Genomic DNA, 142728 nt, shown 5'->3' with positions numbered 1-142728 from the left:
AAAGTTTAAAAAATCCGCATTCTAGTATAAAGCTTTTAATTAAAAATTGTTTTGGGAAATATGGACAAGATGGAGAAAAATGAATATCTTTTAATTGGTTATAGATACCTACAGCTACTTTACAATTTATATATTTGGTTTTAAATGAAGTTCGGAATATTTTCTCCATTTTTTCTATATATTCCACAAAATCATCGCTGGGTACAATCAAAAAATTTGCGAATTAATCTTATTGTAGTCCCGGTACCTTAAATACCGACATTCTGAGCTGAAATTGTGGCTTCTTTGATCGGGTTTCACATACAACGAAAAAATCGCGCGGTTATTGTTAGAAAAACAAAAGACCGCCCGTTCGTCACTGCGGCACAGTCGCGACTGTCTGCATGTCGAGCGCCTGCCGACATCGAGGTGCGTAGGTATAGTTCGCGTTTCGTCCGTTTGTATGAAGTTGGAATACTGATACATAATATTACCGTGGTAATAGCTTATAGACTACAGGCCCACGTTTAAAAATGGGTGGGTCATATGAACCACCAGGTGACGTATACAGGACGATATAAGAGCATAAAATAATAAGTTTCAGCACTATGCCGTCACTTGTAAGCTGTCCAACAGAGTGCTGGTGAGAATTGAAAAGTGCAGGTAGAGTGAGTACATTTTGGTCATATATTTTTGTACGGCATTTTTACCATCGATAGATCCATGAAAAATAATAAGAAAGCGCGCAGTGCCGTAAAAAAATGGTGCGCCACAAAGTCAGTAAATGTTTTGATTTTCTGACAATTTCCGGGGTAAATTTGGTCATTTAATTCTGTACGGCACTAGTTTCATACTGTTTCAATACAGCCTCTAATCCATTATTCCGCAACGCCGTACAAAAATCATGCGACAAGGGGAAAAAATTGAGGGTAGCAACCCCCTCTCTTTCCGTGGTCCGGGGGGTGATTTGAGAAAGTACGGCTTTGGTTCCAAAACATTATCTAGCACTCAAAAGTACTATTAAAAATAATGCCGTAAAAAAATTAGTGTTCATTTGAATGTGTATCAATAATTATCTTAATTTCATGGTATACTTAATTTTTAAAGCTGTAAAATCATTTGACTCTGTACGGCAACTTTTTTTTTAACATGATAGTGTAAAATACTATTGTTATATAGTATTGCCGTTCAAAAGAAACTGTTCTAAAAAAAATTATAGATAAATACAAAAACTGAAATTTTTCAAATTGTTGCAAAAGTTTAAATATTCATAGATTAATAAAATATAGCAATTTTCTACGCTTTTCCCTTGTTTTAAATAGTATTAAGATAAATAAATTAGGAAAAAATTATGCCGTACATTTTAATGCAGACCATATCTTTTAGGCTGATGAAAATGACGCTACCATTTTAAGGGTAGTACTTTATGGCCATCTGATACTGTACGGCATTAACATATTTTTGAAGAGAACAATTGATAATATGATAAAATCACTATGCCGTCTAACTGAAGTGAACGCGTGTGTATATAATATCCACATCCCCTACAAACCTTTGGACCAACGAAAATGTACGGCATGTAAAAAAATATTATCTATGCATAAAACACTTTCAAAATAAATTAATTTTATGTTGTTTCAAATCACCCCCCGGACCACGGAAAGAGAGGGGGTTGCTACCCTCAATTTTTTCCCCTTGTCGCATGATTTTTGTACGGCGTTGCGGAATAATGGATTAGAGGCTGTATTGAAACAGTATGAAACTAGTGCCGTACAGAATTAAATGACCAAATTTACCCCGGAAATTGTCAGAAAATCAAAACATTTACTGACTTTGTGGCGCACCATTTTTTTACGGCACTGCGCGCTTTCTTATTATTTTTCATGGATCTATCGATGGTAAAAATGCCGTACAAAAATATATGACCAAAATGTACTCACTCTACCTGCACTTTTCAATTCTCACCAGCACTCTGTTGGACAGCTTACAAGTGACGGCATAGTGCTGAAACTTATTATTTTATGCTCTTATATCGTCCTGTATACGTCACCTGGTGGTTCATATGACCCACCCATTTTTAAACATGGGCCTGTAGTCTATTAGGAAGTTAGGACTGCTCACCTACTAGCTATTAGTATTAAGTATCCTTTCTTTGTTTGTGTCCTTTGGTTGTGTGTATGTTTGTTTGTTACTCTTTTACGCAGAAAAACTTGAAAAAGAATGGAGAATTTCTTGCCAGGGTTTTATTTTGAACAAAAATTATGTTTAAGTAAAAGTAGGTAGGTAGATTAAAAATTTTAACAGTTCCCAATGAGTCTATACCTAATCTACTTACTTTTGATATTTTTTGCATTGACGATTTGATGATTTTAAAAACTTTTGAACTTTAGTAGGTGTATAGAAGGTAGCAGGTAGGTAGGTACCTACACGAATGCACTTTTCTTACTTGACATAAGAGTTTGGGCCAAATGCATGTTTATTATTCTGAAAGCGTCAGAACAAATAGCGGAATTTCGCCGTGGCAACGATGGCGGCGCGAGTGGAGGTGGGCGTACCTAAAGGCCACTGACATCTGTTGCAGGAGCAAACCTTACCTACCAGTCGAACAAAATAATGAGCATCAAACACGTAAATATAAATCCTAATTCTAATCCATACTAATATTAAAAATGCGAAAGTATGTCCGTCTGTCTGTCTGCTACGTTTCACGGCCCAACCGCTGAACCGATTTCAATGAAAGGTATACAGGCTTGGGATACATCCCGGGGAAGGACATAGGCTACTTTTTATCCCGGAAAATCAAAGAGTTCTTACGGGATTTAAAAAAAATCGAAATCCACGCGGGCGAAGCCGCGGGCATCTCCTAGTAATTATAAATGTAAAAGTGTGGATGTTTGGATGTTACTCAATCACGCAAAAACAGCTGAACGGATTTGGATGAAATTTGGAATGGAGATAGATTATACCCTGGATTAACACATAGGCTACTTTTTATCCCGGAAAATCAAAGAGTTCCCGCGGGATTTTGAAAAACGTAAATCTACGCGGACGTAATCGCGGGCATCAGCTAGTAGCTATATAAAAAGATTAAGCTGAATGACTGACTGACTGATATATCAACGCACAACTCGAGCTACTGGACGGATCGGACTGTAATTCGGCATGCAGACAGCTATTATATAACGTAAACATCTGCTAAGAAAGGTTTTTTTGAAAATACATCCCTTAAGAGGGTAAAATAGGAGGTTGAAATTTGTGTAGTCCACGCGGACAAAGTCTCGAGCATAAGTTAGTTAAATATATTCACCTAACTAGCTTGATAATATATCAGCCAGTCAGTCATGGGTAGGGAGGGTGCGTTAGTATTCTGTGATTCTATAGGTACCTACGTATAACTACGTCGGTAGGTACAAAGTATATATAGCTATAGTAAACAGTAGTTGGAGGCTCGAGTCGCAATACATAATGCAACAACTACTTTAAAGTCTAAATTAAATTTGTGGTAAATAAGTCTGTGCTTACCAACTTGAAATAATAAGTGCTTGCCTTGGAATGCGGTAGATAAAAGCTGACACAAGGAAATAAATGACAGCTTTTTTCATTGTTAGGAAACTGTACCTAATAAATTATTATTATAAGGTACATCTAGGTCTATGAAGGTACCTATGTTATTATTATAGCCTACCTATACCTATTATGTCTGTGGATAAGTTATGAAACTTTTGAGAAGCCGTTCGAACTTCGCAAATATAAACGCGATAGCATTTTGAAGGCACCTCTTTTTACCCGTCTGTGGCAAAGCCAAAAGGAAGGTTATGATTTTGGCAGTCTATGTATGTATGTATGCTTGTATCTAGTTTCTGTGTGTTCCACCGTAGTGCCTAAACTACTGTGCCGAGTTTCATGAATGAGGTGTCAATTGATTCGTTGTAAAGGTCCGGGTGACAGGCTATACCTATTTTATACGAAAAAAATTGACCTAACGGATGTTACATTAAAAAAATGGGGTTATTCAATAAAAAAAATTTGCTATTGTATCGAGCGGGGTGTCAAATGAAAGAGGATAAAACATTAAAATATACCAAACGAATATTTCAGCGTTAAGACGATCGAATCGGGTTTCAGTTTTCAACTTTATCTTTTTCATTATTAGGTATAATCCAAACTTACATGATAGGTCCATCTGTATATCTGTGACGTAGGTAGGTAGGACTTCTCTGAGCTACCAAGTAAGTACCTACTTACTCTACCAACCCACCTACTCGTATGTAGACATACCGGGCAGTGACCGCCTTTGACCCACAAGAATATGCGTTTGCGCATGTTACCTGTCTCCTTTTTTGCTGTTTTTAACCCCCAACCCAAAAAGAGGGGTGTTATAATGTGTATAGGTGTTTTGACGTGTGTATCTGTGTGTGGCATCGTAGCTCCTAAACTAATGAACCGATTTCAATACAGTTTTTTTTTTTTTGTTTGAAAGGTGGTTTGATCGAGAGTGTTCTTAGCTATAATCCAAGAAAATCGGTTCAGCCATTTGAAAGTTATCAGCTCTATAGTTACTGTAACCTTCACTTGTCGGGGGTGTTATAAATTTTTAATTTACACTTGTTAGTAGTAGTGATACAAGGGACCCTTAATTTCGTCTTTCTGTCTAATGTCTATCTGTCCATTGACGTCTTGATAACAGTTTCCAACTATGCATGGTTTCCAATTCCAATTTATCTAGATCATGGATATGCGTTTATTAATAATTATTCGCATCCCTAGTTAAATAACGTTTATTTTAGCACAAGAAGGAGTATAAAAATATGGGTTTGTGGGTTTAGTAAATAGTAGGTAAACTCTTATTATTCCTGCTTAATAATATGATGTCTATCGGAGTATCCACCTATAGGTTGGTAACATAATAGTTGAGTAAGAAATGAATTACCTACTCCTCTAATTATAGCAAGTTAATTAGCGGCGGTCTTACATTTTATAAAGATTAGTCGTCCGTGACTTACCGATCTACTTTGATAAGTAGGTAAGTCCTGTAACTACCTAAATTATACTAAAGCATTCAAATTGTATTTTGCGCAAAGTACAATTTTAATGCTTTAAGTTTAGTTTACCTTTAGGATTGTGGTGTGAAAAGCAGGACCTGAGCATATGCTAAAAATACTTAATTGAAGAAAAATATTGATGCAAATAAAACAACTCAGTATCTAAACAGCGATCGCGGAGAACGTGGGTTGGTTCGGTTGCTGGATATTTATGTCTCTTGATAAGAGCTAAAAGGATAAGTATTAAAACGGCTTTGGGTTTATTGCTAAAACAAAAAAAGCTATCTTAGTGCCTTCTAACAGCAAGAGGTATGTACAGGTTGCATGAGGAAAGCGTAAGGATTTTCTTTTTTTTATGAGTAGATGCAAAGTAGTTTTATTAGTAGGTACCTACCTATTTATATTTGTATAAAGACATTTCAGCAGAATTTCTAGCGCGCTGGTGGAAATAATTCGCAAATAATTCTGAATGACAATCACTTATTTACTAAGGTAAGTATTAATTAAGATAATAAGTGTTAATTTTTTCATTTGGGTGGAAGCATCTGCGCTGCTTTTTGTTTATAAGAAACTAGGGGATGCCCGCGGCTTTGCCCGCGTGGATTTGGATTTTTTAAAATCCCGTAGGAACTCTTTGATTTTTCGGGATAAAAAGTAGCCTCTGTCCTTCCCCGGGATATATCCCAAGTCTGTACCTAATTTCATTAAAATCGGCTCAGCGGCTGGGCCGTGAAAACGTAGCAGACAGACAGACAGACAGACAGACAGACAGACACACTTTCGCATTTATAATATTAGTATGGACTAGCCGACGCCCGCGACTTCGTCCGCGTGGAATTAGGTTTTTCGAAAACCCGTGGGAACTCTTTGATTTTCCGGGATAAAAAGTGGCCTATGTTTTAATCCAGGATATTATCTATCTCCATTCCGAATTTCAGCCAAATCCGTCCAGTGGTTTTTGCGTGAAGGAGTAACAAACATACACACACACACACATACAAACTTTCGCCTTTATAATATTATATAGTGTGATTAGTTAGGTGCGACACATGTGACTCAACGAACTTGACACTAGCAGCAAGCACAGTACCTACCTGTTTACCATCAGAATCACACATACCTCTCTCTGTTTCACAACCAAGTACGACCCACTTGTTAGTTACCTACTGATATGTTTCGTAACAAAAGGGTGGCAAGATGGGCAAAATACCAGCCGGAGGAGGCTCCCAGCCTGTGATGGCTTTGAACAACTTGAGGGCTTTATAAGATATCTTAAGTAGTTCAAAGCCTTTCGACGGCCTACTTGTCGCAGTGGTCTTATAAGTGGGAGGTCCCAGACTCGATTCCCGGCAGGAGTTTGAGTTTCTGGTCTGGTCTGGTGGGAGGCTTTGGTCGTGGTTAGTTACCACCCTACCAGCAAAGCCGTGCCACCAAGCGATTTAGCGTCCCGGTAAGATGCCGTGTAGAATCCAAAGGAGTATGGAAAAACTGCCATACCCCTTACAGGTTAGCCCGCTTCCATCTTAGACTGCATCATCACTTAGGTACCCACCAGGTGAGATCGCAGTCAAGGGCTAACTTGTATCGGAATAATCAAAAAGCACATTTTTAACAAATATAAGAAAACAAGTGTAAATTAAAAATTTATAACACCCCCGACAAGTGAAGGTTACAGTAACTAGAAAAAAGCTGATAACTTTCAAACGGCTGAACCGATTTTCTTGGATGATAGCTAAGATTACTCTCGATCAAGCCACCTTTCAAACAAAAAAAACTAAATTAAAATCGGTTCATTCGTTTAGGCGCTACGATGCCACAGACAGATACACAGATACACAGACACACAGATACACAGACACACAGATACACAGATACACACGTCAAACTTATAACACCCCTCTTTTTGGGTCGGGGGTTAAAAAATAACACCCCCGACAAGTGAATGTTATACAGTAACTAGAAAAAAGCTGATAACTTTCAAACGGTTGAAACAATTTTCTTGGATGATAGCTAAAAACACTCTCGATCAAGCCACCTTTCAAACAACAAAAAAACTGAATTGAAATCGGTTCATTCGTTTAGGCGCTACGATGCCGCAGACAGATACACAGATACACACGTCAAACTTATAACACCCCTCTTTTTGGGTCGGGGGTTAATGACATATAATTATTAATTAAGTACCTAGGTACCTACTTACTTATTAGTTTTGTTTTAATTTAAATTACCTGCTAAAATACACAAATAAAACTAAAAGTCCTCATCACGTGTAGAGTGTATGTATACCTAGACGTGGCGTAGTTGCAAATACCGCCAGCTATTGAAATGTTATCAATGGTTTATTTATCACATAATAGGTGCTTCATAATGGTGAATTTCACCGCGTGACTTATTTTGTGGCGCGGGCTCTAATAATAGTTGCTCTCGGGAAATCCTCGCTTTTTTAAAGGGTTCCGTACCTCAAAAGATAAAACGGAACCCTTATAGGATCACTTTGTTGTCTGTCTGTCTGTCCGTCCGTCCGTCCATCCGTCGTGTCTGTCAAGAAAACCTATAGGGTACTTCCCGTTGACCTAGAATCATGAAATTTGGTAGGTAGGTTATAGCACAAGTAAAGGAATAAATCTGAAAACCGTGAATTTGTGGTTACATCACAGAAAAAAAATTAAAATGTGTTTTAATTTTCAAAGTAAGATAACTATACCAAGTGGGGTATCATATATGAAAGGGTTTTACTTTATACTTATTTTACGTATACCCCGCTAAACACGAACTCAGAGCGACCTTACGTAGGAAGTCATACTTTTGAATATTGGTAGGACATTATTCATTGTATCCGTTGAACGCGCACTGCAACTTCGTTGAGCAATAGCACCCACAAATTCCAGTACGATAGACAAGAGTCAAGACTGTATGATGAAACTGCAAACTTTCAAAAAATACCAATGCACCTACCTACTTAAGTTTATTACCGCGTATTAATATTAATTGTACCTATATAATATATACCTACTAGGTAGGTACTTCTTCGCACTGAACCAGTTTTTTTCATTTGAAAGTTTACTGAATTAAAATCAAACGCCAATATTAGATAGATAAGAAAGTACCTACCTTAGGTATAAAATAAACACGATTTGTCAATTAGCTAAGAAGGCAGATAATGAATATGAGTGTTGATAGCAGGTACCTAGGTAGGTTAGTATTTGTCTACCCCGAGGCCCTATTATTATTATTTATGTACCACCTGAAATGAAATAGCATATAAAAAACCGGAAGTGTCAAGTGCGAATTGGACTAGCACATGAAGGGTTCCGTACCATCAGACAAGATAATTACAGCCCGCTGACAGACGGACGGACGGACGTCTCAGGGTCCCGTTGGCACCCCTTGGGTACGGAACCCTAAAAAACGTCAATTATAAAAATGCCAATTAATATTTTTAATTATATTTGTTTTGTTATATTGGTGTTTAATCAATTAAATATCGCTTATTTTAATAACGAAGGAAAACATCGTGAGGAAACCTGCACATCTAAGAGTTATGAAATGAAATTATTTGATATAGGACATCCTGTGCCACTTATAAGTCAAGACTCAACCACTTGTTCGGAATGAAGATTCTGCTGCGAAGAGCCGCAAGAAACTCAGTAGTTGCTTTTTTTAGAACAAAATATTAGATATATAATATGTAATTAAATATGCAATACATAAGCCATGTAACTATTACAGTAGGTTGTGGGCTGCTGGTTGCAAAGCCAACCGTTTCCATCCAACCTTGTCATTTAGAAATTCGTTAACTGTATAATGTCCTCGAGTTATACAATGTTTAAATCTATGCATTGTGTGCATTTCTCAAAGATGTGTAAAATCCGCCCTTAGCCAGCGTGGTGGGACTATAGCTAAACCCTTTTCATTCTCAGAGGATGATAATAGTTATTTATACTTGGTCATAAGAATCGTAAGTGGGTACTAAGTAGGTTACATAATTTTTAATTTTTTTTTCAACTAGCTGATGGACGGGAAGATTCTCGTGGATATAGGTTTTTTAAAATCCCTTGGGAACTCATTGATTTTCCGAGATAAAAAGTAACCTAAGTAACCTATGTGTTAACCTGAGATAGATTATACCGTGATATGAAAGATGAAAAATTTTTGCGTGAAAGAGTAATAAACACCTATACCTACATATTAAGTAGGATTAAACTTTTACAAGTACCTATGTACATACTTACTTTTGAATCGTCAAATGCATATCTACAACTGGTTCAGAAAACCTTTCTACCCAGAAGAATCAGCAAGAAACTCGGCGATTGCCGAGTCTATGTGGTGTTCACAAAAATATTAAATACAAAATAGGTACTTACCTAATATTATATTTGTACAATTTTTTTTTACGTCATCAACTATCAAGTATATACTTAATTATTATTATTTTAATTTCTTATATGCAACTTAAATATACAAAAAGCATCTAGACAACGCGATGTAACCTTGAAAGTTAAAACCAAAAACTGGATATATACATTCAGTTCAGATTCCGTTTGAGTTGAATATTTTATTAAGAAAACTTGTCTTTTTGAAGGGCAAAGGTGACTAAGATTTCGCATAAAGCCATTTAATAAAAGACGAATAAGTAGGTACCTACCTACCTATTAAATAAAAAATTAAATTGTTATCCCCTGTAAGCCTTTTATACCTCGTTAGTAATTTCAAAGTAAAATAACTGTACCAAGTGGGGTATCATACGAAAGAGCTACCTGTGTATTCTAAAACTGATTTTTATGCATAAGTTTTTGATTTATCGTACAAAATGTCGCAAAAATATTCGAGTATGGAACCCTCGGTGCGCGAGTCTGACTCACACTTGGCCGGTTTTTTAATTATTCTTATTTCATTACAAAGAGTGGGGACTTCGTCTGTGTTGTTGTTAGCTGGCGGGCGTGCTCTGCCTTTTTGGGGTGTTTTTTTTTTTGTTAAAACTGACTGGAAAGCGCTCTATGGGGGTGCCGTGCGTATGTCGGCGAGCGCCGGCACAGACGGGGTCCATACTTGTATAGTTTAACTAACTTGTTACAAATAACTACAAACTTGACATTGGCTAATCTTTGTAAAACCAGACAAGAGAGAAAAAAAAAACAAAGATTGTGCTGAGTGCAGATCTGATGAACAGATTCGGAGATGGAGGACGAAACTCCTCAAAACAGCAAATCAATGGTGATCAGTGTAATAGCTTAGTAAATAGTAGACTTTTAACCTTAATACATAACACATAGGTACTTTTTATTTCCCTATTAGTACCTAACAGATTCGATTTCGATAAAAGTCGGTTACCTTCTCAATTTCAATCTGAACAGTACACGCGACGACGAAGGTTTATAGTGCTCGTATGTATTGCAATTTGCAATTTGGAATAGGAAACTCACCCCGGATTCCCACCCACCTAGTAACTTGGTCAACTAGTAACGGCCGAAATTAATAAATAATAATCAATCTATCTGTAATCTGTCGATAAGTTACTTCGTCAAAAGTCTGTTTAACAAATAACAGCGTTGCTAAGTAACTTATCGACAAGTTAAAGATAGATTGAGCATTAATTTTGGCCGTAAGTAGGTAATAACTATAGTAAAACAACAAACACGTTCTTACTTATTTACTTATATTTGTTAAAAATAGTTCTTTTATAATGTGAAATAAATTTTGAAAAATAATAACGTTATTATCTGTTGCATCACTTGCACAGATTTCTTTATAAAGTTGCTTATATGCGTACCTAAAATAAGTAGGTATTACAGCGGTTACGCACTCATCCCAAAGTCCGTGAAAATACGGATATAAAAAACTCGGACCGAACTCTGATATTGCTTAGGCACTAATCCGATCTCTGATCCAAATCCAAGCTAATTTAGTGAACCTCTTTGACATAATCTACGATGTCCGATTTGAATCCGAGTTATTCTCACGGATGAAGGAGAGAACTCGGATATCGGAAGTCGGAGCTAGTGCGTAAGCTACCATACAAATGATTATATGACTACTTCGGAACATATTTTCACGGATTCGGATCGGACTCAGTGCGTAATCGTCCTAATCGTCCTTTATACCTAAAGTTAAAACATTTATATTTATATATTATCTATTTATTGCATTTACAGGACGTGTGCGTCAATTTAATATTGTTTATTTATTAGTATAGATTATACATATTAATCATATTAAAAATTATGGGCTTACCTATTTACAAATTAAACTAAACATAAAACAGAAAGTAAATACTATATTAATTTTATATTGTGTAATTGTTGATAGCGTAGTACTTTGTACACAACACACTTTCCAACAAAATTCAATTTAGGTCAACTAAGATCATCCTCGTTTTTAGAGGGTTGTAAAAGGTAAAATATCGGTCAAGTGCGAGTCAGGCTCGTATTCGAAGGGTTCCGTACGATCGTATTAGAAATTTAATTTAAATTCATTGTAAAATAACATAAAAATAACTACTTATTTCATAGCAGCCGTTTTGTTTTTTTTTTTTTTTAATTTGTTATAACGGCAAAAGAAATACACATTCTGTGACAATTTCAACTCTCTACCTTTTACGGTTTACAACATAGGTACATCCCACTAACTTTTTGACTTATGAAAAATGACAAAAAAAACGGCTCTCCCCACTTATATCCGAAGTTTGCAAAACAAAAAATCTTAAATAATAATAGCATTAACAGAAGTTATATTACATATACACGAAATAAACTTTACAGGAGAAATAAAACGAAGTCCATCGCTGAAATCAGCAATTAACCTTTGGATTTTAAGCTTATTTCGCGTTTTAACGACGTAATATAATGTAGATAACGGGTGAAAAATATGTATGTAAGTACATTACATACCACGATTAGTTTGGTGATTTTGATTTGTCGATATTTCGACCCAGTTGCATGAGTCGTGGTGGACCAATAAAGCAATCAGCAATAAACGTTGACAACACTTTAGTCGCCCCAATAAAAAGGATATGTTTTTGCAATGGTAGATTATTTTTTATAGTGTGTTTCATTCCAAACTACGGAACCCTCGGTGGACGTGTCTGATTCGCACTTGACTGGTTTTTATAACCTGGAGAACTTTTATATAGCTATCATTCAATCAATTAATTATATTACGAATTTAGGACAATAATGAAACCTTAAACATAAACTAAGCAGTTCGAATTCTTCAAAGGTTTGAACATAATTCTATGTTGGTTCTTATAGTAGGATATACTTAACAATTTTGTTTTGACTAGCGAAACGCTCGTTTTTATAAAAAGAAAGAATGTATATGAAATAGTTTGCAATAAGTATCTATAATATCTAGCTAGAGACTAATGGATATATGTAAAATGTACCTATCTATAATCTGATAAGAGAATGGTGAAAATATATTTGATAAACTAGATGACGCCCGCAACGTCTTCGCCTACAAGGATTTAGGTTTTATAAATCCCTGGGTACCAGTGAGAACTCTTTGATTTTTTGAAATAATAAGTAGCCTGTAATGTTCTTTTCTGGAAGCGAGCTGTGTACCATTAGTCAAAATCGGTTAAACGGAAAGGCCGTAAAAAGGTGAGAGACAGACACACTTTTGCATTCAAAATATTGGTATGAATTTATCTACTTGTAGCATATTAGTATGTATACCTAAGTAGATAAAATAATAATATCTATTACGAATACATTATTCAATCTTTTTTAAAAGGAAAATCAATGTTTTATCAGTACGAACCAAGTGGCACTTATCAAATACATTTCCTTGTTTATAGATAAATACACTGGAAGTACTTATAATATTAACATTTCCACTAAATAAGTAATCCATACTTCCATATTAATATTATAAATGCGAAAATGTCTGTCTGTCTGTCTTTCTGCTAGCTTTTCACGGCCCATCCGTTTAACAAACGGTTTATACGAAGTTAAGTACAATGATTAGGTACACTCATAGCTTCCCTATGGACATAGGATTTTTGTCCCGGAAGAATCAAATAGTTCAGTTGAAATTATCAAAAAGCTTTATCCACAAGGTCGAAGTAGCGGGCATCATCTGGTTTATTTCTTATTAAAAATGCAATCGATTGTTTTAAATAGGACTATAAAACATTTTCATTGAAAAAAAAAACATTAATCTAGACAAATATTAATTTTCGCCCGAATGTATTAGGGGTTATTTCATAGGTAGCACCCCTGGACGAAAATTAAATGAAATTACCATTTGATAATTATATAATTATTATAACATTTGACCTCCCTCCCCTACAACAGGCTACAGCCCATTTATGAGTTTTACCAGTCACATATACAGTAATACTCAAAATTGAAATTATGTACCTAATCTGCACATTTTTATAATACATGCAAGTTTTTTATACAAGTACAAATGTTGGTCAATGTGTAGTTCGATATAATTTAGAACATTATATGCATTATTCGTTTCATAAAACTTATTTCAATGATCGGCAGTTTTAAAGTTCCTTTTATAATGACTTAAATTGCCTTAATCTACCTTATCTAGTTAAAAAAGAGTAGGTATTTATCTTTATTATATTCTGGTAAGGTTTCTTTAAATTAACAATGCATATTTTTTTTAAGTAAAACAAAACTTGTAGGTAGGTAAGTAGGTAAGATCTCTAAGGCGCTAAAGAATGGTGAGTAATAGTTTTAATTACACACAGATTTGTTACAAAATATGAAGTGAAAGGTAGCCTTGATATAATTAGTAACCTGTTAATAAATATCGAAATTTTTAATGAGTTGAATCTGCAGTGGAATGTTTTTACAAATGCATCAATTCTTTGAATTATAAGTTTATAACATTTCAAGGGTTTTAGAGAAGCATCCTTTTAAGAAAGATTGAATAAAAAATTCATTGGAATGTATAAGTGGCAACTTTTTATAAATACATAATATTATAGAAGTCCTACATTTTTTTAGCGGCTCTTTAATAGTTTTTAGGGTTCCGAACATCAAAAAGAAAAACGGAACCCTTACGGGATCACTTTGTTTTCAGTCTGTATGTCTGTCCATCCGTCCGTTCGTCCGTCCATGTCCGTCAAGAAAACTTACCGTACTTTCGGTTGACCTATAATCATAAAACTTGGCAGGTAGGTAGGTCTTATAGCACAAGTAAAGGAATAAATCCGAAAACCGTAAATTTGTGGTTACATGATCAAAAAAAAAATAATTAAAATGTGTTTCAATTTTCAAAGTAAGGTATCGTATGAAAAAACTCTATCTGTACATTCTAAAACAGATTTTTATTTATTTTTATGCATAAAATAATCGGAAAAAATACCCGAGTACGGAACCCTCGGTGCGCGAGTCTGACTCGGACTTTATCTAAAAATATTTGTTGTGGGATGAAACTTCGTGGATTCAATTATGCTCCAAGACTGAGTAAGTACATACTGTACTTCATTGCAATTATTTATTTAATATTGCAGTCAGCTTTTTCCCTAGGAATATAATTGTTCAATTTATTTAATAATTTGAAACGCGTAATTTATATTATATAGGTATGCGAAAAAAATTATAGACATTGCGAAAGCGCTCGTCTTTAGAGATCGAAAACTAATAAAATATATACACAACAGTTATAATATCACTTATTCAACAGTAACAGATTTAGCGAGATTTCTTGGGCAATCGACATTGCAACCGCGCAGAACGGCGATGTGATATGCTAATAGCTGCATGGGGATAACCGTGAGGACACCCTGTAAACAATCCACAGTTTTTGGAACTTCCAAGACGCGAGATGCGAGGGCCGTAGTTTCCGTGTCTCCTTCCTCGCAGACAACAATCGGCCGGCCTTGGCGGGCAGTCACCTGCTGAAGCGCATTCATGCATTTTATATAAACAGGGTCACGCATCACGATCATCATTACTGGCATGGAGTCATCGATGAGGGCGAGCGGCCCATGCTTCAACTCTCCCGCCATAATGCCTTCACTGTGCATATATGTCAATTCCTTTACTTTTAGAGCCCCTTCTAAACATGTAGCAAAGTTGTATCCACGTCCCATTATCAACAAGGAGCGCTGTTGATAAAGATCTTCAGCCAACGCTTTTACTTTGTCGTCTAACGCCAACACTTGACGAATTTTAACATCCAATTCATGAAGCCCTTCGATAATATCGGCTCTACGCTTCTGTAAGGAAATACGATCTTCACTGATCACCAGTGCGAACATAACGAGAGACACAAACTGCGAGGTGTATGCTTTTGTGGAGGCCACGCCGATTTCGGGGCCAGCGTTAATGTGCACACCGCAGTGTGATTCACGACAGATGGAACTACCGACTGTGTTAGTGATACCAACGATCAAGGCACCGTGGCGTTTGCAATAACGAAGGGCCATTAGAGTATCGGCAGTCTCTCCCGATTGAGAGATAAAGAAGCATACATCGTCACGAAACACAGGTGTGTTTCTGTCTAGGAAATCTGAGGCCAATTCCACCATCACAGGCAGTTCAGTTAACTCCTCGAGCAGCTGGCGTGTGGCAACAGCACTATGGTAACTCGTACCACAACCGATCAGCATCAATCTTCTGCAACGCTTAATTTCTGGAATGTAATCTTTGATACCGCCGAGTGTCACGGTGCCATCAGCGAAGTTAAGACGACCTCTCATAGTGTTTACAATAGACTCAGATTGCTCAAAAATTTCTTTTTGCATAAAGTAGTCATAGTTGCCTTTCATTATCTGCTGTAATTCCAGTTTCAGAGTGAAAATCTCTCTCTGGTGAGGATCGGTGCTGCTGCCTGACAGACGATGGATACTGAGAACTCCATCTTTGATGTGGGCTACATCATCATCTTCGAAATAAAGCACTCTGTTGGTGTGTTCAATAACAGCAGAGGCATCCGATGCAAAGAAGTATTCGACATCTCTTTCCTCTTCTGGCTCAAAGTGGGCATGGCTGTTAACACGTGGCACAGAGGGCACAACTCCTCTGGTAGCCTTGTTGTTGGTGTACATGATAGGTACATGGTCGCTTGACAAACGCCGTTTTGTTTTGATGCCCACAAGCAGGGGGCTACCACGTCTTGTGGCCACACATTCATTAGGGAAATAACGAGACTTGAAACACAGAGCGAACGCTCCTTCTAGTTGTTGAATTACCTGCTCGACAAGTTCCTGGAAGCTGTAATCCTTGTGCTGTCCATAGATATGGTGAACCAACTTAGCGATAGCCTCTGTATCAGTTTGGGATTCAAAGATATAGCCCTTGTTCTCAAGGAAAGTCTTAACTTCCTTATAATTAGTGATAATTCCATTGTGTATGACAACAAACGAGTTGTCTTCGCCGGAGCGCTGCGGATGCGAGTTGATGGCGCTGGGCTCACCGTGAGTTGCCCAGCGGGTATGAGCAATACCGCAATGTGAATCCACAGATTCTTCAACAGCTAGATCAACACTTTGTTCCTGTAGGAGCTCTTCGAGTGCGACAACTTTGCCCTGTTTTTTCACAACAGCGATATCCTTTTGATCGGCGGCATCGATAGCGACGCCCGCAGAGTCATATCCACGGTATTCTAAGCGCTTTAATCCATTCACAAGTAATTCTAAGATTTCTCGCCGGGTCTTAGGCGTCAGGTGATTAATATATGCAAAAATTCCACACATCGTAAACGAAGCAGAACGTAAACGTAGAACCGAGCGCACGAAACCACAACGAGCCCGAGACTGTGCGCGACACAAAACACAGCCGATATTGAAGACCTTCGTAAATGACTCCTACCACTAATAAGTTACTTTCACTTACGGCAATGCACACGTCATCATGTTTCGTTATCGTTGAATACAACTTGTTGCTATCGTAAATATCCGCAAGCAGCAGCGGCAAAAACTTGTTTTAATTTGATATGTTAAACAAAAATTGAAAACAATTGAAAATGTAAAGTTGTGAACGCACAATACAGTTGCCAGCTCTTAATTTCACTTTACCCCATATTTGTTGCTTCGGTCTCAACAAGGTCTCAATATTAGAGCTGTAGCGAACCGTATATATTCGTTACTGAGTAACGGGTGCGCCATCTAGTACCGAGTACCGAATCGTTACTCACAAATGCATCTCGTTACTCGCACTTTTCGTCGTATGACCGTTCCTATGGTTCCTACACTGTTTCGGTTCACGCAAGTACCGTAGATACGTGTATTGAAACGTTTGCTAACCGTATGTTTTACGCGCAGGCGCGCTCATTCGGTGAATTTAAAAACGTACGTTACAAAGGCCGATGTTTGTTTAGTTTATTGTTAAAATTTTAAAAACGTATGATTCTGTTATGGTATCGTTCAAATAACCATATGAGCTTAATATTGAGACAGTTATTTGGAAATTACAGACAGATACTCTAATTTTATGTAATAGTATAGATATTTAACATAAGCTCAAGCTCAAGGTTAAAATTTTTAATATTTTAGTAGATTCCGTCAACAGTTCATTTGTAGTTCTACACTTATTAAATCAAACTAAATTGAGAATAACTTAAACACACGTCTGATTCAAAATACGGAAAAGTGAGAAATTGCACCTTACGCAGCTTTGTATGCAATGTAGACCTAAGTATGTTTTCTACAAATCACGAATGTTGCGATGCGGACGCCGCGACTTCATACTGTCGTACGCAATACGACTCGATTCGTTTATCTTACCTGGTATCAAAAGTAACGAGTAACGATACGATAGTAACGAGTACTAATTGTTATAGTAACGAATGCATACGGGTACGCTCGTTTTCGTTACTTTTACACCTCTACTCAATATTAGCCACTGGCATAGGAAACAATTTTGGTTACCTATCTCATAGATATTAGTAATATATTCTCTGTTTCACATTCTAACATTTTAAATGTTTGTAAAAGAATCAGTACCATAAGCACACTTTCAACAAATATGGTTTGGCCAAGTCCTAATCATTAAAATTACGAGCAATTGAGACAATATTTTTATAGTAATATCGGTACTACTAATCGGTCAAGCTAACCTCGCAGGCTCGCATCGATTACGTTACACTGACGCTTAGGTACGGTTAACGGTATGCGAACCGTACTGACACGACAAGACGACCGGGGGGAGGTGAGTGGAGAAGTGGGAGAGGCACCGCATTCCAGCGAGGTGCAAAGTTAGCGCGACCGATTAGTACCTACTACCTAGTAGAGGTACTGATTCTTTCACAATTATTGATTAAAAATACCGATTGAAAACATTGAAAATGTTAAAATATACGAGAGAGAAGGAAACTTAGCTAACCACAGCGCGTTATTAAGCTACTGTTAAGCTCAAAATAAATAGCTGTAGAAGGTATCCAATTGTGACTCTTACTGTTAAAGCGAGATAGCTTTATGCATTTAAGCTCTTATTAGAACGCAACGAATAATTCTTTTCTTTTTATTGAATGTACCTATATATTTTTAACCGCGGCTAGTAACTACCTAGTTAGTTACCTTTGTTTGGCAAAATGTATTTTGTACGTAAGATTAGGTATGACAGACAATATGAAGTAGATTATGTTGACTCAAGTATTTTAAAGAAATAATTGTTTTGTATTGAAAATTGAATACCTACAACTTTTCTTTTGAAGTTATTGTGCAATGGTGGGTTGCAGTATACTAGGCTGCAACAGCCGAACTGAACATAAATTAATAGAAGGAATAATATTCCACAAGTAGTACAGTAGATTCCTCTTCTTGACCGAGAGAGACTATAATAGTCCCGCGAGTTGCCTCTCTAGGGATATATTATAGGTGTCTGTTATATTTAGTTATAATAGGTATTTCGTTTGTCTGTTATATTTTCACGACCCATTTGTTTAACTAACTTTACCGAAAGATACGAAGATAGCTCGTATCTAGGAGATGAACATAGGCTAAACAGAGTAATTTTAGGGGTAAATTATTTAGTCATAAAATAATACTCATCTCTTAATCAATAATCAAAATCATGCCCTAAAAATTACCCTGCTAGTTCAATTTTACCCTAAATCTAAGGAAAAATACCATAAGGTGGCAACATTGGCACAATACAAATGAAGTAGGTACATACCAGTATTCTTTTTTTTTTCTTTAAATCTGGCTTTACTCTGATTAGCCAATGTCAAGTTTGTAGAGTTTTATTTTCAAGTTATTGAATCTATACAAGTATGGACTCCGTCTGCGCCGGCGCCCGCCGACATACGCGCGGTGCCCCTTTAGAGCGCTTCCCAGTCAGTTCCACCACCAAAAAACACCAACTAGCACAAAAACCAGCCACTCTTAACAAAAAAAACACTCCAAACAAGTACAGCACGCCCGCCAGCAAACGCCATCACAGACGAAGTCCTACCAGTATTCCGTCATGTCATTTGTATGTCAATGATATTATTTTATCTACACTCTCGAACTCCTGAACCAATAATATCTGTGCTAGTGGTGGGTCGTTGACGCATTCTTGACGAACGAAACGCAACCGTTTTCCCGACAACGAAAACGGTTGCAGAAAACGGTCGTCGTTGCAACTGGCTTGAAGATGGCTTTTAAGCCGTCTTCGAACCAGTCGCAACGACAACCGTTCTTTATTCGCGACGACGCGTGTCGTTGCATCAATTAACTCTCGACTGTATTTTCTTAGTCTTAAAATACAAAATTGCACCAAGTTATTCGAAGACTGGTTTGTGCAACGAAGACTGTTTTACCCAGGACGTGAATACGGTTTCACCGTCGCAGAACGGAACACTGTTCTTTAAAACGGTAGGAACTATATTTTAAGAACGAACGTAAACGATAAGGACGATGCGACATTCGCGACGACGTGTGTCGTTGCATCAATTCACTCTCGACTGTATTTTCTTAGGCTTAAAATACAAAATCGCACCAAGTTATTCGAAGACTGGTTTGTGCAACGAAGACTGTTTTACCCAGGATGTAAAAACGGTTTCACCGTCGCAGAACACGAAACGGTCTTTAGAAACGGTTCGTCGTCGCAACGCCCACCAGTAATCTGTGCTCTCGAAGTAAGGTCATTAGTATTACTGGTCTGTGGTAAGGCCCATGATTGTCCTGACGTGGCCCCATGGACGTATGGCCCTGACCATAGAAATATGCCCTGTACCCTGACTTATGAAACAGTAAAAGCTCAGTTGTTTCATGGTGTACAGCCAAAAGGTTCCAGTCAGAAGATTCCTGTGAATAGGTACATAGTTAATCAAACAAAGGTTCCAACTTCCATGCTTCTTCCATGACTTAGATCTAAGTTCCAAGATCTTATGCAAGCGCTTCACGCTTGTGGCAAAAAACAGCAAGCATCGGCAAACACCCGTCCGCACGCTTACTGTTTGTCACAAGAGTGGGGCGCGTCCTTTTTATGCTTCTTAGCATCTTCTTAGTACTAACATGCTTGGTGCATAGTCTACAAGCAAACAACAAGCACTGGCAAACTTGTGCACTGGTGTTTGCCCTGGTTTGGTCAAACGCCCAACCACCGCTTGGGAACGCTTACCGTTTGGCTGCAATTTGGCTTCACATCTATCAAATCAATGGGCTGTCAGATCCGATTGGCTGCAAGCATTGCAAGCCGTATCAGGCGGCTGCCCGCTGTTGGGCTGGCGCCTGGCGGCACATGAAATGGCTGGAGTGATAAGAAAAAAAAATTTTTGTCAAGTTGGCAATACTGCTGGCTCTGTGGCACTGCCGGTCGCCATCTTGATTTTTGGATTCAAGTCTTGATCTTTTTTTCTTGAAGACTCAAAACACCGATCAGTTACCAATAAAGAAAAAACGCTTGAATATAGTTGAAACTTGATTGTAACGAGAGGTTGAAAGCTAGTGAGAACGGCGGATTGTAGGATTTTTCTTCTTGTCGTCTAACTCGTGATATTCTGTTTTGAATAATGAACAACAAAAATAATTATCATGAAGACCTTTTTGAATACATCAAAGTTAGTGAAGACGAAGAAGATTCTAATGCTGTAGAGATTCCTTGTGAACTAGATGGGACTCTGTTGCTGTCGACGTTGGTAGCTCAGTTTCCTGGGGCGTGTGGATTGAAATATAGACATCGCGAAACCAAGACGATTCGCGGTATTCGTCTTAGCGATGGCAAGTTGCATCCGCCCAGCGAAGCGGGATGGGGCAAACTTTTGTATATTTGCGTGTTCCCAAAAGAAAATAAGCGTAAGATGGAAGATGTGTCACCTGAAAATTCAGCAGCAAAAACAAAGCGCTTGGAGAAGAAGCTCACTTGCTCAGACTTAATATGTCTGGGCCTGCCTTGGAAGTCAACTGAAGAATCTATAAAACAATATTTTGAGCAATTCGGTGAAGTCGTAATGGTTCAATTAAAACGAGACAAAAACGGTTCCTTTAAAGGCTTCGGTTTTATACGGTTTGCTACTTACGCCTCACAGATGAGAGCCTTAGCTCAAAGACACAATATAGATGGTCGTTGGGTTGATGTTCGGATACCTAACTCAAAAGAAGGAGTTGTCCCTCAGATGCCTTGCAAAGTATTTGTTGGCAGGTGTACTGAAGATATGACAGCAGAGGATCTTCGGAAATATTTCTCAAGCTTTGGTGAAGTGACAGATGTATTTGTTCCACGTCCATTTAGAGCTTTTGGCTTCGTGACTTTCCTGGACCCAGAGGTGGCGCAGAGTCTTTGTGGTGAAGACCATGTTATCAAAGGCGCATCAGTTTCTGTATCTAGTGCTGCACCAAAAATCAAAAGCAAGTCCAATCAGATTTGGAAGGATGAATCTTATGGTTCCAACAATTGGGATGGTAATAGGCCTGGACCCTCTAGTGGGTCGAATGGCAATGGAAACAGTAACAACATTGATACATTAAACATGCAGAACTTAGGAATAAATCCTAATGGTGGTCCACCCGCCATTAATTTACCAATAAGTCTTGTTGCTGCAGCTCTCAATCAAGCTGGCTGGGGTGGGTTTTTGGGAGGGCCAGGTAATACAGGTCCAAATAACTGGCAAGGTGGTCCTCCTCAAGGCAGCTCAGGTAAAAATTGGAACAGTAGTCAAAGTTGGGGACAAAATGGACCACCTCCAGCTTGGAATCAGGGTAACAATCCTAATTGGAATGGTGGGAAAAATGGTAATTGGAATCAAGGGAATTGGCCGAGTGGACAGGGGTGGGGAGGTAATGGCGGAGGTGGATCTGCAGGCTCAGGGGGTCCGTGGAACAACAATTCCCAAAAATGAGGTGAGCCTTCCATAAAGATGTATATATACCAGAGATGATTGCAAGGGAGGATCTACTCAGTTTTAATATTAGTTTTGCTGTCTGTATACAGATTGTGTTATTGTTTAGTAGTAGTGATAGGATTATCACGGAATATGTAAAAGAGCTAAAGATAGCTAAAGATGATTGTATTAGTTTTAAGTCAAGCTGCGAGTAATATGTGAAGTGGTATGATGTGTGAGATGTTACATTAATAAAAGTATGTATTCTGTGATGGATGTTTCAATTATGTTTGGGTGGGCATTTTTTGTTCTATTGAGGAATGATAGAATCAAGGTTGAAAAGTAAGTAGACATTATTAAATGGTTGAATGCATTGATCTCAATTCTTCACGAATTGGGTATGAATGTATCTTGTATATGGTGTGAGACATAATATTTACTGTAAAAGGTTATATGAAGCAGATGTAGACAAAAGACAGATGTGTGGACAAAATGTGGCTGCAATGTTCCTGGAATTAGAGACTACCATCTGAGTGCTGCTACGACAGAGTGGTGAGTGAGTTGTAGCAAAGGTATGGGCCCTGTATGTTAATTTGTGCATAAGTGGGAAATTATTTTATTTTTGTAGCTGTAGATAAAGTAAAATGTTAATTCATAGATGATTGAAATTTTTAAATGAAATGTTATATATAAAAAATAATCAATAATAATGCACAACCTATACTCAAACAGTTTGATTATGGTTTCATTTATTATACAAATATTATAGTAAATGTTTTTTACAGCTGCCACATAAGAGTGAAACAGATGAAAACGGATCAAACTTTCTTGATTTGAAAGAAGTTACAAGGAAAGATTGCAGTTGGAGGGATTGGAGGTATACTATAAACAATTTCCTCACGCATATCATTATCCTTCAAATCTTTCTGCAGCGCTGGTACCATGGTGGATCTTCTACTTGTAAATAGTGTGATCTTTGCGTGGCTATATTGTAGTTAAGGACCTGGAGTGATATAGGCTACTTTTTTATCCCAGAAAATCAAAGTCCCCAGGGGATTTTAGAAATGAAAAATCCACGCGGACTACGAAGTCGCGGGCATCAGCTAGTTTTAATTTTGAATTTGGACTTCCTAACCAAACCCTAGTTATTTGAGAATAAAGTGGCCAGTTCATTAACACCAATTTCATCTGTAAGGACACCTAATATTTCACAAGTCTGAAAAAGTGACCTTATAATAGTTTTGTGATTCATTAGGTTAAAGGACCTTATATTGTGCATAAGGTTCAATTATGAATTTTCATATCATAAAATACTCATTGCAGTAAAGATGATGAGATAGATGTGTCCACTTTAAATTACTTGCTGATTGGAAAATTAATTTCTTTTTTGCAGATCTAAGAAGAGAAATATGGGTGATGCTGATGAAACTAAAACAAAGTTATTTTATTGTATATTTTTTATTAAAAAATGTCTGTTTATTCAGTAATTAAAATTTTATATTTACACATGGATGTTCATTTTCACTAAAAGAGACAAATTACTAAACTAAAACTTCTTACCACAAGCTTGATAGTCTTTAATCGAATTATTACAAGAACTAGAGCACTTGATACTCATGGTATATCACAGCAAGCTATAAAAATAACATTTAAAATTTCCTGTTTTCCATTGCACTTCTTATTTTAGGTAAAATATGCCACACAGGGAAAACTTAAAGATTAAAAAAAAGTTTTTTTCTGAAATATATACTTAACATGGAACTGAAACGATATATTATTGTTTTTATTCTAAACATAGGTAATATCAAATAATAATAATAATCAATAACATTAATTAAATGACTGAACATAAATATCACCATACTTTTATTCATACATTTTAAAGAGATCATTATGCAAAAAACGATGAAATAATAATGAAAGTATCCAATTGAAATTATTTATTGATTACAATTTTATGCATTACAATTTACAATTACCTACATAATAATAAATCGTAAAATACTATATTGTGTCAGTTCAGTGAGGCACAAAAATTTATTGAGGTAGGCTTAGGAATCGAAATCACTAAAGTGAGTAACAAAAACTTGTTAAAAAAATAGGATCTCTTACCTCTTGGGGCATTTCACGTCAAGCGGACAGCCAAAAAAAAGTGAGGTCGTGGATTTTGTTTATACTCTGGTCAGTTATACTTCTAGTAGACGTGGATATATACACACAATGTTTTTTTCCTATGATGCATTATTGCTGAGTTATGAGCTTTTAAAAATTTACTAAGAATGAAGTCCGTTATTTTTGGATGCTTATTATTTGTAACAATTCATTTGTAAAAAAAATTAAAAAGCATTTTTTATTATAGTTAAAAAGTTGAAATTTTTATTTTTTTTATCGAATTCTAAATTTAAATTTTTTAACGTATAGTAAACCGGAAGTGAACATTTCAAATCGATATTTGAGTAACTTGGCCAGAATAAAAATATTTTTTTTTTACCGTGAATTAAAGCTTACATGTACTTATTTTTCACCAAAAAAAATTGTAACGTGGAGTCTAATAGTTTAGGACTTAGAGCATATAGAATACATAGATATAACTATGAGCACTTTCTAAGCAGTCGGGTTTATGCACTAACATGCTAAAATACTACGCTATGAATAATTTATTCATTCATTCTAACATGAAATATACAAAAATAAAAGATTTTTTAAATAAAATGTAATCTATACTAATAAATAAAATTGGAGTGTCTGTCTGTAATTTCGAAATAACTACCACATATTAAGCTCATATGGTTATTTAAACGATACCATAACTGAATCACACGTTTTTAAAAATTTTGTCTGTCTGAACGGGCTAATCTTCGGAACGGCTGAACCCATTCTGACGGGATTTTCACAGACAAGTAGAGGATTGGCCAGGGAGTAACATAGGCTACTTTTTAACCGACTTTCAACAATGGAGGAGTTGTGTTTTTCTACCTATGTACATTGATATCTCCGAGATTTCTGAACCGATTTGCGTAATTTTTTTTAATCGATAAAGGAACTTTGCGACATTGTTCCATAAAAAATTTGGATTTCAACTCCTCAATCCAGATGCTGCAGGGGCCCCATCACTAAAGCTGGTGGGATTTGGAAACTGTCGGTTATAAATTGATATGGAAGGTATCTATAACAGGTAAACACTTTGGCTTTGACCTCGAGGACCCAATTCCTCAACCCTGATGCTGTAAGGAATTGCATTCCTAAATCCTGGTGATCCCTCGGGATTTTTAAAGGATCATCCGTTTAAATGTTTTTACGTGGTAGAGAAACACGTTGTATCCCGGGGATGGGCTATTACGGATAGACCACTTTTGTCCTGGGAAATCAAAAGTTCCCACAAGATTTGTTCGCCCTGACTAAGCAACCAATCAACTTGATTTTTAGCATAAAGATACTTGAAAGGACGCAGAGTAACATAGGCTACTTTTTATCATGGCAAGTCAGAGTTCCCACGGGATTTTTAAAAATCTAAATCCACGCGGACGAAGTCGCGGGCATCAGCTAGTTACAAAATAAAACACTCCATTTTAATTAATACTGTTTCAATCTCAATTAATAAAACCACTCTAAGTCCTAAACTATTAGACTCCACGTTACAATTTTTTTTGGTGAAAAATAAGTACATGTAAGCTTTAATTCACGGTAAAAAAAAAATATTTTTATTCTGGCCAAGTTACTCAAATATCGATTTGAAATGTTCACTTCCGGTTTACTATACGTTAAAAAATTTAAATTTAGAATTCGATAAAAAAAATAAAAATTTCAACTTTTTAACTATAATAAACAATGCTTTTTACTTTTTTTTACAAATGAATTGTCACAAATAATAAGCATCCAAAAATAACGGACTTCATTCTTAGTAAATTTTTAAAAGCTCATAACTCAGCAATAAAGCATCATACGAAAAAAACATTGTGTGTATATATCCACGTCTACTAGAAGTATAACTGACCAGAGTATAAACAAAATCCACGACCTCACTTTTTTTTGGCTGTCCGCTTGACGTGAAATGCCCCTCTTATTAACTATAGAATCGGGTGCCTAAAACTGAAAAGCATAGAAATTAAAATAAGATTATGTATTAATTAATAGACCTGACACAATATAATTTTTCATTGATAACATCCAAAGAGAACAAAGTTCTTGCGCAGGTTACATAGGTCAAGGGTCGATACTAAAAATGTAAAGCCATTATATCATCTTCTAGATGTCTTGCATAACATAAGGATTAAATTGACAAGAGTCTATTTTTCTTACTTTCTATATTTACTTTTCACGATTAGATAAAAATTTTACTAAGTATGCCAATAATAATTATTTTATTCTTGGAATGTGTTACGGCTAAAGTGCGTAAACTGGTCGAGATAAATTTAAGTCAGCTAAAGTGCGAAAGATTGTTTTTCACTTCTCATGTTGTTAAGTTTTTCTATTTTCTGCTGGGTCTTACACCCACTAAAACTTATTTTTATGCTCTCGTGCATAAAAGTCTTGAGCCTATCTAGTAACCTCATATGCTCTCCTGTGTAAGCGTCAAAAATCCTCCAACCTTGAACTTGTGCAGTGGGTGATATATCGATCTACATATTATTTGGTTTCTCATTGAATGGTCCCTGACCTTCCACCTGCGCAAAGGAGTGTATAACTCGGTCATAAAACCAATTTTCCCCTCGACTTAAATAATTATCTGCTCTCACCTTCGACCGGGGTAGACAAACGTCTCGGATAAAATGGCTTGTTTTATGCCCTTGTTGCCAATCTACTAATGTTTCTCAGACTAATGATAATATTTTTTGACGGGAAACCTATTTAACCTCGACTAACAAACGATTTGTCGCTAGACCTGCGGGAATCTCGACTAGCTAGTTAAGTTCATAAAGAAGTGAAGAAAAACATCGCCAGTAAACCTGCGTGCCTAGGAGTTCTCCATAATGTTCATCTGCTACTTTATGTAAAAAATTCCGCACTTTATCGTATCGAACCCAGTAATCTCAAGATGGTACGATTTTCGTACTCTAGCGATAACAAATATGTAGGTACTAGGTACACCCTATCGGAAGAGCTTATATGATTTTATTAGCTTTCACTCAAAGATATTACAATCATATCTTGAACTATGTGTACCTTCGCGCAAAAGAAAACTTGATGGTTTTAATAAAATGCTCTATTTCAGTAGGTAGGAATGGTATTTATTTATGATTATGTTTGGGCTATGGCTCGGAAGACGACGTTTCAGGATATACAATCCGTGTAAAATATATAAATAAGAATACTAGGTACCTAATTAATTTTTTTAAAATGTGTATCCGGTTACCGTATAGGTAAGTAAAACAGGCCCTTAAAGCATTTTCATTTTCTTCAAGGATAGTGCACTGTGCTGTAAACTGTATGCTAATACAACTGCACGCATATAGTAACAGGTAGTTACAACCGTTTAACGTAACAAATTGGTTTTTATTAGGATTGTAGTTACTTATGGATAACTTTTTTCGGACTTTCAGAATATGGATAAGCAAGTGTACCTATTAAAAGTAATATTTTGATTTATTAATGCGAAATCTGAATCAGATGTTTAACAATAACAATAAATTAAAAGAGGTGGGAAAAACATCAAAGGCCTTTAATTATAAAAACTGTCAGGAGAAATCAACTCAACAACTGTGTATTGTACAGGCTGAACTGTTATGGCCTGCACACACTGGAGGATGGGACAGCAGAAGATTTTAAAATCAATTGAATTTTTGTTCAATGCTCAGTGCTATAAAGAAAGCTGCGCTGCACTGCTCACCGAGTATTAAAAAAATGCCGTCCCGTCTTCCAGTATGCGCAGGCCATCGTACATGTGCAAATCCACTATTAAAGAATGCGCAAGCGATATTTTTTAGGATTCCGTAACTCAAAAGGAAAAACGGACCCTTATAGGATCACTTTGTTGTCTGTCTGTCCGTCCGTCCGTCGTGTCTGTCAAGAAAATCTATAGGGTACTTCCCGTTGACCTAGAATCATGAAATTTGGCAGGTATGTATGTCTTATAGCACAAGTAAAGGAATAAATCCGAAAACCGTCAATTGGGGTTACATCGTTAAGAAAATTAAAATATGTTTCAATTTTCAAAGTAAGATAACTATACCAAAGTGGGGTATCATATGAAAGGGCTTTACCTGTACATTGTAAAACTGATTTTCATTTATTTTTAAGCATAATAGTTTCTGATTTATCCCTAGCTGATGCACGCGACTTTGCGTGGGTTTTGGTGGGTGGTAGACTTTGGCCAAAAGCCTTCTCACTCTGAAAGGAGACCCATGCTCTGAAGTGAGCCTGCGATGGATTGATCATGATGATGATGGAGTAACGTTAAAAATTTCGTTCCCAACCCGAACGAAGAACCCCAGGCTCTTGCCCGTATTCACAATCATTACTATGAGGTCTTACAGTGCGCTCGAACGCATAGTGCAGATTCCACCAATCAGATGACAGTGTTACGTCAATTTACAATGATCTGATTGGTGGAACCTACACTATGCGATCGAATGCACCGCGACCTCATAGTTATGATTGTGAATAAGGCCGTCTATGTAGGTAGCAGGTTCCTACGTATAACGTTAAATATTGCCTGGAGTAGGCAATATTTAAAATTTTCGAAATATAGTTAATGTACAAAAATGTATTTTATTATAACTTATAAGTAAGATGCAAAAGTGTGTCGGTCAATCAGTTAACTTTACACGGGCCATCTGTTGACTAAAGGTAGGTGCAGCTTGGTTTGGACATAGGCTACTTTTTATCTCGGAAAGGAATAATTCTTGAAACCTAAATCCACGCGGATGAAGTCGCGTGCATCATATTTTAAAATGGAACAATAATTAAGTTCACAGTAAAATTCACGCTGGCTAAAAGAATATTTGCTTAGGACTTATACATTTTACATGAATTTACAAAATATAATATTACTTAGTACCTAATACGTCCCTTTGATTTACAATCAATCGACGGGATTTCGAGATGCAGAATTAACTACTTATCGAAAGACGGCAATTTGTTAATGGCTTAATTTTGTGAGTAATTTATGGTAGCTGCACTACACTTTAAGCTTCTTAGTAGGTCTCAGGGCGTAGTTGAGGGTGAGCTGTCGCTTGGCGGGCGCACGCCGCAGCCTGCGCCCGTTCCACTCGGCCTCCATCTTTCGCGCCAACTCGAAGTCGCTCTTCTCCTGTTCAATTATTTTCTCGATTCGAAGCTGCTCCCGTAAAATGTTTTTAACATCACAATTTGCCAATGGACTAGATAAATTTTTAACAGCTAAACTAACCTTATTATTATTAGTGCTCTCGGCGAACGAGGGCGGACTACACGATGGCGTTTTGGTGTGCATTCTTTTCGAATCACTTCTCAAATATGGCTTTCTATCAGAGTAAAATTTTCTCTCCTTCACTTTTTTCTTTGGTGTGACCTCATTTTCGTCCTTTGAAATGCTTCCCATGGACCTGGTGCGTCTCAGTGAAACCTCACTATTTAATTTAACAATTCCATCGACAAGTTCTGCTTGCTTGTTCCTATTTATTGTAGCACGTTTGGAATTCAATGTATTCGAAACACATAGATTGCTTGGTGCATTCTTTTTAACTCTTGACCTCGTATTTATTGATATTTTTTTAGAAATTTCCTGTGAAATTTATAAATTAATTTGACCAAATGCTATAAAACATTAAGCAGCTATTTAACATCTTAATTGCAAAAACTATTTAAAAATGTTTGACTAAGTCTTGAAAGTAGTGGACTATAAATAGAATTGAGTTAAAATCGTCAGACGATTTTTAAAGAGGAATCTTGTATTACCAACCTTTTTAGATCTCAAAATATTGAGTGCTACAACAAACGCCGAAGGTAGCTTCTGGGCCAGGGACAAATTCCGCAGTTGACATAGGCCGTCTATGTACTGAGCGCGAGTTGGTGTGATTCCGTTCTTTGAGCTAACCTTTTCTTTTTCTACCCTCAATCCTGGCACTTTTAATGGGAGACTCTTGTTTGTGTTGAAACTAAAATTAAATTAATATCTACATTGATAGTTATTACTATACATAATATATAGGATGTTTGTCGGCACGCGTTGCACTGTGACTTACACGCCATTTGTTATTGTATATTAATATTTTCTGTACCAAATTTAGGATGGGCCGTGAAACGCTAACGTGAATCTACAATATTATAGCCTGACTAGAAATATACCCCCCCCCCCCCCCCCCCCCTTACCCTGTGGCTACGGAGCCCTAAATACAAATAAAATGAACAACAATATTTGAAATTAATAAAAAAAGGAACACAAATGGTAAATGTTATGCACAAATTAGAAAAAGAATGCATCACAGATAGACAAGGATGGAAAAAGCTACACTAACAAGCGCGCAAGCCATATATCCAAGATAAACATACCTAGTTGGTGTTGTTCCTTCTATAGGCTTAAAGTAGCACAATTCTTGTCGCATTGAATCTACACTACCAGTCTCAATATTCCTATCTGGTAGACTTGTTTTGTGGTGCAATAGTCCCGTATGTGGCAGTGGTAAGGAGACTAGGACTGATTGTACACCATTTTTTGTCTTAACTGTAGTTTTTTCATCACTACCAACAGTTTTATCAGCCATTTCTTGTTCTCCCTCCTGATAATCATAGAACTTTTGAAGTATACAAATATCGGGTGCTCTAGATAATTCATTTTTATCAATTCAATCAACTAATCGATTTTTACTTTTAAAGAAATATTAGAATAGAGTTGGTTTAAAATATAACAAAATATTTAAAGTAATATAAATTACCTTCTTCTTCAGTTTCTCACCATTTTCTTTATTCCAAACACTAGTTCCAGTCTTCAATTTTTTATCTAAGAAATTCTTCCAAAGCCTGCCATAGCTTGGCAGTATTTCTGGAGATACTCGGTTAATCGTTTTATTTGATGGAGTGATCGGAGTTGACGCATCTGTGCTAGTATTATCGTCAGTTAACAGTGGACTACTGAAATTGATTTAAAAATACATATAAATAAGTAGCCAGAGCAGAAAGTCACAGTTGCCTATTCAATAATAAGAAATGTGACAATGGCAACAATTTTGTCAAAAAAGACAATATTGTTGCATTGTCACTAAAGGTGTGGTTCAGTTTATTTATTTAATTGTACCTAGAGCATTTAGGTTTAAAGAGTTTATTTCTCAGAAGAACAATGTTCACTTATATGAGAATAATTCTAAATATAAATATAGATAAAACATAATTTTTAAAGGTACGGTGACTTTATACAATAATAATATTTCAAAACATGCTATATCCTATTTAATATATTTGATTTTTAATCTTGAATGCCGAACTAGCAAAGACACTTAACTTTAAAACTTATTTATTATTTATTTATAAACTTACAAATATGTCAATTTGTTAACAGATAAATGAATTAAAAATGGCTTACTTACTTTTTTATAATTGTCGCTTGGGCTACACTTTTAGATAAATAACTATCTATTGTGGTGGGTTTTAACTTGGCCTTACTAAAGGAACTTTTAACAGTCTTTCTCTTTGAAACTTCAGTGCTACTCTTTGCACTCTCTTCTTGCAACTGCCGAGCCAATAGTTCATCCTGTTTTAGACTATCCAAATATTTTTTGTGAGTTTCCTGCTCCTCTTGTTGGAGTCTTCTGTAATCAATTTAAAAAATCAGGTCACCAACATGCTAATGTTAATTGTGCCAATAGATGTTAAAAGCAAACTAATTTTAATGGCTTTAATTTATAAATTATGAAATGTTAAGTTTTGATACTATCATTAATTCGAAAATAAAACAAAACTTTTTATTTCATAGTTTTAAGTTTTTATTTCGGTCGACAGTCCCCACTGACAATTTTTAAATTAAGATTGTCCTTGTTTTTAAATTAAGATTGTGCTCTGTTGATAAGAAATGCTGATGCGCAACTTCTCACGTGGATTTAGGTTTTTTAAAAAAACGCCTCTGTTTACTCTGATTTTATATAAAATCGATCATAACTCTATGATTGCTGTGTTCATCTTTGATTTTTGTAAAGGAATTATAAGTAAAAATTAGAAATGAGAAACTTGGATTAAAAATATAATATGAAAATATTCTGTTTTCAAACTTTACAATTATTTATGTGCTAGTGCAAGAGTAATTCTTTGTACATATTATATTCAGTAGACAGTTTAAACCTCTTCTAATTTGTATGTTTAGAAAAACTGCAAACTTAATGATATTCCTATAGTAGAACCTCACTCACTTTATAAGAAGCTCTGTCTCCTGATACTGTTTTTGTTCAAGCCGCAAGCGTTCTGCTCGGAGTCTTTTGAGCTCTGCTTCATATTCTGATCTTATCTCTCCTGGTGCACTTAATCTGGGTAATGGTGTTTCTGTAAACATGAAATACTTATTATAACTGCTGATCAGTCCAGATAAAACAATAAAATTAAGGCTAAAATCAATAGTAAATCAGTACAATACCTGAAGGTACGTCCACATCTTCACCTTTGAATTTTTTATCGATTTCCTTGGGAAATTTATTCTTTATGAAATTCCAAAGCTGATTATTAACTAAATTCTTTTGTTTAGTCGCTGTTCGTAGCCAAGAACCTATTCGCAATCGGCATAAAGGACAACACAAAGCGTTATTTTCAATACTTTCGTTAAAGCAGCTTTGACAAAAATCATGGTGGCATGGCAGGGTTACAGGTTCTATTAAAATTGACTGACAAATTGAACAAATAACATCGCTGAGATTCAATTTTTCTAATTTTAACAACTTATTTTCAATTTTAGACAGCCGCTTCTTTGACTTGGCCGCCATTTTTGACACAACCAACAACAAACCATAAACCATAGAATTCCCTATGCACAATTTTTGACATTTTCTGTTGTACAAATGTTTTATTGTAGTCTGTGTATTTTATTTAATGAGAAGTAGTCTGCCGCCCTGCCGCCCTTTTTTATTTTACGGCCCTGCAATCCAGGGCCATAAAAAAATTAAATACCTATTAATTTAAATGGTAAAAAGTGTTAAAATTACACCAAGATTATGGGGTGTAGAAGTAAGGAGGGGGAAAATTTAAAAGTGATAATAGTCCTTCGATCATAGATTAATAGTCCAGTATACCTCAACAAATTATGTAGGTACCTAGTTATCGCATTGTTTCGCAGTTTATTTCTCTATGATTTCTCTACTGTACATTTACCAGAGACATGCTACCTAAACAAGATTGTGCACTGAGACACCAAAAACGAGCCTATTGAGATAGCGCTAATTGGATTGTGTCCCTTTCTATTAGGGTGACAACACGATTTGATAATGTAAGACATTTGACGGATTATATGAGAATAAGAGAGGATGAATCATCATGATAACCCATCGCCGCTCACTACTGAGCACGGGTCTCTTCTCAGAATGATAAAGGTTTAGGCCATAGTCTGCCGCGCTGTAGTTATAAAAGTAGAGAAATTCAATTTTTTTTTGTTAAATTTCTGTTACTATGTTAGTTCATGTTAAGTATGGGTACCTATAATATAGGTAAGTAAACTTATTTTGTATAATCTGGTGCATGTGTTTAGGTCCTAAACAGTTTTAGGAAGTTCGTAAGCAAGGCATACTTTTGGGAAAATTGATGGTACAGCGTTTCTTTTTAAAAAAAAATCAGTGCACACGAAGCCGTAGCAAAATCTTCCGCTTTAAAATGCATTCCGCAAACTGCCGAATTTGGTGATATTTCCTGAAACGACAGCGATCCATTTTGCCTTAAGTATTCATTTTTGAGAAATCTATCGATAAACAGAAAAAAACACTTCCATTAGACAATCAAATTATGGTTACCTTACTACTTCTGTATAGTATAGTACAGAATGTTCGCCATATTGTTTTGCTTGACACCCAGTGTTGTCATCCTATTAATTTAAAAAAATATTTATAATACTTTTTAAACTAAATGATATTTTAATGACATTATAAAATAAAGATAACAGTATGAAAATTACTGCGAAAACAAAAGAAAGTAATCTTGTTGTTTGAAATTAAATAAACAATGAATAAGAACTTTGTGAGCTACATCATAATTCGTACCATAGAAAATATTTTTTATGCTTGCAATCCATTAGACAGTGACACACTCCAATTTATGGGTTGATTACACCTAACGAGTACAGTGGCGAGTCAGTGTCCTCGGCCGAGTGCTCGGTTGGTATAAACACTTTAACGAGTGCTCGGCCGAGTGCTCGGTCGAGCATAGAGGCGAGAGAGTCACTAGAATCCCAATCTGTTTACTAGGCCGAGTACCCACCTCCCCGCTTCATTCTTCTGCCCCCGCAGCGACTCGCTGTCCCGCTCGGCACGCGTGAACACGCACTCGCTTGTCACTCGGTCACTCGCCACTCGGTCGTTCGTCACCAAGCAGTGTGCGTGTTTATGTTTTTGTTTTCAAAATTATTATCCTAATTTCAATTAAAATGGCCGCTAATAACAAATGGAGCTTGGAAACAACGATAAAATTTATTCAGTGTTACAAAATACATGAATGTTTGTGGAATTTTTCATCACCCGATTACAAAAACAAGGACAAGCGTAATGCAGCACTAATTGCAATAGTAAATGAGATGAACATCAACGACTTTGGTGTCACAGAGGTGAAGAACAAAATCAAAAATTTAAGATCAACTTACAGCCAAGAATTGAAAAAAATTGAAGACTCAAAGAAATCGGGAGCTGGAATAAATAATCTTTATGTCTCAAATATAAAATGGCTCAAGGAAATGGAGGAGGTATTCATGAATGATCTGAAAAGAAAGACGTACGAGAATGTGAGTATCAATTTTTATTTACGTTTTTACAACTTAAAACATAACTATTACTTATGTAGGTCTTTTAGTTAATCATTCTATTTTGCCATGGAACGGCGCCTGGGCCGGAGAAGTATTCTGCATATTTGTTACGTAAATCTCTTGCTACCCTCCCTGCATAGTTTGTGTTGTGGTCGGTAATGTTTGGCAAGTTGTTAATAAGTTCTCGTCTCCAAGACCCCTCAGTTATAGTGCCTGAATCAGTGTCTTCTTCATCAACACAACCTCGCCGAAAATATGTACTTGAACTTGTCTTTCGTAGCCAATTATGAAGAGCGCATGAGGCTCGTATGATTTTATCAGTTGTGTCAACATCAGTTGGTATACGCCTTTGGAAAATTTGAAATCTGCTTGCCAGAATACCAAATCCGTTTTCAACTATTCTGCGCGCTCTGGATAAGCGGTAGTTAAAAATTTTTTGCGTCGTTGTAAGATTGGTACCACTATACGGTTTAAGTAAATACGTTTTTAATGCGAAAGCATCATCGCCCACTAAAAAACCTCCCTTTGGTAATAAATTATTTTCGAGACTGTGACGTAGTGAGCTTTGTCTGAAAATTCCTGCATCAGAGTTTCTGCCATTTGCTCCTACATTTAAATAGCGAAAACAATAATCATGGTCAACTACAGCCAGTAAAACAATACTGTTCGAACCTTTGTAGTTGAAATATTCACTTCCAGAATTTGGAGGCGCATCAATCAAAACATGTTTGCCATCGATGGCACCATGACATCCAGGAAAATTCCACCTAGTTCTGAAACCATCTTCAATTTCTTGCCATTCATTATGATCTGGTATCTGAAACAATTTTATTTTGTTAATTACAGATTCAATCGGTGCCTCAAATTCACGGTCATCAAAATGCTGAGCAACAACAAAGTGATTTACAATGCGTAGCCTCTTGTGAACAAGCAAATCGTTCACAATCTACAGTCACTGATGCCAATGCTACAAATAATACATCTACTGGCACTTCTGCTACTCCTTCACGACCAAAAAAGAGGCCTAGAGAAATTGTAAAAGCCATTAATGATTTAAAGACGATGCACGATAAAGTATTTAAAGAAGAAGAAGAAACACCATTCGACTTATTTGGTAAAAGTGTTGCAATGCAATTAAAAACAATGTCAGTGGAAAATGCGTTAAGGGCACAACAGAAAATTCAATGCATTTTAACCGACATTGGGATAACTGATTATAGGGAGAGAACAGCTTCATCAATCTCTACCTACGAGTCAGTTGCGACTCCAGCATCTACTTATTCAAGTTACGATGAAACGCTGACGGCCGGCACATATGAAGTTGGTACTGAAGATAGTAATGCTGTTTATTCTTATATTATCCAAGAACCAGAAGCATCAACAGAAATTACTGCCACGGATGATCTCATTCACTCAGCTATGCAGGCTGCTTCTGTTAGTAGTAATAGGTCTGAATAGTTTTAAGTACTTGTGTAGATACTGATTTTTATTAACAATAAACCGGAATTAAGGTAAATAGTGGTTTAATTAAATTATATAACTACATAATTAACCTATAGCAGTCCAACGCTGCACGTTCACACTCTGCTTTCAATCATCCTCTTGAATAAGAAGCGGACCCCGATCGATAGGTAAGAGTAAAAGGCTAGGGAAGATAATGATGATGATCATGTGCCATACTCATTTCACAAGTAAAACACTTACCCTCACATATAATTCTAAATAGTTTACGATGGCGTCCAGTACTTCTGGTATAAACACTGATATCGCAGATCGAGACACTCTATAAAATGCTTGCAAATATCGATAGCTTATCCCAGCTGCTAAATAACTTAATGTTACTTGCAGTTTAACCTTTGCTGGTATAGCTTCTCTCAAAATTGTATCTTGTCTTTGTATATATGGTGTTATGTTCTCCAGCAATGTCTCAAAACGTTCTACAGTCATTCTCAAAAGTGCCTTGAATTCTTTGGGATCTTCTGACTGCAATCCATTAAAAAGGCTATTAGTTGCTCCAAGGACAGTTCGCCTTAAAATCCATGTTCTGGTCCAAATTCTTCGGTCTTCATCTTCTAATAAATCCCACAATTGTTTAATAATGTCTGGTAACAGCCGGTTGAAAACCCGTTTAAATTCTTTTTTTTTGCGATCCATTGCAGAGCGTGATCAAAACTGAACTGACTCCCCACTGTAGTAAATACGTGTGAACACCCACTCGGTAACGGCGACTCTCTCGGCCGAGAGCTCATTTACTGACTCGCCACTGTACTCGTTAGGTGTAATCAACCCATATAGACCTCTCGCTCGGCTCGTTTTTCCGCTTAGCATAATTGTATTAGAAATTGGACTTTATGCTAATGCAACAGAATTTATTTTTGCAGGGAATTAAAGCTGAAGTGCACAATCATGTTTAGGTAGCACGTCTCTGACATTTACCCTTTGGCTACTGTAGCGCCACGTCCATGTCTAGTACATTTTTATACACGAAGATCGTAAGAATAGAGGACCCGATGATATAATAGATGTAGCTTTATGATGTAGACCATTGTTTTTAGTTTGACTTCAAATGGTCTGCAGATGTTATTGGTCTGTGGTCTGCAGCAAAAACTTTATGATGAAAATATCATTGATGTAGTTATTAGAGTTATTATCTATTATATCGATGGATGACATGTTCTTTAGTTAGGTAGTCACATAGTTACAAGCTTGTTACAAGTCACATTTGAATAAAATAAAATAATATTAGTTACTGTTGTTGATACTGCAAAGTATACCTAACCTTATTGATTGTAATATTTTAATCTGTGGATTCAATTGGCTATGGAATACAATTCAGTTTTCATGGCTACCAACATTTCAGAGTGGAAGCCATGTTGATATTTTCTTTCTTTTTTCGTCATACCGACTCACATGTATTTGAGAACGAAAAACGCTATTGAGACTTGCTAGGAACCTACTACAAGAAATATGGTGGTTAGAAAAGCATTTTAGTTTGGACAGTGGTCTTTTGTTCTTACAGCTTTTTGATGGGCGCATAAGTGGATGTGATCATAAAATTAAATTGACAAAATCTCGTGGAAATGACTTCAATGCATTTTGTGGTTCATCCAGTACCTGGAACAGAGGATCAATTGATAGATAGGTGAGGCTATTTTTTAACTTTCTCGTTGACTCCATTACGTTGATCTTATGGAATTCAACATCGGATGTTCAATGCGGTTATATGATCAATATATATTCATGAGAAAGGTTTTACTAGTAATGAGGAGATGATGGAAATTCCGATAATTTTAGCTCACTTTACCAGTATCGCCTGTCAAAATTTTCCTTTTCATAAGAATATGGTTGTTTCATGGTTTTTAACATATTATCCCAGTATCTGGATAATAATGGCGTAATCTTTAATAATTGATTAGTTGACACGATGTCAGGAACCGCGATTAATTTGCGAACCCCATTTTACACAATATCTACTTACATTTTAATTTCTAGTTGTGCACTGATTTGCTATTATATTTTATGAATTATTATGTTCCAATCACTAACATGCACAATGTAAAGTCCCATGTCCATATTATTTCAGAAGATTTGTAAAAAGTCTACAATAACAAAACTTTTTTTACTTATTTGTTAAAGTAGGTAGGTACTTATCCTATGTTTTTTAATCTTCATGATATTAATAGAGAAGTTTTATGATGTTTGTAACATATTTTAACACAATGGAATTTTAATTCCATTGTGTTAATATATGTGTAAAGATCAAAATTAATGAATAAAGCAGTGAAAAGAATTTTCAAATCCATCAATGAATTACTGAGAAATTAATTATTTAGGTATTTTAAACACAACTATTCCTGTCTCTCACTTTATTGTGATGTTATTTTACCTAACTGAGATTGTGGTATATGTGATATTATCCCAGTATCTGGATAATAATGGCGTAATCTTTAATAATTGATTAGTTGACACGATGTCACGAACCGCGATTAATTTGCGAACCCCATTTTACACAATATCTACTTACATTTTAATTTCTAGTTGTGCACTGATTTGCTATTATATTTTATGAATTATTATGTTCCAATCACTAACATGCACAATGTAAAGTCCCATGTCCATATTATTTCAGATGATTTGTAAAAAGTCTACAATAACAAAACTTTTTTTACTTATTTGTTAAAGTAGGTAGGTACTTATCCTATGTTTTTTAATCTTCATGATATTAATAGAGAAGTTTTATGATGTTTGTAACATATTTTAACACAATGGAATTTTAATTCCATTGTGTTAATATATGTGTAAAGATCAAAATTAATGAATAAAGCAGTGAAAATAATTTTCAAATCCATCAATGAATTACTGAGAAATTAATTATTTAGGTATTTTAAACACAACTATTCCTGTCTCTCACTTTATTGTGATGTTATTTTACCTAACTGAGATTGTGGCAGATGAGCTCTTGGGCTGTTAGTTATTTTAAACACAACTGTTTCTTATTAGTTATTGTGGTACTGTTATTTTGAATTAAAATAACAGTACCACAATAACTAATGTGGGCTAAATTAATGTGGGCTGGTTCTTAAAGTATTGCGACATCCACTGGGGAGTGCTGTGTGAAACAAAATTATTCTTGCAAGCACAATTTTAAACGAGAATGGGCACCTTTATATGGGTTCGGTCCCTAAACTGTATCAAGTTCTGCTATTTATGTCATTTTGAAGGTCATAATAACAGCTTCATTTTATTGTATGACACCAACAAAACACATGCAGGGAAAAAACTAGGAGTCATTTAATTTTATTTAACCTTTGAAGGGCTAAAACAGTGTTACTTAAGAGATACACTTTTTTCATTCATATTATAATATTGACGAACCTGCCCATTCTATTTTCCATAACTATTTGATTTGTTGAAATATTTTGATGACTCTTTCATATTTTTGTTATATTTCACTCAAATTTTTATAATTATAAATCATCAAAAAAATGTAAACTTGCCCATTGAGAAAAATAACAATTTTCCACGTTAAGTGAAGTATAGTACCTTTCTGATCACTTTACTTGGAAATGAGTTCAAAATATTCATCATGTCTCTCAAAAAGTTCAAAGTTTTCATAACATATAAACTTATTAAAAATCTTATTACTATGTAAAGGATTATTTAAATAATAAGAAAGCTTGGGAATCAGTAGCCTTAACAGCTTTGATAGTTCTAATAAGTTTAAGTGATATTGTGAAATGCTGATAATAAAAAGGTTGGCTGAGCTAGTTTTGAGCTTCTTCACAGACCAGGGTGTATTTAGAACTCTTGTAGCTTTAGTTTTAAGTTTACATAATTAATTCAATTATCATTACATCATTATCTTACAAATTAAAAAGCACAACGTTACCCATATTTTTTATTAATGATTTGAATTTGAGTTTACATTTTTATAACACTCATGAGTATTGATTGAAGCATTTTCTATTGTATTGTTGTAGACTTCGAGAAGTATCAGACCGTTGGAACCGTTATGGCACTGGAGCTGCACCATCTGCACTTTCTTCCTTGCGGGGAGTAAAGGCAGTTGCCGCAGGGCCAGCCCATATAGCTTGTTTACTTGAAGATGGCACTATTTGTCGGGCTGCATTCTCTATCATACCCGATAGATTGGACTTGAGTAAAGCCGATGCTAGTAAAAATGGGGGGAATGGCGGCGGCGGCAGTGGCGGTGGAGGGACAGGTGGGGGCAAGCAAGGGGGAAGTGGTGGTGGATGTGGATCAAGGCAACAGCCTCGTACCCGAGCCAGGATTATGAGGAATTCTATTCGTGCTGCTCCTAGCTCACAAGGTATGTATATCAAAGTTTGTTCCATTTTATTATATGCATATGTGCAGGCATCAGCATAAGTCAAGATTTGAGTCTTGGTCTGAGTTGTATAATATAGAATAATAAATAATACAAGAATCTATGTGACATGTATAGAACACCTAAGTTAAAGCAAAACAAATTTACCTAGAGACATTTTAGTCTCAGTTTAACTGTCTTAAACCTGTGCATGGTAAAATATGTTCTATGCATCTGCATACTCTTTACGCTGTTCTGTACAAAGAAAGTAAATTCAGTTCCAATATTTAGTGTTCAATATGTGCTTGTATACATATAACATAGTGAATTGCTCGTAAAATTAAAAATGGAGACTTATTATTTTATTGTGACTTATTTTCTGATTTTATGTACAGGATCTACTAGTAGGGCTACAGGTGTGATAATCGGGGCATCAGGTTCTAGTCGTGTAGTGTCTGCAGTGCCAGCTCCTTTTGTCCCTGAAGATCTTGTGACACAAGCCCAAGTGGTCTTACAGGGCAAAAGCAGAAGCCTCATAATACGGGAGTTACAGGTAATACATTTTTATGAAACCCTTTACCAGAGACTAGTTTCAGTTCCACAGAGTTAATATAACAATTTCGGTATTTTCTTTTGTAGCGTACTAACTTGGACGTGAACCAGGCCGTAAACAATCTACTGTCTCGTGACGACGAGGAGGGTGAGGAGCCAGAGGGCGGCGAGGGTGCTGACGGCTATGTTCCCGAGGACCTCATCTCTCTTCTGGATGGAGGTTTTCACGCCACTCAACAGGACCAGTCGGTGATCATTGACGCGGACGCCATGTTTTCGGAGGACATCTTCGGGTACGCGGCTGTCAGAAGGTATTCTGTCAAGCTACGCTCCTCGGCCTCGTCTCTCCTACCACTAGACTTAGATGTAGCCCTCCACCCAATCTAGCACGCAACACGCTTACGCAGTTTCCGTTTCTGTTCTGTGATTGGGATTTTTTTAATTTTTCACATCCTAGTTTCTTTTTATTATTCTGTTGTAAAGTCACTACATGATACTATATTAATCATTATTATCAATGGCATTTATATGGTAAATTGAAATGTCTGTAATATTACACCAATGCTTGTTTCACATCAATGCTCGAGTACAATTTCAGATAATTTAGCTAACATTCTTTTTCACCTCACTAGCTCAGTGACAAAAAGTGTTGTCTCAAAAAAAGTTCAACACTTTTTCTCACTGAGTGATCAAAAACGACTTTTGCTCACTGGTTTTAGCGCCCTTTTTGAACTAGCGAGGTGTAAATTTGTATTTAACATATAATATCAAAGCTTTTGTTTCTTGTGCCTTTGCCTAACTCGGGACTCGGGAATCCTTCACCCGCTCGGAGTTCAAACTAGGCACTCGCAACAAATATGAATTTTGCTATCTTGTTGAACAAATAACTATTTTCCGGAAAATTACACCATCGCATTTTTTAAAATCGCAATTAGTTCAATGAAATTTAATTCTAATCTTAAACCAGCCATGATATTGTCAGTAGTAAAAACAAAATGCTTCCTAAAATAAATATTTATTCATGTAGTGACGATCGTCGATGACACATTTGATTACGTACTCGAGGGTAGTAACGACTAACGATATAATGTTCAGCCGCAGTGGAGGCGGCAGCGGTAGCGGCGGCGGGCGCGCGGGCGCCAGCCGCGAGAGCAGCAGCTCCACTCAGGAGCGGCCGTCGGAGTTTAGCCGCTGGCGTGAGCGTCAGTACTTCGGCCCCAGGCGCTGGCTCGAGTCTGCGCTTCGTGACACTTCCTGGGATAAAGAAGGAGGTAACATTTTGACATGTTCTAGATTCTAGAAGATAAGTAGGTTGAGATATAATCGTCAGATGGAGAACTGCTGGAGCTGGAGGATTATGGAGAAATTTCCTTGATTGAAATCTAGTTATATCACTATAATATCCCATATTACGGAGTCTATAAGCATATAGAAAACTAATAAAGGGAGTTCTAATATAATACAAAGGTCTGCTGTAGGTGCATACAAAATGCTGTCAGAAAAACCCCACTCACTATATTTATTTAGACGACGATGCCTGCGACTTCGGCCGCGTGGATTAAAGTTGTATAATAATCCCATGAGAGCTTTAACTTTCTGGTACAAAAGGTAGTCAGTAGTAGTCACGTCGATTTGTGTTGTTAAAACAAGTATGCTTGTAAATGTTGATTGGCACAGCAAGCGCTCATGCTTGACTTTGAGCAGCCATGGAGAGCACTCTTAATCTATAATTTCTTGATTGCAGTTGAGAACAAGAAAAAAGATTCGGCTATGACAGCGTCCCCTCTCTGGGTGTCTGAGGAGCTAGAGTATTGGGACAGCAGCATTCGGTTCACGCACATCGCGGCTACCTACAGCGAGCTGATCGCCATATCGACTCACGGCCAACTGCACCAGTGGCGCTGGGCTGATGCACACCCGTACCAGCGTAGTGATGTAAGTGCTAAGTTTCAGATTTTAAAAAAAATCACAGCAGACAGACGTGATTGCTACTTTTATATATTTTCATTTGCATGAATTTCACTTAGATGAAGATGACGTGTGTCTTTAGCTGTTAAGAGAAGAACCATTCAATTCAACATGATTTTCGATTATCAATAAATTATTTAAAAAGATGTGTTGAACTTTTATTTTTCATCTACAGGCTTCTGGCGTGATTTATCATCCCCGCGGCAACTGGCTGGGAATCGCGTCCGGTGAACGAATCGTCAACATTAGCGCTGCCGGAATACGCGTTTCTGTCCTCACTGACGCGGGCCGTATCTCAACGTTCTTGGATGAATCAATCGGTATGGCCCTAACTAAATACACTGTTGCTGTTCTTTTGATTAATATCAAAATATTTAGAAAGCTCTTAAGCACTAAGGATGTATCAGTAAAAAATAGAAATATTTTTTATCCAAACAAACTTTACAAGAGCTTTTGATACGTCAACTGAATCAAAACCAGTTTGGATTGCTAAGCAAGAAACTGCAAGTAACTGGGAAATATTCAAACTACGATTGTGAAATAGTGATAAATGATAAATGATAATAATACATAATAATCTTCGATTCCGTAATGCGCTTTTCAGTGTATGGACGATTACAAATTATCTTATTAACATACTGGCTCATGCCCGGGACTTCGGGCGTGTGGACTTTAAAATCCCTGAACTCTTTAATAGTTAGATATGATAGCTGATTCGTGTCAAGTACTGAACAAACTTTTTTTTCAATTTATTTTTAGCCCACGCCCCTGGTGCCGCGCGCTTAGAACATCCTCTGCAGACATTTACTGAGTTTGGCTCTGAGAAACCGTTATCTCTGCACGTTTGCTCACTGTACACTGTTGCAAAACTGGAATCTGGGACACTTTATTGGTGGTAAGTTAACCTTTTACAATTTAAACAGAGACATCTCCTCATCATCTCTTGAAGTAAGACGTGATGTTTAGCTATTTCATGACCGGAAGAAATACGTTTGTGTTTCAACACATCGCCAGTCAACTACTGACTAACGGGTCTCCTCTTAGAATGAGGAATGCCATGCTGGCCTAATACGGATTGGCAGATTTAGTGCACTATTAAGAACATCCGAGAGAACTTTCAGGCATGCAGATTTTCTCACGATGTTTTACCGTTAAAGCAAGTGATATTTAATTGCTTAAAATGCAGTCCTAAAAGTTGAGGTGCGTGCCCAGGATCGAAACCTACGACCTCCGATTTGGAGGTAGACGTCCTTTACCAGTAGGCTATCACAGCTTCTATTAGAAATAGAGGAAATTAATTTTTCATTTCTTTCGTGCCTCAAAAATCTAGACTGTATCCACAAACTTACTGTCAGTAAGTATATTAATATTATTTTCTTTTACTAGGGGTGTCCTACCACTCGGACAAAGAGCTCGACTTTGGGAGAAACATAGGGCCCGCTCTCGCAAGCAACAACGTGGACATTCATCTAACACCCCTCAAGACTTGCAAGCTGGCCAGAGTGTTACTATGAAAAATGCACCTATGTATCAACCAGGAGCTGTTGGTATGTTATTTTTAAGGTTACAGTAAATACACACTTCATACAAACCTGATATTACTTGTTGTTCCAAATCTAAGGCCAATTAACTGCCGAATAAAATTATATTTATTTTGAAAGTTATCACCCTTGAAATATCTCTATTTTAATCTCGAAAAGGTCCATTTTATTTAAAGTAATTATTTTACTTTAAAACTAATTATTGAAAAATGTAATCTAATGTAATGTAAGTCTTGTTAATAAATGTTGACCAAGTTTTAAAAAAACATGAATTGTTTAACTAATTGGTTGGTTTAAAAATAAGTTAAAAGGTTTTAGCGATCCGGTATGGATGCCGTGTAGAAAGCAAAGAGGTATGGGTTTAATAAAAACTGCCATAGCCGCTCCAAGTTAGCCCCTTTCCATCTTAGACTGCATGATTTACTTACCACCAAGTAAGATTGCAGTGAAGGACTTGTATCAGAATAAATATAATAGAATTTTTTTAGTTATGTGCATTATATTATATAAGTATTCCATAATAGAAAATCCTATGTACATCAGTGTTCGTGAAATAAATCCGACATTTTACTTCACAGGGTTCAACATGTCCACTGGAGTGCCAAAGGTGGGCATCCTGCAGAACGCAGCATGGAACCTCTCGGATACTTGCCGTTTCAAGCTCCTGCCGCCACCGCAGCCTGACCGCTCTATCTCTGACAAAGACAAGAGAGATCTACAGGTAATAACAACGGGACCCTATTACTAAGCCTCCGCTGTTTGTCTGTCTGTCCCTCTGTCTATCAATAAGCTGTATCTCGTTAACCGTAATAAAGAGTTCAAATTTTCACAGATGTACATATATTTCTATTCCTGTTATAACATCAAATAATATCAATTTCATAAGGTTCCTAAATTAAAATAATAGTTAGTTTTAATTCTTGTATGTTGGTATGGTATCCTTTATGTGTGAATCCTACTCACACTTGGCCAACTTTTATTTAATTTCATTCAATCACAAGTTAGCCTTTGAATGCGATCCCTCCTAGTGGTAAGTGATAATGCCGTCTGGGATTGAAGTGGGCTAGTTTCGGTTTGATAGTTTTTTATTAAACTTATAGCCTTTCTCGGTTTCTGCTTAGCATCATGCGGGAACGTCAAATGCTTGGCGTTGTCGATAGGGTGTAATAAATGTCCGAATTGTCCTTAACATAACTTAATGACCTTATTTCTTTAGTAGCTTAGGCAAGGGCCTTCATCTGCATGGACTACATGCCCCCTATTTTACCCTTAGCGGACGTCTGCGTCATAATGGCTGTCTGCATGTCAAATAAATTGTTACAGAATCAATCTCCGCTAACGGTGTCATCAGTGAAAGCTTCTTCATCAAGCAGTAGTAACAGCAAGGACGGAGGCAAAGACAGCAACAAGGACATGGCCGACCGCTTAGACATGCCTCCGCCTCCCAGCCCCGCCTCCTCTACCTGCAGTGATACCAGCACTTCACACAGTAAGATTCATTTTGTCCAACTATGCGAGGGTTAAATTGTGTTTGTGAATGTGTATTTAATAAAATTTCAAAAAAAAAACATGTAGGACACGGTGTATCTTATCAGTCACTTATGCTACCTCGGGAATTCTACCATTCAGAAAGATCTACTGAGAAGAGTGGGCACAAAACTCTGCAATTACTTTTTACAAATCTGGCTTTACAAAGATTAACCAATGTCAAGTTTGTAGTTATTTGTAACAAGTTAGGGAAACTATACAAGTATGGACCCCGTCTGTGCCGGCGCTCGCCGACACACGCACGGCACCCCCTTAGAGCGCTTTCCAGTCAGTTTTAACAAAAAAAAAAAACACTCCAAAAAGGCAAAGCACGCCCGCCAGTTAACACCAACACAGACAAAGATGGATATATTTGTCTGTGTTAAAATTGCATAAAAAACATTTATTTTTGACAAAGGGGGTATCTCTATTATGTAATTTCGTAAAACGGTTGTATTGCAGAGCGAGCTAAACGAGTAACTGTACGAGGCGAGGAAGGTTCGTCCAATGACGGCTCATCGAAACGTGACGAAGAGGAGTGGCCACTGAAGGAAGTTGTTTTCCTGGAGGATGTCAAAAGTGTGCCACTGGGCAGAGTGTTAAAAGTCGACGGGGCCTACGCAGCCGTTCGATTCCCGTCCGTGGGAAAGGACGGTAAAGAAATCGTGCCATCTACTCCCGAAGATTGGACGGCGTTGCTACAAGATTGTCGTTTAGTTCGGAAGGATGACTTGGTGGCTGTAAAGTGGGGCGCTGGAGGTACGGCCGGACCACGCGGCCCGGATTGCTTGCAGCGAGCGCCTAGAAAGATTTCGTTGCCACCGGACCTGAATGTGATTACTATTGCTGTAAGTACTTTCACTTGAACCTAAAACTTATTGCAATAGGGATATTAACCACTCAAATCAGCAACTATCAAACGTCAAAACGCGCGCTTAGTTGGGAGCTTGCGTGAAATGTGACGTCATGAACATTTGAGGTGATTTTTTAGCTTAATCGATAATTTAAAATGTTTATTAAAACTTAAATACTAATGGAGGATGTGCATTTCACCTTCTATTTAATAATCACTAAAAAATAAGCATGCTGGCAAATCTCCACTAGGTGAGCAAATGACATCAAACAGTTACAGGGAGGCACTGGATTCAGGTGGTGCACGACCATGGCGTGTGAAGTCCTTACAAGAGACCTATGTCCAGAATGCTTAACGAAATTAAATGAAAATATATTTATTTTTAGTCCCCAACGCAAGGGCGCGGCAAATGAGTTTGTATGGAGCAAGGCGTTGCCGCGTCGCGCAGCGCAAATGTGTAAGCGCGTTGTGTAATGGAACCCTGAAATAATTAATATTGTATGCATAGGTGGATAACCGCGGCGTACACGCCGTGGTGCGTCGTCCGGGTGGCGCTTTAGCCTACGCCGTGTACGCGGTGGGCACCACGCGCGCGCTCACCGACAGCACCTTCCCGACAGACCACAGCGCGCTGTTGGGCTGTTCCAACGGCCAGGCTATACAACTCACTACTGCAGCCGAGGTGAGTTTATTTTTGCATTTACATAGAAAGAAAAAGCGCATTATTTGGGACGACATTTCCTAAAACCATCCCGCTGACCGCACGCAACCGAAAGCAATTATGATGCATGTTGCCAGTTATGTTTAAGGTTCGTACACCTGCGCAGGTGTGGTTTAGCCTTCAAAGTTTATATTAGTAAAGTATTATAATATATGAGAGTAAGCGTTACCTATAAATAAGTTAAGGGTTTAGGCCACGGCGTAATCTTTTATGAGCGCAAACTCGCCAACAAACTGCTGTGTAGTTTGGCGAGATGTAAATTAAAAGTAATTCGTGTTAGTGTATTATAATAAATAAATTCAAATAGCATCTTCGAAAACATAAAACATAATGTAATGTCACCAGGGAAGTGAGCCAGTCGTGATGATGCTAGACGGTAACGGCGCTATATACCCCGTGGCGCGCGACTGCGTGGGCGCGGTGCGGGAGCCGCCCCCGCTCAACCTGCCGCCCGCCAGAGCGCTGGCCGCGCACGCGCTGCCGCTGCAGCCGCACCATCAGCACCATCCGCATCACCCTGCTTTGAAGTCGCAGGTAAGATATTGATCTGAACATCATAAAAACGTAAGTGTAAAGACATTGCTCACACACAACATTTACAACTGACAGTTTTAGCTTGAAATGGGGGAATTATTGCTACTTTCTCCACAGTGATTTTACTGCCGATTTTGCACGGAAAGTAAGTCTTCACAAACGATTGTTTGAAAGAATAGCTTCACTAGGTGGTTGTCTCATACTCATGCGAGTGTTCTCGTTCTCGCGCTGTATAGCAGTATAGCATTTTAGCTCGGGTTGATGACCGTACCTGCGCATTTTTAAATAACAAAGCAGGATTAAATGTAAAGATCTTTGTCAGTTGAACTGTTCAGTCCTCAATCTTGCCTACACATGTAACAATCTAATTGAACATCAGACATAGATTTTAGACATATCTAAAAGGTTCATTACATCCAAATAAATACGTTAGTTAACATGGAACACTTAAATCAACAGGTAGCCCTCATAATTATGGTTCCCGAGCCGCAACTGATGATGCCGCGCGTTCTGCGCTGCGACCTGGAAGGCGTCCGGCAACTGTTGCATCAGCTTGAATCTGACGCCAATAGTAAGTCACTCAAGTACTTCAAAGTTGGTCCGTGTTTTACTCATTGGGCTATGAAGTCTTACCTTTAGCTTCGATGAAGGATCTTACTATAATATAATTTATGCTTATTTTAATTTTTGATCTATACACATATATTAGACGTCTTGCCCTGATTGAGCTATTGAGCATAGACTAAACCACCGGTATTAGAGGAACCAAAATATAGGGAATCACTAAGAAATATTTTTTTGGAAATTCCACTCTTAATAGTGTTAAATAGAGACTAAAAGGTTGTATGAAAGTCTGTCATTTCTCAACTTATAACCATAAAATTTGTACTTTCAGTCAAAAGTAAAGAAGAATGTGTTTCAGGATTTTTGGGAATTCCACTCCCGCGCCGATTTTCAAAATTTCAATAAGAACAAAATATTTTTTATATTCACAGAACAACAAATTCTTGCAATTTTACAAGAGCGTTGCGATGGCAACAGGAACATACTACACGCTTGCGTGCATATGTGCGCTCCAACGTCCAACAAGGAACCTGATATTGGTAAGTTGTAAAGCCTCAATTTAGTAGTAAATTTGTATGGCACACCTTTTCCAGCACCTTTTCTTGTTCACATCCATTTCCCTGTTCTGCATCAGCAGTGCAAACCGCAGTTGAGTTATTGAATTTTTGTTTTGTTTCCATAAGCAGTGGAAAATGCAACTTTACCCAACATACCAAGTGGAACCAGCGGCGGAGGTGCTAGCGCAGAGGAAGCCATGCCAGCCCTTACCTGGCCTCCCGAGACGTTTGAAGCTTCTGGAGACGAGGACAGCTTGATGGGACTCACTAATAATGGGTATGATTTATCTTCTTATTTATTACTGCAATTTTATACATGGCAAAATATTGTAAATTGAAATTGGAAAAGAGCAACCGCTGCGTATTTTGATGATTCTTCTTGGTAGGTAGATAAAAAAAAAATAGTTTTGGCTGTAAGCTGCTAATACATAGAGCACAATAGATACGAATTATTATCACACGAAAAACTTAAAAACAAGAATTCAAAAGGGGCGTGCGGCAGGGAGAAGCCAGCTATTGTGGTCAAATGTGTGTATGGCCATAAGTAATAAGCGCTCAAACGCTCAGTTTGGCGCCGATGCTGTACAAAATGTATGAAACATCTTGTGGCGACCAGTAGTCATTGCCACCGATGGCTGTGTGCGGCAACACTAAATCATCAGTCGGTGGAAGATGATGGGATGTTGACCTAGATATTTGGTTGCTTATCATAGAAAAATCACCAGCAGTGGCACCAATGGAGGTAGTGCAGTGAGCGCCGACCCGGCTGAGCGGCGCGGGAACGCCTTGGCTGCTCTGCGCGCTTTGTGCGAGAGTGCGGCCTTACAACCCTACCTCATGCAGCTACTTACCGCTAAGTAAGTTAAAATTCTATTTACTTTACTCTTTACTTATCAGTCCTTTAAAAAATCCTTGCGACTTGGTACTATCCAATCTCCTTCCTAGAACTTCTCCTTTCAGCAAAGGTTGCCTGGTAGAGATTGCTCCAAGCAATAAGGCCGTCTTTGCACACAATTGTTTTTTTTTTCTGTTTTCTTGTTACTGTGTTGTTATCCTTATATGTGTTTTTGTGTGCAAAGAGTTTCTATCTATCTATCCTTTTTCTTAACCGAACGGGCCTAAAAATAGTTAGGTATTCAGGTTTACTGTTAAGAAGTTCTCAATATCTTAAAAAAAGTATTAGATGTAAGGCGGCGTTTCGCCTCCTTACATCTGACCACGTAAAGCCGTCGGTTCTGCGCCTAATCTCTGTCCCGGAAATCTGATACAACTGAATCGGGCTATGCGAGTGAGAGAATAGAGAGTGCTCCTGTGTTCGCGGTACGCTTGTGCACAATAATATCTCCCGCGTAAATGCTTAATCGCTATGGAGATTCCATTGGAAGGACATTATTGCTTTGCTACTCTACTAAAGAAATTACTTTGAAAGCACAGAACTCACATTTTGGTGTTTGTACACACCTTTGGGCAAAACAACTCCTATGACCATGCTTCAAAATATAGGTTGGTTATCAATCTATTAACTCACTGACTGTTGAAAATGTTTGCAGGGATGGCATGGGCCAGACACCATTAATGGCCGCGGTGGCGGAGCGAGCGTATCGCGCGGCGCTCGTCATACTAGACGCGATCCGTGCGTGCCCGGATGCCGATGAGGCTCAACGTTCGGCGGCCATCTTTCCCCCCAACGCTCACCCCGACCATTCGCCGCTCCTGGTTCTGTGTTGCAACGACACTTGTAGCTTTACTTGGACCGGACAAGATCATATTAATCAGGTATATATGAAACTTATTACTTTTATCATGAACTCACGAGTGAGTGCAGTGCAACTCTCTGATTTAATGGAATAAAAGGCAAATTTATAAGTAACGCTTTATTTACAGGACATTTTCGAGTGCAAGACTTGTGGACTCACTGGGTCTCTGTGCTGCTGCACGGAATGCGCAAAGGTATAATTACTCCACTGCGAGAGTATGGTTATTATTATTACTATTATAATAGGCTAAGCAGATTTTACTGATAAAATAAGGCATAAGCGATATATGCTCATATATCTTATGTTTCAAGTTTTTAAGTGATTATGCAATCTATTTTTTAATTGATTATTATTTTTGTTATTTGAGCTAGGTATAAACGACTTTCTTGGGATTTTTTCTCCAAATCATAACTGTTGGTTAAAGTTTTTTTAAATAATTGATGCCATCGCTTGAGATTATGTCCTCTTAGTCCAGGGTTGACCTTTTCAAAAATATTTTCCCAAAATTAGGGATATTCTTATTATTATTCAATACCTTGAAATTCTCGAATAAGATTTCCTCTTTCTCGCCTGCATTTGAGGCTGCTGAATCCAAGATTTGCAAGCCTTTGCGCGTATGGAAGGTATTTCAGCACCGTAGACAATTTAGTGGCTCGTCTCGTACTGTTTCGATAACGCTCAGACAATTATTGTACTTTTAAAAGTAAAGACATATTTGTACGCTTTTGTGTGTGACATATGCGTAACAATACTGACTACAGAAATACTAGTTCTTCGTTTACGCACCTTTTGAGACCTTCGAGCGTGCTTAAAAAATGGCGCCCCGTTACCAGGGTTGCATCACTCATGCTTAAATATTTGTTAAAGGTGTGTCATAAAGGACACGATTGCAAGTTAAAGCGCACGTCGCCCACGGCGTATTGTGACTGCTGGGAGAAGTGTCGCTGCAAGGCATTGGTCGGAGGCAACTGGGCCGCGCGCTGCGACCTGCTCGGACGACTCGCCCGGGACACGCAGCTCGCTACTCACTTTAACTCAAGGTATCATTTTTTTTTTCAATTTTAAGACAGGTAGCACACATTGAAAAACCACAGAGGTTTGACCCGCTATGCGTACATTTACTTATTAAGTTCTTACCTACCTACTAACACTAGCTTAAAAAAAATACAAATAAATTCTAACCTAAATAAAAATGTTTGTTAACTTTTAATCTTAGAGCCACAGATGTAATGTATACAGTATACATAGCTATAAAATACACATTAGTTAAAACAACTAACACAAAATATATAGACAATTGAATAAGGATCATTTTGCTAGTTTTAATTATTCAAAAGATCAAAAATTGATTTTATATATAAAAACTAGTGACCCGCCCTGGCATTACTATCATCATACTATTTTATTACTACTACTATTGCTAGCTTATTATCGCAAAATGTTAATAAACTATAGCCTATGACCTTGGTAGATAATCCCTCTTCTATTGGTGAAACCGTATGAAAATCTGTATAAAAGTTTCTGAGTAGTTCAACTTGCCCGAACAAACAGGTACTCTGAACGGACGGAGGAAACGGGGACTTAATATATAGTGAAGGACTTATAAATTTCACTACCGAAAGTCATGCGCGGGGCAGCGGGGATCAATATGAAGTCTCTCCTTAAGTCACAATGTTACTGTTTAGGGGTGAATCCATCCTGCTGTTCCTCGTACAAACGGTGGGGAGGCAGGCCGTGGAGCAGAGGCAGTTCCGCGCCAGCAGCAGCCGCGGGCGCGGCGCGCGCAAGCAGCCCGGCTCCGACGCGGAGGTCGATGTGCCCGACCATGACTTGGAGCCGCCGCGGTTCGCCAGACGCGCTCTCTTGCATTTGTTGGGTAATCTAATTTTTTTTTAATAATAAAGTAGCGAGTAAACGAGTTACGTTAAGTGATAGCCCATGAACATTTGCCGCAACAGAGTTAATTAATGTCAATGCTTTTTCTCTACTTGGAAATTGCTTCATTATTTTACGTTTATCTTTTTTTTTTACTTTTAATGTACACCATAATATTAGTACAGAAAAACACATACAAAGCACAACAAAATATAGGTACTATTTGGCGGCCTTATCGCTACCTAGCGATCTCTTCCAGGCAACCAAACGACAGGCAACGAAATAACATGCCAGTAATTTCCAAAACGACAACAACATAAATTGAGGGACATGTGCTATTCTAATGTCCTTTCAGGATTCCGTACCCGAAGGATGCCAACGGGACCCTATTCCTAAGCCTACACTGTCCGTCTGTCCATTTAACCATTTGCCCGTCCATCTGTAAGCGGGCTGTATCTCGCCAACCGTAATAGATTATGTTCACTGTAACTAATTTTGACAGAATGTGTGTTTCTATTGCTCTAACAACAATTAATAAGAATTTGGAAATGGTCTCCATGTAAATGTAGAAATCAAAAGATGTTATTTCTTGTATGATGGTACGGAACCGTTCATGTGCAAGTCTGACTATCACCTGACTGATTTTTTATCGCTTATATCATTCTCTGTAGTTTTACTAGATTGCTTGTCACTAATTAATTATTATTATTAGGCTGTTCTTATAACAAAGTTATTATTTACAGCTGACTGGCCCGCAGTAGAAGCTGCAATAATGTGTGGTTCAAATGGACAAACTGAGAACGAAACTCGACCAAACAGTCCAGCACCTCACCAGTCTGGGACTACACTGTTGGATAAATTCACTCACGCTCTTATTGTCAAATGTACCAATGAGGTATGTGCCAGTTCTTATTCTTTGCAGGTTCTTGTATCACGTCAACCGACTCCGATCCATTGTGATCGCCACCAAAAGTTCCTTGTCATAACATGTGGCCAACAGATACAGCAGCACTTTTCCGACAGGAATTAGAGTAGCTTCCCCAGGGTCTACGATGTGTTTCCCTAGGTGGATCCCCAGGTTGTAACGTCTGTGTTTCCCTAGGTAGAAGCCAGATACAGTACAAAATGAATCTCTCGATTGAGCATTCACACAAATGAACTGTCTGATATCACTACTAAGCAATTCTTTAATAAGCAAAATAAATACTAATGTTCTGCCAACTTCTGCCGATTGAAATAATCCTTACCCCATCTCACTCCTGTAACCGATGGACCGTGAATAGATAACAAACAGACAAGCACTTTCGCATCTATAATATCAGTATGGATTATGACAAAAGCTGATTTTTTTTCAGATGCTAGATTCACTATTGAGTACGTTGATTAAGGAACAACAGAATGATACAATACCAGGGCGAGCCGAACGCGCCCGCGAAGTCACTCGACGATTTGTGCGCTCTGTCGCTAGGATATTTGTAATATTTAGTGTTGAGATGGCTCCCGGTGCTGCTAAGAAAAAGGGGTAAGCAAACTTGTACAGTACTTATACAACTTCAGAACATCCGCCATGGTGAATTTGTGATGACGTCACAATTATCTACTTTGTCCTTAGCAGTGTATATAGTTAGTAAAAGGAATATTCGGTCATTTACTACCGGTACATTTTATTAAAATGACGATAATTTCTTTAAATTGTCATTATTTGGAATTTGGATGCAAGATTTATAACTGATATGACCTGCGCCGATAAAAACGAATCTTATATAGCAGTACTAGTCATGCCTTCTTAGTTCTTACTCACACACTGTACCTGTGTGTATGTGGTCCACATCCAATCTACTCGCACGAACCGTTTCAAATACGAATCGTTATGCCCTCCCGGCGTCGATGTTTCCTGCCACGTATAACCTAAATAAATGCCTTCAAGGCAAGATTAAATTGGCATTTCTTGGCAAGCGTGTTCCAACCTAGACCTCGTCAAGCGCATGCCTAGCTATCTTCTTAGTATTTTTTAATTAAAATTGCGCCTTAGACCGCTAGGCCACAGTTCACTTCCCCTAGCTATCTTGTAAGATGTAATAAAAAAAATTGGGTTGTAACACAAAATTTTGTGTCCTTTACCAGGCCATTATCAATAACAGCATCGCTGGTGCGTTGCCGACGTGTGTTCGCTGCACTTGTGGCTTTAGCAGTAGAAGAACTTGTAGAGGCGGCGGATGCGTTACTGGCGCCCGTGCGTTTGGGCGTGGTTCGCCCCACGGCACCCTTCCCGCTCGCGACTACCTACGTGGACTTAGTCAACGGCAGTGAAGACTTGTTTGGTGTGGAACCTCTATCTACTGGCCACTCACGTCTGACGCATACACGAAGGTATGATTTAAGTTATATTTCAGCGAAATGCAGCATACAGATTGATGATATGTAACATGTGATAATATTCTCTTCAGCGGGGAATGGGGAACTAGATCAAATAGTTCTTTAGGACACTTCTTGAAATATATCCTGTAAAATACTGACAGGCAGGCAATTTTGCGCCAATGTTTTAAACTTGATGTTGAAGCATAGATTTAACCAGCAGCGCTTGGTCGCCAATGATAGCACGACGATCCACCGACTGTATGAAGCTGATACTTGGCAAAACAATTTCCATAAAGTTTACTCCATGCATGATCAAACTTGAGAGTTATAGGGTTATTCAGGAAATGAATGTTTTGATCTTTGAAAATTTGATCACAGAGAGTCAAACGTCGCTGGAGCTCGGGCTGCAGCTAGCGGCACATCAATGGGAAGTTCCACACTCGTGCCCGACCGCTCGTCCACGCCTGTAGCCACGGAATACCCTGACGACGTCGCGGGAGAAGCGCTCGGCGGCGACGATGACGCCTCGGAAACTGACGAGCCCAATATACCCCCTCCTGTCCAACCGACTGAGTCGCAGCATCACGATGATCCTATGGGAGACAGGTTAGTAAATAAAAATTATCACAATCACTATAAACTGTCTCCGAAAAATATATTGCGTTATACCGTCAGTAATAACTAATAGACGACAAAAGGTGTAATGTCATACCTTATTTAATACTAGCTGATGCCCGCAGCTTCGCCCGCGTGGATTGGTCAGATCCCCTGCAGCATCAGGATTGAGGAGTTGGACTCCAAATTTTTTATGAAACAATGTCGCAAAGTTCCTCTATCGATTAAAAAAGAAATGACTCACATCGGTTCAGAAATCTCGGAGATTTCGATGTACATAGGTAGACAAACACAACTCCCTTTTTGAAAGTCGGTTAAGAAGTAGCCTATGTTACTCCCTGGTCAATTCTCTACTTGCCTGTGAAAATCCCGTCAAAATCGGTTCAGCCGTTCCCAAGATTAGCCTTTTCAAACAGACAGACAGACGGACAAAAATTTTTAAAACGTGTGATTCGGTTATAGTATCGTTCAAATAACCATATGACCTTAATATGCGGTAGATATTTCGAAATTACAGACAGACACTCCAATTTTATTTATTAGTATAGATAACTAAATCTTGTATGAAGAGTTTTGAGAGTAGGATGTGCTTTCTGAACCTGTGTAGATGCACTGAAATAGACAAGGACATTCCAAAGGAACCTGTAAAGTAGACTATTTGAAACAAATTTTGACGATCTTAAAATATTATCCATACTCCATTCTAATAATATAAATGTTTAAGTATGTGTATCTGTTACCTTTCCAAAGCACTTCGATTTTGACCAATGGAAACTGAACTATCACTTTGGAAAAATATATAGTCTACTTTTTATTCCTGAAAGTCAAAGAATTCCTACGTGATTTTAAAGGCCTACGCGACTACAACAGTTGCGTAGGTGTGCATGTAAAGATCCGCGTCGTGGTCGCTCTCGCATATTGCGTTCATGACGCACAGCACAGATGTGGTCGTAGTCTGCTATAATTGTTCACTACAAATAAGCTGATAAGTCGAATCGGTGCAAATTATATTTCCTGAACTATAATTAAGCATCACTTTATCTCCTCATTACTAACATAATTGAGTTAATTGCAGCTATTTGGATTTTAACAGAGGTCAAGAACAGCATGTGGTAGTGGAAAACGGAACAGAACGCGCTGAAGGCGGCGAAAGTGAAAGTGAACTAGATTTGCTGGCTGAAGTAGAGACGGAGAGCGATTCTGACGACCAGGACAACGCAGAGTCTGCGCAGCGCAGCGTGCAGACCGGAGCTACTCAAGGCTCTGATGCTGGTAAGGAATGATGTTAATTAATAGTTCTTCACAGTAGAATATCTTGTCAGCTCTTCTCATATAAGAAGCTGCTGACCATTTCAGCCACCTTTAAAATTTCCTCACCTCAAATAATGGTATAGTTATTTCATTTTATACAAGGACACGTTACTTATGTGTCTCTACCCCTCTGCATTAGGAAAACCTGTATTGCAGAAGATAATTCCTTCCAGGGAAAAATTATCTTACAATTATAATTATACAGTATTTCTCTGACCGATGGACATCTAGCAGCAGCCTATATTATTTAAATTATCTGGTGTACTGCGACAGGTATAGCATCTCTGCTGCTATATCCAGAAGACGAGAGTGGGGACTCCACTCAACCCGAGGATGAAGACTCCGAAGCGGGAGAGACAGATGAACAGGATGCTGAAGCAGAACCGCCCTTTTCTGACGGAGGAGAACCGGTGGAACGACGTTCGGCGCCACCCTCGAGACCGAACCTTGCTCCGCATTCTATGCAATGGGCTATACGGTAAGGCTTCATTCTAGAGTTGTAACAATTTAGCTAGATTTCAGCAAATAGGACCGCTGCAAGCTAGGAGCTTTCTCCAAGAGAAAGTTGAATTCTATTCACTGCCAAACTGATTTTTGTTAATTGAATTAATGCTCCACTTTCAATGCAATATACTGCACATTGGGTGCTGAAATAAAAATCTTTAAAAGCTCTGAAATCTGCTTTTCTCGCATTCTCCTCATCACATCAGCTCTTTTTGAAAAAAATCTTGAAAAGATTTTTCTTAAACAACATAGAAAATAGTCAGTTTACAACAATCCAATCTACTCGCACGAAATATTTCTGCTCGACATTTCTAGGTAAGTTAAGGTGTCGTATGCCCTTCCAGCGTTCATAGGCAATAGTGAATAGGCATCTTCTAGGCAAGAGTGTTCCAACCTTTTAACATTTTGTTATTTGTTTTAGATCCCGTGAGACTGCCCGTGGAACAAGCAGCGGCACGGGCGGCGTGAGGCTCACAGGCGGGTCCTCGCTAGTGTTCATTGACCCCGCGTCCTTACGCCGCTCGACGACCGCGGCGGCGGCGGGCGCACACGACCCTAATTCTACTTCCACGACTGCGTCTTTCCTCGCCCGGGCTTTCGGTGACTAATTCTAATTGTTTATTTTTGATCATGAGCTTTTTTAGGAGCTTCTTGTCATACTTGTTGCTTGACTTTGGTTTTACCAATTGCGAAAGTAGTCCATCTAGACATGAGGGGTAAGATTGCACACTGTACAAAATTAGATTTTGTTGTGTATTCAATCAATCCTTATTCCTTACTCTATGACTTGCACAACCGTCCATATTGCGGACTACTTTTTGATATCACTGTAATGTTAAGAAAAGACTCATTTTGACTTTTTATTACTGTACTTTTTTCACCAAAACAATTTACTTGGTCCAGAGTCAAAGTGTTCAGGATGGTTCACGAACTTCAGGATGCTGTATCAAGTTTGGTTCAAACATCTTATACTAGATTTTCGTTTTTAAGTTACATTTGTACTGGTAACATTATTGGTGAGAATTTGTCAGAATTTTTCACCATTTAAATTAACTTTTATTGTCTGTAGGCATTGTAATACGCCAAATCGCCGATCTGCTATGGGAATACGAACGCGTGACGATTCCTTTGCCACGCATGTTGCCGCTGGCTTACCGTGAGGCATTGCGCCTGCAGTGCTACCTCGAGAGGCAGCTCAAACAGACCTGGGACTGGCTAGTCACTGTCATGGATGCTACTGAGGCACAACTGCGGTAAGCATATTTTTGTCATATTGTAGATAATCTAGCAGAGTCGACTAGCTGTGGCTTGTCGGTAACCGCATTACCTACATCGCTGGTTTATAGAGGATACAGTTTCCGCGCCACATGTCCGCTTCCAAGGGTTGTAGACTCTCTAATTCGAAGGGCTAAAATGATGTACACTTTCAGTGTTTTTGACATCCATCAACGTGGACTGCCCAAGAGCTTGGTGTGATACAAATTCTGAAATTTCATGCATTCTACAAAGCAATTTCACTCAAACTAAAAAATTATAATTCATATTATCCATAATATCCATCGATAGAATTATAAGCTGAATATTTTTCTGTCACATTACTGTAATCGCAATTGTTGTGATTTTCTGAATTTATGGTATTCTTGCGTGAATTTATGGTGTCATCCAGTCAAAGACGTTACATCGGATATTTATTGAAGTATGTTTGTTGAAGATTTGGCGCATCATTGACGTCTAACAACGCAAGCACTTCGAGCGGGGAAGCTCGTTCGTCAGCCCCTGCGGCTCGGCGCGCCTCTTCTTTAACTTTAACGACACCAGTTACTAGAATTATTGGATTTACGGAAGGCCCGCGAGCTAGAGATCGAGAACAAGGTACAAACGACTTAATATTTATACTTACTATAGTTTTTTATACTACAATTAATTTAAAAATTCAAAAAAGAAACCTATTATTTTATAATTTTATGTTTTCACTTGTGTTAAGTCCCCACTGGTTGCAATTTTTTTTTTGTATAAATGCAACAATTAACGCATGTTGTGTTATTTGTTAGGGAAATTATATATTATCAGACAACATTATTTGATAGATGTGTTTTTTTTACCTACTTACTTGAACTATTATACTTAAATCAACTATTGTTCTAGGCGTAGAGTCAGGCAACGCACGGCGCGAATTTCTCGCATACTGCCTTTCTTTACTGCGAGCTCATAGTGCGGAGCACGCAGAACAACTGCCCGTGCTGGATGTTGCGGCGCTCAAGCACGTGGCCTACGTACTGGACGCACTGGTCTACTACATGCGAGCCGCGCAGCCACAACCGCATCATCATCAGCACCTGTGGACAGCGGTATGTGCTTTTTATAACAGGTTTTGTTCGAACTAATCGTTTGGAGCACAAACACACACAGACACACACACACACACAAGCATGCATGCACCCATCCACATAAGCACGCACCCACCCACATACATACATACCAAACACGCACGCATGCACACTGCCATCCACTCACGCACGCTCGCGCGCACGCACGTTCTCACGCACACGCAGACACCCACACACATACACACAAAGCATTATTTATAATATTAGCATGTTTATAATATTTTATTATGTTGATGGACAACCCAATTCTAAGTATATATGCTTTTTGGTCCAGGATGAGAATGAGAACGAGGAAGGAGAAGAAGAAATGGTAGTGGGCGGTGGAGCGGCCGCTGAGTCGGACGGCGAGGGAGAGAGCGCTCGCGGCCGCACGCACGCCTTCTTCCAACGATCCGATTCCACGTTGTGTTTGGGATGCCCACCGCCGGATCCGTTCAACAGTGAGTGTAAATAGAAAAAAATCGCATTAATTTCAGTATTCATTACAGTTTTATGATAAAGAAGGCTGACGACAGGGCCTGTTAGTACTTATTAGGGAAGATCTATGTACAACGGATGTCCACAGGCTATGTGATGATTTACAATTTTACATATCTAGTTTTTCTTTACTGCACAAAATAAGCATTTTTTCCTAGTTAACCTTATGGTATGCATTAAAGACATAGAAAAAGTAAATAGAAAACAAACGTGTGCGGTTGTGATTTCAACAGCATTTTCTTACGCATAATAACGAAAAGAGCACTTAAAACAAAATGTATTCCACAGTGACGATGCAAGACGCGCTACCGTTAGCAGACCAGCCGCAGCTATTGCAACCCAACGCTCGCCGCGAGGAACTCTTCGGGATGCCGCGACAACCCGTCACCGTCCCGGCCTCTGGAGAAGGACCACCCGGTGTCAATAACCCACTAGAAGGTAGAGTAGAACATAGTATACAATTTTATTTTTCGTCATTTTTGCTTGATTTTTTTCAAGGACACATTATATGAGTGTATGATCTACTATGTATTTTTGTTATAAAAGTACTTTTTTCCAATTTGTATTTTGTTGATATTTGTCACTTACCCTTTGCAATAGAAACTAACTCGAATATTGGCTTTGTTCATAAACTGAGAATTTTCTCGTCTTTCATTTGATCATACAACGAATCAATTGACACCTCATTCCTCCGCCCAGTAGTTTAGGCGCTACGGTGATACACACAGAATCTGGATACAAACATACATATATAGACTGCTAAAATCGTAACCCTTCCTTTTGGCTTTGCCGTAGTCGGGTAAAAAAATTGAAATTATAAAACTTATAAAATTGTTCAACAGTGGTACCAAGAAGACTAGGCCTGTCAAGCCGCGGCGCTGAGCGCGGTTGGTCCCCGCCCGCGCGCCCGGCGTCGGCCCCGCCCACTCACAGTCACACCTTGACGAGAGACGAACCACAGGTAAACAGATCTGCCTCCCGATTGTGTAAGAAAAACGTATTCATCATTGATTGAATTCCCTGTTCACATATTTTCAAAGCCAATCGAGGAGAATTTGCTACCGATTTCGATTACGATGAATACGTTTTTCTTACACAAACGGGGGTTGATCATCCTGCGTGTTCTTACTAAAAATATATATATATATATATGTAGTCTAGTTTGCGCACCATCACGTTTATATTGTGTGTGTGTTTATGCAATGGTTGTCTGGGCGAGATCGCTATTAGCGAAGTTCTGCCCCTAGTTTTGAATTTTTCTTCTGTGTATCCTTTCAAATACACTTATATGTATCCTTTCATAATATTACTAAAGATTTTTACTAATGATAAATATGTAAATGATTTATTTATCAACTTTTTTAGGATCTCTCCTGTGCTAAGGATCCTGTTACAAAGATGGACATTGACACAGATGATGAATATGTATCTGATTCAGATTCAAACGAAGCTAGACAGATACATAGGAAAAAGCATCATAGGTAAGTTTTTAATGGATGAACAATTAAATTATTTAACATTGGATTTTGAAAAATATATTTAACTAGAGAAACATCTTAAAGTAGTGCCATTGTACTGCACAGTTATTATAAATTTGTTCTTGCTCTAAATCAATTGGTACTATTACAAGTTTACTACTACAAATTTCGTAAAAACGGTTGGACCATGAAAAGTTAGTGGACAGATATACACACTTTAGCATTTTTAATATTGGTATGGATGAAGATAACTTTTGTTTTGTTCAGGCATCCACATGCCAGCACACTGAATCACCACGAGCCGAGTACGTCCGCATCAGAGTTCCACACCCTAGTCGACACCGCTTGTTCCATCATCGAGGCGCCACATCAACAGACCGTGTCCCCTGTACCTGGTAAAACTATAGAGTATAATATTATGATTCATCACATATACAGGGTGGTCAAAAAGTCGTGGATCAAACGAAATAGGGAGATAGAGGAGGTCATTTCCAGCAAAAAAAAATTCTACAGCATGGCCATATTTAAATTGCCCTAAGAGTTATGAATATTTTTGGGTTTTTTAACAAAATACCAGATTCTCTTACAATTAGACTAATTAAAAAAAAATGAGATAAAAAACAATAAAACAAACGATGTTGTGTCATTACTAGATAATGTATCAGCACTACAAACCTTCTATTGCGGCTCTGGCTACCAAATTACAAGAGCAATTAATTTTTTTCCAAAATTTTTAAAGCGTTACCAAAAATTAAATGTCACTTTAAAAGCGCACTGTGAAAAAAAAATGTACTACGGAAAATTGACCCTGTATCAGAAAAACTTGCTGATTTAATGCCAATTTAAATGAGGTATAACACATTACCCTTTGTTTCGTAATTCTGGTATTATAATCGTTTTTTCATATCAAGGTGCAAATTTCAGTAGATTAGTTTAATTCAAAATAATTTTGAAGATTATCATGCTGCTAGTTAAACTGCTAGTTTTTTATACGTTGGAATGCTAGAAACATCACTGTGCTTGTCACACTTAAAATTTGTGAAAAGAACAGAAACTCTTCACTACCACTACGTGCCAGAACTACCCAGAACGCCCGTCTTGCAAGTAGTTCATCTTTTCTAGGAAACAAAAGGATAGAGAAACTATGCCTCTCGTTCGCACTAATCATCCTTTCTATTTGCATTGTTGGAATAAGGAAGGATGTGAAAGAGAGGCATAGTTTCTTTATCCTTTTGTTTCCTAGAAAAGAAGGCGTTCTGGGTAGTTCTGGCACGTGGTGGTAGTGAAGAGTTTTTGTTCGTTTCACAAATTTTAAGTGTGACAAGCACAGTGATGTTTCTAGCATTCCAACGTATAAAAAACTAGCAGTTTAACTAGCAGCATGATAATCTTCAAAATTATTTTGAATTAAACTAATCTACTGAAATTTGCACCTTGATATGAAAAAACGATTATAATACCAGAATTACGAAACAAAGGGTAATGTGTTATACCTCATTTAAATTGGCATTAAATCAGCAAGTTTTTCTGATACAGGGTCACTTTTCCGTAGTACATTTTTTTTTCACAGTGCGCTTTTAAAGTGACATTTAATTTTTGGTAACGCTTTAAAAATTTTGGAAAAAAATTAATTGCTCTTGTAATTTGGTAGCCAGAGCCTCAATAGAAGGTTTGTAGTGCTGATACATTATCTAGTAATGACACAACATCGTTTGTTTTATTGTTTTTTATCTCATTTTTTTTTAATTAGTCTAATTGTAAGAGAATCTGGTATTTTGTTAAAAAACCCAAAAATATTCATAACTCTTAGGGCAATTTAAATATGGCCATGCTGTAGAATTTTTTTTTGCTGGAAATGACCTCCTCTCTCTCCCTATTTCGTTTGATCCACGACTTTTTGACCACCCTGTATATTATGATACAACCCATCGCCGGGTCAATACTGATCACGGGTCTCGTCTCTGAATGAGAAGGGTGTGGCCATAGTCCACCACGCTGGTTCAGTGCGGATTGGCAGACTTCACACGCCTTTGAGAACATTATGGAGAACTCTCAGATATGCAGGTTTCCTCGCGATATTTTTCTTCAGGCAAGCGATATTTAATTTCTTAAAACGCACATACCTTCGAAAAGTTAGAGGTGCGTAACCAGGATCGTACCCCCGACCTCCCATATAGAAAGCGGACATCTTAGCCACAAGGCACGGCTTTTTATATTGTAACCAAACTAAATATGTAGCAATAAAATAATACTTATGCATTCACAAGAACTGAGACTTGAGCCAGGAGTTGTCACAGTACAATGTACAATGTACGGTGTGTTGAAGGCGGGTCACGGGCGAGGTAAAATGACACCCAGATTGGTATATCCAATCTGGGTGTCATTTTACCTCGCCACCTTTATTCTTGATAGAATAGAATTACAATGGGTTTTTGTAAAGGGTGGGTATGGGTTTGGGGTTTTGTAGTCTACACTACTATGTCATGATGTCATCTCACTGACGCTTATTTATACTCGGCTGGGCTCGCTTGGTCACGTGACGCAAGAAATATACCTACCTATATGCACCTTCTTTGCCTATCGCGTAAATTCTCATTTCTTATAATATATCGCTTTCTCTCATATGAGATCGGGAGTCGCCAGCAGATCACACCTGGTCACGTGACTAAGTGAGCCACGCCTGAATACATGTACTATGAAATATTTTGTTAAATAGGTCCAAGCAGTTCAATGTCGGCGCAAGAGCCGCGCGCGTCGTCGTCGCGCAGTCCGGGCAAGAGCGTTATTGTACGTGCTGTAAGTCACTCCGCTTTTTTGGGGGACTTTTTCTTAACAAAATTACACCCAACCTTCTTCAATTGGAAACCTGTACTAAACATTGCTTTTGACATTATGGGTGTTGACTCAGTAAGTACACAAATCTCTCTGAACTAAAAGGTCTAATAAATAGTGCTATCTTTGTTTCCCGCCGGGATCATTATGAAAAGAATACCACTATTTTAATATTTAAGCTGTTGTGAATAGCAAGCACTACTTTTAGACCTGTGAAAGATTTATGTGCAACTTATTCCTCAATCAGTGTTGATACTTTTGATATTTATTTATTTAAATTCAAGGAAACCATATTTTGTATTTCATAAAAGCTATGAGAGCCAGAGTGGCCAAATTGGTTTTTTTTCAGTGATTTTAATTATTAGAAAATTGCGAACTGGCAAAAGTCATATCGCTATAGCCTAAACAAATTGTGACTTACCTTTCCAGTTGGTTTAAAGCAATTTTATTATAGTGTATCAATTCTGAAAGAAAATCAGGCTGCTTTGGCTCTCATGGCCTTAAATATAATCTCTTTTTTTTTTAAATGCCTTATTTAAATTGGATCATTAGATATGAGGAAAGGCAGTATTATTTGACATTGTAGGTTTAACAGAGTGGTGAGAGAGATACATAAATATTTAAAAATAATTATTTTTAGGGTGAATTGTTAAGTGCGGCTGACCCATTAGAATCGCAAGAAATATCTGCTCATGTCACAGTAGAGACAACTGGATTACCACTAGCCCCCGCACTGCCACCACAAGTACTTAATGCGCCGGCTCAACCGTGAGTATATAATATTATGACTTCTATAAACAATCAATACTAATATTATAAATATTGAAGTTTGTCTGTCTTGGTACCTGCAGATTGTATTGCGGAAATAGATGCGCCTACCTTTTATCCCAGGAAATGCGAAAAGTATTTGACAGCATGTTTTGGTCAGTAGCTTGCTTACCAAACAAACTTATTTTTGACAGTACTTATCAAAAAATGAGTACATATGTTTTGGTTGATGAGTACATATTTACAAAAAGTTATCAAAATAATTACTTGAACTATATATGCTGACGTTTTGTAGCTGACCATTTCAATAGCCAATTTAACTATTGTATTGGTCTGCATTAACCTTTTTTAGTATTGCCTATGTTATAAACAGTCGTGCGTGTCCGTCGCTCGGCGCGTCCGTGTCGCACGACTTGCTACTGGGTCGATGGCGGCTGTCTTTGGATTTGTTCGGGCGAGTTTTCACCGAAGATGTCGGGCTCGAACCTGGTTCCGTGGTCGCCGAGCTTGGGGGATTTCCCGTCAAGGAGGTCAAGTTCCGACGAGACATGGAAAAGTTGAGGAATTCCCAGCAGAGGGACTTGACACTGCACAAGGTAACACCATTATAAATTATACTTCTTTTATATACAATAGTCTTGATATTGAAATCATATAGGTACCACGAAATATTCAAAAACGTAAATCCACATGGAAGAAGCCGTGGTTATTATTTAATAATAATATTAATTTATATAACGAGGACGATGCGCCCCAGCACAAGCGGGTTTTTTTTTATATAATGAAATAGCGAGAAAACGAGCAGACGGGTCACCTGATGTTAACTGATTACCACCGCCCATGGACATTTGCAGCACCAGAGGTACCGCCGATGCGATGCCTTCCTTTCATGAATTTGTTGGTCCGCCCCTTGATTAAGCCCACTTTGTAATCTAGTGGGAACAAAATTTTTGGTTGCATTTTTGCTATTAATGAATGATCTGTTTTGTAGATGGAGCGTGATCGTGCCAAACTGCTCCAACAAACGTTCGCAGAGCTAAACAGCGCATTCGCGGGACAGAACCGGCGCGCGCACAGCGCTCAGCCACCGCTCGCAGTCAACAGGGTGAAGGTGACCTTCCGTGACGAGCCCGGCGAGGGCAGCGGTGTCGCGCGCTCCTTCTACACCAGCGTCGCCGAGGTCAGTCTATATCCAGCTCGTTTATATTTAACGCCCATTATGGCGCATTTACATTAGGTGCATCTAACTGTTAATCATTAGTTGACGTATTCGGCCACCGACTTAATGTAAATTACTGAGCATGTCGGTCTTATTACAATGCAGAACTATCGTGCCCATTTTAGCGAAGACGCGACTTAAAACTACTACACTTATCTCTGCTATCTAATGTACAGAGTGAAACAAATTCACTTGTACTCCGTATCAAAAGTCCTTGTCCAACCTAGAAGCATAAGCTAGTTCCTTATATTTTGTTTAATAGGATTCTGCCAACAAATTATATTGTTTGCAATATATATTATATTCCATTCTTGTTAAGGTTTTATTTCATAAGTATTTTGTCCCCAGGCATTGCTAGCAAACGAAAAGCTTCCACCGTTAGAAACTACGACAGGCAGTGGCAGCAACAACAGCACCACCAATGGCACTTCGGGCTCGGCCGGTACCGCCGCCGGTGGAGCGAGTAACAATAGTGGAACAAGGTATGTTTAACATTAAAAATGTTCAATTATCTTATAACTTGCTTAATAAATAAAGCAATTCGTCACATTTATAAGTTTGTATTTTGTAACATTCAAACTATGTATGCAGTTCGGCGTATTGTTAGCATACCAAAAATGTGTATTAAAACTACCCAAAAGGACTGATTGTTCATGTATTTTCAAATATTTTAAAAATAGTACAAGACCAGTTTTCATAAGTTTAAAACAATTATTGTAAATTATTTTAAAAAAATGAGTACTAGTTCACCGAAAGAATTATTATTGTTAAATTTCTGAAATATGACTGTTTTCTTGAATAAATTTGTTTATTGTTTCCTCGCATCGGACTGGGCGAACAAAGTCTGGAGAAAGGATAGACCTTAAAAGACGTAATCCCGTACAAATAGGCCATATCAGAAATAACTAAATGATAAAGAACAGGCTAATCCTATTGTACAGGAGCGGAGCGGGCAGGGCTCGTGCGAAGGACAACGCGCGGCGTGCGCCCGGCCGCCCCGCGCCGCGCCCGCCCACCGTGCGTGAACCGCGCAGAGTGCTCAGTGTGGACGCCAGGCCATACTCGCCGCAGGTATTTATTTACTGCTCAATTAAAATTCCATATCACACCAGGGTATAGTCACCGAATACTTACTATTACTAAGAACCGCCACTCACATCCCGGTCCCCCAGCGATGCTCAGCCCTACTGGCGCCGCAATAAATATCCATACGAATCGAGTGTGGGGGTAGGCCGGTATTATGATTTAAACTTCATTTCATTGATATTAAATGTACTTATGTACAGGCTGCCCCTGGAACCGAAGGCGCGGGCTACAGTGGAGACAGGCCCGGAGGACACAATGAGCATCTCACCTTGCACCAAGCACAACTTGGTGAACGTTTGTATCCTAAGGTGAGACATTTATCTTTTGCCTTTTTTTGCTCATTTTTTTTTAATTAATCTGTTGTAGTCCAAAGCCTGAAAATTTGTTAGAAGAAGCAAAAATTTTAACCCTTACCTTGGCTAGTTTGAAAGAAGATAGTAGAAGAAGCAAAAGTTTTGACCCAGTTGCCTAAGCTAATCGTGATGTGTCAACATTTCGATTTAGGACTATTACAAATTATCCATACTTAATGTTATAAATGTGAGAGCGTATTTGTTTGTCTGCTTGCTGGTTTCACTACCCACTTGTTTTGACGAACCAACGATTTTGACGAACTTTGGGAGAAACATACTCAGCAGTAAACCAGTGATGGATTAATAATCATGATGATGGTGATTTGTTTAGGTACACTCCTTGCATCCGACGTTCGCGGGCAAGATTACGGGTATGCTGCTGGAATTGACGCCGGCGCAGCTGCTGGTACTGCTGGCCAGCGAGGACGCGCTGCGGCAGAAAGTCCGTGAGGCCATGGATCTCATCGTCATGCATCCTTCAGAAGCTATATTAGGTAATAAAAACTACATTACTCTCGTTGTAATCAATCCTTTTTAATTAATTCTTGCTAAAAATAAAATATTGTGTCGGGTGAAATTATGATGTGACTAAATGTTATGTCGGTGGTCAGATCTGGACGTGTTCTCGCTGTCGGAGCGCGGCGCGGGCGGCGGCGCGAGCGCGGGCGGCACGGCGGGGGCGGGTGCGGCCGCTGCGCCCGACGACGCCGCGCCGCTGTTCTACTCGCCCGGCAAGCGTGGCTACTACTCGCCGCGCCAGGGCCGCGCCACGCCTGAGCGGATCAACGCCTTCCGGAACGTCGGCAGGTGAGTACCCCGTGGAAATTAACAAGGCCGCCGACAATTTTTTTTACACATAAATAGCGAGTAAGCAAGCAGGCGAGTCGCATGAACATTTGCAGCACCACCAATGCGATTCCGGCTTTTCAGGAATTCTTTGATTCCCGCCTTGAATAACCCCTATGTTGAAATACAATGTTCCATAAATTACTAAGACCAAGAATTCTAAAGCTGAACAAAAAAATTGTGGGCTGTGCTTACAATAGTGTCATGCTGATTTTGACAGCATAGAACAAACTTAAACTATCGTGAGTGATTTCCATTATAAGTAGAATATTTACATTATAATATTATGTATAGTAAGATAGTCGGATAGTCGGGTGATAGTAGATCAACTAATTACGTGAGTATAGCCGTAACTTACTATATTCAAAGAACACGATTTATAGCCCTTGGATAGGTATTAAGTACTACTGTTAATATAACAACCCTGAAGATTACAATGAAGAGAAAGCTACATTATAACAAAGAATAATGATTATTCTCACAGAATCATCGGCCTTTGTCTACTGCAAAACGAACTATGTCCTATGTTCCTGAACCGACACGTGCTGAAGTATATCCTGGGGCGGCCGGTGCGGTTCCACGACCTGGCTTTCTTCGACCCCGTGGTGTACGAGAGCCTGCGACAGCTCGTAGTGGACGCCGAGACCGGAGATTCACATTCGCTTTTCGTCGCTCTTGATCTCAACTTTAGGTAAGTCCTCCTAATAAAGTAAGTACGTACTTAAAATACATTTTAAGTACGTACGTAAGTACATTTTAAGATTTGTTTTGTGCCAAAGTAGGTGTTTTACCGATCCCTATGTGATTATCACATTATAAACTACTACTTTTTAATTACTACAAAAATTTTAAGGATGACTATTTATATTATTTCTTACTTATAGTTTGGAAATGTGCGAAGAGGAAGGTGGTGGGTGCGTGGAGTTGGTGCCGGGCGGACGTGAGATGGAGGTGACAGCGCTCAACGTATACGACTACGTGCGGAAGTACGCACAGCACCGCATGCTGCTGTCTCAGGAGAAAGCATTAGAGGTACTTCTTTACTTAACTACAATAGTCTTACTTCTAGTACCTAGTTGTCCTTCCAATTATTACTTGGCCGCAATTGCTTTATTTCCGGCACTACCCTTACTGCGGCAGCCAAACTGGAAGGACTGGTGGAAGGCTTCGGTCGTGGCTAGTTACCATCCTGCTGGAAAAGCTGTGTCACCAAGCGATTTTGCGTTCCGGTACGATGCCGTGTAGAAACCAAGGGGTATGGGTTTAATAAAAACTACTATACCCCTTCCAGGTTAGCCCACTTCCATCTTAGACTGCTCTCACTTACTCACCAGGTGAGTTTGCAGTCAAGGGCTAACTTGTATGTATCTGACTAACAGAACAAAAGTTATTTGCCAAAATCGTAATTGCAATAAAACCTTTTCACAGGCCATGCGAGTGGGCGTCCTCGACGTTCTACCAGAATCTGCTTTGGAAGGTTTAACGGCGGAAGACTTGCGGCTGCTACTAAACGGCGTAGGCGACATCAACGTGGCCGCTTTAGTATCGTACACAAGCTTCAACGACGAAAGCGGTGAACCTTCAGAGAGGCTGGCACGTTTCAAGCGGTGGCTTTGGGCTATTGTAGATAAAATGACACATTTAGAAAGACAAGACTTGGTAAGTGAACATTTTGAGTATATGTAGACCATGTTAAACAGAAAACATGCATTCGTACCTCCGTACGAATTTCGTTAGGAACATCAGTTTAACTGTAAACAGCTTATAGAAAGAGGCACACTTTGTATAAGCATTGAAAAAGTATAGATTTAATTTTAGACTATAATATGATCCATGGTGAAGGAAAACATTGTGAGGAAACCTTTATGCCTGAGACTTATCCATCATTTTCTCAAGGGTGTTTGCAGTCTGCTAATCTGTACTGGGCTAGTGTGGCAGATTATCGCATAAATCCTTCCCATTCTGTGAGAAGGCCCATCGTCAGTAGTGGGCCGGCGATGGGATGATCATGATTTAGATACCCATTATTAATACCGGTAAAAGTAACAATACTTATATAATAATGATTATGCACATATTCTTATCGTTACTAAAGTAACGAATGTTATATTTTATCACTAACAATAAAAATTTTACGTTAATCGTGATACGATTACTTTTTTTTATCGTAATCGACATGTTATTAAAAAAATAGCTGATACCCGCGACTTCGTTCGCGTGGATTTACGTTTTCCAAAATCCCGCGGGAACTCTTTGATTTCCGGGATAAAAAATAGCTATGTGTTAATCCAGGGTATAATCGATCACCATTCCCAGCCAAATTCGTCCAGTAGTTTTTGCGAAAGTGTGGATGTTTGTTAATATCCACACTTTCACATTTATAATATTACTAGAGGATGCCCGCGGCTTCGCCCGCGTGGAACTTCGGTTTTTTAAAATCCCGGTGGAACTCTATGATTTTCCGGGATAAAAAGTCGCCTATCTCCTTCCCCGGGATGTATGGCCATGTCTGTACCAAATTTCATTAAAATCGGTTCAGCGGTTGTACCGTGAAAACGTAGCAGACAGACACTTTCGCATTTATAATATTAGGATGGATTAGGATAAGGATATGCAGTAACGATAAGGCTGGATTGTAGGTGTATTTCTGGACGGGGTCGCCGGCGCTGCCCGCGTCGGAGGAGGGCTTCCAGCCCATGCCGTCGGTCACCATCCGGCCCGCCGACGACGCGCACCTGCCCACCGCCAACACGTGCATCTCTCGCCTCTACATACCGCTGTACTCCTCGCGACACGTGCTCAAGCATAAATTATTACTCGCAATCAAAACTAAAAACTTTGGCTTTGTGTGAAAATGCTCCTAGGCAGTGACTACGTATTTCATTAAATTAGGTGTAAGTTCAGTCATTTGAGACTGCCGTTATATTCTATCCGTGTTAGTTTCACCGTTTTACGGTACCGTACGTCTGTATTTATAAAACGCCATAAAATAACCTAGGTCGAAAAAATGTTAGCACTAGTTTCATACTTATGTATGAATTTGTATTCCTATGATGAATATGACTGAAAACTCTATCTATATTTATTATGTGACTGGGGTTAATTTGACTGAATAGTTATATTCAATTGCAATAACTAAAATGTTTTGAAAGATGGCCCCATAAATATTGGAGAGCACAAGTACATAGTAACAATTTAAACTAGATCTTATAAAGAACTTAGGTTTAATTTCGAAACAAGTGTAAATTGTGGTCATATACTAAAATAGTTATTCAGTTGTATAATAGCGGCCGACGTACGCGTCCTTTACAACGACGTATTCTGTCTGTTTCATTGATTACTTCTGATTGCATATATATAATGTACATGGGGAAGAGCAGCGATGTTTTATAAACACTTTTGGTAATAAATAACTAAAACATGTTACTTTCACTCTTTTTTTTTCTAAAATGTTCTTTTATATATTAGTAATTATACTTATTTTTATTTGGAGCCAGTCTATATAATAATTATGTTATATCTGCATTTGTTTTATTTCAACTTTATTTGTTTAGCCCAATTATTAAGATCCATCTATATGTTAAAATGATTAATTACAAGCTTGTTAAATAAATAAATAATATCAGAGTTTAAATGGGGTATATTCTGCTAAATTGATGTTTGGAAATACTGGGCAGTGGCGATGGTTGCCATTTGAAGTGGATATATTGTGATAAAGGAGGAAGTATTATGCGCCTCAATCTCTAAATTTTAAGGATTCTAATTGATTAGATTTTCCTTTGACTAGTTGTATTTATTAAGGTTCATAATAAATATTTCTCAAAACGCTTACATTGTAGTTTCCTTCATAGTTTGTATCATCTCCAAAACACCCAACTGATAAAATTAAATAAGCCCATATTTAGACATATTTCATCATGCGGGTTCCGTGGCCGAGGGGGTGCCAACGGGACCCTTTTACCAAGCCTGCACTGTCCATCTAATTGTCATGCTGTATTTCGTGAATCGTAAAGGCCGGCGTACATATGGCGGAGCGCAACGCAGAGCATGCCCGCGAAGAAGTTTTCTAATCGCGTGACACATTACGCGAATTTCTAACAGCACGCGCGGGACTACGCGCGGATGCGCGAGTATCCGCACGAATGCACAATTGATTTTAGATTTTTCATTGAGGATAATGTCGATAATACTTTGTTAAAAATGCTCTGCGCTGCGCTCCGCCGTATGTGCGCCGGCCCTAACAGGTAGAGAGCTAAGCTGCTGCTGTTCCTGCAATCGATATCAGACGGGAACTGTAAAATGGGAGCGATCACAATAGATCAGCAACGGTCAACGTGACACAGTGGAAATGCTCCGCACAGCCGCCAATCAACAAGAAGAAGAGCTGGTAGAGTTGAATTTCCCCAGAAGTTGTAGTTCAATTGCCGCTATAACAACAAAATAATAAAATTTCAAAATTACTACTATGAAGAAATTATAGTTTTCTTGTACAATGGTATGGAATCCTTTACAGAGTCCGACTCGCACTTGTCTGATTTTTTCAACTATGTTGGTTACAAAATAAGCTCTTTCAGAGCGATTTGTCCCTAAGGGGCGGGACTACATAAGAGGCGACGACTAGTTCTTTCATATCAAATAAAATGTATGTTACCGTCAATGCATATAGGTAATTCAGTCATTTTATAGGATACTTAGTCATTCCATGAAATACCGGGTTTGATTTGCTATCTATCATTGACTATTCCATACATTTCCTAGGCGTTGCATACAGTTCCCAGGCATTCAATATGATTCCTAAATGCTCCTACGAAATGAATAAAATTTGACATTATACTATAGAATTAGTGAATAAATAAACAATGAAACTGCTAATCTGAGAATTATGATGATAATGACAAACGTAACCATGATTGACATGGTTGGCATCATGATTTTCTGTTCACGTTTTATTTTTCAAGATGATGATGATTATGAATTATGATGCTTATAGTGATGATAATGATGATGTTAGTGACTAAAGATCAAGTTTTTCAAATGGACTACGCCAGAAGACTCGCTCCGTCGCTCTTTCATTCGCCTACTCGACCTTCTTTCGCTACAGAGGTCGGCTCGCTTCACTTGCCACCTCCCCCTTTCGCCCCACTCGGCCTCGTATGCTCGCTTTATTCAGGACCTCCTTTGCGAGCTTCTGGCTTTGTGCTTTACAAAAACACTAGGGGGAAGATAGACAAGACCGCATGGAGTTAGGATGCTCAGATTTCGTTCTGGGCCACATTGAGCTCTTATGCATTACTAGATGACAGACAGTCTAACATAATCGCAATTGTATACGAATATTAATACCTGGACACATTTTCCATCCCCAATTTCATATATTTCCGATTGCGGTTTAGCAATTGCATAGAACACCTAGGCAAAGTATGAAAAAAATAATACTTACATACGTTCCTTGAATGTTTTTGGTATCCTATAGAATGCCTAGGCATTCTATGCAGTACCAGATTATACAGATAGCGGGTGACATATTACAAGCATTGGGACACAAGATATTCAGAGGCAGAGTGGCCTACTCTAACCGACCTGTCTGCCGCGCCGGCACCTATTTTGTATCGAATGTAAAATGGGAGCGATCACAATAGATCAGCAACGGTCAACGTGACACAGTGGAAATGCTCCGCACAGCCGCCAATCAACAAGAAGAAGAGCTGGTAGAGTTGAATTTCCCCAGAAGTTGTAGTTCAATTGCCGCTATAACAACAAAATAATAAAATTTCAAAATTACTACTATGAAGAAATTATAGTTTTCTTGTACAATGGTATAGAATCCTTTACAGAGTCCGACTCGCACTTGTCTGATTTTTTCAACTATGTTGGTTACAAAATAAGCTCTTTCAGAGCGATTTGTCCCTAAGGGGCGGGACTACATAAGAGGCGACGACTAGTTCTTTCATATCAAATAAAATGTATGTTACCGTCAATGCATATAGGTAATTCAGTCATTTTATAGGATACTTAGTCATTCCATGAAATACCGGGTTTGATTTGCTATCTATCATTGACTATTCCATACATTTCCTAGGCGTTGCATACAGTTCCCAGGCATTCAATATGATTCCTAAATGCTCCTACGAAATGAATAAAATTTGACATTATACTATAGAATTAGTGAATAAATAAACAATGAAACTGCTAATCTGAGAATTATGATGATAATGACCAACGTAACCATGATTGACATGGTTGGCATCATGATTTTCTGTTCACGTTTTATTTTTCAAGATGATGATGATTATGAATTATGATGCTTATAGTGATGATAATGATGATGTTAGTGACTAAAGATCAAGTTTTTCAAATGGACTACGCCAGAAGACTCGCTCCGTCGCTCTTTCATTCGCCTACTCGACCTTCTTTCGCTACAGAGGTCGGCTCGCTTCACTTGCCACCTCCCCCTTTCGCCCCACTCGGCCTCGTATGCTCGCTTTATTCAGGACCTCCTTTGCGAGCTTCTGGCTTTGTGCTTTACAAAAACACTAGGGGGAAGATAGACAAGACCGCATGGAGTTAGGATGCTCAGATTTCGTTCTGGGCCACATTGAGCTCTTATGCATTACTAGATGACAGACAGTCTAACATAATCGCAATTGTATACGAATATTAATACCTGGACACATTTTCCATCCCCAATTTCATATATTTCCGATTGCGGTTTAGCAATTGCATAGAACACCTAGGCAAAGTATGAAAAAAAATAATACTTACATACGTTCCTTGAATGTTTTTGGTATCCTATAGAATGCCTAGGCATTCTATGCAGTACCAGATTATACAGATAGCGGGTGACATATTACAAGTATTGGGACACAAGATATTCAGAGGCAGAGTGGCCTACTCTAACCGACCTGTCTGCCGCGCCGGCACCTATTTTGTATCGAATGCGCCTAAGTTAAATGGAAAAACATACAAATGTAAAACAGTTTTATTTCAAAACCACTCGTATAAAAATTTCATCATTTGCCTTATTACTATTGTACTTTGGACGCCACATTTAATTCTTTAGACATTTTGTTGAAAACACCATATAATACACAAAGATGACAAATATGTAACATTGCACTTGTTATATCAGTACTGGGGTATGTATTCCAACTAAGTTCTATAAGTGCTAAAATTAAAAATCTCACAATAATGGTATAGTTAGTTGACCATAGAAGATAAGGCAAAGTATGAAAATACCATGAATAGAACTGATAGTGAAGACTTCGTGCACAAACAATACCAATAAAATTGACTAAGAACATGGGCAAGATAAATAATTGTGATAATACATCAAAATTGATGCTGTAGTGTTGCTGCTTCTCTGCTTCCTCACCAGTAGACTTCTTAAGTGCCTTTTTCCCACCTTTTTGTGAAGATTTTTGCAACACAGCCTCAAATGAATTTATAAAATCTTCCTGCTCCTTTGTAAGCTTTTCTTGATTATTCTTTGTACTCATTGCAGTTTTCACATCTTTCTTTAATTTAATTTTTCTTTTACTATCTTGATTCTTGGCATCTATTTGAGGTTGCACTTGACTTTGTACATATTTCAAACGGCAATAACTTTGAAAGTATTTAATACACATAGGTAAGCATATTAACAAAAGCAAAATGTGTATAGATAATAGTGTCAAATGGAAATACAGACTTTCAAACATTTTTATATCTAAAAATCTATAGTTAACTGTCCAAGTATGATTAAAAACTCTCCCCAAGTCAAAACTACCTTTGATGTATGCCATAGGTTCCACTATCAGAAAAGGTAGACCAAGTATTACTTGCACAACACCACAAACCATTAGTTGTATAATAGTGTCTTTAAGTCCAAGGTTTATTATGTAAAAGAAGAATAAAGCAGGTGCATACAACAGAATGTTCATTTTGATTGAGACTGCCAGACTGTAAAATAGACTTCCTAAATACCATTTTGACTCGAGAAAAAAGTTCAGGGATGCATATAAGAATAGTACAGCAACAGGATCATTAAACATTCGTAAAATATGAATAGAATGTATTCTATAGGAAGTTAAAATTGTAATGACTAGCACATATGGTGGGACTTTCCTTGTTTTTATGTAGATCCTAAGGACTAAACTAAGCAATAACAAATATATACCAATAAATATGTACTGAGCTAATTTGATATTTTCACCACGATTGGTAAGAAAATAGAATATGGAGTAAATGTAGACAAAACCTGCTGGATAAACTAAAGGTCCTGTGTCTCCTCGAAGTTTGCTGTAATTAAGTGTTCCGTTTAGAAATCCCTCACATTCTTGCATATATGCTTTCCAGTCAATTTCAGTGTAAGGTACTCTTTCTACTATCAAAATGTTAAGCACCAATTCAGCCACTATGATCAGGAAAGCGACGAAGGGTAATTGGGCAGGATTTACTACAAGGCCTTTAAGATAACTCCACGTAAATAATTTCTTGAGTTCCTGCTGCACTTCCTGAAATTTGCTTTTATTCACCATGGTGGCGGCTGCGGCTATCTAGCTGATAGGTTTTATTTATTGCGTCTAGGTCTATTTCTATTTTTAGATTAGGTCAGTACTCAGTTGTCCCAGACAGGCGCATTCTCTGAGCCAAGAGCTGCATGGTTATTTTCACTATGTACGATAAACGAACGACGAACCGATGAAACGAAGACAAAATGAAAATCGAAAAAAAACACGAAATAGGTATATTATGTATATGTACAACCTAACCTTAAGTTTTGACAATGTTAAATGACAGCTCACAGCCAGCGTTGCCAGATGTATGGCGAGACTGGCGAATGATGGTGCCGCCAGGAGTAAAACATAGTGATTTAAATAATATTCTCTTTGGGCACTGCGGTCGGTTATCTATGGTCGAGCATTAATGTTGGTAGCGCCACCCTATACCTCTATGGCGCCACCCCTATCTGTGGTGTTCGAGGCTAGGGAAAAACCGTATGGACTAAGAGCCCGCGAGGGCCAGACCTTCGTTATTTTATAAAAGCTGAAAGTTTGTGTGCGTATTATCCCCAACACGGGGAAAATTATTATTATATCTACAGCTCCTATACAGCTCATTACGAGGGTCATATTCCAATATTTCCTATTGACAATCCACATCAATGGGGATTTGTGAACTTCTTTTCCACAAACCACCAACTCCTTTATCCATCGATTTTGATGGACAGGCAACTTTGATCCAAATCGATTAGGTACTAACTAGGTACAAGTAGATGGGTGATCGACTTATGGTTTGAAATGACTTTGCTTTTCCCGCGCTATCATTGAAGGTTGCAAAACGTCATACAAATCGGCCGAGAGCCTTTACCTTACTTATAAGTACCTACCTACTTACCTACTAGCACAGTAGTGCTACTAGTAACTAGATAGTCGAAACTCGAAGTGTAGGTAGTAGGTACCTATAATTGGCCCAAAAGGGCCTCACCATGAATCATGATACCTATACCATGATGAGGTTGGCAAAATGGTTTTTACTTTATTGTTGGCTAAATTTCTAACTATAAAACTTTAATGCCCTTGAAAAATTAATTTCAGTGGGTCATGATACCTGTCATCTAATCCCAATTAATGGTGTCCAATAAATCTTTTAGATCTCTTCATAAACCAAGTTTATTATGGTCCACAGAGACTTGATCATCAGTGAGATCTTTTGATAACGAGTAGGTAACTATAAATTCTCGCGATAAGTATTTCCAAAAAACCGGACCAGTGTGAGTTAAACTCGCGTAAAGAGGGTTCCGTAACTAAGATGAATTAGTAAGTTAGTACCCATAATAATATGGAGAGATTTACCATGTTATTAGGAGTTTTCCTTTGGTTTTCCTGTAAAGTATTATTTTTCCATTACAAGTTACTCTGATCTCACCTGGTGGCAGAGGCGGCTCGTGAGATTTGTTCATGGGTGTTCACAAAAAAAAAAAAATCTTGCTTACTAGCAGAATCGAGCGCCTTACGAATATCTTGCCGCCCGATGGATGCCAATTGCACTTCATTTAACATATGTAATCGAGACTGTGAATGTTTCTTTACTTTAATTGATAGATGCGCTAAATCATCAACACCTGTTTCAGTCCATACAGACTCACCAGTACCGCTGACGCCAGATCCAAACACAAGACTCGGGAAACAAAATAATTTGTTGGTATCTTTACAACCGCACAACCACGGTGTTTTAATATATTGTTCAGGTTTAAAAACACGCGTGTAAGTTTTAGTTTTTGCACTACATTTTTGAGTTAGTTGAATTGCAGGACGTGGTGGCCCCTTAGCCTTTAGTTCGAGACGTACCTCTAAAGTCTTTTCACAGTTTTTTATAAAAGACACACTGTATTGTTCCATTTTAACAATAAACAACAACAACAACAACAACAAAAACGCACATAAACAATTTTTCTTATAATTAAACGCTATCTAGATACTCGTACAGTGATTAAGTAACAGCCGTCTTCGCGCGCAAAGTGACTATGAGGTCAGAGATGACCCTATGCCGGGACGTTTCAGTTTTCACAGATTGTTTACATAAAATAGGCAACGCCGCATTATTGACCGTTCGGTATGATCCTTGAGGTTTGTTTTTCTAAGCTGCGAACTCTACGAACTGGCAACGTTGCATAGGAGCGGCGCACCACATTCAGCTAATTTCTCGTACAAAATCTTTTGTTTCACGTGTCGGAGCATGCTGAGCTTTCCCTTTCGCACCCCTTGAGTTCAGTATTGTTTCTTGTATGGAGATTTATTTCATAGGAGCGATGTTGCTGGCGCTCCACTCAGTAGTCGGTACAAGTTTGCCCAAGTATTTAAAAAGGTACTAATTATACTCGTATACATTATATTAGTAGGTAAGTAAGAGAATGTGTTACGATAACCAATTAAGTAGAAATAATAAATTGACTTAAAAAAATATTTTGATACTTGTAAAATTTTGTGGGAGTTCACTGCACCAGCGCACCTTAGAAAGAGCCGCCTGTGCCTGGTGGTAAGTGATGTGATGATACAGTCTAAGATGGTAGCGGGCAAAGGAAGGGGTGTGGCGGTTTCTTATAGGTACACCCTTATCGGTTTATCACGGCGTCCGCGTCGCACCGTAACAATAAATCGCTTGGCTGCATGACAGTAAATAACTGTAATTTCTGTTCAAATTGAAACTTAATTGGTCCATCAGATTCGGAGCACATTGGATGTGACACACAGACAGACACACGAATGAACCTAAAGGGTTATGTTTTTTCTTTCATATGTACGGGACCCTAGAAAGGATATTTTCCTAAGCTTAGTAAATAATGTAATCATATCACAATGGCGTGTAAATAAATAGAACCTTTAAATGCACGGTTTGTCTTCGCACAGGTACAGCTATCAGACAAAATTAACGACTGAGCGATGCAATGAAAATGGCGAAAATATCATTATTTTATTCTATCGCCGTTATTTTAGTTTTTGCTGCGGTCATTAGTGCTGATAGTATAATACGTAAGTTATACATCTAATCTAGTATTAATTAACGCCTTTCCCTTCTAATTAAAGTCCTGTACTAGGATGACAATATAGGTAGAGTACCTACCTCGACCTCAGTGCAACCAGTTTGTGAACTTACGACCTTTGAGTGCCTGTTGAGTTATACCTATTTACCAGAGACTTTTTCATAGTTCATGTAAGTACGAGTGCATACCTGATTAACTAACATTTTTAATTTTAATCTTTTACACAGCAAATAATCAGCTCGAGGAGCAAATATTATCACTTCTAAAGAAATGGCGTAAAGGAGGTGTCCAAACTAATTTATTTCCACTTCCTTCATTGAAGACAACAAATATTAACAAAATAGATAGTTATTACGATGGAAGAGGAATTAAGTGAGTATGATATTGTACGCTTACTACCTACTTATAATTTGCAGAATAAAAATACTTATTTTAAATATTAAATATATTATCAGTAGGTACATGCGGTCCGCTACAGAAATATTATTCACTTATTTCATTCTAGTGTCTGGATTGATTTACTTATCTAACTGTTTTGTTATGATTCCAATTTAAAATAGTAGGTACTAAGGAACCCTTATGATTTGACTGAGGAGTGAGGTATATGTACCTAGTTATATGTAGTTGCATGATTACGGTTACGTTAAAATCAGCAATTATTATTAAATCTTTACAAACTGAGTTTTGCAGTCCTAAATAAAATTTATTTAAGTTCATATTTTTGAATTGGCATTTGAATTGTTTATTTCTACTAGAATTACATTTTCAATTGGCGATATGACCCTGACTGGATTAGACAACTTTTCAGTGAAATATTTGAATGTGACGCAAAGTTTGGAAGATATCCGTGTTTCTGCAGAACTTTTCGTTCCAGTTTTGACTCTTCACTCAGGTTAGTCAAAACGTGGTCAAAACATATTTTATTTAAGAAAATTTTTGAACTCCACCTCCGCATATCTTTTTAACACGTTTCTATTTACTCGCTTGTTTGTCTGCATGTTTGTTGGCCTACTTGGTACAAATTTTGCAATCGTTTTTAAAATAACTGTCTGATGAGCTAAAATATACTTAAAATTTTAAACATACCTACTTATAGCTTGGAACTGGATGATAATGCCATATTGATATTATTTGATGATGTATTGATTTGCTTTCTTGTCGGTGTGTCTGTTAGTTGTTTGTTTGTTTGTCTACCACAAAAACAATTGATTTTAAACCATTTTCAGGATAATTTAGGGACTTGAAATTTTAAACACAGCTCGGAACTGGATAACAGTGGCTTATTATTATTACTAACTAGCATTCTTGTCGGTCTGTTTGTTCGTTTGTCTGTGTGGTACAAATTTTGCAGTCAATTTTAAATTATAAGTAACTTCCCGATGAGCCAGACTCTAGAGTGTACCTAATTAAAGCTATGAGGATACTTATTTATTATTATTTATTTTTATACTAAAACTACAACAAACATCAGCTATTGGAAAATAGTTATTGTTACTGTTTTGTGTCTAATTACACCCTGTAAGAAACGAGTGAATTCCTCTTAATGTTTTATTTAACATTTTTTTCAGAAAACTACAATCTTAAGGGGCGTGCTTATGTATTTTATCCACTTCAAGGACACGGTAAAATGACGTAAGTAAGCCTTGGTGATGCCATGAAAAATGTTAGATTCTAGCGGTTGATTGTTAAAAAAATACATGAGTAAATCTACCATATATGTACCTATACGTCTTAATTATTGTTACTTCAGGGTTTTGATCCGCGATGTGGACGTATCATTAAGCGTTCATTTTGCTAATGTAGCTGATGTCAATATGAGGATAGACGATTTCGCATTGGAATTCAATATAAGCAAGGTCGATGTGAGTACTCGCAACAAACTCAGTACCTAATATTTAAATACCTACTACCTACCCAAATAATAAGGAGGGTACCTACTTAGGATTTTTTTTTGAAGGTATCGGCAGCATTTTTTTACAAAAAAATGTAAAATTTCAGGCTACTTTAGAGAACAGTTCTTGGCCAATTAATCAAGTGCTGAACAAAGAAGGTGTGCAAATTATTGAAAGCTTTCACGAAGACATAGTAAATGCTGCATGGGACTATGCTGTACCGTACGCCAACGACTATTTAGCTAACATCTCCCCTGGTGACTTTTTGAAAATAATATCCGATATAAGCGCTAATTCATATATTATTAATAATAATACCAAATAAAAAATGAACCTATAAACATTTTGTTTTATTAAATCACAGAGATTGCTTTTGCATAATTATAGTTTAGGAACTGACGAACAAAACGGTGTAATTGCACAAAATAAAAACTTCAGAAGGAACAAAAAACTGAATTAGAGCTGTAGAACCTACTGTAATTGTACAATTTTTTTCGAAATTCTGAACTTCGGACTCAATTTAATCACAGTTTTATGTCGTTTTGCTTAGAAATGAGGTCAGGTTTGTATTGAGAGGGATGAAAACGTCCGGATTAAAGGAAAAAAAAGTATTATGATTAGCAGTATAATAAACTGCAATTACACCGTTTTGTTCGGCAGCTACTCGTTTTTCATCAGATCTCAAAGTAGGTAACTGTTCGTCAGAGGATATATATCAAAATGATCTTCAAAGATCTTTAAAATTACCCATACTTAGTAGCTGATAAAATACCTAATGTACAAATAGACTTTGGTCTGTATCAACCTCAAAAAAATCAACGAATACCAAAATTAAGGTAAAATAAGAGGAAAAAAATAAAACAATCACGGTAGTTTCAACGTTAAAAAAATAAAAATTGCGATTCTTTTCTAATGATCAAGTAAATAAGCTTTTACTTGTTGCACAGAAAAGTTTCCAATAATATTATTCAGTTGCTTCAGAATCTCATGAGCCACATAATAATTGACGACTTTCTTAATAGGTTTTTGTGGAAAACTTGAGGCCAATGAATCTAACGATTGTAATGACTCCAAAATATCTCTTTCTAGATTCAGGCCATCTACGCTCACCTGTAATTGTATATGTATCATGTTTAATCACAATTAGTGGCCTAATAAAACAAATTTAATTCAGAAAATATTATACTTTCTATTAATAAAACGCCATACCTTAACGTCTTCTGCATGAAAATGGATTTGCAATACTTTAGATGTGTAATAATGTTTTGGCGGGAAAATTTTCTCAGAGCCCCCTATAGCACCTTCAACTGTTACATTTTGAAGATTAACTCTGAAAAATTAAATAATTTCAAAAATTTAAGGGATATTTTTAAAGAAACGAGGGCAAAGACGATGAATGGGCACCTTCTCGGCATACGCATCCCATTTTAGAACGCATCGTCACTTTGGTACAATTTTTTTGGTGGGGAAAAAATTGTATCAAACGGACAAATAATAATCAAATTACTAACAAACAAGTAGACAGAAAAGAAAGTGAGTTTATATTACATTGTCATCTAGTACCGAGCTATGTTTAAAATTCCAAGTCTAGCTCATCGGGATTCGGGAAGTTGGTCAAAAATTGGTTGCAGTTTTGTTAAAGACTGACGAGAAAGCGAGATAGCAAGAACGTGTTATTGAATAATACAATGATCAATAACATAGGTTTACAAAAATTGTAGATATTAACCGATCGTTACCTTAATGTTCCGTTAACGCTTAGGGGGAACAACCCAGCTAATTCCAGATATGCTTGAAAATAAACTAGAACAAAAAAGTAGCGTGAAAGAAAATGTTGGCACTCCAGGAAATAAATGGTTGGTGTGAAATTTTGGTTCTGAAATGAAGCCACAAAAATTGAGGAATTTACGGAATTATAAAAAAAATTGGTGAAATGCTAGGCAGGCTAACACACGAAGCGTTCCGTGCCATTGTACAAGAAATACCACTTTTTTTTTCTAACTTTCGTGGCAGCCATTTTGAAATTTTTACTATTTGTTGTTAAAGCGCCAATAGACATACACATTCTGTTAAAATTTCTGTACCTATTCCGGTTCACGAGATACAGCCCTTTGACAGGCAGACGGATGGACGGACGGACGAACAAACAGCGGAGGCTTAGTAATAGGGTCCCGTTGACATCCTTCGAGTACGGAACCCTAAAATTAAAGTTCCATATTCCATTCAGCTATTAGTGATATTACCTATTCCATTTAACTGAGGCACTGTGAAGATGAAATCGCTTCTAATGGTGTCCAGTCGAAGCTCGATCAACACTATTTTGAAAGCTTGCAAACCAGTAACTATAATTTTTGCAACATTTACTTCACCACTGAAATATTTTAGGTATTTTCAATATCTAATATTCATAAAGTAAGTATCTAAGTCTATTTATCTATATCTCTACCTACTTCTCTAATAAATAAAATTGGTGTGTCTGTCTGTAATTTCGAAATAACTACCTCATATTAAGCTCATACGGTTATTTGAACGATACCATAACTGAATAACACGTTTTTAAAATTTTTGTCTGTCTGCCTGTTTGAACGGGCTAATCTTCGGAACGGCTGAACCAACTTTGACAGAATTTTCACAAACAAGTAGAGGATGAGCCAAGGAGTAACATTGGCTACTTTTTAACCAACTTTCAAAAATGGAGAAGTTGTGTTTTTCTACCTATGTACACCGATATCTCCGAGATTGCCGAACCAATTTGCGTAATTTTTTTTAATCGATAAAGGAACTTTGTGACATTGTTCTATAAAAAATTTGGATTCCAACTCCTCAATCCTGATGCTGCAGGGAGCCTGACCACAAAAGCTGATGGGATTTAGAAACTGTCGGTCACAAATTGATCTTGAAGATATTGATACCCAGTAAACACTTTGTCGTTGACCTCGAGGACCCTTCTCAACTCTGATACTGTAACGAATTGCATTCCTAAATCCTGGTGATCCCTCAGGAGCATCCGGTTAAAAGGTTTTACGTGGTACAGAAACAAATCACATCCCGGGGACGGGCTATTACGGAGAGGCTACATCTGTCCTGGAAATCAAAACCTAAATCCACGCAGGCGAAGCTGCGGGCATCAGCTCGTAAATAGATAAAACAGAATTATTTTCTTCACTTACGTTAAAAAAGGTACATTTACAGTGAAGTGTGTTAAATTATCATTAATATATGGATCTAGAGCAGGAATGCCATATAATCCAGAGATAAACGATTCCCGAAAAAGTTCGAGCAGTCTGCGAATACTGTAGGAGGCTTTTTTGTCCTCAGCAGTCATGTTCGGGTAGCGTTCTGGTAGCACACCAATTTCCATCTTTCCGTTGTAAGGGCCGAGGTCGAGTTCTCTCCCATATACTATATTAGATGGGTGAAATGAAACAAGGTTTAATTAAACGTCAGCAGATTTCTGGGGCTCTATCAAGTACAAGCAGCAACCAGCTCTGTTTGAAATAAAAAATGAGGAGTTGGCGAACAAAATTGTGTGATAATTGCATAAAATAAAACCTCACAGAAGGAGCAAAAACCTGAATGAAAGCCTGTAACTTCACTGTAATTATACCGTTTTGATCGAAATCACGAACTTTATACTCAATTTTTGCACAGTTTTATGCCCTTTTGCTTATGTTATGTAATTAAATTTAATAAATAAATATATGTAGTACCTACCTATTGTTTCCCTTAAAAAAATGAACAAACAAATAGGAATAAGAAATGTATTCTTATTACAAATATCATTCTATACTACATATAATAATAATTAATATACGAAGACTAGATTAGAAATATTGTAAGACGAAGCTTGATCACTGTTACAACTTACAAGTCCTTCAAAGAAAACAGAAATATTTATATATTTTTTTTACTAAAATGAAATAGTTAGTTCCTAAAATCGCGACTTACATATTTGGCTGAATTGTTGTTCTGCGTTTGCAAAAACTAAATCGAAACCCCATATTACAAGTATAAAAGCTAGCATTTTAAAGAATGCCTATTTGATTTTAATAATAATTGTTATAGACGAATCAAACGCGTTTAAATATTGAAATCGATATTTGAATTATATTACAATGCTTTAGCTACCTACATAAAATTAATTTTAGATTACAATCATTACAATATGTTGTACCTCGTAGAAGTAGCAATTTCATGGTATAATCTAATTCAAAAGCAATTACTTCACTTTAAAAATAGAAAAAACCGTCCATCTGCGAGTCAGACTCACGCACCGAGGATTCCGTACTCGGGTATTTTTCGAAACACATTTAAATTTTTTTTTAATGATGTAACCACAAATTCACGGTTTTCAGATCCTCTACTTGTGCTATAAGACCTACATACCTGCCAACTTTCATGATTCTAGGTCAACGGGAAGTACCCTGTAGGTTTTCTTGACAGACACGACGGACGGATGGACAGACAGACAGACATACAGACAGACAACAAAGTGATCCTACAAGGGTTCCGTTTTTCCTTTTGAGGTATGGAAAAGTATTAGGTATATATATCATGGAAAAAAGAGTTTAGTTTAGTTTACAAATAACACTTTTTTTATATAGATTACCGCTGGTACTTACACCGATTTCTCCGAGATTAAAGAACCTATTTGCAATTTTTTTACTCGATATTAGAAGTCTGCCAAATGGTCCCATACAAATTTCTGAACCCAAATCCTTAATCTTGAGGTGCTGCAGGGTACCTACTGCAGCATTCCTCAATAGTGAGAATTTAGGAACTATTGAGATAGTGAAATATTATTGTAGCTGTGTCAAGCATGAACTATACCTTCGAACTTTGGGGCCTCACACCTTGGAAAATTAGGTATTTTTTAAAAAAATTGAATTGATATTTTAGGCCTACCTAGTTACCTACCAAGCAACGACTTCATGCTAGAACTTAAGTCCCTTCATATTTGTGATTGATCGGTGTCTCAAACTGGGTTTTTGACTCGAGGGATTACGTAACAGAGAGAGCGATAGACGGATGGACAGGCGGGCGGACGGCTGGCTTGACGGACGCACAAATGGACGGTAGTTACTCTATGATGGCATTTCACCTAAATAGACCCGGGCATCTCGCTTCCACTAGCTTCGCTCCCTCGATCAATTAACAAAATTGTTATTTAATTACTTTATTAAAAAGCCTTTAACTAACGCAATAGGCCTGCTGTACCTAAATAAATACAATAGGTACAATGTGTCCACATGGCGGGATGATAGCACTTCCATAATCTAAGGTGGGATGCTATAATAGAAATTATTCTTGTCTATACTTTTTTTAAATCTGTGACAAGTATGTGTCAATGTCATTTTGATAATAACATTGTAGTTAACACTTGACACTGACAGTCGATTCGTGGTCTGTGCTGACTGCTGACAGTCTTGACAGTGAAGTGTCTGGACTTGGTGTTTGAAGGTTGTACCGTTTTAGAAATGGTTTAGATAATTGTAATTAATTCATAATTATGATAAATAAAAACAGGAGCGAAATTTGCTTTGATAAACAATAATTGTGAGATATGCTTTGAAAGTATTATCGTGAATCTTTATAGAAATACCTTTAGTAAAGTAAAAACTGATCTCGACAATGGCTGGTAATTTTTGGCAGAGTTCACATCATCAGCAATGGATACTGGATAAACAAGATCTCTTTCGAGATCGACAACATGACTTAGGAAAGCTAACTGAGGAGGAATACCAAAAAATATTCAATTTTTTCGCTAGCATCATACAAGTGCTAGGAGAGCAATTAAAACTTCGACAGCAAGTCATAGCCACCGCGACCGTCTACTTTAAAAGATTTTATGCCAGAAACTCGTTAAAATGTATAGATCCATTGCTTTTGGCACCTACTTGTGTGTTCCTAGCGTCTAAAGTAGAAGAGTTTGGTGTGATTTCTAATTCAAGACTGATAACTACATGTCAAACAGTAATTAAGAACAAGTTCAGTTATGCATATGGGCAGCAAGAGTTTCCTTACAGGACAAACCACATATTAGAGTGTGAATTTTATTTACTCGAAAATTTGGATTGTTGCCTGATTGTCTACCAACCATATAGGCCCTTATTGCTCTTTGTGCAAGATATACACACACAAGTGCAGGATGATCAAATTCTAACTTATGCTTGGAGGATTGTTAATGATTCATTGAGAACTGATGTTAGCTTACTTTATCCTCCCTATCAGGTATTATTTTTCAACTGTTTATTAGGATGTAAAAATTGCTCCTTAATTTCAAACCCACAACTACAATAATTTAACCTAATTTATTAAACCATTACATTTCCTATAATACTTTTATCTTTTTAGATAGTTTTATTGTTATAATAGCTTTTTAGCTACCAAAAACACAAGAAGTTATCATTTCAAGTTCCCTACAGCCCTTAAATTTTATTATTTAGATATTTTTATATAGATGATTATTATTTTCAGATTGCCATAAGTGCTCTTCACATAGCTTGTGTAATGCTTGGCAAGGATAATCTAAAGCCATGGTTTGCTGAGCTTAACGTTGATATGGATAAAGTAAGTTGAGATTAGTGTAATATGTATACCCAGCTTTAATAAAATAAAATGACATGTTCTGGTTACCTAATAACCCACCATGTATGTAACCAGAACAAGCCAGAACAACCACTAAAAAGCTATGATTTATCAAGATTTTTGTAATCCTTAGGAAACTTAAAGATATGATCATGATGGTACTTACATAGATGTAATAATATCCAAAATATAAGCAAGATACTCCTTTTGCATATAACATATCATTTTACTGTTATTGCCCAGCTGTAACCATTTGCTTATAATTTTTCAGAAAATACATCCAAATAAACTCATAAAATAAATTTCCCAATGAATTACTTTAAAGTACTAGTTTGTTGTCATTATTCAAAAAAATGAGTGTTGTATTATAAAATTTTATTTTATTGAAAGTTTGATTCAAATTTTAAAAGATCATACGAGTTGTATTTTCGATTTTTATTGGAAAACTGTTAAGTTTTATTTCTTTGTGCTTACAGATCCAGGAAATAGTGAGGACTATAATTAATTTGTATGAGATGTGGAAGAGTTATGATGAAAAGAAGGAAATCCAAGGCCTATTGGGGAAAATGCCAAAACCATGTCCTGCTCCGCAGAGATAATGTTCCATACTTACAAGCATTCTGTATTGCTTGATGAAATATAATAATTATTTTAGGAGACAAACTTCTTTTATTTATTTAGTTAATTAGGAACCTCAATTCTAGGATCTATTTTTTATATTGATCATGGTTGATGCAGCTTGTTGTAATGGGATAGACATACTAGTCTGACTTGCCTTGGTGTAATGAAACTTGAGGCTCATTTCTGTTGATAGATCATCAGAGAATGTTGCAACACTAGACTATTACATTGGGGATTTAAATCTCCCAAACTATTCTCATATTTGAGATAAGCATACATTTTATCAACTATAGTCTGCCTGCTAGCATTTCGACAACAATATAATACCTACAAGCTGGCTCTGGAATGTATTATCAACTAATATCAAATTATTGACTGACTAAATGATAAAGCACATAGATAGATCTCTTGCAGGTATTTCCAAATGCCAATGTCGGCGCCGCCGTGATACAGCGGCTCTCTGCAACTTGTTAGATGTTGTGTCTTATAAAGCTGTGCTTTATGATAAGTGGTCGCTAGTCTATGTCCAGCTATGATTGTCCATCGGTTGACGATGATGATGAAAGGCTAAAGGACTTTCCAGATCGTAGGAAGTATGAAAGTAAAATAACGTACCAAGAATAGCTCTGTTGTAAAGAAAGAGACACTGACATAATGTACACCTCAAACAAATGGAACTAAAGTTCTAACTGCTTATTGTAAGAGTGGTACAATCATAACAATTAGGTCGTTTTCACACCAAAACATCGATGTTCGAGTTTCAATGCATAGGTAACCATAATTTTGGAATATTAAAGATTCGTGCCAAATGCGTCATGCGCTTAATAATATTAGGTATCCATTGAATATTGATATATCTTTTCAGAAATAAAAATTGGGTAAGTACCTACCTACACTATGGCCGTAGACCACCACGCTGGACCAAGTGCAGATAGGCAGATTTCACACGCCATTAAGAACTTTATGGAGAATCTTAGGCATGCAGGTTTCCTTCGCCGTTAGAACAAGCGACTGCTTAAAAATTACATAACTCCTAAAAGTTAGAATTGCGCGCCCGGGTTCGAACCCCGGACCTGTCGAATAGGAGGCAGACGTCTTAACCACTAGGTTAACATTGGGTTAACACGGCTCCATCCTTCTCTTTCTGAAAGGAGACCCATGCTCGGTAGTGAACCGGCGATGTGTTGATGATGATGAATCTATATTTAGGTGATTGTCTGTTAGTCTTTTAATCTGTTACAGTAATCCTACTTGCTTATCAATTTCTACCTATAACATAGCAACTTATTTTACTGAAAGTACTTAGATATATTTCTGTTTTCTCAAAATGTAATGGTCTCCCTACTGAATAACAAAGGTTGCAGTATTTAAGCAACCTTCCACAATCACAAAACACAGTTCATTAGTTTGATTTGATTATTTCCTTTATCACCATGTCGTCAGGCAACTTTTTGTACGTTTTCTTAGTACTCCTGGGATTAACATTTGGTGAAAATCTTACTAATAGGTAAGTAATTGTTATTTTCGAATCTAAACAAATCACTCATAAAAATACCTACCTATCTAGAATCTAAAGATGTGTAAGTTCCACACAACTCCAATTCAATTAAAAAAAAAATTAAGTAGAAACTGACTTCCAGCCCAGAATATAACTAGTTTGGTAGGTACTTAATTAAGTTTGCAATACAGTTCAGGAGCGTTCGGAGATGGTATTAGAGGCAACTGCACGTGCGGTGGATTCCCGACTTCAACTCCCCATCCAGACCAGTCACCCATTCTCTCACAATCGCCGGGACTGGTTGTGGTCTGCGACGAGGAAGGCGAGGAAACCTGCAAGAGTCTTTGCCTCGCGCTAGCCACGACCGCGAAGGCAAAAGGACCTGAGATCTTGTGTAACAGACTTGGTAGCGCTATCGACCTTAAAGTGGGTACTTACTTTATTTAATTATATTACCTACTAATCGTCACTTATTTACGAGCACACATCGTTCGTAAGTGATGATACAGTCTAGGATTGAAATCTATAGAGCGCACTTTGCTCAGACTTAAGACACTGTTAAAATGAGACAGTTGTTATATCGCTGGCATATATCTGTCTTGTTTAATGAATCTTAAATCTGAGCAAAGTCAAAGTTACCTCTTTAGATCTCCGTTTAAGGTTCAAGGGCGTTAATTTAGGAGGGATTGAATTTATTTTTAAATTAAAAAAAAAAAACATGTTATCATTGGACACGTGAAAAGATAAAAAGTTTGAAAAAAACGTCTCCTTCATTAGCCTTTAAATTATAGTTAGTGTCAATGATAATAATTATTTATGTGACAAGATAAATCGCGATCGTCTTAATAAACGCTGAAATATTATAGTGATATTGTTTTTTCTGTTGCTTGGTATATTTTAATGTTGTAGTACATTTATTTTTATAAACTCAGAATTTTCTCCTCTTTAATTTGACATCCCACTCGATACAATACCAAAAAAAATAATAATTTGGAGACCCCCACTTTTTTCATGTAACATTCGTTAGGCCAATTTTTTTCGTATAAAATGTAGCCTATGTTACCCGGACCTTTTAGACGAATCGATTGACACCTCATTCATCAAAATCGGCCCAGTAGTTTAGGCGCTACGGTGGAACACACAGAATCTGGATACACACATACATGCATAGACTGCTAAAATCATAACCTTTCCTTTTGGCTTTGCCGCAGTCGGGTAAAAAGATGTGTGTCTACCACAAATAAATTAGATTATACATACTCTAGCTAGAGCATCTATCGATCAGAAATGATCTAGGCTGAACTTAGCTACATTTGCCTAAATGTATTGGTTGCAACTTGCAATCTACCAGACCAGTAGGTATACATATATTCTTTTGTAGTTTCACTAAATCGTTTTTGATAAAACTAACTTTACTTTAACTTTATGTACCTAAGTAGTTACCTATAGTATTGTAGTAGCACACTGAATATATACCTAGTATGTTTGTTTCAGTTGTCAGCCTTTTACAAAGCATGCGACAAGCCCTGGATCTACGCCGACATGACAGCCGATGAGCCTCTTTGCTGCGACAACTCCAAGGTTAAAATTTGTGCATCAGCTGAAGTCACCACTGTACAACCTCTCCTTTAATTTCATTATTAACTATTCGGGTACATGACGTCTTTCTAACCTGAATTCATAGGTCTAAATATGTTATGCTATTCTTTCCATTGAATAGATTTTCAAAAATACTACTTATCTACTTTTAGCCTAGTAAATTTTCCTTTAGAGATTGAGTTATGTGAGCGGAATTTGTTATTCTACGTCGAAGACCATTGGAGAATACGTGAATAGAACAGCAGCTGTAGGTACTTATATCAATATATGTATTGTGAATTGGATTAAATTAATATAATTTTGTATACTTAATTACTTAATCAAGAACCTTATTACCTACTATATAAGAACCTTATTGTAATTATTGTAAAGAGAGGAAAGAATAAAAAATCTGTTATAATATTATTAAAAACCACATCTATTTACAAAATATTTGTACATTATTGGATCAAAATAATGCACAAACTGAGGTACTTATTAATCTAATGTTTATGCTCCTTTACTTTTAATTAAGTAATCAAGAAATATAAGACTAACACAGTATTTCATTATTATACTTATCCATTTATTACCTATGATATATATTATCTACTATAATTCACTTTTATTTATTTATTTCGCATCTGCAAGTAATCCTATTTTGTTCGATTTGACTTAAGTTATTCATATGCGGGTAAGAATCTTCAGCCTGCTGGACTGATGATCGGAAAGCGCATTTACGTTTCCATGTACATTTGTAGGCAGTATTGCCTTAACACACACAGGTTTGTTTCCCTAACCCCCTTCACAAACCCGTGTTCAATTTAAGGCACCGTCCTCCAATCGCGCACGGGTTTGTAACGCAAACTGTTCTTCCAAACAAATGTTCAGGTGGATTGCGAAAACACGCTCAGGATAGATCAAAAAATACTTTTCAGGGTATGGAACCTTAAAAAATTAGCCAAAATAGTTACTGATATAGACATGAGACATCCATTGTTTAAGTTAAGTAATTTATTATTTAGAGTAAACAATGTTTACATCATGATGGATCACGAACGTAACCTCCCTCATTTATGTACAATTTACAATCAATATATTATCTACGTATTACGTCTACGTAAGTTTTACACTTTCCGCCAGCGTAGTTTTCTTAGAGATATTTTGCTTCACCACTAGAAAATCTCGAATTTAAGCCTTGAGCTTTCTTGATAATGGATTTCTTTTGAGCTTCATCGAAGCGGTTGATTTGCAAGTCCTGGTCTCGGCTGAACGGACGTCGTTCTTTTTTCTCTTCGTCTTTGTCTTCTTTCTGTGAAATTAAACAGATTAAATTAATTTATTTAGTTTCATACAATCCTTTAGTGTGAATGATATTTTTCCAAAATGTTTAAATAAGGACAATCGAGCATGATTGTTAAAAAATTACCTTTTTCTTTTTTTTCAATTTCTTTTGATGAATTTCTAATAAACTTTCTTCTCTTTTATGCTTCTTTTTGTGTTTTCTGAAAGAGAAATTTAGCTTAAGTAAGCAAATGGTACATGCTTCTAAGACTGAACAATTAACCGTAGTACAGAATTATTAATTTCATAATTAATATATTCATCAAAAGGATTTTACCTAGCAGCCTTCTCTTGTTCTTCATCACGACTAGCAATGTGACGGTCCCTTGCTTCCCTTTGAAGTGTTGTACTAGAATCCTCTTCCTTTGGCATTCCTAATGCCTTCCGCACTTTGTCTTCAGGAGTGTCTGTCCAACTTGATCTTAAAAAAAAAAACAAAATATATATTACTGTGCGGCCATTTTAGGTATGCCTTTTTGACATCTGTCAGTTACACACAGAATAATATTGTGTGCCCTCTCCCACACATTATATATTATTTATATTACACAATTATTTAAAAAATCACCATTAAATTTCCCATACCTATCTGACATATCAGGCCCTTCCTTTGCCCTAAAACTTCGGGCTTCTAGTCCCAAATATTTCGCCTTTCCTTCTGGCAATTCTAACATCCATTGTTCTCGTGTTTTGATATTTGAGCTCTTAAGTGAACGCCCATCAAGTGTTTGAATTTTCATCACAATAGCTCTTTCTTCAAGACGTTGGTGAGCTTCTGACCATTTATGTTCAGCTCCTGTGGGTAATGGTCCTATACCATCATCATCTGAACTTGAATGTATAACTTCATGAGTCATATCACTATTTTCAGCTAACACTTTACGCATGTCTTCTGGTATTGATGGTCCTGTAAAACATAAGTAAACTCAATTAAAAATCTAGATAGATATATAGTTGTATAAGTATGATAAAAAAGCATTGTTTACTTACCTATATTATGGCCCTTTTTCTGCAAATGAGGAGGTAAGGATGGTCCTTCAATGACAGGTGATGTGCTCTTTTTAAAACGTCTTTCTAAATGTGGAGGTAGTGCTGGCCCACATGCATCTTTCTTTTGAAAATCTGGGGCTTTTTTTGATCGTTTAAGCTTATGTCTTAAGTCATTTGGGTCAATATCACTTTGAGAATCGTCGCTCAATATTTCACCTTCTTCACTGCTCTCTTTCATTTTTTGTGTAGATGTAACTTCAGCACTTTCAATTACTTTAGAAGATTCGGTCATGAGCTCTGGAATATCTGTTGTACTGGTAACTTCTACAGAGGCTGATGAGTCACGTTTGTCTTTGTCAGACTTTGAATTTTTTCTTTTGTGTTTCTTTTTATGCTTTTTCTTTTTGGTTTTCTGCAACTCTTTTTCTAAATTTAGCAACTTAGCTCTAAGTCTCTCATCATCAGAAGAATCGATTTCACTAGATTCTTCAGATTTCCCTTTTACTTCATCAGGTTTTTCTTTTACAATTGCTGGTATCATGTTATAATATGAGCCAGGTTGCACTTCTTCAGAAACATCACTGCTAGCATGTTCTTCAATTAAAATAGGGCTCTCGCTTTTCTTCCTTTGAACTTCAGTGGGTTTATGAACCACTGATTTCTTTGCTACAGGTTCTGGTGATGACAAGTTTTCATTTCTGGATTTCTTTAGAACTTTATCTGGACTTCTATCCTTTTTTGTAATAATGCCTTTGATTTCATCTCTTATATTCCTTGTTTTTACTGGAGACTTATGAGATCTTGATCTCGAATGCCTATGTCTATCTTTGCTGTTGCTTCGAGTCTCTCTTGGTTTAGATTTTTTCTCTCTGGATCTTGAGTCTCTTCTATGTCTATCTCTAAATCTTTCTGAAGATATTTTACTTCTTTCTCTAGAGTGTCTTCTTCTAGGAGAGTACCTAGAGTATCTATTTCTTTCTCTTGAACGTCTTTCAAACTTTTCTCTTTCACTTCTCCTTCTATCTGCATCTCTATTAAATCTATCAGGAAAGCTCCTGTTTCTGCCTGTTGATCTATTGAGTAAACTATCCCTTTTCAAATTAGTACTGATTGATTTGTCATCTTGGCTTTTCGTTTGACCTTTGAACCTGCCTGTTTCTGAATCACTGCTTGATTCATCAGTAAGCATATTTGTACCTAAAACCAAGAAATGGTAATTTAACTTAAAAGGAATAAAAAACAGATTGTAACTTAAGTAACATTCTAGATTTATTTTATACATTTGATTTTTATACTTAAACTATATTTTACAATGAATTGATATTAGAAGTATAATATATTTAGAACATTTTTGCTATTTTCTTAGCACTGTAACGGATTGATTTTAGGAAACCAGCTGTGGGAATTCCCTTCAGTGACTGTCTCACACTAGACTGCCATACTAAGTCCTTCAGTATTTGCCTCAAAATAACAGCACAATCAATATCATAGGCCACAGCTCGAAGAACATCCTCCATATCTTGCTGAAGTCCTCCGTGGTTCCAAAATTTCACTATTCTCTGTTGTGGAACCATAGGCAGCTGCATTAAATGGTGCAATTTAGTTTCAGGATGTATGTCTTGGTGGCACTGAGCGTCGCCAGTCGGAAAATCTACATAAGCATGGAATTGCTGCAAGATTGGTCTATAGAGTTCACGAAAGTTTAACAGTTGTGGCTGGACAATGTTTCGAACCTTATTCTTATTTTCACCAAAAGTCATGCGGAAATCTCCAGCATAACTTAAATTAGATATTGTAAAGTAAAAGTCATATTCAGAAAATGTTTCTGGCAATACCAGAAGGGCAGTATGAACAGCTGAGCGCAAATTAGACTGCAGAGCAATCTGCAGTTGAGAGCTATTCGTCTTTTTGATGATCTCAACTGGCTTGTGAAGTCTGCCCGCCAGATACAAATGGTTCCAATCAAGAAGATCAGCAATTAGGTCTTTTTGTGATACAACACCATACTTGATAGTTACATTTTCTTCTTTTATGTCTACCAATGTGTTGAAGTAAACTTTTGCACCCCACTTCTCTTGAAATCTTGCAACAAATCCTTTGCCCAAAAAGCGAAGTGCCGAGTAGTGTGAAGGGTTTATATCGATGTTAGCACCATGCCAACGATACGAGTTGTCGACGCAATATATTAGATCGATCATATTGTGTTTCTTCTGGTTGCCTATTTGAGGCTTGACAGCTGACCCATAGGCAAAACAAAAAGTGAAATTTTGTGGAAATTTTGATAAAATTCTATAGTACAGGGGCGATATATCCTTTGCAGCCCCAGCTACTTTTACCGCTGTAGATGCCATTGTGGTAATTGTATAAAACGATAAGAGATTGTTTGGCTGACCTGTGGAACAGCTTCAGTTCACATATAACTTCACATGCAGAACATCTGCGTACGTAAATAAAGTTCTCGTTTTTAATAATAATTTAAAAACTATTACGACAATCAAATCAATGCTTATGAATCACTATTAAATCCCATTCCAGCGATCGACAAAATGAAAACACATTTCGATATTGTTTTTGGTTTGGTAAATGCAATATGGCAGACTATGTTATCAGTTATTAGTCTGTGATGGCATGGCAGGTACAACCAAAGACCTTACACTACTAAATGCTACTAAGTGTAAGGTCTTTGGGTACAACAGGTACGACCAGTAATATAGTAGATAAATAATAATCTATGGGTACGACCATAAATGTAGTATGTACTAGATGAACAATGACAGATTACCGGTGTTACAAAAAATGAAACGTAAATGTGTGCGTGAAATAGAGTCGTCTTGACTGTAGCATTGTATTATCGATAGTCTTACTGGCGAAATCATAGGACACTAATGAGTTAGTTTAACGACGTGAAGTAAACAGTATCTTATAATCTTAAAAAATCAAATACATTTCAAATACACAAATAGCAACAAAGCTAAAGCTAGGTAACAAATTATTATTTATTAATGAAATGACTTGGTGCAGCTACTACAAATAAGCAATTTATAATAATCTATATGTATATCACGTTGTCAAGAATAAAAATGTGTAAGTATGGATGTTTCTGCGTGTTTTGGGATTTTCATAAAAATTACCGGAATTTGTTAGTTTTCCACCTCCATTTTTTTAAAGGGTGCAAGTTAATATAATTTGATTAATTACAATAACACTGGTATAATGTCTAAGTGACAAGTCAATAAAAATAAATAATATACATATATGGCGCTCAATTCATAGCTAATGACCTCCCCGATAAGCACTTAAATACAGTAATGTACGGGTTACCCATAACCCTGTGTATGAAATCTAAGTCACACCAAATAAAAAGGAAAACCGGCCAAGTGCGAGTCAGACTCGCGCACTGAGGGTTCCGTACTCGGGTATTTTTTCAAACATTTTGCACGATGATAAATCAAAAACAATTATGCATAAAAATAAATAAAAATCTGTTTTAGAATATACAGGTAAAGCCCTTTCATAAAATGATACCCCACTTGGTATAGTTATCTTACTTTGAAAATTGAAACATTTTTTTTTTAAATGGTGTAAACACAAATTCGCAGTTTTCAGATTTATTCCAGTATTTGTGCTATAAGATCTACCTGCCTGCCAAATTTCATGATTATAGGTCAACGGGAAGTACCCTATAGGTTTCTTGACAGACAGACAGACACACAGCTTAAGCCTATCACATCAAACCTACCGGTAGACACGATTATCGACTATCGATACTTGTGACGTCATTACTTTGTCAATCCCTATCGTAAACAAACGTTTTTAAATTTTACACAAAATATCCAAAAATTCTTCATTTAGCAATGTAATTTGATGATAAGTCTTAAGGGAAACCTATTATCTAAGCTTCCAATAGCTATTTTGCCTAATTTTCAAACAACAAATGATGAAATAATGATTATAAACAATTAGTATAAATAATCAGTAATTACCTGTGAAACGTGTATTTACGCGGATTATAACGTCTTGTAACGTCACATTCGCTCACTGAACAAGACACCATGGTGGCAGGACATAAATTTTACGTTTTAATCGTAAAATTATTTAGTAAATGCAAAAAATCACCTCGACTTGGAACAGGCCGAACTCCTAAGGACCGATACTCACGTAAACAATGACTTATCGGCATCTTGTTTCGCTATCTCGCTTTCGCTTGCGGCAGTGTGTCTTATCTAACTACTCTCGCTCCCTCGCTTTGTCAGTCTTTGAGCGTAGCGAAAAATCGTAGGTCTATGGGTACGACCGACAAATCATTGCCCTTAGTGTTGCCATAATATGCTAAAAGCATGCTAAAAGTATGGCAAAAAGTCTAATGGTGCCGCTTGATGCTTGTGGCAAACAACAACCACTTCAAGCGTGTGGACGGGTGTTTGCATATAGTGCCGCTTCATGCATGTGGTAAACAACACACTGCAAGCATCGGTAAACACCACAGACAGATACACCATATTGACATATCAATTTTATACACAGTAGTTGGCAATAGTTTTAGAACGATAAACGTTGGCGCAAGAATGCAAATAACCGTCCACACGCTTGCCAGTGCTTATTGTTTGCCATGAGCATGAAGCGCATCCATGGACTTTAATTTTAACCACAGAGCCTTCAGTGTCAAGTGTCAACTGTCAAAGTAACGTTTTACGTTATACCATCGTTATACGGTTTTTTTCATAGAGGTTTGATTGCGACTGGCGATAAATTGCATTGCATGATTGCAATTTGCAAGTGACATTGTAAATGTTCCTTGCATTGTTAATTTTTAACAACAGAGGTCAATTTGTGTATAAAATAATCACGGTTTTGGTAGAAAAGTTAACAAATAACATTTAGTAAAACTTATGAAAATATATTAGCTAAGAATGTCCAGCGCCGATCGAATTGATTTTGAAATGGAAGTGGAAGTGGAGAGTGCTTCGTCAGGACCACCGGTAGATGTGCCAAACCCGACGTCCCCAGCTCCTCCTGCCGCTGGAAGCACCAAAAGCGTAGTAGTAACCACTGCAACATCGGGTTCAGTTACCGTATCCCTACATCCGCTGGTAATAATGAATGTGTCTGAACATTGGACGAGGTTACGAGCTCAGGAAGGTTCACCTCAGACAGGTAAGCCTTGTCTACTACAGGGGATGCTATCGATACTGTATTGCTATTCTGGTATCGCAGGATTACAAGAACATCTGCATGCATTGCAATACCATCAATATTAGCTCAATAGATAGAGTATCACAATATCACATATCTCGTAATAATTAATAGTGTATTAGGCCCCACGAAGTACTCTATTAAACACATGAGTTTCTTAAAAAAATACATAAGTTTCTTCAATTAGTAAAAATTTCATATAAAAAGTTTGCTTTTTCTTTTGATGGTTTTAATGGAAATTATTTGGAAACATGATTTTGTTGTTATTGTTATTTCATACTAGATGATGCCTGTGACTTTGTCCACATGGATTTGGGCTTAAGATTGATTTTCTGGGATAAAAAGTATCCTATGTTCTAGGACTCTAGATGCCCATATGAAGTTAAGTTTTTTAAAAACCTATAGAAACTCTTTGATTTTCTGGGATAAAAATAGTTTATGTCTGTTCCCAAGATACAAGCTATCTCTACCAAATTTTGTCAAAATCGGTTCAGCAGATAGGCAGTGAAAAGCTAGCAGGCATACAGACAGACATACATACTTTTGCATACGATATTAAGTATGGATTTTTGTAACTATTTATGAGGTTAAAAAAATTGATATTTTTAACAATCACATTTCATTGTTACAGTAATTGGAGCTCTCATTGGCAAACAGAAGGGCCGAAACATAGAAGTAATGAATTCATTTGAGTTGGTGTTTAGTGTCATTGATGGTGATATAGTCATAGACAGAGATTACTACAATTTAAAAGAAGAACAGTGTAAGTATACCAAAAACTACCTATTATAATACAACTGTGACTTTTTAGAATGCATACTGTTGCCAATCAGATAATCTATATTATCTTCTATAACTATATCCATACTAATAAATAACATTTTGTGTCTGTGATTTTGAAAAACCCTCCTCATATTAAGCTCATATGTTTGAACTGTACCATAACTGAATCAAATGGTTAAATTTTAAAAGTGTACAATGGTGCCCAGTTTGAATAAATGAGTTTTGGTATGAATACTTACATTCATTGGTGGCCAAAAATTTACGCTAACCTTAGTGTAACTTAAACCACCTGTCATGCAACTAATCATAATTTTTTTCTAATTCCTGTATGATCATGTACATAATATTATACTTTATCCTCAGTTAAACAAGTGTTCTCGGACATGGATTTTCTGGGCTGGTATACTACTGGTGACACCCCCACAGAAAGGGATATTGCTGTGCATAGACAGATCTGTGATATCAACGAGTGTCCAGTGATGCTGATGCTAAACCCCGCTGGCATTAAAGGAGATGTATGTTTTGAAATCATTTTACTAATAAAACTAGGCACTTTCTATTCACTAGTGGTAATGAAAAGTAACATCCTGCCACTGATGGTGAGTTAAGAAATAATGATATTCTACCAAAGTTATTAGTTTTTAAAATTTGTTCATCGGAACACATAATAAGTATATATATACTAATAAGGTACAATTTTTAAGGGAAATCTTGTAGTATTTGGTACTCTAGCTCACTAAAATCCGAAAACCGTATTGTGGCTAAATCACAATCACAAATTAATATGTATTCACAAATAAATTAATTTACTAAATCACAATATATAGATGACGCCGTTCGACATTAACTTGCAGTGTTCTACATAAAAGTGCTAGGTGTGTCTTGTTCAATGGTACGGAACAAAGTGTTCGAGTCCGACTCGCACTTGGCCAGTTTTTTTGAATAGGCTACGCCAAAAGATGTCTGCTTCTGGATTTGCGCTTAACAATAACGTTTAAGGGGTAGGACTGATAAGACAGTGTAGAGTCAGAGTGATTAGATTTTGTTCTGGGCAACTTAGTTAATAAGGTACTTTCTTTAAAGTATGCAACCTTTAGATTCAAAACAAACCTAGAATAAGCTCATGAGAAAATGTAATAAAACTTAACTGAGTAAAATGTTACTGTTACAGCAACTACCAGTAGTGTTGTATGAGTCAGTCATAGATGTGGTCAATGGTCGTGCGACGATGCTGCTTGCGCCGCTCTCCTACACCCTGGCCGCGGAAGAGGCGGAGAGGATTGGGGTTGACCATGTCGCTAGGGTGTCATCTGGAGAAGCTGCGCTCAATAGCTTAGGTAATTTATATGGACTAAGAGCCATCAGCGAGGGGCCAGACCTTCATTATTTTATAAAAGCTGAAAGTTTCCCTGCGTATTGTCCCCAACTCAGAGAGGAACGATCAGCGACTATGAAGTTTGGATCATGTTGGCTTTGGCAGATAACAGGTAACAAAGACATAAAATTTTATGTTCAAGTATAAAGTCTAATTTTTTTATTATTTTCTTTGGAATAGTATTAGAAATCACGTCATGCATTGCGCGACAGTGTTTCAAATTTCAGCCCGATCCGTGTAGCAGTTTGAGCTGTGCATTGATAGATCAGCCAGTCAGTCAGCTTTTCCTTTATATATAGATAAATCTTTACTAAGAAATAAGTGTGAATTTTGACAGTTAGTATGAGAAATCTATCTTTATTCCTGAGTCAGGGTTACTAACGATGGAAAAATGTTCAAATAATTGTATTGTTACAGTGGCAGAACACCTAACCGCTCAGCGGTCGGCTATCAAAATGCTTGTGTCTCGTGTACGGGCGGTGTTGGCCACAGTGCGTGCGATACGCGACGGCACTCTAGCCCCCAGGCCGGCGCTACTGAGGGAAGCTAGAGCCTTGTCTAACAGACTCCCGCTGCTCACTTCACAACAGTTCCGCACTCACTTCTATAATGTAAGTATTTTTTTATGTCCAAACTTCGTTCTTGTGGATCACGTTTATAAAAAGGAACGTGGGTTAATGGTCTTACGGGATAAAAGGAAACCTATTTCCATCTCTGTGATGCGAGCTATCTATGTACAAAATTTCGTCAAAATTGGTTAAACCTTGGGCCTTAAAAATGTAACAGATAGACGCACTTTCGCATTTACAATATTGGAATGGATCTATGCTTGATTGAGATGGGGTTGGATGCGGGTTGCGGGAGGGGATAGCGACGTTGGTTTCTTGACTTTTAACCCAACTGTTAACTATCATCCTCCTCCAATTTGCGCCCTGGTACACGAACCGTCTTGGTGAAATAGTATGAACAATACCTGTCAGGGAGATTACACATCAAATAGAAACAGATGATCGGGAGCATTGCTTTCGTAAACTGTTGTCATTGGGACTGACAAGACATCTACGAAACTTCAAATAGTTGTGAGTGATCTTTTCTGCGGGGTTGTACTTATAAAGCCCGAAGCCCTCTGGCGACATGGCACAGCAGGGAATCCATTTCATCCCTACATGTAAGTGATCAGTGATGGTAACTATGCCACAGTATTCTTAGCTATGCCGAGGCGTCTTTAGAAGTGCTGAGGCGTTTGTCCAAGCTAATGACGACGCGAGCGGATCCCGGGCGCTGTCTTGTCTCGGCTTCCCGTAGAATGCCGAAGCGTCCCGATAGATACCGAGGCGTTCCAAGGGCTGCCGATACAGCATTCCTAAGTTTACCATGGCACTGACTTTGTACCTGCGACCATTATCATTGAAACTTCAACTTAAACTTCACGAAGTTATGGTCCATATTCATTACTTGAAAAATCCCTTGCCGTGTCGTGCCGCCAGTGAGCGCCGTGCTTTAATAGACATATACGTTCCCTTGTAGCAATGCAACGACGTGGCCCTCATGACCTCGCTAGGCACGATCACCAAGGGCTGCAACGCGATCAATCAGCTCGTGAACCGGTTCAACGTGCTATACGACCGACAGGGGATGGGCCGGCGCATGAGGGGACTCTTCTTTTAGAGTGGACGGTAATAGACAATCAGGCTTCTCTAATTGGACCTAGTTATTCAAAAATTGGCTAACCTACAAATTTTTATTTTATTCAATTTAACTTTTATAAGTACTTTTGAATCATCAAATGCATCTACCACTGGTTCGGAATGCCTTTCCGTCCAAAAGTGAGTAAAGTAATTAACTCTCATTTGTTATAATATGATCTTACATTATTTCCACCAACTATTAGAGATAAGAATGTGTTAAAGCTCTGAAGTGATGTGAATAGCACAAACTGATCTTTTACACAATTAAAAGTTAGTTGAACCATGAGTTATCACAAGTTAAACTTCATTTTCTTCTAATTAATGTGATGTGGCTTGGCTTGGACCTTTTTGAATAACTGGGTCTTAATGTTCAAAATAACTTATCTTCATCGTCGGTTGTCAAAAAGTGTTTGTGATAAATTAGTGCTCACTCACGATTGAGCGCTTATTTTCGATTTTTCGAAAGTTCTTTAGACAGAACGCCAATGTGAACTCGTTTCACGATGTTGCGGTAGATAGGTATGCTTTATTTGTAAAGTGAGGGTTATGTTAAACTGTATGTTTAAATGTAGATTTGTACTTTTAACTGCTATATAATGCATACATTTTGAGAACGCATTTTCCATATTTGCTCTATGTATCAACTGTCATGGCAATAGTTTGGTGTAGGTCACATAGAACAAATCTGGCGAGTGCGTTCTCAACATGTACGCACTATAGCGAGGTTATAGTGCTAAAAACCATTAAGTCACACTCAACGCAATAAAGACTTATTGGGCTTTTTCACAATGCCCTCGATACCATAAGACAATTAATATTTAAAACCACCTCAGATATTAAGGACACAGACTAAAATAATGCTTCAAAATGAAATTAGTTGCCAATTGCCATCTTCCATTGCCAACTGCCATTTTCCATCTTGCTATTCCTGATTTAAGTTCTCGTTCCTTGAACATCTTTTAATGCTATGTTGAAAAATATTAATCTCTTCAACTACAAAAACCTTCAAATTTTTGCTGTTGCTATGAAAAGATTGTAAAGGTGAAGCGTGTACCAACAAATGCCGACTGAACATGTTAAAACGATTAGAAATAATTAAATAGTAATTAATTACGAAGTTTGCGTTTTATTTTGTACATTTTCAATTTAATGTTATTTCGTAACTAAATTAGTGACGGTCAAAATACTTACATTTTCCTAATTTTCGCCTGCATGCCAAGAGTTTCTTCCAACCTACACAAGTTTTAATACGGTTTAAAAAATAAAATAAAATACGGGAAGGTGACGCAATAATTTTATTAGCATCATCAGGTTTGGTTACTTCAATTAATTACATAAAATCAACAAACTTTGGACACATTGAGATTCATACTATGGAAGACCTTTTCAAGTTTAAGACCTGTACACTGGATACCATACAACATAGAATGTAAAAACGTGTCCTTTGGTTTATATTCTACTTAAAGTAAATTTGTAAAAAAAACCAAATAGCGTAGCGTAGGTTTACATCCGTATATTGCGCGTGGGTATATTATTACCGTATATTGTGGCAAAGAGCGGGCCTTTTCCTACTTAAATTGAATGTTTTTATAGTATGTTATTCAATCGCGCGCAAAAGCCCGTGTACGGCGTGGAGCTTTCTTATCGTGCAAGGATGGTTCAAGGATGGCTCAAGGATGGCTGAGTGGAGCAAAAAAGGAGGCGGCGAGCGATGTAAGCTGGCGATATACGTAGCGAAAAGAAGTATGGGTAGGTGTAGCTTAATGAAGAGACGATGGAGCGAGTCTTCTAGCATAGCTCATTAAAAACAGTCAGTTAGTCAGTCATTCATTCAGCCAGTTAAGACCTAATAACTTCCGGTAAAATATCACTAGTGGTGTTAGTAATAATGATAGTTCTTTCATGTAGGATATTTCTTTTTATAAAAGGACCGCTGGCATAACAGACACTTCCAATAAAAATTGAACCTTATTGTTTTGCGATAAGGAACAAATTTTAAAAGCTAACTGCACCAATGGCAGGATGTTGCTTTTAATTAAACAGCTACTTAAGTCGGCTATTAATTTATGTATATTTAAGAGCCCTTGTTTTGGTTCGCATCACCACGCTACGCTACGTTTTATAAATTTATAAACGTTTTTAGACAATTATTAATAAGAACAATTGCAATATATTTACATACAATAATTATATTTTTTTGAATACCTATCTGAATAGTTGAAATTAATATTAACGTGTTTTTATTACGATTAGGTACTTTTATGCGACTTCAATATGTCACTTTCTTAAGTGTAGTGATTAGGTGTAGGTAGTTACAATAAATTATATCTATTCTAGGTTAAATGTATGTATACGTATTAAAACGTTTTATTTATAGATTTTTTTACAATTCATAAAAATCCTACAATAGGTATAAATTGATATACACACAGTTGTACTGATAATTTTGTACAAAAATATTAAATTTAATTCGAATTATTTTTTTATATTGCTTTTAAGTGTTTCTATTTTAGACACTACTAATTCAATTGCACAAACATCGTATATTTATATATCCTAAGCCACAGCTGCCATAATCACATACTATTTATAATTTGTAGATTAGATTTACTTATCAAAATCAGAAAAGTTGAAATAAATGCATCAGAATTATGGTATATTGAGCGCAGAAAATAACTTGCATGATAAACATAATAAACGTGCTTTATTACATAAAAAATCTAATTATGGTCCTACTTTCAAATACATAAGTAGATTTCTTGGTCTTCATAAGCTTAAGCATCTTATTTCAAATTATATGAAATTCAAAGTTGCTCTGAAAGAAACCGCATCGCATATCTAGCATGTTCAATCCAATTAATAAAGTAATAAACCATATTTTGTTTGTGTAAATACTTTAAATACAATTTGTAATGATTATTTAAGCATATTAAGCACATAGTCACACAGAAATTCCGGCCTGTTCTATCAATTTGTATAAGAGCCCCTTCACACTGGTGTTTCTCCAACACAGATAAGATGCCGCGAGATCATGTTATCGTTTTGATATTGTCATTAACAAGTATAAGAGTTATTAGGCTATTATGAATCTGGCATAATTGCATAGTGATTAAAATATTCAAAAAAATTAATTTAAAAAAAAATTATAAGAGCCCCTTCACTCTAGCGTTTCTCGAGTGTAGGCGTTTTTGGAACGTATGACGCTGCGACTACTTGACGCTAGCGATGCGTTACTGACCGCTGAGTTAGCATCGCGCAAACGCCGCTGCGTGATCACGTTATTGTTTTGGTATTTAAAAATTTATTCCGATGAGGAAACTATTGGCTTTACTATTAAAAATAATAATAATAACGAAAGAAAAAAGAAAACGAAAGAATACAATAAAAAACCATGGGAGAACCAACTATGGAGTTTGCACCAAGTGAAAGTAATTATTTTGTGCTAATTTGTAGACACATAAAAATAACTTTAAATATTTCAATTCTTACTTTCAAATATCGAAACCTCGGTCGAAAATTTGATGGCTTTGTTAGAAATAATACAAAATTCCAAAAAAAAAAACATAAAAATTTATTTAAAAAATTTGAAAAAGAATACAATATTGCGTCCGTTGCCGTGATACGAAAATGCGTTCGTGATTGTAGGTATGTAGTGAACCTGATGCTTCAGTTCAGTTAGCATCGCGTCTACGCGACGTTATCGCAGCATAGATGTTCACACGGCCAGTGCGCATGCATTTGCGCTGCGAAAGAGTTCGGCGAACGCCCTCGCTGGAAAAACATTAGTGTGAACGGACTCTAAAATCACACAGCGTGTTGCGGGTCTGGCCAATGTGACATAAAATCATAGGCGCGGCGCGGCCCTTTTGCGAAATTATTGATTGAATAAAAGTAAATTAAGAAAGGACCGTCTTACAAAGATGCTGCCCATACCTATTATAAATACGAAAGTGTGGTTTGTTAGTTTATTGTGGGTTGTCTTCAAATCACATTGCAACGGGGCAACGTAACGACGTGATTTTTTGCATGGTTATAGAAGGCCTGGAGAGTGTCATAGGATACATTAATCCCGGAAATCAGAGTTCCGACGGGATTTATAAAAACATAACCCCTCGCTGACGAAGTCGCGGGCATCAGCTAGTCTTTAATAATAATCATCAGGAATCTTCTCTATGCCGATGAGTTCATCGAAGAGTGTCTGGTTTTCCGGAATGACGTGCGGCTCGTGGAGCGTCTGTCGAGCGAACCTCAGCACTGCCCGCGCGAGCTGCCCCACTGTCCACTTTCTGTCTGTTAGCACCCTTACTAATGTGTCCAACTGGAAAAGAAGGAAGGTTAATTAAGTGCAATTATTATAATTAATAGTACTTAGATATAAGTCTGTTTAGTAAGACTCGTCTAAACAAACGATAAAGCGGTAAGCGGCTAGCCGAGGAAGGCTGAAAGTAGAGACATTTTTTTATTGTTTAACTAGCTGATGCCCGCAGCTTCGCTCGCGTGGATTGGTCAGATCCCCTGTAGCATCAGGATTGAGGAGTTGGACTCCAAATTTTTTATGAAACAATGTCGCAAAGGTCCTCTATCGATTAAAAAAGAAATGACGCAAATCGGTTCAGAAATCTCGGAGATTTCGGTGTACATAGGTAGCAAAACACAACTCCCTTTTTGAAAGTCGGTTAAAAAAGTAGCCTATGTTACTCCCTGGTCAATTCTCTACTTGTCTGTGAAAATCCCGTCAAAATCGGTTTAGCCGTTCCCAAGATTAGCCTTTTCAAACAGACAGACAGACAGACAGACAGACAGACAGACAGACAGACAGACAGACAAAAATTTTAAAAACGTGTGATTCAGTTATAGTATAGTTCAAATAACCATATGACCTTAATATGCGGTAGTTATTTCGAAATTACAGACAGACACTCCAATTTTATTTATTAGTATAGATATACACTAATAGTTTTATTGTTTAGTATTGAAATGAGAAGCAATCAATATTTGTATGGAAATCGCTGGTGGAAAAACTTTAGTTCGTAAAGTAATGGCTGAAATTAATAATCAATGTTATCTGTGGTACCTAAGCTAGTTTAGCAATGTTGTTATTTGTCAAAAATTTGGTTAATTTGGGGTTTTTTTACATTTAGCAACGCGACGTCCCTAATCAACTTATCGACAGATTACGGATAGATTGATTAACTATATTAATTTTTGGCGATGTCATTTGAAATCTTACTTTAAACAACTTCTCGTTCCCGAACGTGTAGTATATGAGAGCTGGCACGCCAGCCAAGCTGGACGCCACGCTGGACACCAGCCACTGCACCAGTAGTTTCAGTTGCGGGTGTCCGCGCTGCTGGCGCCCGCAGCCCCAGTTGCCAGTGGCCACGACAGTTCGTAAACGAATAAGTGATTTGAAACCTTACTTTAAACAATTTCTCGTTCCCGAACGTGTAGTATATGAGAGCTGGCACGCCGGCCACGCTGGACGCCAGCCACTGCAGCAGCAGTTTCAGTTGCGGGTGTCCGCGCTGCCGGCGCCCGCAGCCCCAGTTGCCAGTGGCCACGGGACGGCAAGACCCTCCCGTTACTATCTTGTGGGCTAGCTGGTTAAGCTGGAAATAAATTGTTTGTTGACAATCGTGTTGAACAAGGAAGCAAATTAATGTTATATACTTATTATCATCCACTTCCAACCTATGTTTGAAATTCGAAGCCTCTAGCTTATCGGGAAGTTTAAAATCGATTGTGAAATTGGAACCGAAACGACAAATAGACAAACAGACTGAAAAGAAAACAAATTTATAAAACCGTGTTAAGAAACAGAAAAGAGCAAAAAATTGGGAATTTGATTAATATTGATTATCGCTAAGTGGTTTAGAAAATACCTTATTTTGGGACTAATTCAAGGGACAATTGGGCTTATTAAATGTTTTCTGAATAGAATAGAATAGGTATTGAGTTTTATTGTTTTTAATTGCGGTAATTCAAATAAATGAGCAGTACCTAAGTAAGCTGGTGGTAATAAGAGAATGCGGTTTGGTTCTTTATATAATATGTATATATTATTGTATTGTGTTATAGTATTCTATGTATATTATGTCTTCGAGCATTAAGAACATACTTGTGTAATTAAAGAGGTCCTTAACATGTTGAATAAGTACCGTGAGTATCATCGGTGGAGCTTGGAGTAACTTTGTATCGAAGTAAAAATAATTTCTACTTACTTATCTATTAACTAATAATAATCTGTGATCCCATACATATACGTATACATAGATATGAGTACCAGTGGTTATGCTCAACATACATGATACGATATTTTTTCATGATGAGCACTGTCAAAGAGCTGTATGTTGGCACTGCAGGAATGAACGCAATATGGACTGGCATTCAATGTATTGTTAATGTTAACAAGCATAAAATAAATCTAGCTACATAAATAATAATTAATATATACGTCAAGAACATTGCCCTTATAGCTTTAATTACATTATCATGATATAATTTAAGGTCCTAGCAGGTTATTATTGTAATACATAGGTAATGTGAGTGTACCAGAAGTGCGTTCATTTAAATAGATTTTTCATGCTACATAAATACGTATATTGATATCAAGCAAACACCAGTGCATTCAAATCAAACTATATATTAGTAGGTAATTTTATTTAAATGGTTTTAGATTGAAATTAAACGGGCAAAGACCACATCTGACCTTCGGTGTTTTTATTTTAACCGTCACTGGTTCGCATTCGATATTTTCTTCTATAGTTTCGACTATCATGTTTACTACCCAGTTAAGTTTTTTCTTTCTTACGTCGGGGTTGGATAATTGTGTCGAGCATGTTTCAGTTGACAAACTGATAGACTTTTCGTTCACATTGGGATTTTTGTCATCTTTATCGCATCTGGCACTCGAGTTTTCTAACACATCTTCTGGTATCGATTCTTTTACTTTACGTTTCTGTCAAAAACAGTACTGTATGAACTTAGGAGATTAGTGCAGAGCATACTAATTTTACATAGTAGGTAACTGCACCTATTGTATCTAGATCTTCTGTGTTCTTTTATTACGTTCACTGTAATTTATATGCCAGACTTAAAAATTGGTACTGGAGATCTGCCATAATACTATCAAAGTTATGAAATATCTATATAGCCAGCCTATAAAATATGTGGTTTCGAAAATAAGCAGTAGGAATTTCAAAATATCTAACATGATTTTTGTAACAAACATTAGTCTAAATTGCGTTAGTTCAACAAGTGTCGTGCCTATATACTTCATTTGAAAAGAACTGAGAGGCTATACAAAAATACACATGGCACGAGGCACAAATCATAACAAATGTACGTCCCGTACTAATCACAATGCATATCTCAAATTATGATCTTTGTTTCGGACTAGGACAGTTCAACGTCCGTCTCCATCCGGCCGTGTGTGGGTGGCCCATATTATTTGGTTCATTGGGGATCCACAAGCAAAACTGATCACGGACGGCGCCACAAGAGGCCCGGCCAATGTCAGTGTCAAAATCAACATTGTTTGCCTAATGAATTGTTGATATCGATACAATAAACTATTGTTTCATGAATTATTTAAAGATTAATGGAATGAATTAATGGAATGCCAGTATAGCTACTGCCTCTATGGCCGGTTGGGCCGGCTGGTTTGCTTATGCGCCACCTGTCGGGATAAATTGGCAGTGTGGATCCCCATTATTGTTGAAGTATGCTCGGGATTTACGTTTGTTACGTTGAGTGCTTGAATTTGCGTTTAAAATATGCGGAAATATTTAAGGTATTTATGTACATACCAAATGCGCGGCGAGTCGGTGTCGATGTCTCGCTAGCTCTAGGGACAGGGAGCGAGCGGCGAGAGCGAGGCTTCGAGGCGTAGTCCTCTCGCGCGAGTCCCGCCCGTACAGCTCCGCCGCATCGGCACCGGCACCGCAAGTAACGCTCGCCATCGACTCGCTTAGCGTTCGCTTCAAGAGTGACCCAGCAAATCTGTAATGGAGAACATTTTAAAGAAGATATTTGATTCACATATTATATCCTTCACTATTATCATTTGATTTGCAAACAGATAGATCCCTTTTCAAAGGGAATAGAGTAGTTATAGATGATCCATTCCACTATGACCGCTCAGTCCTGGTTGTAGTAGTGAATGTACGGATAAGCGTCTGCGCATTTGTGTGCGTAACGTAAACCGTGTCGCCGTCGAGACAATACTATAACAATGTGTACGTGTCACTTAACAAACATAGCCAAACGGTTTTCGTGAAATAGAACATCTATACTACAATAACAGTTTGTTCACAATATCCATATGAATACCATGCCCAATTAATGCTAGTAGGATGACCTTGAAAGCTCCTGCTGCACAATTTTGTAATAATATTTAGTGTCATCATAAATTAATTTGTAAGTGTCTTAGCAAGAGTTGTCAAATTCATCATGTTAGACAGAGTAAGATAAACATGAATTTAGCTAGTCAAACGTATTGGATACTTACTTAAAAATTATTAGGTAAGCCGATAAATAGGTATACCTATATTTTTATGTTCTTATATCGAATGTTCTTATATCGGACAGAATGTCCAAATCCAAAATGCCAGCACAAGACTATTAAGGTTAATAATTCTCAGAAATAGCAAGAGTGCTTAGTCATAACTCATAAGCCAAAACTTCGGCCTTGGACTAGGAATATAGGTAGGTACTTCTAAATTGGCCTGAAAACTCTAGGCAGAAGCCGACGTTTTGGTTTTGGACTAAGCGTCTCGGGCATTCTTGGGGATTGCCGAGGCCCATATCGAAGTCCCAGCATTTCGGTTTAACTTGCTTCATTAGCAAAGTATAATAGTTCCCATACCTTATCACAGCTAAATCTCGAGAGTCCAATTCTCTGTTTTTATTTTCTGTGCTTTCTTTGTCAACGATTGGGTCATTGAGCCACTGGTTGAATTGTTCATAGACTTCTTCCAATTCTGAACTGCAAGAAAATTAAAAGCTTGTGAGAGAGTGCTCAAGATCTTTTCGATCTTATTGCCCTTCGCCTTTTTACAACCGCACCGCAAAACGTCGGGAAAGTTTCCATCCTTAAGTCGTCTATATTTCAGCTAACGCACGAAACGTTTTGCATCATGATTTCTCATAATACTTATTTTTGGGTAAGGTCTGACGAAATCACAAACACAATCTTTATGATAAATTATTATACTTTTATTACGTCATATTTAAATTTATTAACTTTTACATTTGTGTCAAATAAATGTTGTTCCTCTTACGTTAGTATATTTTCGAATGTCGTAGTTTTAAAACCACTCTTACAGGTAACCTCTCCACGTTTATTAGCCACTCCCCTTTTTATCTTATCGTTATCGGCCAATCCAAATTGTACAATGAATAAACTTAGTGACTAATATACAAATCATCAAGCTCGTTTAACAAATCATCTAAGAAATAAAGATGTTTTCATCTTATATATTGATTACAAATATTATCCTTTATTATGCTACAATTCATCAACTAAAAACTATAAGAATTTTATATACAGTACGTTTATCGATCAGATGTTGAACAACTTCAGCCAATCAATGACGCCTTCTAATATGATGTTATGATTTGTTATGATTTGAGTGGCGCCAACTATTTAATCAGTAACTTCTATACGTTTATAGATAATTAATATGGGCCAAGCTTACAGCTCGGCCATCCTGTTTTAAGCGAGTCTCATCGCTTTTAAAAAAAAATTAAAACTTAAGTAACATGTAAACTTCACAACCAAAATGACAAAGACTTAGTTCAACAAAACAAAAAAAAAATTAAGATAGTAATTAATTAAATTAATATTCTTGCTAACCTTAACTAGAAGGAATATACAGTTTGATTGATACATTGGTATTGATTATGATTGCAACTTAATTTTAGAGCACTCGCAGCAACCCTTTCCATCCGATATAATTAGAAAATAGCAGACAAACTCAATTCAATTCCAAACTATTTACCCTCGCAACTTTACCTGCCAGTCTACAGTAGCACTCAAATTTAGCCTTTAATCTAAAATTCATTTTTCTGTTCTCTTCCGCTAATATTAAAATAAAAAGATGCAGACACTCTAAATTTATAAATAATTTTTCAAAAATCATAAAGATATCAAAAATTGCGAGACCAGCAGCAACTAAAGGAGGCCTCAATTTAATCAAAGAAGGTAGGTATATGCATAAAGTCCGAAGTATCAATTATAACTCACAAGCCAATATTTTACAGGAACACTCAATAGAGATTTGGGGATGAGCATGTAAAACTAATTACTAAAAACTACTTTAAAGGGTTTCAAGTATCTCAAAATAAATTGTTAAAAGTTCTGTTCCAACTAGACTCTCCTCCCCACTAAAGAATTATATAAGAAAACTGATGAACTATATTATATAAGTCAATTATACAAATTCAAAATATGTCTATTTGTTAGGAAAATACTATTAAAGTCCGTACATACACGCATCACTTTAAAGCTAAATCTCATAAATATGGTACACAAAACGAACATACCTATTATGCTACAATTACATAAAGCTAGGACTAATTATGGTATGAAAACTACCTAGCTCTACTACATAATGTACTTGCCGAAACTCATACTGGAGGAAAAATCTTTTACAAAGTTTAAAGTTTAATCAAACAGTGTCAAACACCATAGATATCTTAGCTAGATGTAGGTATAGTTTGTTAACGAATATAACGTGTTTTGACTTTTTATATTATTGTATAGTCACCATACCTTTAAAGATTATGTTTTCTTCTATATTTATATTAAGAATCGGGAGCGATTCTTAATATGAATATGTGTAAGTGAACTTCTTGTCCTTTTGATAAAATAAACTCTATAGACTTAAAGTTAATCGCCGCCAGTTCTCGATTTAAATCACAAAACATTTTCATACACTTTCAACGCAATAGTTTTACGCACATTTCTTCTTCCCTTCTTATTGGAAAATCGCGGATTCCGAGCCTTGGCGCGTCTCTCTTCTACCGGGATACATATATGATTGTCCTTATTTCCCTCCAGATCCAAATTTTTAATGACCCTTATCCTAGGGTCCACCTCCTTCCCTCCAGATCCAAATTTTTAATGACCCTTATCCTAGGGTCCACCTCCTTCCCTCCAGATCCAAATTTTTAATGACCCTTATCCTAGGGTCCACCTCTTTCCTCCTATAGGACCATAGCCCGTAACCTCGGGGCTTTCTTTTTCGTCCTTTCCTTCCTTGGGACTTTGTGTCCCTGACCCATACCTAGTTTTGGGTCTTCCTTTTCCACATTTGTTCATTTCCAACATCCTTGGATCCTGCAAACATAAAACACTTTGAGTAGACCGTTCATTTAATTTTGTTTCATAAGCATCCATCATAATACAATCCGACCTAAGAGAAGTAATTTTACTTGGTAACCTAGAAAACCTATTATCATTATTATAATTTAGTTTTCTCCAGTTCCGTACCCCTCGAAGGGTGCCTACGAGACCCTATTTTCTAAACCTCTGCTCTCCGTCCGTCTGTCCGTCTGCACGTGCGTCACGGCCTGAACCGTGAACGGCGTATCGTGAACCGTGATAGATAGAGAGTTGAAAGGAACGTGATTACGGATGTATGAAAATCCTATGCCTGGTTGCTTCCAATTCAAACTTTTTTCTTTAATGTAGATTACGCTTCCCATATTTCTTACAATTACCTATTGTTTTTTTTTTTTTTCTAGCAAAATCCACATTCTGAAGTACTAATGGACAATGTTAAACAAACGCCAGGGTACAGTAGTTACGTTACTTGTGCCTCTTAACCATATAATATCTACATGCAAAAAGAATCTTTGATTTATAATTTCACATGATACTTATATATTTTATTTTAGCCATAATATGCACCATATGGCGTACTTTGTCGTTTCGAGTAACATAAGCAGAACTACCAAATTCGACCCTGGGAACGACACAGTCGCGACTCGCCGCCGAATGATACCTATTAGTTTATCATTAATTCCTTTTCATAGAGAAAAGCGATATCAACATAATAGCAGGGAAAAAAAAATGAAATAAATATTCCGTTCGATACATCTCTATTCTCTACGACATCAAGATCTCTATCACAAGCTAATCGATCATAAAGATTAGAAGAAAGTAGGTACCTTATACATTATTTTATATGTTAACCGTAATGACCCGCATCTGTTCGATTTTCCTTTATTCGTTTCGTAAAAGATTCATCCTCGTACGTCCATCATCATCATCATCGTCATCTACATCGTCATCATCATAAGGTCACTGTTGAACATAAACCTTCCCTAGTAAGCACCACACGTACTGTCCTCAGCCTTCCTCATTCAACCCCTGGTTCCTATTGATACAAACCACTAAACCCCCCCCATCAAATGTGTACCTATCTACATCCATCCATCATACAAAATGCCGTGCTGGTTGATGTGATGAGCGACAAACATAAAATTAAAACATAAAATTGCCATCAAACATAAAATCACTTCCAATAAAACAATTTACGCAAAAGTTGAAAAAATGGCTGCAAGGAAAAAATTTCTATTCTTTAGAAGAATATTTCCAACATGATAAAAAACAATTTTGATTTGATTGACATCTTTACGACATTTTATTTATTAATGAGTTCATGACATTGATCCATGTTCATGACTGGCTTTTTCCATTTTTTAATCGGACATTTTAATTATTTGACACTATCTTCATTATGTGTTTACTTATCTGTTTTAACTTTAATATCTGATCTGATTTGTTTTTTTTTTTATTTTTTTGTTAAAATCTAGTTCAATTTGTATCCAAGTGTATCTAATAATAATAAATTAATGCATGTCATATAAACTGCATGAAAATCTACATTTATGAAATAATGATTATATCACTTCATTTATAATTAACATTCAAAATATTTGTACGCCGATACGGCTAATGTGTTTGAACTATGTAATAATTACCAACATCTTGTAACACACATTATGCAAATAAAGGATTATTATTATTATTATTATTAAAGTGTTAACCTCTTCAATACGTCATGGAACTGTAGGAATAGCCATGGAAGACCTCCCAACCGAACGTTGATATTTTGTGTAAGTGGTTTCACGAGTCAAAAAAAATATTCTTGTCCATAAAGGAACAAGCCACGATATAGATTCTTCTATCGGAACTTAAATATTCCAATCACTGCATGCATTCCAACTAATCAGTTTGCTACTGTATATTTGAAGTTGATAATAAATAAAAATGTTAGCTTAGTTAAATTCCTATGATAATTCGATTTTTGGTGCATCAACCAGTTTCACCTATTATGTAAAATTAAATATATATATATATTTTTTTTTTTTTATTACCGGCTGTACATTTTAAACTAACCTAAGCAAAATATACTTTCTTACTAATAACTTAATCTTAAAAATTTTCAAGAGGATCCTTCCGCCTCAAATTAACTCAATGATAAAAATGAACAGGAAACTTCAAATGTTGTAAAATCCAGCCAATGCTTCGTACCTTGCTTTATTAATCCAATAGGTACTTCTTTGGATTTTGTCAAAACAAAACACTTTTACTTGTTGAGTGTATAAAAATAAATAATGTAATAAATCAATTAACTGTTAAAGCTAATAACTTTTACAGAAAGCGAACCTCATGATATCTCTTATGAGTTTTAAGCGTAAAATTACCACGCCGAAAACAAAACATGAGCTCACAGTATTCTTATTTGATATACGTAATCCAGTAATACTATATCTATCTACATAATTCGTAAATATGTATGTATAGTTTGTAAGTTACTATTTCACTTTATGCTGTTTCAATGCTTTAAGTTATTATTTTTATCTTTGTCTCATTTTTTTAGTTTAGCCTCATTCTATTTTTAAACTTACTATTTCGCTATAATATTTACAAGTAACCTCATCGAAGACTACACGGTCTTCTGATAACCCAACAAGCATTTATCCAACAGCTATCGCTTTCACCCGAACGGAGGTTCCCTGAAATATACTGAGATAACAATACCTAGTTGACACATGGATGTACAAGAGCGGCAACAAGCTATGACCCCCTCTAGTCATAACTATATCTTTATGATTGTAACATTTCAAACAGTGAAAGTATGTATAAACGATTTCGTCCATAGGACATGCGCTCTAAAGAATGTTAATATAATTATCAGCAACTAAAATCTTGAAGAAACTAATAGGTACAACTTGTCTTTGAAGTATGAAAATATGCACATTTATCAAGTATACCAGTTCATCAAACATTAAAGTACGCATTTATAAAATGATATCTCACTTATTAATCAAGATAACTACCTGTTTATCAAACCTACCCTACCAAATATAAATAACTACTCACCAAATGTAATGCTTTATAACTTAAGTAAAAATATGAAACAAATGTGCATCAACCACATACATACACTCTTCAAATTCATCCATTTATCAAAATGTTATATAATATAACCATTCACCAAATCCATTATATACTTAGTTCATTAAATAGTTTAGTCAAACTTTACTCCACTTGCCACGATTGCAAATTTTCAAACCAACCAGTTTCAACCATTGTGCCTCCAAAATAATCAGCCGCAACCATTGCAGCTCATATCACTTGATAATGCATCCCTCCCTCAGAAAAACAGGCATTAGGAATGTCTTTCCAAGACGCGCGAGAGACAGCCACCGTGGCTTTTCGCGAGATTTAATCCAAATTGAACTAATGCCTAAATAAATGATTTAATTAGAGGGCGATTGCTTTTGCAACCTCTAACCGTCCAATCAAACACCGAAAGTATTCAATAATCCGAGACGTAAATAAAAACCCGTCAGAACACCGTATTTATAAAAAAAGAGACAAGAAAAAGATTCCTCCTCGCAATAGATTGCGTGACATCCAACAAGTGAATTATCGACTTTATTACACAACTTATCCTCAACATGTTTTACATCATTTCCTACAATTGAAATCTTTCTATTTTAAATACCCTAACTACAACTTCATAATCCAACAAAAAATCACACTAGATTTATCCCTCGGTCCCACATCTTTAATGCTTTTTTTTTCTGTTTGGGTAACTAAAACAAAAAAAAATATATACTCATGTTATAAAACGTTGTCAAAGCTTTCCTGAACGCGCTAAATAAGCAAAAACATAAAATCAGGCGAAATGCCAGACCAGCCGAAAAACCTTCAATGCTTAATCATTAAATACTACCGGCGCTCCTAAGCGAAATTTATAAGGCACCGCATTTCGATTTTATCAAACAGACTGATTCAATTTCGAGAGCACAACAAACGTGGTTTCCTGAGAGTTTCGTTAACTAAATGCATATCGAAACTGAACTATCGCGAAGCGAGTCAAGCGAGCGTGAATTTTTTTTTTTTAAATATATTTCTGGGATAATGTCATGCCACAAACGCGAGCGTAGTGCAAAGATATTTGCCTAAAATTTCTTTCGTACAACAAAGAAAATAGTATTTTGGTAGTAGGTACTTATTATCGCGCCCTGCCCTAAGGGCAGTACTGTAGGTATATTACCATTAAAAAAAAAACTTACTCTAATTTTAATAGAACATTTGCCAGGAATTTAACCCGCCAAGCGATGTTAATCCAATAAAAACAAAATCATATTGCATTTAAATGCGGCAGTACACGGTTAATTGCGTGAATACAGGTAAAAAAAAAAACCCCCGCTGCCCATATACTATACCTACCTACTACTCGTAGTACTCAAATTATTGTGCCAGTATTAAAAGTAAATTAGCTGTTATCTAGCGTGGTAGACTACGGCCTAAACCCTTCTCATTCTGTGAGGAGACACTTGTTGCTCAGTAGTGGGCCGGCCATGGGTTGTTCATGGTGAGCTGTTATCAGCAAAGTTATGTTTGAAACTCAAACATTACGCGTTTCAAGTGGTAAAAATAGATAAATGAAAACATTTCTCCTCACTTTTGTAAAAAAAAACACTTATTTATGCACCCCGTATTTAAAACTATCTGACTACCTACCTACCATAATTTTAAATTTAGTTAAAGAATAACCAGATAAGATAAACCTACTTTTACACCCATTTTAGGATTTATATTTCTCAAAATGCTCAATTTATTAACCCTGGTCACTATTACTTTATTACAACGGATCACCTTCATTTTTATCAATTAACATTTTATATCCCCAATCACTTAGTAACCATTACAAGTAGAGACGGATTATTTCACTGGCAGGCGTAAAACGAAAAACTATTTCATGTAACTTTTTCTACCTTATCCCAAAGCGGTTTACAAAAAATAATAATTTCACAAAACAACATTCAAGATGCCCAATGAGTGCTGTGTGATAATATCGCGTCACTGTGTGCTAGAAAAAGGAAAACATCTATCTATACAATGAATGCAGCAAACGATTGAACCTAAATCCAGAAATTCCCCTTCCGTAAAACAAAACCACTATGTGAAAATAAATCCCTATCGTAACTCTTAACCAAACTAACAGCACGGCAACACTAACTAACGGCACACGATTACAAGTGTGAAGATTGAAATACCACGTTCCGTGAGATATTCACCTGTGCAATCATTCAATGAGAAATAAAACCCCGGCAGGACATAGTAGATACATCCTGAAAACTATTTAAAAGTAACAATAACGCCCATCATTAAGTAAACCACACTTTTTATATTGTTTAACACTATCTTCACTATCTATTCCATTGTACCCACGATACAGGATAACCTAGTGCGGGTACCACCAAACACAGGAAAATTGTACAAGACTGTTTTTGTAAATAAACATTTTTCATTTTTCATTGTAAAATAAGCCTTCTAAATACCTCAATGTTATTTAAACCACAATTTGAAGGTCGATCGCATTTGTATAACCAATATACAAGATGAATTATACAAATGTGGGTAATTCTAGGTATCATAACGTTATATAATTTCCATTCCAACTCGGAGCAAAGCTTCTTAACAAAATGATAACTAAATGTAGAACAAACAAAACGAAAACCCACACAAATAAAAAAAAAATTACCATTAATAGGTATCAATAAAAATAAAATCATGGAAAGATCCTACCCGTTTATCCAGAAATCCTTTGATGCCATGACTAGGTACTTTGATATATTGAGGCCCAAATATTGGCCTTGTGCTCCAAAATGTCTGTGGTCTACTAGACCTCCACTTCTTTCTCGTTCCTCTGTATATTTCCACTTGTTTCTCTGAGTCGTGAGCGTGACAAGAAAATATTATATTTTCTTGATGTCCCACTTCTGACCTTTTGGGTAAGGTCTGACGAAATCACAAACACAATCTTTATGATAAATTATTATACTTTTATTACGTCATATTTAAATTTATTAACTTTTACATTTGTGTCAAATAAATGTTGTTCCTCTTACGTTAGTATATTTTCGAATGTCGTAGTTTTAAAACCACTCTTACAGGTAACCTCTCCACGTTTATTAGCCACTCCCCTTTTTATCTTATCGTTATCGGCCAATCCAAATTGTACAATGAATAAACTTAGTGACTAATATACAAATCATCAAGCTCGTTTAACAAATCATCTAAGAAATAAAGATGTTTTCATCTTATATATTGATTACAAATATTATCCTTTATTATGCTACAATTCATCAACTAAAAACTATAAGAATTTTATATACAGTACGTTTATCGATCAGATGTTGAACAACTTCAGCCAATCAATGACGCCTTCTAATATGATGTTATGATTTGTTATGATTTGAGTGGCGCCAACTATTTAATCAGTAACTTCTATACGTTTATAGATAATTAATATGGGCCAAGCTTACATTATGCATGGCTTGGTTTAGAATAGGTACTCTTCCGAGATCTGTGTTTCCTACCAATTACAGTCCGGGCATTTTTAAAAGAGTGAATAGGCATCTTCTAGGCTAACGCAGATGTTTTTTGAATTAAAAAAAAAGAGTAAATACTTACGTATATTCTGTACTGAAGCTGTATTTAGAACTGTTCCCGGTCTCTTTTCTAGAAAGCAGCCGTCTCGAGGGCTGGTTACCATTTTCTAAATTGTCCTTCTCATTCAGTACGAAACCTACGGAACCGCCACGTTTTATCCTGTAATAAGAACAAGCTTTATTACTTTATCCGGTCAAGAGGACCAAACATTGTAGAATGCGTTATTCCTTGCCAATTGCGTGTAACACACTAATTTACATAGGTCGTTTTTGTCAACCGATAGACGTCCACTCCTAGACAAAGATCTTTTGTATTGACTGTTACGCCACGTCTTACGCCGTTGAACAAGGAATCCCTAGGGGGTAAAGAATAAGAATACCTAATATCATTGTCGTTGACTTCCGCTCCAGATATACTTATTCCGACAGCATAACTGGAACTGTCCGTAGACCAGTCACCAGTAGTGCTAGTCGTACATGAGTTTTCTGCCTCTCTTCTTAACGCCTCTCTGAGGCGTTCAGCAAAGCTCATCCTCCTTTCTTCGGTTGATAAATCTTTGGAGTATTGGAATGAATTTGGACGTGCGCTCTCTCCTCTCCCTTCGTCTTCGCTACCTGCGAATGAAACAACTTGAGGGTCGAGGAGTTCTCTCTCGCAGAAGTGACGATTTTCAGATAGACGGTGAGATAAGTGGGTTGTATGTTTGTGTTTGTTGTGTTGTTTGTGTATGGGTGTGTGTTGTAGTTGTGTGCTGGTGTTTGTTTGCATTTCATATGTAGACAGAGCATCAAGTAATAAAATGGTAAATAGAAGGAAAGGACTTGTTCTTAAGACATTTTATGGTAATAGGCCACCAGTCGTGGATTCTTAACACACTTTTATTAATTTGCTTTTCTGTCGGATTGTTTGTTTGTCCGTTTGAACAGCAATCGATTTGAAACGAGCTTCCCGATGAGCTGAAGGCTTGATATTTTTTTAAATATAGGTTGGAAGGGATGACAAAACATTACCCTGCTTTCTTGGTTTAAGATAATAATATTTCACTTGTTAGATAAATTCTTTGTTGCTCACCATAGTCAAAGCTATCATTGGCACTGTGAAATTCATCATCGCTTGAGTTGCAACTGGAATACAGACTGTCTTCTTGCGTGTCCAAGTTGGAGTGACCGGACCCTCTGGTCACAGGTAGACATTCCCCAGAGGAGCCCAGCACTATGAACCTTCCTCGACGGTTGTTCAACGTGTCAGCATCGGGTGAAAGCCAGCATTTGCGTTTTTGCAGTTCTACGCCTGTAAAGTACATAATAACTAATTTACCTACAGTATTTTAGTTTTATTTCAGACGGCCCACACAAAACCACCCACCCACAAAACCCATTACGCATATAAAGAATAATAATTCACAACCTTTCTTTATTGAAATCTTCGCGCACTTTGTGACAACGCATATTAATCGTTTGGGGTTGTTAAGCAAAACGTTGATTCGAACAAGTGGATGGCTGACCGGCTTTGGCCTTTTCGTTTCGTTCGATAAGATATGTTCTACGGGTAATTTTATTAACACTTTCTAACTTGAAGGGATATGGCAGTTTTTTGTTAAACCCATAGCTGTACCACTCGTCGTTTTCTACACTGCATCATACCGGAACGCTAAATCGCTTAGAGGCACGGCTTTGCCGGTAGGGTGGTAACTAGCCACAGCCAAAGGCTCCCACCAGACCAGACCAGAGGCAATTTAGAAATTATAAATTACCAAATTGCCCTTGCCGGGAATCGAACCTGAGACCTCCCGCTTTTAAGACCACACCTCTCACCACTGTGCCTGGGCGACGTCGAAAACCTAGTGCTACGTATAGGTGTCGTTTAACGTACTTGGGTCATTGAGATTGAGGGCAGTTGCGCTGTAATTTTGCGGCGAAGGACTTCTGCTGCTAATACTGTTTATTGTACTACAGGATGACGCTTGTTTGATCATTACTGTGGTTTCCACTTCGGGCGTTTGGCTAAACGATTCTCCTGAAATATTACACATAAAGTAACTGAGATGGTGGAGTATAAAAGGTGAGTAGAAATTACTAATCTCATGTAGTTAGGTAGATACATAAGGTAAAATTAAAAGACTTGAAGAGAAATCTGACCCTCATGTTATGCTTAAAATCTTATGGAAGACCATGAAAGAGGTCGCAACCATAAGCGATGAAGATGAAGACGTAGCCGAGAGAAAAATCATTTCAGGCCAATTGGTTAGGATGGGTTTAGATACTAATAAATTCTGTACCTACCCCTTTTATATTAGCGCGTTTCTATAGGCTGCATAGTTACTTATAATCTATGTCTATCGCTAATTTGTCATACAAAAAATAAGAAAGGTAGAAAAATGTTCTAACCAATGGGTGACAAGCGTCGTTCAAGTTTTTGAATTTCGCGGCTTTTCATTGGAGTTTGTTGATATGCTAGCAGGCACTTGTTGAGTTCTCGAAGAACGTTATCCTCTTCCCATTGGCCTAGTGGCAGTGCGCTGTAATCTTCTGCATCCATTAGACACACGGTTACCTATAAATGTTAAATTAATATAAGTAAACATTCAATACAGAGATAAGCAATTATTCTTAGGTATCCTCTTCGAAGGACCAAATAAAATAGGTACATCAAAACTCAGTTTATAAAGGCGTAAACAAAGTACTGTGCACTTAATCTAGCTAAAAAAAACTAAAAAAAAAAATAGGTAGATAATAAAATAATCACCACCACGTCTGATGAATTATGGGTAGCTACTTACTGTTTTGGGCTCTTCTAGTAGTTCTACATTGTTTTTCTGCCTTTTGTCGCTAATTCTGCTAAACATCCTAACACCTTCTATTTTTAAAACCTCGTTATCTTCGAGCGCCTCTACGGAAAGCATGGCAGGCAGAAGTTCTGGCATCATGAACATTGTTAGGGATTCCTGAAAAATATTTTATTCTCTATTGTTGTTTTCTTTGCTACATTTTTCATTTAAAGCTTACTGTATTTATTCCATACATAAATGGAAACTCTACGAGTCATTCCATACAGCGATTTATATGTACTATGATTCCATGAAACTACCCCCAATTTTCAATAGGTTTTTTACATCGTGCAATTAAAATGAGAATTCAAAATATACACGCTACTAGGTAGGTATACCTACGAGTTCTAAAAATCTTCCAAAGTTCTTAGGGAAGTTAGTACCTACGTTTTAAAACCACCATAAAGAATTTACTTATTAACACTTTTGTCACTCTCCACTTAGTCAACGTCAAAAAGTACGAGTAGGTAATACTTAGTTAGTATCTGTTGCTTACCTGGGATTCCCCATCAACGAGGACCTCTCCGCCAATTCTGCTGGAAGCGAAACAAACCCTCAGCGCATCATCGCTCTCGCACCGCTCCGGCCTTCCCTCGTGTCTCACCAACAGCTTGCACAGCGGCAGAGTGCATTCTAACCAGTCTTCTATTGTCAACCACTGCTTAGAAGTCATTACCTGAAAATAATCTCAAGTTAAGCTGATTTCTGTGTAAAAAGTTCAGAGTCACAGCGGGATATAAAGAGATCTGTGTTCGGAGTTTAGTGAGTGTATCATAAATGAGGATATCCGTGAAAGAACCAGAGTAACCAGACCAAATATAATAGTTCAAATAGCTGAATGAGTGGATCCCAAGGTGTTGGAGTGGTGACCGGACAGCCCTGTAGACCTAGGCCTTCACTAGGTAGATATGACATCAATTGAGTCAAACAGAGCCACTGGAACCATGGCGGCGTATGAACATAGAATATGGAAAGTCATGCCAGATACAGATTTCTAGCGGTGTCCTTCGGTATACAGTTGACACGACGACGTAGGTAGATATGTAGGTTTGATGTTATTCGGAGTTAGACGAAGATCACTTCTGACCAATGAGCAATGGATAGATTTATTGCTTGTTAAACCTACGTCCTATAGATTTAGAGACTAATGATGATGATAATATATGGTGACGAGGGTTCAATCTTAGAGGATTCGAGAATTTGATGTTTAAGGGAAGTGAGACGTACCTGTCTACTTAATTTAATAGATCCTTCGTTGCTATTCTTATCTAACCATTCAAAGTAATGAAGTAGACTTTTTAATTTATTTCTTTGTGATTTTCTGAAACAAATAGAAACAACATCATATAAAAATGGTTTATATCTACTGAACACTATAAGGTTTACCCGTAGGGTACCTATAAAGACAGTAAAGGTAGTTAGGTACATACTACAATGGAAATAACAATAGGTATATGACTTACCTGTGTAAATTTTTAAAAAAATGCGTAAAATTAAAATCCTGCAATGTTGGGTGTGTTTTGAGTGTCCGTTTTGGGAAAGTAGAAAAGAATGCGTGTGCAACAAGTGACGAAAGGAAATTGTAGTCGAGTTCAGTCACATCACCTAGAAAAAGAAAATTTAATTAGGTATGTACCTACTGGTATCTGATTGTAAGCATTTGTGGAAGCATTCACCAAGTGAATAACTAGAGATAACTGCGGGTTGATTGATGCATCTACTCTGTTTTAAGGGTCCAACCAACCAATGGTTGGACCCTTAAAACAGAGTAGATGCATCAAACTGATCTCACGTATCAGGAGTAGGACATGCCAAGACAGTGATCGTGTCACGAATCGTATGGTTGTTATAATATTAATAAGTATTGTATTGATTGTTACAACAAACATTTTATATGAAGACCTACACACCAGACTATTGATTCTAGTGATTCTTGGTCGACTTGGCCCTTACAATCTGGTACACTGATACTCAAGGCACGCTCTGATACGTCTCTACTTGTTCTTGAGATAGGGAACATCTTTGACCAGTTATATTAGTCTAAAGTACTCTAAAGGCTACTATCAATTTACCCTCTACTTGTACTCGTAATTTTACGAATACGAAAGTGTGTTTTTGTCTGTTTGTCTGCTAGCTTTTCACGACTTAAGCGATCCGTTTAAGCGATTTTGATGTTTGGTACAGGGATATCTAGCATCCCGCGGATGGACATAAGCTATTTTTATCCCAGAAAATAGAGTTCCCACGGGATTTTTTAAAACCTAAATCAATACTTAGATAAAAGATTTCCTTACTTTGTTGCTGTAAACTAAACATAAGCCCTTTGGGAGGGCGCCATCTTTTTAGATGTAATGCTCTGTTCACCATGATTCGGATTGTATTGTCTAAGAAAGTCCTTCGCTCCTCATCAGACAGTTCCTTCTCTAGAAACTGTTCTAACCCTTTCATTAGATCCGGATCCTTGATATCGTCATCAGGATCTATTCCTATGCTGTAATGATAACGAACGGTATATTATTTTAAGTGGTAGACAAATAATCTGCAAAAAGTTCCAGAAAAAACTTCAAATTAATTTAATTTACTAACTTAAAACACTTTTATTTCGCCTAAAATATCGATTCATAAAACCGATAGACCCTCGGTGTCTCGTTGTCAAGATTGACGAGTTGTAACCCGAAGTTCAATGTCTAAGATTTTATTTAGTACCTATCCACGATACAGCCCGATTACAGATAGGTACTGTAATCGGGCAAATTCTTATTCCTTGCAGATCCTATGTGGGTAATATAGCCATGCTGCATTGGATGCAGGAGTTGGGAGCATTAAGTGGGGTCCACATAATGTTTTGCCCCGAGATTCGTCTGCAAAGATACATAATCGGTTCAGTAGAAGAGACATTGTTACTGAATTAGTTGTGGGCTTCTTCTCAGACCAGGGCGCGTTTGAAACCCTCGTAGCTTTAGTTTTACAAATTCCTCAATTATAATTCAATCTAAAGTGTACAATAACGGTACCCAATTTGAAAAATGATTTGAGAGTTTAAGTTTACTGTTTCAGTAGGTACGAGTATATTGTATTTGGGTCATAAAGTGTTTATTTCAAGAAGGCAGAAAGTTTTCGTAAACTATTTCAGATTTCTACAAGCTTTCGATAGATACTCACTTGCACATGTCATGAATTTTCAACATGTTGGCCGTTAATTTTGCAGACGAGGAGGCTACTAGCAGATGTTTTAGATGACGTTGCACGGAAGTCCACCAGGGTAGGTCGCAGGGTAACATTACAAGCGCCATTCTGGAAATTAAACCGAAACAAAGCTTAATTAAGTGAATGACTGGACCTACTTCCAGTATATAAATACGGTGTACTTGGTGGTATGAGCTACTTAGGAAGGTATACCTACTAACAATTGTAAAGAGGTAAGACAAGTTTGGATGTAGGGGTAATCTCCGGCGCTAATGATCTGAAGATTCTTTTACTGAAAGGTAGATAACTAGTTAGCTGCTTATCCTCGAGTACTTTAGGTAGGCTATAAATTATATCACGCGGACGAAGTCACGGAGATAGAGCTATTTAAGGTTACTATAATCTCTGCGAACATCTAATTCTAAAAATTATAGTCAGGTTCTAAGCAGAACTGCTTTTTAATGTTATCCAAGGAATTATGCCTACAAATCTCTAACGAGAGATAGCGTAGCGAAAAAATTGTAAGTCTATGTCTAAAACCCCCCGTGACAATAACAACGTTACCCGTTTCTACTGTACTCCGTCTGTAGGTATTGCGCCTTAGAATTTTATGAAGCAGCTGAGTTACGGCGCGTTAAGAAGACAAATCTAGAGACGCTTGGTATTTTGCTTGGCGCATGCTCGGGCGAGTGGTTTCCAGATTTCCGTATTCCCTATTTCTCTGCTAGTTCTCTGCTAATAAATTATTAATTCAAAAGATGTCCGTTAAAATCATAGTCATAACTCTATGGAAATAATATTGTACAGTCTATGGTACAATTTGACTTTTGCTGTTGACAGTTGACACTTGTGGTGACAGTGAGTGACAGTTTATTTTGTACTTTGGACTTAAGTTTGTTTACGAAATGTTTACATATTTCTTTATTATTTTAATTACTTTTCAAGCCTTATAGACAATTTTGTACTAATTATTATTTATAAGTGTTAACTTTTGTATTATATTCTACGAAAAAAGCGTTATATAAGTTCATACATCTAAGAATAAACTGTGTCTAAATCTACGTTCGCCGCATCGATCTACAAAATTCTTATCAGTAACACCGAAATGATAAGGTATTTCCAATTATTTATATCGAAATGACGTAAATCGCGATCAGAAAGATTGTTATTAATAACGATAATATAGATTGATAGTCCGGACGCAAGCAAGGCCGCCTCAGATATTACAGGCAATACATATTTAGTTACCTATTCATTGTATCAAAGTACGCAAATTGCTCAAAGGTCGCTGGGGCAAAATCAAGCGAAAATGACTGTTAAGAACAAAATATTAAAAGCCCTAATATTGGGAGCTCCAGCGTCTGGAAAAGGTACGATTTCGTCTAGAATAGTTAAGAAATACAATGTGGAACATGTTTCTAGTGGGGATAAGCTGAGGGATCACATTGAAAAACAGACAGAGCTAGGTAAAGAAGTAAAATCGTATCTCAATGAAGGAATACTTGTTCCTGACAATGTGATGATAAAGTTTATGTTAGCAGAGTTGAAAAAAGTGGAGAATAGACCTTGGCTTTTGGACGGTTTTCCCAGGACAGTTGGCCAGGCCAATGCTCTGTGGAAGGTACAGCCTGTTGATGTGGTCTTGAATTTAGTGGTGCCATTTGAAGTCATAATTGACCGAGTAAAAAGTAGGTGGGTCCATTTGCCATCTGGAAGGGTGTATAACATAGGGTTTAACACTCCAAAATCAGAAGGAAAAGATGATGTGACTGGGGAAGATTTGATACAGCGGCCCGATGATAAACCAGAAGCTGTGCAAAAGAGATTGGAAATATATGAACGAGTTACTCGGCCGGTTATTAACTTTTACAAAGATAAAGGTATTCTCAAGGAGTTTGAAGGAAGGACATCAGATGAAATATGGCCCAAAGTAACAGCTTACTTAGATCCTATTTTTCAGAAATCATAGAATGTTTCAAATGTAGACTGCAGAAAGTTTTAGCAAGGAAGGGGTTTCGCTGTAGGAAATTCTGCCTTTAGAAATATAATATGAACTCTAAGTTGACAATTAGGAGCACAAAAATTATACCTATTAAGTACCTATTTTTTATTTAGTGTTCTTTATACAATCTCGTTTTTGAATTACTAGCTCTACATATCTCATGTGTATTCCTAAAACTGTTCATCTGAAGTAGAAAAAAATCTGAGATAGATAATAGCAAACTAGTCTTCCATTTACAGGAATTTGTAGTTGAAGATGTACTTAATCTTACAATAATACCAATACTTTTACAAGGTTTTCTTTTTTACTATGTTTATCAATAAAAACATTGCTTTTATGATATCTTGTTATGCTTTATAAATGACTTATTAAATATGTTGCATATTAAACAATGTGCAAATTATTAAGTAATTATAAAATTAATGGATCATGATTGTTTAAAATGTCAACAGTACAGGTACATACCATAATTTATGTTATTATATTAATGTGATTATTAGCACTATATTTACAAGAAAAAAAAATTATATTTATTTGATACTGCATCTTATCTAAAACTATTATCTTCTTAAATCTATGTGCCATTAAAACTTTTGAAAAATCATTTTTAAGGTATTTCCACTGAATTGGTATCATTTTCCTTTTCATTCTAGTCATAATATTGTTCATATAAATTGGTGTATTTTAAATAAGGATTCTGTTGCTATTATTTAAAAATTGTGATTAAATTGTGCTCAAATGGATCAATGTAACAGATTTTAAAAATAAGTCCTAATTATTATGTATATATGTAATTCCTGCATTCATGAAATAAACTGCTTTTAGTAAGTAGGTTAGAAAGGATGATAATTTTGTGCCTTATTTTTATATATTTAAGAAAAAGTTCAATAAATGTTTTAAAATAATAATCATAATATCTGCTATAATTTGATGTTGATATTTACAAGCACAAATCAATAAATTTTGTACCTGTTTAAAGTAATTTTTAATAAATATTATAATTATAAACAAGACAAAATGATTTACACAAAGATTGACATTTGTTATTTTATGTACTGTATTGTTTTGTTTGTTAAATGGTTTTTATTACCTAATAAATTTTAAAATGATTACATTTTATGGTTTTTATCAGAATTCCGATTCTACTGTATATGATTTTTTTATTTAAGTGCTCCTTAGATTATAGGTAGGGTGGTAACTAGCCAGGACCAAAGCCTCCCAGTCCCAACAAACTATACAGCGGAGATTTAAAAATTATAAAATTCCAAACCCCTGCAAGCGGGTACCGCCGTCTAGTAAGGCCACAGCGCGTACCTACCACTGTACCAGGGAGGTTTTCAAGAAGGCTATTCGTATTTTATTATAATAACCATAACATAAAAAAGTATTCTATTTTATTTTTAGAATAGGAAAACATTTATTTAACAAACAGTAAAAATAAATAAAAGCAAAATAATAAAAGCGCCTGTGGGTGTACCCACATTATGTTAGTGAATAGACTATACAAATGTTAACAGTCTTACGACCGTATTCACAATCATTACTATGAGGTCTCACAGTGCGCTCGAATGCATAGTGTAGGTTCCACCAATCGATCATTGTAAATTGACGTGGTACAGTATTCTAATTGGTGGAACCTACACTGCGTTCGAGCGCACTGTGAGACCTCATAGTAACGTATGTGAATACGGGTGTAAAGTTTGAGGCATAAAAAGAAAAATAAAAATTGTTAAGAATGTTTAATATGTTGGAATGGTTAATTTTAAGTTAGTATTGTAATGGTAATAAGCCGTGATAGCCTTGCCTCGTAGTTTCGGCCTCCTCTTCGTCAGCTCCGGGGTTTGAATTTGAGACCGGCCACGCACCGCTAACTTTTCGGAGTTATGTGCGTTTTAAACAATTAAATATCACTAGCTTTATCGGTGAAGGAAAACATCGTGAGGAAACCTGCATGGTTGATGGTGACGAAATGGTAGATACATATCTTCCTATTTTGAATAAATAGTTTTGACTTTACCAGGAATTTTGTATATGTCGGGCCATTTACACCGTTGCGCTAAGCGAGGCAAAATGTTCAGTGACTATTTAAATCATTGCGAATCAGAAAACATTACCCAGATGCCAAAGTGCTAGAGATTGCGATGTTTTAAACAAATATGAAGAGTAGATACCTCTAGATTAATTAAAGCATGTAGCATGCACCGTTATCTATTCATATTAGGGTTCTGTACCGAAATGGTAAAAATTGAACCCCTAAGTTCTACTTTTCTCCGTCCATCTGTTCGTCTGTCACAATCGATTATTATTTACAATAAATACAGTCGATTATTTACAATAAACCTCTACAAAGTTAGTTTTGCGGTTCGTTAACAAAAGTGATTGTTACACTGTTTTACTTTTTTTTAGTACGGAACCCTCGGTGCGCGAGTCTAACTCGCACTTGGCCGGTTTTTTAAACTTATTAGAATTACTATAGGGTATGACCGTGGGTATGACAGTTTTATTAAATCCATACCCCCGGTTTCTTCTCGGCAGCGTACTGAAAGGCTAAATCGCTTGGCGGCATGGCTTTGCCGATAGGGTGATAACTAGCCACGGCCGGAGCCTCCCAGACTTGACTAGACTAGAGACAATTTAGGGCTAATAATTAAATTTACGGACGGGGGCTATCTTAAAAATGAAACTAGTTAGGAATATGAAATTTCGGTATATTACGAACCATATACTGTATTTACACAAAAAATACTGAAAACAACGATTTATAAAATAGTTTGTAAACTGTGACCACAACAAACGAACTTTTTTTGTTTTTTTTTTTTCACGGTTTATTGCGACGTTCTAGCTCGGAAAATAATTAATAATTTATACATCTATAAAACATGATGTTCACAATTATGTACGGACCCTAAAAGAGCGAGGCCCGACTCGCACTTGACAGGTTTTATTAGAAGTTTCCTAACTGTCGTGAACTGTGGGAATGTGGTGTTATGATGACATGGCAGGTTGTTAGTATAACACACCTCGAAGGTAAGTATGTATATTGAAAACCCAACACAGGCTCAAATCCTTGGATGAAGGATTATATACTATCTCTATGCTCAAATCTAACAAGTGAGTTTCAGCATTTACACGGGAACAATATTATTGTACTTTGTACCGAAGTAGGTATTCAAACGTTACTATTTGTATGTTGAATAGGTGTAAATATATAGCTTGTCTGTGGAGAAAGCATATTGATGGCATCAGTTATAAGCGATAGAAGTGGTAGATAAGGTAAGCAATATTTCATGTTTCTGTATCAGTGATTAGGCGTGTGCCTATTTTTTTTATTTATACGGACAGAAAAACTAAAACTAAAATGGATAGGTAGTTTTTTAAATAAAATATTTCTACCAAAGATACCTATGTATATTAATAGTGCTAGATGCTTTTGACGGTTCAAAATTACTAATACAATTAATTCAATAAAATTTTTTTTATTTTTTTATTTATGATAGTACACTAATCATAATCATAATGTTGATCAGTTGAATGTAGAGCCTAGCTGAAGAGCGTAACTAGGTAAGTTAGAATCTTACATTTTCAAAATTTTTGTTTTTCATTAGTTTCGCTTTAACTTGAAAATGTAGCATTCCTAGGTACTTAGTAATTTTTTACTAACCCCCGACCCAAAAAGAGGGGTGTTATAAGTTTGATGTGTGTATCTGTGTATCTGTCTGTGGCATCGTAGCTCCTAAACGAATGGACCGATTTTAATTTAGTTTTTTTTTGTTTGAATGGTGGCTTGATCGAGAGTGTTCTTAGCTATAATCGAAGAAAATCGGTTCAGCCGTTTGAAAGTTGTCAGCTCTTTTCTAGTTTTCTTATAGAGGTTTTTGTGTCGGGGGTTTTTAAATTTTAATTTATGCTGCTTAGTTTAAGTCTTTTAGTATTATTAAAATTTATGCATTCACGGTAGACACTAGCATTTTTTACATAAAACATTTAGGAATCTACGTTTGGGCGCGTGCCTATTAATCTAAATACCTACTGCTCTACATGTTTAAGATAAGTACTTACTTTTTGTGGCGTTTGCGTCGACAAATTAAATATAGTCACTACAATCACTGTAACATCCGGAGTCACGGTCGCTTTGCGACTATGGATATTTTTTTCGCACTTTTCTCATTGTTCGCACAGGGGTCCATCTGTTCTTTTCATATATTATCTTATTGCTTTTCTATAGACAGAAATAGTGTGAGTAGTGAAAACGAGTGCCGGTTGCGGGCGACGCGAGCGCGCGAACCCCAGCTATTTTTAGCAGCTTTCGTGCATTGGTGCTGAAATTAGAATGTAAATAAAAATGTTGGGTTAACAGAAGTCGTAGTCCCCGTTGGACACGCTCGAATCACACTCTCTGTTGCAGTCAAAAAGGACCACCATCGTGGCTATGATAATTAAATTATGCTCGATAGGTACCTACTCAGTTATATAGATACTGAAAAAAATTTATTTAACAAGGCCTGTGCCTGTACAAGAATGTTGTGGGATTGTATACCTAAGCACATATTTATTGCCCGAGGCTATATCGCAGTTATGTACAAACTGCAAACTTATCCGTGTCTTTTTAGTAAGTAATTGGATTTTCAGATTTCTTCACTAAGTAGACACATGCAAATATGTAAAAGCACTGTTATTAATGGGATGCTAAACAATTTTATGGTTTTAACAATTTCAATGTCTAATTTAATCCCAAGGGGGAGTTTGTCATTACTCAGCCTCTTAATTTAGATGCACTTCAAAGAATGAACCTAGTTCAAGGAATAATTTAGTAACCAACATGTATGATCATATTACAACGCCACGAGTAATAAAATACTAGAATATTTTCACAGTACCACTGATTTGAAGTAGTAGAAAGTTTGTAGGTTATATTATCGGCGTACATAGAGAAAAGTAATAGCGCGACGTGTACCTTACTTGACGGTACGGATCGTACTGACGCTGACTTTCACTGGGGGGTGACTACCCTGGCTGGTGTCGCACCCTCCACCCGCGAGAGTGACGTCATCGGCGTCGCGTCACGACCTACGACGCCGTACGCCCAAGCTCGATACCCCATCCCTGCGACTCATGAAATGCCGTGGAACCCGACACGTTACGTAAAGTAAAATAAGTACTTAAGTCTACGTCAGCACATTTGTCATCATTTTTTACATCAAGTTTTCAAGCTGTACTTTCACAACTTCGCATTATATTACAATGCAAGTGATCTCGCTAAACTCATTGCAATCAACACATTTCATTGGTTAACATGTGTCAGACTACGTTAGTTATAAGGCACTAAGTGTGCTTTGTGCTTGCTTTTTTTAAAATTTCTTTATTTTAAGGCACAAAACGTTCCTTATAAATTATCTCTCGCCATACTGCTTAGTGTATTTTGTGCTCCTACGTAGATAAAGAGAGATCTTAATGTACACGTATTTTTGCCTAAAATAGGTTTCCATTATTAATATTCCTTTCAGCGTTTTAAACGTGATCTGCAACAATCTCATTGCGCATGCGTGTAACTACCCTCACAAGTACATTTCACAAGTGCAATATTATGCGGATTACGACGGCAATCGACTAAAACTTCTCGTGCTGTCTGATGTCCTGGTAATCGCACCGCCCGTGGAAAATTGTTGCCGCCCTACCGATCGTTGTTGGGCGGGCTAGGGCGGAGCGGCCAAATAGCTCCTGAAAATCGCGTAGCGGACTCCAACTAAAGCAAAAAGAACCCGTAATGGATATGGGCATATTAGTTGGCAGCAAATCCGCAGCTTATTTAATTAAGGGGTTGCTTGCTGTTTCGTCGCCGTTTGTCGTGTTCGTGAAAATACGGATAAAAAAATCCGTATTCGTATATTGCTTATACACTAATCCGATCTCTGATCCTAATCCAAGCTATTCAGTGGCCATCTTTGACATATCTACGTCATATGTCCGATTTGAATCTGAGGCACATCCGAAATATTGTCACAGATGACGGGGAGAAATCGGTTGACTGAAGTCGGATCTAGTGCGTAAGCTACAATACAAATCGTTCTATGAGTACTTCGGAACGTATTTTTACGGATTCGGATCGGATGATTACGTAAAGTCAAGTGCTGCTTATGAAAATCATCGATACCAAAAAAAAACCGAATCAAAGTTATTTGTTATTTTTTTATTGGTTTTTTTCTTATTTGTGATGCGAATCGCCAAGGTCTGGGCGTCCGTGTTTTCTGCCATGTATACCCTTAATAGTTAATACCAAGGCAAGAGTGAATGGACATCTTCTAGGCAAGCGCGCTCCAACCTAGACCTCGTCATTGTTCTTTAGGGCGTTTGTGCACACATTCCAGGACTCAATTCAAGGAATAAATCATTTCATGTCATTTCATTCCTAGTCGATTTGCATTTATATTCGTAAAAATTTAGGCATGATGGTCGTCAAAATAGACTTTTTGCTGTGAATTTTGTTTCTCTATATTTACACCGTACAGACCGTATTGACGACTTAGTGGCTAGTTAATTATTATTATCGATCTGACAATAGTCGTGATATTAACAGGACTCAAATATTTGTATGTGAATTTTTAAGACCGCGTAACTTTGAAACCGAATATTTTAACAGAAATCTGGAAAACCACAGGCATAGATATTAGTTTCTAGAATATGTCTGCAATATTTCATGGACTTTGGTTACTTAATATGCAACTGAAATTGGAACTACGTTTGTATGGAGCGAGTGACGGAGCGACCCCTCTTAAGTAAAACTTCTGTCGTTGTTTTTGCATAACGTGATCATAAACGTGACAAAATTAAAGTCTGATTTTTCGGGTGCTTACAACCTACTTAAGTTTATTTGATTAACGTTATTTCTGTGCTACAAATCTATTTAAGGGAAGCCTTGTGAAACCTAATAAAGTACCTTTAGCTTTAGCATTTTGTACATCTGTTATGATATGAAACCCTAGTAATACGGCCACGTGACTGTCGGAGCGAGGAGGCTCTACGGGCTCGGTAATTCCGTAGCTCTTTCGTAGCGACCGCTACGTCTATCGTTTTGATGTCTTGTGATGCATACATTTAAAAAAAATTGGCCAGGTGCCAGACAGACTCGCCCAACGAAAAGGTTCCCTGCCAATCACAGGTTGTACCGTCAAACAAAATCCGTGTAAAAGTTAAAACCAGATATGGAGGACGGAACTCCTCAACGGGTAGTAGCAAATCAATAGCGATCAGTGTAATAGCTCAGTAAAAAGTAGACCTTTAACCATAATACATTCATTTTCCTTCCGTATTAGTAAAGGGTATGACTTCGGAAAAAAAACCGGCCAAGTGAGAGTCAGACTCGCGCACTGCGGGTTCCGTACTCGGGTATTTTTTCCGACATTTTGCACGATATATCAAAACCATTATGCATAAAAATAAATAAAAATCTGTTTTAGAATATAAAGATATAATCCTTTCATATGATGCGCCACTTGGTGTAGTTATCTATATTTGAAAATTAAAAATACTAATTAGGTAATTATTATTATGAGTATATGGCTTACATTGACTAATGACGTGAGTCTACTCATTAATTATAATTATATCATTCATATTTGTTTTTGGAATGGAAAGATTAAAAAGAAAAAAAGTGTGCAGTTTGCATTGCTGGATATACCTACAATAGATATGCATTATTTCATTTATTTATTTTATTTATTTATTGTATTTACAATATTCTAAAACTATTTACATTGAATTCTTAGCGCCCTGAAGTCTTGGCGACTTGTCTGGGCGCTGCACATTTATTTATGACGGATGCATAACCGAAAAAAAAAGCATATAGGTACAAAATGCATAAATACATTCAAAATACCATCAGTTTTTTTAAACAAAAAAACTCGAAAAAAATAATAAACAAAACTGCTTTTGTTGGAGACTATGGGATCACACGACCGGTTTTGAATTTTTAGATAGATTATTTTGTAAACAGTAATTATTTTGGGAGAACTATAAAAACGACTAAATTATGTATTTTAAAATATTGATTTGACAATTTTTTCTTAACTACTCCATTTGAAATAATCTAGCGTTTCAGCATAGCAAAATAAACGTAAGTTCCTGAAATAGTTACATAATGTGCCGCCTATATGCTGCTCAAAGAGGATGCCGCCATCGTAGTCATCTCATAGCATGTATTCTACGCAACTTAGCTTTTGTATCTATGTGAACCTGGTAGAAACGACCTCTGACACGGTTACGTCTACCCTGTAAAGTGAAATCTTTTTAAAGGTCACGCACGCTAAATGGCTAAGGTTTTTGGATATTTCACGAGGCTGAAATTGAAAATATTTTTCATACAACAAAAAGTAGAATACATGTGCGCAAAATTTAAATGTAACTGTCATATTATTCTGTTTCAATTTTATGTGCATTGATATGCAATACACAGCTCTTTTTTTCTCGTCTGATTTTACACAGATTAGCCAATGTCAACTTTGTAGTTATTTAGGTACAAGTTAGGGAAACTATACAAGTATGGACCTCGTCTGTGCCGGCGCTCGCCGACACACGCGCGGCGCCCCTTTAGAGGGCCTCCCAGTCGTACCACCACCAAAAAACACCAATAAAACACAAAATCCGGCCACCCTTAACAAAAAAAAACACCCCTAAAAGGCACCGCACGCGCGCCTGCAAACGCCAACACAGACGAAGTCCCGAATAAGCACTAATACACAGCTCTATACATTCATAATAATTGGTAATTCCATTAGGGGTTGAAAGCACCCTTCGCTAGCTGGCGTCGTGACACGTCAGCACTCGTGACCCCTTCGACCAGGACTTTATAAACACAAGAAGATATTTACAGAATTTACCCACGCTTATTTACCCCACAAAGACTTTTTAATACGTTGTTCATAAAAATAATATCAGTTTTATTGGTAAGAAAGGCTAAAATTATTCTCTTTAGGGACGTGTCAGACCGCCGACGATTTGCGAGAAACGAGTAACGGGTCGACGAGCAAAGAGTATGTAGTTGTAGTTTTGTAAGTATGCGAGTTTGATAGGCGTTTACTTGCAAGGCGTTCATTTTGGCCGCCAAGGGTGCGTCATTGAGCGAGTTTTTTTATAGCTCTTGTCTTTGCATACAAACTAGTAGTGAGAGAATTCTCGCAGACAGTGTGCGATTAACTATTAATATATCTATGTCTGTCAATCCTCACTTGGCCAGCCATGGACTAAGTATGGCCAAATCCTGAGAGGAGACGCGTCTCAATTTAGTGAGCTGGCGATGGGTTGATGATAATGATGGTGATATTTATTTCATTTACTGATACGGGATCGTATCACGTTTCTTGAGCAAGAAAATCTTTGATAAGATTAGAATAGCTAGTCGCTTTGTCGTCGGCGGTGGAACCAGTGCTCTACGCTTTGTCGTCGGCAGTGAAACCAGTGCTCTATGCACAAAAAAGTACTTTATATTTTTAGGTTTTCAAAACAATGTTTGCAGTAAAATCATTTAAAAAGGCTAGACCATAAAATTCAGAATATTTATAAAAGTGGTTAAAAACTTGAGATTCTGAAGGCTTGTGCGCGTTATTATTACGCACCGACCTACCTATGATACGGTGAGTGTCAAAATTGATACATATAGTAGCTACAAAGCCATTGTGTAGGTACGTGTTCATACTTTTTATATGGTCAAAAAACAGTTCTAGCCTGAGCGAATGTTAACTTAACATAGGTAACTTATCACTATAATAATTGAGCGTTAAAATAATGGTCATTCTTATAATCTGCCTAAAAACTCTTACCAAACCGGTATTCTATCCCTATTATATTGACTACATATTATTTGGTAATTTCTCGCTTTATGCTTACTATTCTACCCTCACACCACTTCCAATAGTTTGAGCAAACTATTTGTACCTATTCGCTGTGCTGTTACCCTATTGAAGTACACTAGCTTGCGCGGGGCGCCCGCCTTCGACACCACGTATGGGGCGTCAATATGCTCGTTAGACCTTCTGGATACCTAGTAGCTTCGTAGCTAAGGTGTTACGTCACCATGAACAGTTTGAACAGGATTTTCTTTGTAGCTCTACACAATGTACTCGTAGCGCGTAGCCAAAAATGAGCTACGGTTTGCGGCTGGATGGCAATGGAATGAACGGAGATTAAAAATGCAATGAAATAGCCAGCTTATTTTTTTTCAAGAATTAAAAATAAAAACTAGTAATGTGCGAGTTTCCTTACCTTTCTTCCTTACCTTCCTTTAAGATAAAGATTAAGGATATTCATTTTTGGACATCTATATAAAACAAAATCTACAGTTTTCAATATGTCCATAGTCTGTCCATATTCATTGGCAACTCTCAACTTTTTGGCAACCTCCTTGACGCAGTGGCTAACGTTGTGGTCTTATTAGTGGAAGGTCCCAGGTTCGAATCCCGGCAGGGGTTTGGAAGTTTATAATTTCTAAAATTTCGGGTCTGGTCTGGTGGGAGGTTTCAGCCGTGGCTAGTTACCACCCTATCGGCAAAGCAGTGCCGCCGAGCGATTTAGCGTCCCGCTACGATGCCGTATAGAAACCAAAGGAGTATGGGTTTGATAAAAACTGCCATACGCCTTTCAGATAGTCTGCTTCCATCTTAGACTGCATCATCACGTACCGCCAGGTAAGATTGCAGTCAAGGGCTCACTTGTCACAAAAAAAAACTAAAAGTTACAAAAAAACCTCACTATTCGAAGACTTTGGTCTACAAGCACACCGACTAGTTACGATTAGTAATTTTAGACGAGAAGACTTCTTGAAGCTTCTCGAACGTTATATGTCGTTAATTATGGATTATCTCAACTGTTCCTGGTGAATAACATTATAAATGCCGAGCATAGTCTTTTTATTGAATTCCAAGTACCACCTCTTCAATCCTGATGCTGCAAGTTACTCAGATACTCAACTCCTAAGCCGAGTGGATTTGGAAAGTTTTGTTAGTGGATTGATATTTTAGGTACCAAACAACGACTACTTACACTAAAAAGCTTAAGAGGGCTCTTTCCGTCACTCGTTTTATACCATTTCATACAATCGTATTTCCAATTTCATTTGAATATTAAGCAACCAAAGTCCATGAAATTTTGCAGACAGATTCTAGAAACTAATATCTATGTCTGTGGTTTTCCAGATTTCTGTTAAAATATTCAGTTTCAAAGTTACGCGGTCTTAAAATTTTCATACAAATCTTTGAGCCCCTGTAATTTTAAAACTACATATTTTTAGAAAAATCTAAAACACCACAGACACAGATATTAGTTTCTAGAATATGTCTGCAAAATTTCATGGACTTTGGTTGCTTAATATTCAAATGAAATTGGAACTACGATTGTATGAAATGGTATAAAACGAGTGACGGAGAGAGCCCTGTTAAAATAAAAAATAAAAAATTGGAAAAACCGACTTCCAAAATCACTACAAAGTAAAAAAATAATTTTTGTTTCAACACGTATGTAAGAAGTCGAGCGAGCATAATAAAAGAAACTAGAAATCAAAGCGTAATATAATGGAATGAGATGGGATCGCATCGCACTGCATCGCACCGTATCGCATCGCATCAAGTCAAACGTTTATATCGGTGTACAAAAGTTGAGGCCGTAAAATTAAGAAACGCGTTTAATATTTTTATACCTAAAAGCTATTCTGTAACAATACTTAAAACACTTATAATATAAAGTGTTTTCAACTGTATTAACCTCGAATTGAAACTTTGCGCATGACGTCATTTGTAAAGTTCAACTCGTGCCTTCTCAACCACGTCACAGCTAACACAAAGCGAATTAGCTGTTAAGAAACTCTATAGATTGAACTCAGAATATTAGGTAAGTTATCTATCGATTGATCGAATAAAAACCTAAAAGTAGTTACTTACCTACTGAAATTTATTTTTGATTTTTTTAAGCGTGTGTGCGAATATGTCGTTTGTCTCTTTCGTTAGTTTATAACAGAGCTACGTAGGTATCTACCCCG

General features: G+C 37.0%; 14 protein-coding genes across 30 annotated transcripts; 7 read left to right on the top strand and 7 right to left on the bottom strand.

The window, feature by feature from the left end:
- The first annotated feature begins 7764 nt into the window (after nucleotides 1-7764).
- On the top strand, nucleotides 7765-23963 carry LOC123864310 (TAR DNA-binding protein 43-like). Of its 2 annotated transcripts, XM_045904666.1 has the most exons (3): nucleotides 20711-22248; nucleotides 23015-23106; nucleotides 23623-23963. In XM_045904666.1, exon 1 carries the CDS (start codon nucleotides 20922-20924, stop codon nucleotides 22245-22247), a length of 1326 nt encoding a protein of 441 aa, XP_045760622.1. In that variant the 5' UTR covers nucleotides 20711-20921; the 3' UTR covers nucleotide 22248; nucleotides 23015-23106; nucleotides 23623-23963. The 2 variants fall into 2 exon arrangements, with proteins under 2 accessions (XP_045760621.1, XP_045760622.1); XM_045904665.1 differs by lacking the exons at nucleotides 23015-23106; nucleotides 23623-23963 and adding an exon at nucleotides 7765-7778 and having other exon boundaries at nucleotides 20897-22501.
- Nucleotides 14311-17011, bottom strand: LOC123864295 (glutamine--fructose-6-phosphate aminotransferase [isomerizing] 1-like). The gene has a single exon (XM_045904635.1). The coding sequence runs from the start codon at nucleotides 16678-16680 to the stop codon at nucleotides 14656-14658; it is 2025 nt and encodes a 674-aa protein (XP_045760591.1). The 5' UTR covers nucleotides 16681-17011; the 3' UTR covers nucleotides 14311-14655.
- Nucleotides 23964-29123: 5160 nt separating the features above from the next.
- On the bottom strand, nucleotides 29124-33126 carry LOC123864300 (E3 ubiquitin-protein ligase RNF168-like). 2 transcript variants are annotated; one of them, XM_045904645.1, is made up of 8 exons: nucleotides 32767-33126; nucleotides 32546-32675; nucleotides 31730-31951; nucleotides 31082-31277; nucleotides 30699-30925; nucleotides 30109-30304; nucleotides 29578-29931; nucleotides 29124-29505 (listed from the first exon to the last, which is right to left on the bottom strand). In XM_045904645.1, exons 1-8 carry the CDS (start codon nucleotides 33107-33109, stop codon nucleotides 29347-29349), a joined length of 1827 nt encoding a protein of 608 aa, XP_045760601.1. In that variant the 5' UTR covers nucleotides 33110-33126; the 3' UTR covers nucleotides 29124-29346. The 2 variants fall into 2 exon arrangements, with proteins under 2 accessions (XP_045760601.1, XP_045760600.1); XM_045904644.1 differs by having other exon boundaries at nucleotides 29124-29931.
- A 1977-nt stretch (nucleotides 33127-35103) lies between these two features.
- On the bottom strand, nucleotides 35104-37417 carry LOC123864313 (putative nuclease HARBI1). Its single transcript, XM_045904669.1, has 2 exons — nucleotides 36832-37417; nucleotides 35104-35944 (listed from the first exon to the last, which is right to left on the bottom strand). Exons 1-2 carry the CDS (start codon nucleotides 37279-37281, stop codon nucleotides 35171-35173), a joined length of 1224 nt encoding a protein of 407 aa, XP_045760625.1. The 5' UTR covers nucleotides 37282-37417; the 3' UTR covers nucleotides 35104-35170.
- Nucleotides 37418-37979: 562 nt separating this feature from the next.
- LOC123864858 (E3 ubiquitin-protein ligase UBR5) lies at nucleotides 37980-73468 on the top strand. Of its 11 annotated transcripts, none has more exons than XM_045905563.1 (50): nucleotides 37980-38269; nucleotides 40608-40957; nucleotides 41350-41507; nucleotides 41594-41799; nucleotides 42602-42777; nucleotides 43251-43441; nucleotides 43650-43794; nucleotides 44234-44369; nucleotides 44861-45021; nucleotides 45594-45736; nucleotides 46339-46504; nucleotides 47005-47390; nucleotides 47904-48077; nucleotides 48462-48650; nucleotides 49110-49221; nucleotides 49646-49753; nucleotides 49898-50048; nucleotides 50485-50628; nucleotides 51322-51547; nucleotides 51656-51721; nucleotides 52396-52568; nucleotides 53214-53404; nucleotides 54147-54298; nucleotides 54759-54925; nucleotides 55528-55773; nucleotides 56140-56367; nucleotides 57452-57648; nucleotides 57961-58165; nucleotides 58613-58791; nucleotides 59261-59444; nucleotides 59903-60063; nucleotides 60337-60539; nucleotides 60853-61018; nucleotides 61344-61493; nucleotides 61898-62016; nucleotides 62421-62536; nucleotides 62801-62928; nucleotides 65250-65329; nucleotides 66006-66133; nucleotides 66486-66729; nucleotides 67125-67313; nucleotides 67701-67834; nucleotides 68294-68423; nucleotides 68639-68746; nucleotides 69123-69285; nucleotides 69403-69598; nucleotides 70122-70328; nucleotides 70522-70669; nucleotides 71066-71296; nucleotides 72277-73468. In XM_045905563.1, exons 1-50 carry the CDS (start codon nucleotides 38208-38210, stop codon nucleotides 72487-72489), a joined length of 8586 nt encoding a protein of 2861 aa, XP_045761519.1. In that variant the 5' UTR covers nucleotides 37980-38207; the 3' UTR covers nucleotides 72490-73468. The 11 variants fall into 11 exon arrangements, with proteins under 11 accessions (XP_045761519.1, XP_045761524.1, XP_045761521.1 ...); XM_045905568.1 differs by having other exon boundaries at nucleotides 41594-41817; nucleotides 49901-50048; nucleotides 57470-57648; nucleotides 66507-66729; XM_045905565.1 differs by having other exon boundaries at nucleotides 41594-41817; nucleotides 49901-50048; nucleotides 57470-57648.
- Nucleotides 73469-76602: 3134 nt separating this feature from the next.
- Nucleotides 76603-78362, bottom strand: LOC123864859 (lethal(2)neighbour of tid protein 2). The gene has a single exon (XM_045905569.1). The coding sequence runs from the start codon at nucleotides 78151-78153 to the stop codon at nucleotides 76663-76665; it is 1491 nt and encodes a 496-aa protein (XP_045761525.1). The 5' UTR covers nucleotides 78154-78362; the 3' UTR covers nucleotides 76603-76662.
- Nucleotides 78363-80872: 2510 nt separating this feature from the next.
- On the top strand, nucleotides 80873-83375 carry LOC123864863. The gene is made up of 6 exons (XM_045905573.1): nucleotides 80873-81147; nucleotides 81386-81530; nucleotides 81967-82050; nucleotides 82727-82790; nucleotides 82909-83020; nucleotides 83157-83375. The coding sequence occupies exons 2-6, from the start codon at nucleotides 81515-81517 to the stop codon at nucleotides 83373-83375; spliced, it is 495 nt and encodes a 164-aa protein (XP_045761529.1). The 5' UTR covers nucleotides 80873-81147; nucleotides 81386-81514.
- A 544-nt stretch (nucleotides 83376-83919) lies between these two features.
- LOC123864860 lies at nucleotides 83920-87168 on the bottom strand. 2 transcript variants are annotated; one of them, XM_045905571.1, is made up of 7 exons: nucleotides 86999-87151; nucleotides 86765-86775; nucleotides 86221-86452; nucleotides 85294-85421; nucleotides 84790-84853; nucleotides 84260-84380; nucleotides 83920-84160 (listed from the first exon to the last, which is right to left on the bottom strand). In XM_045905571.1, exons 1-7 carry the CDS (start codon nucleotides 87049-87051, stop codon nucleotides 83960-83962), a joined length of 810 nt encoding a protein of 269 aa, XP_045761527.1. In that variant the 5' UTR covers nucleotides 87052-87151; the 3' UTR covers nucleotides 83920-83959. The 2 variants fall into 2 exon arrangements, with proteins under 2 accessions (XP_045761527.1, XP_045761526.1); XM_045905570.1 differs by lacking the exon at nucleotides 86765-86775 and having other exon boundaries at nucleotides 86999-87168.
- Nucleotides 87169-88474: 1306 nt separating this feature from the next.
- Nucleotides 88475-90297, top strand: LOC123864862 (cyclin-C). Its single transcript, XM_045905572.1, has 3 exons — nucleotides 88475-89281; nucleotides 89528-89620; nucleotides 90115-90297. Exons 1-3 carry the CDS (start codon nucleotides 88682-88684, stop codon nucleotides 90235-90237), a joined length of 816 nt encoding a protein of 271 aa, XP_045761528.1. The 5' UTR covers nucleotides 88475-88681; the 3' UTR covers nucleotides 90238-90297.
- A 1348-nt stretch (nucleotides 90298-91645) lies between these two features.
- Nucleotides 91646-93663, top strand: LOC123864216. The gene is made up of 3 exons (XM_045904494.1): nucleotides 91646-91766; nucleotides 91949-92183; nucleotides 93252-93663. Exons 1-3 carry the CDS (start codon nucleotides 91693-91695, stop codon nucleotides 93387-93389), a joined length of 447 nt encoding a protein of 148 aa, XP_045760450.1. The 5' UTR covers nucleotides 91646-91692; the 3' UTR covers nucleotides 93390-93663.
- A 90-nt stretch (nucleotides 93664-93753) lies between these two features.
- LOC123864215 (glutamic acid-rich protein) lies at nucleotides 93754-98295 on the bottom strand. Of its 2 annotated transcripts, none has more exons than XM_045904492.1 (6): nucleotides 98062-98295; nucleotides 95670-96866; nucleotides 95265-95586; nucleotides 94957-95100; nucleotides 94765-94840; nucleotides 93754-94647 (listed from the first exon to the last, which is right to left on the bottom strand). In XM_045904492.1, the coding sequence occupies exons 2-6, from the start codon at nucleotides 96856-96858 to the stop codon at nucleotides 94489-94491; spliced, it is 1890 nt and encodes a 629-aa protein (XP_045760448.1). In that variant the 5' UTR covers nucleotides 96859-96866; nucleotides 98062-98295; the 3' UTR covers nucleotides 93754-94488. The 2 variants fall into 2 exon arrangements, with proteins under 2 accessions (XP_045760448.1, XP_045760449.1); XM_045904493.1 differs by lacking the exon at nucleotides 98062-98295 and adding an exon at nucleotides 97045-98055.
- Nucleotides 98296-100385: 2090 nt separating this feature from the next.
- LOC123881291 (COP9 signalosome complex subunit 6) lies at nucleotides 100386-108257 on the top strand. Its single transcript, XM_045929979.1, has 6 exons — nucleotides 100386-100823; nucleotides 101494-101625; nucleotides 102009-102160; nucleotides 102817-102982; nucleotides 103438-103631; nucleotides 104548-108257. The coding sequence occupies exons 1-6, from the start codon at nucleotides 100580-100582 to the stop codon at nucleotides 104686-104688; spliced, it is 1029 nt and encodes a 342-aa protein (XP_045785935.1). The 5' UTR covers nucleotides 100386-100579; the 3' UTR covers nucleotides 104689-108257.
- LOC123881290 lies at nucleotides 105990-135695 on the bottom strand. Of its 3 annotated transcripts, none has more exons than XM_045929977.1 (18): nucleotides 135584-135695; nucleotides 134762-135025; nucleotides 128681-128812; nucleotides 127813-128009; nucleotides 126982-127123; nucleotides 126746-126839; nucleotides 126015-126194; nucleotides 125471-125635; nucleotides 125079-125244; nucleotides 124564-124707; nucleotides 123763-123981; nucleotides 123071-123305; nucleotides 122713-122850; nucleotides 113575-113694; nucleotides 112517-112709; nucleotides 111418-111666; nucleotides 110129-110317; nucleotides 105990-109026 (listed from the first exon to the last, which is right to left on the bottom strand). In XM_045929977.1, exons 3-18 carry the CDS (start codon nucleotides 128809-128811, stop codon nucleotides 108853-108855), a joined length of 2736 nt encoding a protein of 911 aa, XP_045785933.1. In that variant the 5' UTR covers nucleotide 128812; nucleotides 134762-135025; nucleotides 135584-135695; the 3' UTR covers nucleotides 105990-108852. The 3 variants fall into 3 exon arrangements, with proteins under 3 accessions (XP_045785933.1, XP_045785932.1, XP_045785934.1); XM_045929976.1 differs by having other exon boundaries at nucleotides 134766-135025; XM_045929978.1 differs by lacking the exon at nucleotides 111418-111666 and having other exon boundaries at nucleotides 134766-135025.
- On the top strand, nucleotides 129558-131820 carry LOC123881292 (GTP:AMP phosphotransferase AK3, mitochondrial). Its single transcript, XM_045929980.1, has one exon. The coding sequence runs from the start codon at nucleotides 130014-130016 to the stop codon at nucleotides 130671-130673; it is 660 nt and encodes a 219-aa protein (XP_045785936.1). The 5' UTR covers nucleotides 129558-130013; the 3' UTR covers nucleotides 130674-131820.
- Nucleotides 135696-142728: the final 7033 nt, after the last annotated feature.

The sequence above is a fragment of the Maniola jurtina genome, chromosome 4, assembly GCF_905333055.1.
Source record: "Maniola jurtina chromosome 4, ilManJurt1.1, whole genome shotgun sequence".
Taxonomy (NCBI): Eukaryota; Metazoa; Arthropoda; class Insecta; order Lepidoptera; family Nymphalidae; genus Maniola; species Maniola jurtina.
This window is presented reverse-complemented; position numbering and strand designations above follow the sequence as displayed.

Bases quoted from the DNA above. Each gene is read 5' to 3' on its own strand.
- LOC123864295 (XM_045904635.1), bottom strand. From the start codon at position 16,680: ATGTGTGGAATTTTTGCATATATTAATCACCTGACGCCTAAGACCCGG.
- LOC123864310 (XM_045904666.1), top strand. From the start codon at position 20,922: ATGAACAACAAAAATAATTATCATGAAGACCTTTTTGAATACATCAAA.
- LOC123864300 (XM_045904644.1), bottom strand. From the start codon at position 33,109: ATGGCGGCCAAGTCAAAGAAGCGGCTGTCTAAAATTGAAAATAAGTTG. The intron at 30,926-31,081 runs GTAATTTATATT...TATGATTATCAG, and splicing joins GTGAGAAACTGAAGAAGAAG to GAGGGAGAACAAGAAATGGC. The intron at 29,932-30,108 runs GTTGGTAATACA...TAAATTTCACAG, and splicing joins ATATTTTGAGATCTAAAAAG to GAAATTTCTAAAAAAATATC.
- LOC123864313 (XM_045904669.1), bottom strand. From the start codon at position 37,281: ATGGATCGCAAAAAAAAAGAATTTAAACGGGTTTTCAACCGGCTGTTA. The intron at 35,945-36,831 runs GTAAGTGTTTTA...AAATTGTTTCAG, and splicing joins ATTTAGAATTATATGTGAGG to ATACCAGATCATAATGAATG.
- LOC123864858 (XM_045905557.1), top strand. From the start codon at position 38,208: ATGACTTCAATGCATTTTGTGGTTCATCCAGTACCTGGAACAGAGGAT. The intron at 51,722-52,395 runs GTATAATTACTC...TATTTGTTAAAG, and splicing joins GCTGCACGGAATGCGCAAAG to GTGTGTCATAAAGGACACGA. The intron at 70,670-71,065 runs GTACTTCTTTAC...ACCTTTTCACAG, and splicing joins CTCAGGAGAAAGCATTAGAG to GCCATGCGAGTGGGCGTCCT.
- LOC123864859 (XM_045905569.1), bottom strand. From the start codon at position 78,153: ATGGTGAATAAAAGCAAATTTCAGGAAGTGCAGCAGGAACTCAAGAAA.
- LOC123864863 (XM_045905573.1), top strand. The intron at 82,791-82,908 runs GTAAGTAAGCCT...TTGTTACTTCAG, and splicing joins CAAGGACACGGTAAAATGAC to GGTTTTGATCCGCGATGTGG. The intron at 83,021-83,156 runs GTGAGTACTCGC...GTAAAATTTCAG, and splicing joins TCAATATAAGCAAGGTCGAT to GCTACTTTAGAGAACAGTTC.
- LOC123864860 (XM_045905570.1), bottom strand. From the start codon at position 87,074: ATGCTAGCTTTTATACTTGTAATATGGGGTTTCGATTTAGTTTTTGCA. The intron at 86,453-86,998 runs GTAAGTCGCGAT...CATCTAATATAG, and splicing joins ACAACAATTCAGCCAAATAT to TATATGGGAGAGAACTCGAC. The intron at 85,422-86,220 runs GTAAGTGAAGAA...AAAATATTTCAG, and splicing joins GTAAATGTACCTTTTTTAAC to TGGTGAAGTAAATGTTGCAA.
- LOC123864862 (XM_045905572.1), top strand. From the start codon at position 88,682: ATGGCTGGTAATTTTTGGCAGAGTTCACATCATCAGCAATGGATACTG. The intron at 89,282-89,527 runs GTATTATTTTTC...TATTATTTTCAG, and splicing joins TACTTTATCCTCCCTATCAG to ATTGCCATAAGTGCTCTTCA. The intron at 89,621-90,114 runs GTAAGTTGAGAT...TTGTGCTTACAG, and splicing joins TTAACGTTGATATGGATAAA to ATCCAGGAAATAGTGAGGAC.
- LOC123864216 (XM_045904494.1), top strand. From the start codon at position 91,693: ATGTCGTCAGGCAACTTTTTGTACGTTTTCTTAGTACTCCTGGGATTA. The intron at 91,767-91,948 runs GTAAGTAATTGT...TTTGCAATACAG, and splicing joins GGTGAAAATCTTACTAATAG to TTCAGGAGCGTTCGGAGATG. The intron at 92,184-93,251 runs GTGGGTACTTAC...TGTTTGTTTCAG, and splicing joins GTAGCGCTATCGACCTTAAA to TTGTCAGCCTTTTACAAAGC.
- LOC123864215 (XM_045904493.1), bottom strand. From the start codon at position 98,020: ATGGCATCTACAGCGGTAAAAGTAGCTGGGGCTGCAAAGGATATATCG. The intron at 94,841-94,956 runs GTAAAATCCTTT...TTTCTCTTTCAG, and splicing joins GAACAAGAGAAGGCTGCTAG to AAAACACAAAAAGAAGCATA. The intron at 94,648-94,764 runs GTAATTTTTTAA...TTAATTTCACAG, and splicing joins AATTGAAAAAAAAGAAAAAG to AAAGAAGACAAAGACGAAGA.
- LOC123881291 (XM_045929979.1), top strand. From the start codon at position 100,580: ATGTCCAGCGCCGATCGAATTGATTTTGAAATGGAAGTGGAAGTGGAG. The intron at 102,161-102,816 runs GTATGTTTTGAA...TTACTGTTACAG, and splicing joins CCGCTGGCATTAAAGGAGAT to CAACTACCAGTAGTGTTGTA. The intron at 102,983-103,437 runs GTAATTTATATG...GTATTGTTACAG, and splicing joins AGCTGCGCTCAATAGCTTAG to TGGCAGAACACCTAACCGCT.
- LOC123881290 (XM_045929977.1), bottom strand. From the start codon at position 128,811: ATGGCGCTTGTAATGTTACCCTGCGACCTACCCTGGTGGACTTCCGTG. The intron at 126,195-126,745 runs GTACGTCTCACT...GATTATTTTCAG, and splicing joins CTATTAAATTAAGTAGACAG to GTAATGACTTCTAAGCAGTG. The intron at 123,982-124,563 runs GTACGTTAAACG...TGTACTTTACAG, and splicing joins CCTCAATCTCAATGACCCAA to GCGTAGAACTGCAAAAACGC.
- LOC123881292 (XM_045929980.1), top strand. From the start codon at position 130,014: ATGACTGTTAAGAACAAAATATTAAAAGCCCTAATATTGGGAGCTCCA.